The 121190-nt window shown below is 50.3% G+C and overlaps 18 protein-coding genes across 18 annotated transcripts; 6 read left to right on the top strand and 12 right to left on the bottom strand.

Annotated features, from left to right (window-relative positions):
- Nucleotides 1-1929: 1929 nt before the first annotated feature.
- Nucleotides 1930-2705, bottom strand: ENH_00071430 (hypothetical protein, conserved; the record flags this gene model as incomplete). The annotated part of the gene is made up of 3 exons (XM_013582571.1): nucleotides 1930-1978; nucleotides 2108-2185; nucleotides 2608-2705. The coding sequence occupies 3 exons, from the start codon at nucleotides 2703-2705 to the stop codon at nucleotides 1930-1932; spliced, it is 225 nt and encodes a 74-aa protein (XP_013438025.1).
- Nucleotides 2706-5332: 2627 nt separating this feature from the next.
- Nucleotides 5333-7190, bottom strand: ENH_00071420 (SGS domain-containing protein, putative; the record flags this gene model as incomplete). Its single annotated transcript, XM_013582570.1, has 6 exons — nucleotides 5333-5383; nucleotides 5584-5649; nucleotides 5922-6041; nucleotides 6360-6554; nucleotides 6777-7002; nucleotides 7156-7190. The coding sequence occupies 6 exons, from the start codon at nucleotides 7188-7190 to the stop codon at nucleotides 5333-5335; spliced, it is 693 nt and encodes a 230-aa protein (XP_013438024.1).
- A 3562-nt stretch (nucleotides 7191-10752) lies between these two features.
- Nucleotides 10753-18858, bottom strand: ENH_00071410 (endonuclease/exonuclease/phosphatase domain-containing protein, putative; the record flags this gene model as incomplete). Its single annotated transcript, XM_013582569.1, has 14 exons — nucleotides 10753-10856; nucleotides 11066-11115; nucleotides 11309-11365; nucleotides 11589-11673; nucleotides 11826-11867; nucleotides 12298-12400; nucleotides 13159-13340; nucleotides 13579-13681; nucleotides 13820-13861; nucleotides 14164-14225; nucleotides 14434-14602; nucleotides 14800-14992; nucleotides 16394-17482; nucleotides 17729-18858. 14 exons carry the CDS (start codon nucleotides 18856-18858, stop codon nucleotides 10753-10755), a joined length of 3411 nt encoding a protein of 1136 aa, XP_013438023.1.
- A 981-nt stretch (nucleotides 18859-19839) lies between these two features.
- On the top strand, nucleotides 19840-22303 carry ENH_00071400 (hypothetical protein, conserved; the record flags this gene model as incomplete). The annotated part of the gene is made up of 2 exons (XM_013582568.1): nucleotides 19840-20609; nucleotides 20917-22303. The coding sequence occupies 2 exons, from the start codon at nucleotides 19840-19842 to the stop codon at nucleotides 22301-22303; spliced, it is 2157 nt and encodes a 718-aa protein (XP_013438022.1).
- Nucleotides 22304-23064: 761 nt separating this feature from the next.
- ENH_00071390 (PKC-interacting cousin of thioredoxin, putative) lies at nucleotides 23065-23977 on the bottom strand (the record flags this gene model as incomplete). Its single annotated transcript, XM_013582567.1, has 2 exons — nucleotides 23065-23301; nucleotides 23555-23977. The coding sequence occupies 2 exons, from the start codon at nucleotides 23975-23977 to the stop codon at nucleotides 23065-23067; spliced, it is 660 nt and encodes a 219-aa protein (XP_013438021.1).
- Nucleotides 23978-24917: 940 nt separating this feature from the next.
- Nucleotides 24918-30575, bottom strand: ENH_00071380 (hypothetical protein, conserved; the record flags this gene model as incomplete). Its single annotated transcript, XM_013582566.1, has 9 exons — nucleotides 24918-25004; nucleotides 25245-25986; nucleotides 26114-26181; nucleotides 26438-26550; nucleotides 26658-27066; nucleotides 27169-27205; nucleotides 27347-27843; nucleotides 27974-29950; nucleotides 30036-30575. The coding sequence occupies 9 exons, from the start codon at nucleotides 30573-30575 to the stop codon at nucleotides 24918-24920; spliced, it is 4470 nt and encodes a 1489-aa protein (XP_013438020.1).
- A 2232-nt stretch (nucleotides 30576-32807) lies between these two features.
- Nucleotides 32808-38596, bottom strand: ENH_00071370 (patatin-like phospholipase domain-containing protein, putative; the record flags this gene model as incomplete). Its single annotated transcript, XM_013582565.1, has 13 exons — nucleotides 32808-32991; nucleotides 33141-33235; nucleotides 33385-33459; nucleotides 33647-33809; nucleotides 33946-34033; nucleotides 34191-34267; nucleotides 34608-34689; nucleotides 34922-35059; nucleotides 35470-35624; nucleotides 35997-36132; nucleotides 36498-37995; nucleotides 38178-38234; nucleotides 38528-38596. 13 exons carry the CDS (start codon nucleotides 38594-38596, stop codon nucleotides 32808-32810), a joined length of 2817 nt encoding a protein of 938 aa, XP_013438019.1.
- Nucleotides 38597-40235: 1639 nt separating this feature from the next.
- On the bottom strand, nucleotides 40236-44456 carry ENH_00071360 (hypothetical protein, conserved; the record flags this gene model as incomplete). The annotated part of the gene is made up of 5 exons (XM_013582564.1): nucleotides 40236-40488; nucleotides 40734-40951; nucleotides 41115-41609; nucleotides 41735-43554; nucleotides 43655-44456. The coding sequence occupies 5 exons, from the start codon at nucleotides 44454-44456 to the stop codon at nucleotides 40236-40238; spliced, it is 3588 nt and encodes a 1195-aa protein (XP_013438018.1).
- Nucleotides 44457-51924: 7468 nt separating this feature from the next.
- On the top strand, nucleotides 51925-58181 carry ENH_00071350 (ATP-binding cassette, putative; the record flags this gene model as incomplete). Its single annotated transcript, XM_013582563.1, has 12 exons — nucleotides 51925-52806; nucleotides 52917-53028; nucleotides 53251-53325; nucleotides 53932-54167; nucleotides 54451-55153; nucleotides 55332-55459; nucleotides 55624-55720; nucleotides 57013-57132; nucleotides 57311-57483; nucleotides 57584-57655; nucleotides 57888-57964; nucleotides 58109-58181. 12 exons carry the CDS (start codon nucleotides 51925-51927, stop codon nucleotides 58179-58181), a joined length of 2748 nt encoding a protein of 915 aa, XP_013438017.1.
- A 590-nt stretch (nucleotides 58182-58771) lies between these two features.
- Nucleotides 58772-63318, bottom strand: ENH_00071340 (glycerol-3-phosphate dehydrogenase, putative; the record flags this gene model as incomplete). The annotated part of the gene is made up of 12 exons (XM_013582562.1): nucleotides 58772-58900; nucleotides 59046-59139; nucleotides 59274-59476; nucleotides 59707-59826; nucleotides 60221-60389; nucleotides 60630-60864; nucleotides 61036-61104; nucleotides 61250-61325; nucleotides 61497-61735; nucleotides 61994-62172; nucleotides 62299-62455; nucleotides 63027-63318. The coding sequence occupies 12 exons, from the start codon at nucleotides 63316-63318 to the stop codon at nucleotides 58772-58774; spliced, it is 1962 nt and encodes a 653-aa protein (XP_013438016.1).
- Nucleotides 63319-64698: 1380 nt separating this feature from the next.
- On the bottom strand, nucleotides 64699-70316 carry ENH_00071330 (aminotransferase, putative; the record flags this gene model as incomplete). Its single annotated transcript, XM_013582561.1, has 8 exons — nucleotides 64699-64925; nucleotides 65714-66095; nucleotides 66491-66589; nucleotides 66997-67143; nucleotides 68116-68258; nucleotides 68852-69353; nucleotides 69532-69684; nucleotides 69957-70316. The coding sequence occupies 8 exons, from the start codon at nucleotides 70314-70316 to the stop codon at nucleotides 64699-64701; spliced, it is 2013 nt and encodes a 670-aa protein (XP_013438015.1).
- Nucleotides 70317-77623: 7307 nt separating this feature from the next.
- Nucleotides 77624-79606, top strand: ENH_00071320 (hypothetical protein, conserved; the record flags this gene model as incomplete). Its single annotated transcript, XM_013582560.1, has 1 exon — nucleotides 77624-79606. One exon carries the CDS (start codon nucleotides 77624-77626, stop codon nucleotides 79604-79606), a length of 1983 nt encoding a protein of 660 aa, XP_013438014.1.
- Nucleotides 79607-85444: 5838 nt separating this feature from the next.
- On the top strand, nucleotides 85445-87274 carry ENH_00071310 (hypothetical protein, conserved; the record flags this gene model as incomplete). The annotated part of the gene is made up of 6 exons (XM_013582559.1): nucleotides 85445-85941; nucleotides 86084-86207; nucleotides 86409-86485; nucleotides 86659-86733; nucleotides 86899-87004; nucleotides 87176-87274. The coding sequence occupies 6 exons, from the start codon at nucleotides 85445-85447 to the stop codon at nucleotides 87272-87274; spliced, it is 978 nt and encodes a 325-aa protein (XP_013438013.1).
- Nucleotides 87275-89737: 2463 nt separating this feature from the next.
- Nucleotides 89738-92356, bottom strand: ENH_00071300 (hypothetical protein, conserved; the record flags this gene model as incomplete). Its single annotated transcript, XM_013582558.1, has 1 exon — nucleotides 89738-92356. One exon carries the CDS (start codon nucleotides 92354-92356, stop codon nucleotides 89738-89740), a length of 2619 nt encoding a protein of 872 aa, XP_013438012.1.
- A 5548-nt stretch (nucleotides 92357-97904) lies between these two features.
- ENH_00071290 (hypothetical protein, conserved) lies at nucleotides 97905-100058 on the bottom strand (the record flags this gene model as incomplete). Its single annotated transcript, XM_013582557.1, has 7 exons — nucleotides 97905-97929; nucleotides 98211-98283; nucleotides 98382-98445; nucleotides 98594-98836; nucleotides 99109-99193; nucleotides 99556-99706; nucleotides 100013-100058. The coding sequence occupies 7 exons, from the start codon at nucleotides 100056-100058 to the stop codon at nucleotides 97905-97907; spliced, it is 687 nt and encodes a 228-aa protein (XP_013438011.1).
- Nucleotides 100059-103016: 2958 nt separating this feature from the next.
- Nucleotides 103017-105065, top strand: ENH_00071280 (hypothetical protein, conserved; the record flags this gene model as incomplete). Its single annotated transcript, XM_013582556.1, has 1 exon — nucleotides 103017-105065. The coding sequence occupies one exon, from the start codon at nucleotides 103017-103019 to the stop codon at nucleotides 105063-105065; it is 2049 nt and encodes a 682-aa protein (XP_013438010.1).
- Nucleotides 105066-109516: 4451 nt separating this feature from the next.
- ENH_00071270 (radical SAM domain containing protein, putative) lies at nucleotides 109517-113977 on the bottom strand (the record flags this gene model as incomplete). The annotated part of the gene is given in 6 exon segments (XM_013582555.1): nucleotides 109517-110537; nucleotides 110669-110894; nucleotides 111282-111370; nucleotides 111573-111799; nucleotides 111811-112175; nucleotides 112414-113977. 6 exon segments carry the CDS (start codon nucleotides 113975-113977, stop codon nucleotides 109517-109519), a joined length of 3492 nt encoding a protein of 1163 aa, XP_013438009.1.
- A 1814-nt stretch (nucleotides 113978-115791) lies between these two features.
- Nucleotides 115792-117399, top strand: ENH_00071260 (hypothetical protein; the record flags this gene model as incomplete). Its single annotated transcript, XM_013582554.1, has 2 exons — nucleotides 115792-116175; nucleotides 116878-117399. The coding sequence occupies 2 exons, from the start codon at nucleotides 115792-115794 to the stop codon at nucleotides 117397-117399; spliced, it is 906 nt and encodes a 301-aa protein (XP_013438008.1).
- Between the last annotated feature and the right edge of the window lie 3791 nt (nucleotides 117400-121190).

The following is a 121190-nucleotide window of genomic DNA, read 5'->3' as shown; positions in this document are numbered from 1 at the left end:
CAATTGCCTAACTGCGTGAAGAGGTGGTTTTACGGCACTGAGTTGTTGCTTTTTGGGGTGCTTGTTTATTTCTTGAGTGTCCCTTTGTATTGATAATGTCAGTGAATTGTGCTTTTGGTGTCGAATCTATGCGTTCGATTACCTGTGGCTTCTGTCTGATTTTTTGCCTTGAGCTGTATTTTTGCGCGTACCCTGCCGATAGTGTAGCGATTCTTGATTTATGTTCAACGATGCACGATGGTTTCGATAGCCGCTTGTTGTCTAAACATTTTGGGCGCTGGGTTTAAATGCGCGCTATTTGTAGCGTTGCTGCGACCCTTCTGCTGTCTACAAGCTCCTTAACTCATCTCTCTGAGGTGTGTTTGGTTAGTATGTTTGAAAACAGCAGCGCCATAGATCGAGTGGATTGAGTTGAGCTTCGCTCCTCAATGCAGGCTTCCATATTCCTGGTCTTGGGTTACTGGTTTTGTGACAGCAATGCGTGACCTGTGTTGTTGTCAGGTGAAACCTGACCCGCCGATGCGGGGCTGATCCTGAGAAAAACCATGGAAGCATCAGTTGCCTAACTGCATGAACAGGTGGTTTTACGGCACTGAGATGTTGCTTTTTGGGGCGCTGGCGTATTGTCTGATACACCAGTGCCCAGAAACGCATGTCAATGCTTCGATTTGACGGCATAGTGGTACGCCCGTTATTTCATTGAATATGGACTTGTCCTCAAGAGTCCCCGTGGAAATATCTATGCTTTTCAGTTAATATATCCTCTGGCTCAACAGGAATTATCCGCTGGAATTATCAAATGCTTATAAACTGACTGACTGGTGCTGAGTTTTTTTCATTGAGTTCCTTTTGGCCCGCTGATGATGATCTGATTCCACCCTGTCGTCTGACTTACGATGACGATTTCAGGATTACATGCATCACCATCTGAAACCTACATGCTCTTCATTCATGTTCATTTTTCGCTTTGTGGCTGATTGTTTAGTTCTATGGGCACCAAAATGTCTAGGTGTTTTAGCCATTGGGAATGCGTGCCACTAGTAGCAGTGCTGCGACCCTTCCGCTCTGTACGAGCTAGGTTAGCGTGTATCTCTTTCTCCTTTGTCAACGAGCTAGTTAATGCGCCTTCATCGCTTTGAGATCAGGTTGATTAGACAATATTCGAGACCAACGGGTGCTGTATATTGAGCTCTGTTCCTCAATAAGAGCTTCTGTATTCCTCATCTTGGGCTACCGGTTTTGTCGCAGCAATGTGTAACATTTATTGCTGTCAGTTGACACCCGGCTCGCTGATGCGGGGCTGACCGCGAGCCGATGACCGCGAGGCGGATGCCAGGTTGATCCTAGCGAAGCATTTGCGGCTTTCCCAGGGGCTACTGCTAGCAGTTAACTTGGAGAAAGGGCACCGGCATTGTTGTCGAACTTTCAGCACTCCGAAAATATATTTTCGCAGTATATAAGTCCTACGTGTCTCACGGTGAGGTACGCACTTTAATGCGATTAGTAGGGGATTATTAGGAGCCCACGTAGTTTCTGATAGTGTTGTAATCGAATTAGGTTCATTAGGTTCACTCACTGGGCATCAGTTCCCAAGTTTAGAATATGAAATGAAACAGGCGCTATGCAATGATCTTCAGCACGCTACTACAGGAAAGCCCCACGAGGCAGTGGTGTAGTGGCTATCACTGAGATAGGACCGCTGCCCCGGCAGACCTTCAGCTGGCTCAGGTGAACAGCTACGTACGCTCCACCTGGCCAGTGGGTGCAAGTAAATATTGCAGAATCTTTTCATTTCTGGAGTTAGTAAAAAAGGTACGTTGACCGAATGGGCCGAAGCAAGTGAAGCCGGCGCTCCATGCATTTTGCCTAAAGTGCTTGCCCCCCCCCCACCCCTGCTGTTGCTTTCCTTCCACATCGAGGCTGGCCGTTTTACGAGCTATCGCCTGTCAAATCGACAGTATCGGGGTCAATGCCGTGCCTGGAATTTTAACGAGAACATAGATTCGCTAACAAGCATCGGTGAGGCAGCGAACGCCCATGTGCGGAGTCGATGCGTGGAACATCCAATGAAACAGATGAAAGAGGGGAACGGAACTGCGTTGCTTACCGCCGAAGGTTTGCGCGCTCAAGGGCGTACGGCCAGCATGTCGTATTGTAGTTGTGGTAATCTGGGATGGAATATGACCTGGGGAGCGAAGTACACTTCTACACACCATACGCTTACAGCTTCGGCAAGAGAAGTGATGAACGATACGATACATACACTTTCCTACTTTGATGAGATCAACTTAGCTTCGCCGTAGGTTACAGTTTCGTCCGCGTGATGAAAATATCGGCGAAAAGAGGAAAACGGATAGTCAAGCAAAAGAAAAATAACAGAACAAGAACACCCGAAAGAAGCTAACCACAACGTCAGCTACAAATGTGGCCGAAGAGGCACAGAAGAAAAGAACAAGCGATTCGCAGGAACTAGACAAAGGCAGACTAAGGGGACTGTATGAATACTTGACTTAAACTATTGAAGTGCGCTTCCCAGTTGCATTTACAGCTTTTCTTATTGCCGATCACTGTTTTGTTCGTGTTTATCGGCATTTACGTTTGGCTCACCATCGCGCATATTTGTCAAGAGCCACAATCCCCACAACGCTGCCCCAAAATGTCTTTGAAAACCAACCCGACTTGAACAAAAGGCCCATGTGCGCCATTGCCTGAAGCTAACACATAACGCGAAAGTGAATTCGTCTACACCAAACATAGATGAAAGAAACAGACACGCCACGTGTGGATAAATGGAAGGGCACGTGTAGCAGAATTTAATGAACACAATCAAAAACCCAATAAAACCGACGACGAGCCACCGAGCGTTGCCTAACAGAGCAAAACGCCTGAACCACGAAAAGCTAATATGCTGCTACGTAAGACCACAAAATCATTAGATCCCCTTGAAGCCAACGTTTGTATTCTACAAAGCTGTTGGCTTGCGGAAAGCTCAAGTAAAAGATATCTTATCAAGCTTTCTTGTTCAGTTGTACTGGGAAGAACTCTATGGCAATGTAGAGGCACGAAGATTCTGAACCTGCAACTCCGAGCCCATACTTGAAGCCGGTGGGAAACAAAGCCGCTGTTTTCAGACTGAATAAAAGTTGAAACGGCGAAGAAAAGAGCTTTTTTTCACTCCACTCGTACCTCAGACGACGCCTTGTTCCAGTGCTTACCACGCAGTATTTGGTCCTTTCCCTTGTCAATTTCGTATTAATTACTGTGGTCACAAGCTTATAAGGCCTAAATCTCTAAATTAGGTATTGTTTCCTCAAACCAAAAGGTACCAGCTGTGTGCTGCAGAAGAAAAACCAGTTGAAGCCAGCCCCGAAGCTGCCGACGCTGAGTCCTATTGTGTTCTAGTAAGTTCTCCTGTGCTTTTAGTTTCTTTGCAGGTAAGTTCTGTAGTCTCCTTCATATTATTATGGATATTATTATGGATATTTTTGCCTTTAGGCAATACTTGTGACGATCGTAGGAATCGTTGTGAGGTGTGGCCGATCATGCTGAGCCAGTACTCTGCAAGCAGTTGTATGTATTTCGAAATTTGTGTTTCTGTTTTCCTTCTTTGCTCCCTCTATTTTCATTTGGTTCTCCTAGCCACATGTTTACTGGCCAATTTGCCTTCCTTTTCATTTTAAAGGCCTTGAGTCTTTTGTACACGGAGGCTTCTTCTAAGAAAGCAGCACAAACAAGTGCAGATCTGTAGCCACGGCCATGGAGAAACGAAGCGAATCTGGATGACGCAATGTCTTTGTAAAACTAAACTCTAGAGTATGTCAAGGTGTTCGGGACTAACACGGGCACACGGTGGCAGGTAAGCCAGTAAGTGCAGAAAACTCGAGCGATTCCCTTTCGGTTTTGATAACGGTGTCCCTTTCGGTTTTGATAACGGTGCCGGGATTTGTGTGAAGCAGGCTTAAAAGCTTCGGCTAAGTGTCCTCCATCATTTGCACGTTTCCATGCGATTGATCGAGATGATAATGTTGCCCATACGTTGCTTCTCTTCATCGGTTAATACTTCGTCTGTAGTTGGGCGACTCAGGTGCTACCGTGCATTCATGACTGCATCCTGTCGACATATTCCAAGAATTTGAAATTTTTCTTCTGCGGTACCTCAAGCAGGCACACATGGATGAGCACCAATATCAGGGGGCGCCAAGCCCTAAAATGCCATCGTCTTTATATGGGTTAAACCCCTATCTTCAATTCTACTTGGCGACCTGCCTTTAGGCCCAAATGAAAACTGTGTGGCATAACCACTTAGTTAAACCAGCACGAGCACGACGTCACAGCTTTGTTGGGTTCACCGTTCGCTGGCTACGTATTTTCAAAAATAATTCGTAATTAGAGTTCAACCGGCGCGGGTGCAGGGCCTCACCTGTACAGATGCACAGGCCAAAGAAGAAAGCTGATGGAGAGACACAAAAGCAGCTGAAGTGTGCCCCGTCTACTATCTTCTCCTTTAGTATCATTGGCCTATTTACTTAGTGGAAGTGCCCACATTGCATCGCTTGCTTGCACAGAAATCGAGTTTTACGGGATCTGTTTACTTCCCGTTTTTCCGCACTGGAGCCTAACGCAGTATGTAGATTCGTCTCGTGACGCAGCACCCGCTGAATTTGCATCCACTTCCGTACTTGTACATATCTAATTCATATTTTTTCTCCAGAAGTCGTAGCGAAGTTATGCGCACGAAAAAACGAATACTACAGCAGTTCATCGCGGTCCACGCTACAACTACGGAACTGGGCGATGTTCATTTTTAGCGCTAAGTCGTGAAAGCACTACTATCTTCACGCCCGATGCGGTACGGTGAGAAATGGAAAGACAAAGAAGAACAAGCTCAACAGGCCTGGTCAAAGGGAAAGGGGGAGAGGCCAGCACAAACGAAAAAGAAAAGTTGCTAAACAAAAGCAACAGAAAACGCCAAATGTGATAAACGAAGGGACGAAAATTTATGTTCGGGATGTGGACTCAGAGAGCGCTTTTTTCGTCTGCATTTTCGGCGGACGGAAAAGGCAGTGAACCATCGCGAGGCAAACTAAATAGGTACTGGCCAACACGGAGAAACAGCAGGAGCGAAACAACTGAAGGAAGAGGGACTAGCAATCGATAAACAAAAAGGGAACTTGAGGAGAGAACAAGAAAAGGAACACCGGAATAGTGAATGCCGAAGCACACGCGACAAGCTCAAATAATTGCGTTTCCCTCCGAAAGTGCATTCGATTCGGAATGCAAACAATGCGTGGCTCACATAGCTTATTCTGCAACGATTCATCTATATTGCTTTTTACGTTTCCTTCCACGAGCGAACTTCCTGTCCTTCAGGAGCCTCAAGAGTCTGAAGAGCGCATGAAAGTGCAAAAAAAAGAACAAAAGGCAAAAAGAGGGACAAAATCGAACAAAGGAGCAAAGGTACCAACAAACTACATCGGAAAGACGCGTAAACAAATAATGTGCTGGACACGAAGGAAACTAGGCACAAGCGTATTGGTGTTTAACTAAGCAAATAGGTGTTTCATGTAGCTAGTAGAAAATCACCTTCTCGTAATCTTTATCTTTCACATCTGCCCAATTTGTTGACAGAACAGTGCCCCCTGATGTTTGCTGCAGGCAACAAAAACAAAGAGAGGCGGACCGAAGTAATCGAACGTCTCGATAATCAATTAGCAACCTAGCTACGAGAGTTTAGTGACTCACCATCTTCAGCCGCTCTGGTTTGTGCGCTTCATTTTACGGTGTTCAAACAAAAGGGAAACTACGACGAGCCAGGCAACGCAAATCCATTTTTTTGCTGGGTGCCAGTTCAACAGCAAGGCTAATCATTTAGCTCATGGCTGGTTGCTTGGCTAATCTGATTATTGGGTTGCTCTACTCACAAACGACTTGATCATAGCTCTCCGGGTATCTTCGTCTCCTCTGCCGTATATGTCTCTAAACAATTTCTGCAGAGCTTGTTCCCCCTCTAGCTGTTCGGCCTCTAGTTCCGCTGTTATTTCCTGAAGGCACAAGTAGCCAACTAAGAAAAAAATTGTAGACTAATGCAGTGAAAATCCAACCACTGTGCAATGTGAAGCGATTTACGGCGATTTCTACTGCCATGGGATGAGATACTCTCTTTGTGCAGTTGCTCGTATGCCAGTGGTGCTCAGCATGAAATTATCAGCAAATATGTAGCAGCACATGCTGGAAACGATGGAGAAATGCATAGTGCTCAAGAATGATGGAGTCGGAAAGTAACTAAAATGTGGCAAGAAAACAGTGACGCATTTCTATAAAAACGCGAATACTCTTTAAAAAGTGCATAGGCAGTATACCTTCTCAACTTTGTCCCAGTCTACCTTCTTCTTCGAGGAAGGATATACCCGCGTCACTGGAGCTTCTGGCTGCGGCATCTGCTGCTGCTGCTCCTGCTGCAACTGCGGCTGCTGTGGGCAGTGCTCCTTGACTGCTTCTAGGGCCGCCCATGCTTGTCCCACTTCCTTCTTTGCCAATACAACTTCGAGTTTCGTCTGAGAGGAAACTGCACGTTTAACTTGAGCTCAGGCTAGCGGAATGGGATAAAATAAAATGTGCTGCAAAGAAGAGCGACTGGCAAGTGCCGCGAATGTTCGTTGATGCCAATATACCGCGTTTTAGTTTATGCTCAGTTTTATTTTCCCAGAAACCTACGCTGTGTGTGCCCCCAACTTCTGGAAAATTAGGTGTAACACCACGAGACCAAACTGACTCACTTTGTATATTTCATGAGAGCTTTGCTCTGGAATGATTTCGTGCCTGAGCTTTTGAATATGAAATATGTATTTTTTGTTTTGATCTGTTGCTTCTTCGCTTGAGCTTGGATTTCTAATCTCCACGGTGATACTTTGCGAAGATGTGGAGATGTTGATGTCTTCAGGCTGAAGAGACTTCACAAAAAATGAAATGAAGACCTTCTCCGCGTTCTGCATCCACTCAAATCTGCAGTATACATGCAGCTCGAAAACCAGCCACAAATTCACCTCAAAGCAGGTAAAAAAGAAATCCAGCTATTTCCGCCTGAACTCTGGGGTCTGCCAGCAATGGCCAACTTCAGCGGATGTATTTTCTTCAAAGTAAACTTGAGACACTTACCGTGGGATGAAGCCAGTGTCCCCAGACGGCCGCATGGTAACTGATGGCTTGTATTAGGTACACTTGAATTTTTTTGTTTGATTGTCATTCAATCAACAAAATTTGACCGGCCGAATCAACTGCTGACTAGAAAGAAGACACCATCGAAATGAAACTTCAAGCTCAAATCCCAAGCCCACTGCAGTTACGTGCACAATTAGCAATACGTAAGACATACCTCTACGAAACAAATTTAGCTTTGAATTTCCTCAAATTTCATTTTCAAGTTGTAATCTGAACCGAATTAAGATAAGACAAACTCGCACCACTCTAGCTTTAACGGGGCTTTCGTCACTGGGGCCCCCCAGGATGAAGTCCCGCATGCATGGATACTGTATTTAAGAAATTCTCCGAAACTCCCCTGCTTTTTTAAAGTATAAAAATCAGTAAGGTAGCAGTCTTACAGGCACATCTACCTTCGCCTAAGCACGGGCCATTCAATTCCGATTTCCACATGGCGGCAATTCAAGCTTTAGCGTATGTAGACCGAAGTTTTTACAAATTCGTTAAATCTAGTACGTCTTGAATCGTATCACTGTAGCAGTATAGCTGGCTTCTGCACCATCAGAAAAGGTGTCGATGCAATTAATTTCTAGTGAGGTGGCGCTTCTGTTCGGAACTTCTGAAAATGAGCTAAATCTCGCTTTTAACTACGCCTTAATCTACTCTTCGCGCGTGCTACCAGCCTCCCCAGGGCGTCGCCGCATGCAAGGCTGTCTCTCGCACTGAGACCTGCACCTTTTTATGTGGACTTTTGGCTTACTGGCTTTCGTTCTTTAGCATCCCTAATCAGCGTATACTATTTTTCATTGTGGGCTAGCTACTTCCTCATCCTTCTCCGGTAGTTGTAGCTTCGCTGCCCTCAGCCGTAGCAAACTCGGACGAAATCCTTTCGTGTCCCTTATAGTTTTTCTTCGTGTTTCCGGGGACTCTTTAGACTGTTCAGATGAGTTACCACGTACGGCGCGTAGGCGCTATCTTGCTACGAAAGGGCAAAAAATATGTACTTTAGATGAGCGTAGTGACGTGACGCTTGAATAGCCGAATGCCATACAAGCCACACCTTGAATTCAACATTCCTGTGGTTCGCTGCGAGAGCAGTGTGGCTGCGAGACCAGCGACTGAAACTAGCACGTTATTCCTTGAAATTGCCTCGACGACACAACTGAGAGTAGGAAACGCCTTCTGCCTCCTGTGGGTCGCGGTCATGTGGTTGTGCTGCACGTACAGCAAGCATCGGAAACTCAAAAATCTGGTGCGTGAGTGCGCCACATGACGTTGAGGCAGACCTGCAAACACGGAAATTCGAAAAAAAGGGGAGCTGAGAGTTGTGAGACTGCTATCGGCTGGTTTCATCGGGTTGGCATGCTGCGGCCTTCTCGAGCTCGCAGAATTCTGGACGCTTGCGCTACGCTGAAACGCAAGCTCGTAAGAGGAAGGGCTGATCTTTGTCCGTGCTGTGCTGTTGCAATGCTTCTCGGTGCCGTATTGCTGTCGACGCTGTTCAGCGGCAAACAGAACTACTTTTTGAGAGGTGACCGATGCGGCTCTCCTCCCGAATTTGCGGGTGCAGGATTTCAGATGTGGCTTGCCGGTGCGCGTGCTGGATGACCCCACGCATTTTGACGGCACCTGAACACAACGCTATCAAAGTTTGCCAGGAAGTCAAGCCATCGAGCTATCTGGTCACTTAGACATTAAGCTGCGCCGAAAGAGTTCTGGACGGTTGGTTGCTTGTGCCTTAACCAAAGCAGCGCATATGAAACGGCTTCACCTGCCTCGAGCTGTGACTATGGCTAGTCTCTCCTAGCCATTGATCGAAAATCTTGGATGCGTGATGCTAATTATCTGACTGAGGAAACCGACTGCCATTTGCTGCTGCCCACACACAGCACTGATAGCATTGCCGAAGGCATTATTGTATAGCGCAAAAGGTTTTGCAGCCTCTGAAATTGTGGGTTATTCGAGTGAAGGCCGTTTAGGATCCAGGATGAAAAGATTGTGAGCTTCTGCTCAGTGCGTAGAACGAAATAGCACATTTTTTCATATCAACGGGGGTACGAGGAACAGCGGCGAGATCCTTCGCCGTGGGCATACAGTAACAGTACTTCACCATTTCAAGCAACGTGCACACCAGACCCCCCTTCTTTAACACTTATCTTTTGGACGGCGAGTTCTGTACACTGGGCTGTTTTCTTAGCCGTCAGGAACGCATATAGGAGGGTCCCCGTCGCCTTTTACAGAATTGTAGAGCACATCCCGTGTTCAATTTGGATGGGATCAACACGAGTCTAAACCCATGAAACGGACCACAAAGTCTATCCCAGCTCGAGCAGCCCTGCTGCGCTTTCTCCATTTTCAATTCCGCGTCTGCTTAGCATGCGACTTTTGCTGCTTACAAAGTGTGCCTAAGAGCATCACCGTTATTTCTGATCGCCAATTTGTTGTAGACCTGCTCTGAGGGGGAATTAAGCCGAGCTTAAACGCGCTTTACAGATGGACCACTACATCTGCCGCTTTCAGCTTCTCACAGTGGGAATACCCTACCGTTTTAACTTGTAGGAATACCCTACCGTTTTAACTTGTATTAGCTGTTCTGTCAGAGTGGGAACGCCATGTAGCTACTTTATGAATGAGTCACTCTGGTCCCGAAACATATCACTGGAGATTTGAGCTCCACTAAAAACTGCCCCAAAACGTTCACGATCCCAACACATGGTTAGCCCTGTCACTGCGCCATCCGTACGTCACTCTTCGAAGCTAATTAACCCCGGGGTTCTGGCTTTTCAACAGCAGCCAGACTAATAAGGTAATCCTAGCCGCCCAATGCACCAGCATTGAAAAACGCCCCAAACTTTTGCCTAGAGATCCCAGAAGACCGCGGCTGCCACGCCTAGGCCTCGCACCTCTGCAGCCATTTGCTGGCTCTGCCACCCTCGGCACACTCAGTGCAGCTTTTGGGGGTCTCAGCAGCTAGCTCGGCACTGCTCTGCACTCCGTAGCCGCCTTCATGTTCCTAAGCAACTAGCTTTCCTAGATTTTTCCCACCGCCTGGCTGCGCAGCGGCGATAGAAGGAAGACGAACACACTACGAGTATTGCTTGGGGCCTCACGCCCAAAAACGGAGCCTCAAAGTCGTAACGGAAAGCAGGCTACGGGAGATCCCCGCGCCGGCTCTGTAGTAACAGTTGCAATAATAGGCGTTCGAGTCACAGCAGTTGTAGGCGCATCAGCACCAGCAGCACTTTCAGCCGCAGGCGCTGCAGCAGCAGAGGTAGATTTTGCTGCTGAAAGCTTTGCTCAGCTTCTTTCACTTGGTTTCGCCGCACGAAGGCATCTGTGTACGTACACCTCTGACTTCTAAAGATTTCATGTATCTCGGCTAATTCGAGAACGAACGCACCTCACCTGCTTGAGTTATGCGTAAACCTGACATTTGCGGCAAACATAGTCTTTAGCTGACTGGAGAGAGCTCGCAACTCAGACATTTGGAGTGTACGTACACCTCACCAATGTGAGATGAGCATACAGTGCAACTACTTGAGGTCCACGTACGCATCAAATATCTGTGTAGGGAAGGTCTGCTGCTGGAAGAGGAGATTTGATTTGTCCCATTTGTGTGCCTTTTTGCTGAAGTCCGCGACAGGCAATACGCTGTAGAGCTGCGACGCATAATACAGCGCAAATGTCTCAGCGGCAAAAGCATAGAGAGTCGGCCTTAAGGTCTAGTATCCAAAGCCTAGACAAAAATAATTAAGAACTAACGCAAATGAAACATTGTGTTGAGCAGCACATAAAATTCTCTTCGTAAAGGTCGAAATTTGCTGCGCAGCTGCAGTTGTTACGATTCTGAATTTGCTTTTTGACTCACTGAAAAGGCAAACGAACTCAACTGTGATAAGAACGTAAGCCTGCATCAAGCTACAGAAAAAGCAGCAAAAGCAGCGAGAAAGTGCTAGCAATGCAATAAAAAGGACACCCAGCTAATCATTCATGTTCACTCATTGCACCTTTCGGCTCTGGCTCTATGGACGTATCTGAAGTAACTGCTCGCCTGCCCTTTTTCTATCTGTGCATTTTCCTTAGTTCTGCTTTCTCTGTGAAAAACGCTCACGGGAAATTTCTGAGAAAGCAAATAAGAAAAAGAGGCGCCAAAACGTAGCTTGTTCCCCTGAAACAGACAGTTCGCAACAAACCAACCAAGTGCCGCGGTGGCAGCAGCAGGAGCAGCAGCAGCAGCTTCTCCAACAGTGGCTGCCAATAAAGGAGCAGCAGTAGCAGCAGCGGAAAAACAGGGAAAAAAGCACAGCGAGGCATGGGTGCCGCTACAGCACCAAGAGTCACGCCAGGAGCAGTAGCAGCAGCAGCAGCAGCAGCAGTAGCAGCAAACACACCAGAAGCAAAGGCGAACAAACAGTCTCCTCTGAGGCATTTGCGTAGCCGCGTCCGCGTTGAGGAGAGAAAAAACCATCAGCAGCACTGAAAAAGAAGCAAAAGGCAAATACTTGCTTCTAATCCCTAAGTCTGTGTTCAAAAGGCCAATCCAAAAAATCCTTAACCCTTTGCTTTATATTGCTCCTCTTGCAAACTTTAGAAGCAGCACTTTAAGCCATAAATGCATATTCGCTGACCTGCAACAACACCTGTGACGATGTGTAGAGGCAAAGCCCAAACTGCAACGGATACAAGAGACAGAGCAAACCCTGGAGACAGTGTGTGAGCGAATAGCAAAGAAAGAGCAAAGGAAAGAAGCTGAGAGCTTCGAAAAGAGAGAAAAACAAATGCGAAGAACAGCGAAAGAGGAGGGAGGAAAGGGAATAGCAACGGAAGAGCCAAAGGAAGAAAATAAAGGAAAACAACGAAAAAAGGGAAAACAAAAAGGCGGAAAGAGAGAGAAAGGCGCAAAATCAGCAGACGAAAGAAGAACCCGCACAGCTACAGCAAGGCGAGTGCGGGGCGGCGCCTGGTTCTGAACAAAGACTGAACAAAGGCTCGAAGGAGCTTGGGACCAAGTTGAAGGAAGAGGAAAGCAAACGAAAACTAGAAAAAGCAACCTAAAAGAAAAATAAATCGAAAGAAAAGACAGAAAACAACAAGATTCACCTGTTGTGTAAATTGCTGAAGGGTTAAGATCCATAGATGAAGATCCAGTACCTAACAAGTTCAGAGCGGCCGACGCAGCCACGCCCACCGATACGATGGAAAGCTGAAGCGCAGCAGACGCAGCAGCAGCCCGCAGATTTGCTGCGCCGGCGCTGCTGAAGCCAAACCCTAAACCCTAGCCCCAAGCCTAAGCCCTAAACCCTAAGGCGGGGAGCCCAAGCCTGAAGCCCTCAGCACTAAGCCTTCGATCCTACGCGAAGAAGTCTGAACTGCAAGCCCCAAACCTCACACTTTGAAAGGAAGAACTGATGTAAAGTGTTTCGACATTAGAGTTAAGGGTTTAGGGTTTAGGGTTTCTGTGCGCACGACTCCACTTGTTCGCGGGTCTGTGTGTCCGCTCTCTACGCCCTTGGCCGACAGCAGCAAGAAGAGCAGCAAACCGGCGCTGCGGCAGCCGAGCAGCAGCATCATACTGATAAGCCTAAAGGCACTGAGGCCTAAACCGTCCTAAATGCAACAGACAGACAAAGCTAAACAGAAAAGGACATAAGCTCAAATGAGCAAATGCGGCTTACTACTAGAGAGCAAACGAGAATAAGCCTAAACCCTGAAGCCTACACCCTAAACCCCAATTCCCGCAGAAAAAACGAAGTAAACCCTAAACCCTAAACCCTAAAAAGCGGCAAAATCGAGATGCGACAAGACAAAGACATACACACACTGTGTAGATACCAAATGCACCCTTCAGCTTAAACCCTAGGAGCGAAACCCTAAACCCCAAATGCTAAGCACTGAACAAGAGGATAAAAGCCAGCAACAGGCGCAGCAGCAGCTGCAGCAGCTGCAGCAGCTGTGGCTGACCACTGCATAGACGAGTAGGTGAAAGGTTTGGAGCAGCACGGAGAGCCCCAGCATGAAGCAGCAGCAAGTAGCAGCAGCAGCAACGGGAGATGCTTCCCGGTGCAGCTGTTTGTACGCCCTGTAGCTGGCGAAGCAAAGAGCTATGGCAAATAATGACACCACCATGTGCAGCTGAAGAAGACCTGCAAAAGACACAACGTTAATAAATGCAGCAGCAGCGGCAAGAACTGTTACATCTTCTGTTGCTGCTGCTGCTGCTGGCAGAAGCAGCAGCGGACCTGATGCTGCTATTATAAGAAGTTTTATTAACAAGAGTAGCAGCTAGAACAACACGGTGATGATCTTGACAACGGAGTGGCTGACTGCTAAGGAAAGTCCTAAACCCTAAACCCTAAACGTAAACCCTCAACCAACTCGCACCTTGATCTTCGCAAGAGAACTGCCTCGTGAAGAAGCCTCCAGGGTTCAGAAAAGTTGCGGCGTAGGCTGCATTTAGTGTCTGGCCTTCCCCGCACCTTGTTATCTGCGGATACACTCTAAACCCTAAACCCTTAACCCTAGACTTGAGTGTGTGCACTGAGAGTGGGGGAATGGGCAAAGGCGCATTAGGGTTTAAACTCTAGGGTTTAGGGTTTAGGCAGAAAAAGCTGCAGAGCCTTACCCAAGCTGTCACTTCCCTCCCATCCATGTTTGAGTCGATAGCCTGAGGCCACGCCGCAAACCCTGAACCCTAAACCCTAGACCCTAAACCCTGAACCTTCACCCTCTTAGCCTGAATGCCTGAAGGCCAAACCCTAAACCCTCAACCCTAAACCCCAAACCATCCATCTTAAAATGTATTTCAGAGCCGCTAACCCGCAAACCCTCAAGTGTGTCTGCCGGGGAGTGTTGAGTTTAAAAAAAGAAATGCACGCAGAACGCAACTCCCCGAAACTCTGGGGACGAAGCCCTAAACCCTAAACCCTCAACCCTAAACCCTTGAGCTCAGATCCCAGGCTGCCTTACTAAATTAAGCTCAAAGAACGCGGGAGTCCCAGTCTTCGCTTGCTCCTCCCGAGGAACTCCAGCTGAAATAAACGCACGGCCTAAACCCTAAACCCTAGAGCTTAAACCCTAAACCCTTCTAACTGCCCCCACATATACTAGGGTTTATGCTGTGTCTGCACCCCGGGACTCTTCCATAGACCGAAGCGCTCTCGTGCTGCGCAACGCTGCAAGGACTCGCCAATTGAGGGTTTAGGGTTTAGGGTTTAGGGTCTAGAGGCAGGGCTCTACCTAGAGACTCTCTGACTCTCGCGTTGTTCTGCAGGGCCTTGCAGGTTGCTGTTAATTCATCATCAGTTGCTGCACCATAGGGGACCCCTGCTGCTTCTGTGGCTTGTCTGTACTCTTCTAAGGCAGACTTGGAGTGTATCAGCAGCTCGTGTCCTTCCTGCTGCAGCATCTGCACGGTGTACGAACACCCAAGCAGCAGCAGCAGCAGCAGCAGCAGCAGCAGCAGCAGCAGGCAATGGCGAAAGCAGTCTCAGGCGTGTCAGCTGCTGCAGCCCGTTTGAAGAACCCCGTGGGACAAAATGCACTTAAAAAACAAGTGGATCGAGGAAGGGTTCTTGAGAGTGCCCAGGTGTAGATACACCTCACCGTTTCAACCACTAAGGCGCCACTTGAACCCTGAGGGACGGTAAAGCAGAAGTCCCCTATGGCTTCGAATTTGCCCCCTTGGGCAACCCCATAGACCTTCTTACTCTTCACCGGGAGAGGCAGCAGCAAAGCAGCAGCTGCAGCAGCAGCGCTAGCCGCTGCTGCTGCTGCTGCTGACTCGACGCAGTCTGGGCTGCAGCATAGCAGCAGTGTCAGCAGCGAAGCCCTGAGAAGCCATGTCCCCATCAGGGGCCCTCGGGAAGGCCCTCGACAAGCCCTCGAAGCTAAAAGGGGGGGCTTGGCAGGCATTAGTGTGAAACCTTCAGAGCTAGTCCGGAGAGTCTGAGATTCAAACCCCTGACCAGCAGCCAGCTGGCGGCCCAGAAATAAGCGCGCCTGCCTGAAAGGCAGCGTGAACCCCCTTTGTGGGAAGACTGCAGCGGGGGAGGGGGTGATGTTGCGGTTCGCGTTTACTGAGTGCAGACTTCCACTACGTGTAACGTGCTGTCAATGGAAACGTAGGCGGGAAAAGGAGTCTAGGCTCTCTACGTGAAGGCTATTTGCCAAGAAGCCAGTCTGAATAAGTAAAAAGAAGAAGAAGATGAGAGCTAAGCACCGGAAACAGCTTGTTCAAGTTCCGAGAAGAGCGAACCGGCTGTAGAGGGAGAGCCGCTGACGTGGGAAGCGGCTCGAAAAGTTGACTGAAAATGAGTGTTGAAAATGGAAAAGAGAAAGAAGATTGAAAAGCTGCTAATTTTGTGCACAAATTCAATGCCAAACCACTAGACGTTTTGAGTGGGCGCGTGAGGTGTATGTACACATCAAATCGGTCCACTGGAAACCAACGGGGCCCTCTGCAAGCAGCCCTGGGCTTTCAAGCCCGAAATAATAAGTATTAATTTCAAGTTAAATAGTTTTGAAACGTACATTTTACAATGAGTCGTCTAGCCTAAACTCGCTAGCAGGCTCACAGACAAGCTTCACTCGGTTGTCTGTACTGTCTGTGTGAGCCTCTCGTGTGTCACCAGTTATTTCATTGTTTGCTGCAAACGCTTACGGGGGAGGCTTAGCGCCAAAAGCATGAATAATGCTCTAAACCATTTAGTTATCCAGAGCAGACGGGACCACTATGTAGCGCACTTAGCCTCCGCTGTACAGACAACTGGGAGCGCGGGCTCCTTTCCTAGTTCCTTTTGCCACTTCAGCGGGCCCTTTCCCTGTTTCACTAATTCCTTTTGCCACTTCAGTGACTCACTTAATGCCCTCAATTCCTCCACAACTGCTCGAAAACTGTACCTACACTAGGCAGGTTGACTGAGACAGGCTCGCTCCACACGACACAAAAAACATTTCCCGTTCGCTTAAAACAAAAAAAAACAGAAATCTCCCAAGAGCCACCATCCAAAAAAGGCCAAGGCAGCTGCTAAAAAAGAGTTGCCAAGCCCTCTGCTGCTCGTTTCCAGCAACAAACTCAGAAATTCAAAATTGTGCAACTGCGAATGTCAACTGTTTGCACATTTTGATTTCTAACATTCAATTTGCACAGTTTCGACTTTAATGCTGCTTCTTTGTTTCGCGTCGAAAGCGGCACAACACACCAAAGTGGTCCGAAGGGAAACAGCCCACGCTCTGCAGCCTCTCAGTCCCCACAAGACGCATTTTAATTGGCTGCCAGACAGCAGCAGCAGCGTCGCTGCTGCTGCTGCTGCTGCTGCTTTTACGACGCTTCGCGTGCTCTGCCTCGAGCGCAGCAGGGGCCTCCGCAGCAGCAGCAGCAGCAGCAGCAGCAGACAAAGGGGGGTCAGCAAAAACATATATTCTGTCGAAGCGGCAGCGCGGCTTGAACTTGCGTTTGACTTCTGCATGGTTGTCATTTCGCAGCATATCCCAGGTGTGCATACACCTGACGTCCCTGCCCAGAAACTCCCACGCGTCTATTGCGCCCTCTGGGATTATTGTGTTGCTGCTGCTGCTGCTGCTGCTGCATTCGTTATGGGCGCGCTTGAACCTGCCCCCATTCTGCTGCTGCTGCTGCTGCAGCTGCAGCTCGTCGTCACGCAAGTTAAGGTCCCCAGCGAGAATTGCTGTCCGGACTTTCTGGGGCTTTCCCATTGGAAATGCGTCTGCGAACATTTGCTGCTGCTGCTGCTGCTGCAGCTCCTGCTGCGGGTCTGCAGCAGTGACAGCAGCCATGAGGTCGAAGCAGTGCTGCAGCTGCTGCGTCCTTTCCTTCCGGTTCGGGCGCATGGACTCCAGGTGGGAAGTCAGCAGCAGCAGCGGCTCCAGGGGCCTTTTGCTGCTGCTGCAGCAGCCAAACAGCAAGTGCCGCCCCATGCTGCTGCCTGGATACCACAGAGTCTGAAGCTGCTGCCGCGCAGGCGGCAGCATTTGCTGCTTGCACAGCAGCACGGCGCAGTAGTAGGGACAGCCGGGCACGACAGGGCCTGCTGCTGCTGCTGCTGCTTCGCTGCTGCTGCTGCTGCTGTCTGCTGCTGGGAAGGCGTACGGCGGCGGGCTCGGGAAGAAGAAGCTGTAGTGCTGCTGCAGCCGCTGCTGCAGCAGCTTCGCGCTGCTGTCAACCACCTCCTGCAGCAGCACGACGGCGGGCCGCAGCTGCAGCACAACCGTGCAAACAGCAGCTGTCCGCAGCCGCAGCAAACGCTCATCTAATCCGTCCAGGTTCCTGAACAACGAATGCAAATACCAGCAGCAGCAGCAGCAGCACTTCTGACGGGGGCAGCAGCAGCAGCTGCTGCAGCAGCTGCAGCAGCTGCAGCAGGCTGCGACGGACGCAGCTCGCAAAAAGAACGAAATCAAGCAGCAGGAGCAGCAGCCACCAAAGCAGCATACAGGGCAGTCAGCAGCAGCTGCAGCAGCAGGAATAACAGCAGCTGCTGCTCCCGCTGCAGCGGGCTCTTCCGTGTCTCACCAAGTAAGAAGGTCAAATTCATCTCTCCAAATTGGGAGTTCAGAGTCAGGAAGCAAACCATCTGCCGTAGCCGTGTTGCTGCTGCTGCTGCTGCTGGCGCTGCTGCTGCTGCTGCTGCTGCTGCTGCTCTCCGGCGTTTCACTTTTGCTGCATCCCTCACCTTCTGTGGGGTAGTTAGGGTGCAACTGCTTGCTGCTTCTATCGCTGCTGCTGCTGCTGTTGCTGTTGCTGCTGTCGCTGCCGGCGCTGTTGCTGCTGCTGTTGCTGCTATTTTTGCTGCTGCTGCCATCACGAGCAAGCTTCTTTGTGCTGTTGTCACCGTCGCTGCGGTCTTTCATTCCGCTCCTTTTGCTGCCTTTGGGGGACTCAGATGGTCTAGCCGCTTTACTCCTGCTGCTGCTGCTGCTAGAGCTGCTTGTGGTGCTGCTGGAACTGCTGCTGCTGCTGCTGCTGCTGCTGCTGCTTCTGCTGCTGTTCAGCTGCTTCAGTTTCCCTACTGCAGATTTCGCAGCTGCCTCTGAGTTCTCACTGTCGCTGCTGCTGATGCATATGGGGTCAGCATCGTTGCGAAGCAGCTGGGTTAGTTGCTGCTGCCGTTCAGGCTGTTGTTGTAGTTGCTGCTGCTGCTGCTGCTGCTGCTGCGCAGGCTCAGGCACGGGGGAGCGGCGCGGTGGAGACGCAGCCAGCTGCTGCTGCGAGTGGCATTGCCTCTGCTGCTGCAGGTGTTGTTGCTGTTGCTGCAGCAGCTGCTGCTGTTGTTGCCGGTGCTGCTTGTACCTTTGCGCGCTAATGCGCCGTACTTCCTCTACCTCCTTCGCCAGTTGCTGCTGCTGCTGCTGCGGCTGTTGCGGCTGCAGCTGCTGCTGCAGCTGCTGCCTTTCCATCAGTGTGCACGGTGCGTGCAGCAAATAGCCGATTGGCTTCCCTGTGGAAGTGGCTGCTGCAGCAGCACAGGCTACTGGGAGATCCGAAGCAGCAGCACGCGCAGCAGCTGTAGAACCAGCAGCAGCACCAGAGATGGGGGGGCGGGCGCAGCGATCTTTGATAATTGAAAAGGAGAGGACACAGGAGGGCAAAAAGGCTAAAACAAAGAAGTGTACGAAGGCGCAGACACGAGACTGCCCCAGCATCCGCTGCGGTGTCCGTACACCCGAAAATGACACAGCGTTTGGGGTTTAGCGCTTCGGGCTCTTTGTGTGCGCCTCTGCAGCCTGAAGAACTAAGCCCTTCATTTTTTCATCTTCTAAAGAAAAGCTGAGGCCTGAAGTTTCTGCTGGCGTTATTCCCTAACAGCAAACCCTAAACCCTTGGGCATGCCACACTGGGGTGCTGCAGCTGGCTCTAGCCGTTGCATGCATTAACAGTTCTTCCCGCACTGCTTTGTTTAAGTAAAAGTTGTATTTATTATTATGTACTGTTGCTCGTCATTTATCTGATTTCATTGAGTGGCATCGGGCTTTCGGTGGACAGGGGCCGCGACTGTGCGCTGTGCGTCGAGGCCTTGAAATGGGGCTCTGCTCTTGTGGTTCTTCGCGATAGGATATGTTGCACAAAAGAACTAAAACTAGTTTCTTACTGTCTCCTTTTTAATTTTGGGGTTTTTCACTTGTAAAAATATAGCTTTGAATAAAGCTTTTTGCCCAGGCCTCGCTACGAGCAGGAGCAGCTGGAGGTCGGCTGGCAGTCGATAAGAGTGGCGGACTAAATAGCATACAATTAAAATTCGAAAATAAGAAAAGAAAAAACGCAATTCGGAGTGTAAGGGGAGGAGAGACATGTTAATCTTTTGAGCTGCTAGTGAAGTGTATGCAAACCTCACAGCATTTGCAGCTGCAGTTCAGGTGTACGGACAGCTGAAACTTCGAAACTACGAAAGAACAATAGAGCTTCAGCTGCCATAAAGCTAGGAGCCAGAAGGCCCTGCATCAACTATCTAGAGATTTACCGGGAGTGCTTTGTGGATTCGACACTCTAGTTGCATTTTGGATCAAATATATTAACAAAATCTTAACTGAGTCTTCACTAGGCCACACTTCATTTCAAAAAAACCAAGTTCAAATGCACTGCAGTCTTTGCCCGCCCCCAGCAGCCTCTACAGGCTCAGCAGCAGCATGACAGAAAAACATAAAGCAGCCAGCCGCAAGGCGGCGCACAGCAGCAGCAGCGAGGCCGCTGAGCCAAGTGGCGCTGCAGCAGTAGCTGCGCCGGAGGCAGCAGCAGCAGCGGCTTCAGATGCAGCTGCAACAGCAGCAGCAGCTGCAACAGCAACAGCAACGACAGCAGCAGCCGAAGAGGAAGCACTCAAAGAAGAAAGCCACGCGCCAACGCCAACAGCTTCCTTGGCGGAAGCAGCCCCAACAAACGCGTCAAGAAGCACGGCGGCGCAAGCAGCAGCAGCCACAGCAACAGCAGCAGCAGCAGCAGCCACAACAACGGCAGCAGCAGCAGCAGCCACTGCAACAGCAGCAGCAGCAGCAGGCTCGTTGGCTGGTGGAAGTGCTGTGTCTGTGTCTCGGCTGGGCCTGACTGCTGCTTCTCTGGCTGCTGTTGAAGAGGCCCACTTGTGCGGGCTGGGGTGGCTGCAGCTGCCCACAGACTTGAGCTGCCTGCGCTCGCTGCGCTATGTGTGGCTCTGCAGCAACAGGCTGCGGTCTTTGGCTGCGTTGGCTGTTTGCGGGGGCCTCAAGGAAGTTTACGCAGACAGCAACGAGCTGGTTGCTGCTCCGCTGCTGCCCAGCAGCAGAAACAGCCTCGAGCTGCTTTCTCTTGCTGCCAACAAAGTCCAAGACCTCAACCAGCAGCTCACAACACTTGCTTCTTTCCTCAGGCTCTCCCAGCTTAACCTCAAGGACAATCCAGTGGCTGCTGAGACTCTGTACAGGTAGGCGCACCGGCAGCAGCGGCAGCAGCAGCTGCTGCAGCAGCTGCTGCAGCAGCTCCTGGTGCAGCACCGCGGGCACAGGAAAAGGCTAGAGCAGCAGCAACGGCGACATAGCAGTGCAACTGCCTTCTTGTGATATAGCTGAGGCTGCAGTTTCCACCCAAGCTCATGGGCTGCTGCTCTACTCGTTACAGCTTCTGCTGCTGCCCATAAGCTCGGCTGGAAGCAACAGCTTGAATTGCTGCACAAAAGATCTGCTGCGCTGGCTGCTGCTGCTGCTGCTGCTGCTGTTGCTGTGACTCTGAAGACCCCGAGTTGCACAAGCCTGCCGTGAGCTGCGCCTGCTGGATTTGCTGCCAGTTGAAAAAGAAGAGAGACAACTCACTGCTGCTGGGCTTCCGGCCGCCACGCCTAGGCGTAATTTTTCGAAGCAGCAGCAGGAGCGGCAGCAGCAGCTGCTGCTGCAGCAGCAGCAGCAAAAGGACGCCGCCGCGGCTGCATCTTACGTATCAAACGGCTGCTTCGAGTTCTCCGTTTGCTTTTCGAAAAACGAGAGACTCGCGCTGCTTGCTGCTGCAGCAGCAAAGAAGGAGAGAGAAGAAATTAACAACCTGCGACCCTCTTTAAAGCAACAGCTGCTGTGTCCTGAACCCCCAACAAAGACACAAAAGCGCAATGAAGCAGACACTAAGCAGCAGAAACATCAAAGAGCCACAAGCCGAGTGGCCGTTTCCAGTAGCAGCAGCTGCAGCAGCTGCTGCTCCTTGGAGCCCTGGCAGCTGGAGGTGGTGAATGGTCACCTTAAGACTTTGGCAGCCAGCGAATCAAGCAGCAAAGCTGCTGCTGCAGCAGCAGTAGCTGCTGGCAGTGCTGCTGGTGCTGCAGCAGCTGGGCCCCGCAGGCCGAGCCGCATGACGGCGTCTAGGCAACCAACCGAAACAGCAGCAGCTGCAGCAGCTGCAGCAGACGCAGCCATAATCCCGTGGAACGAATGCCGACGCTTTTGCAGTGAGCTGCAGCAAGACAAGAGGTTCATTGGTTTGTCTTTGTCTGCTGCTGCTTCCTCCGCGCTTGAGGCTTACATATGCAATAGCATTGAAGAAGCCAAGAAAAAAACGGAAGCATTAGCAGCAGCAACAGCAGCAGCCCCACCAAATCCTGCACTCTCTGCTTCTCTCAAAACGTCAAGCGGAACAGCAGCAACGAAAGGCCGTGCAACTGCAACGGCTGCTTCAGCAGCTGCAGCAGCTGCTGCTGCAGAGCAGCAGCAAAACAAAGATGCCGCAGCTGTAGCAGATGCTCAGCAGAAGTTGCGCGGCGTCCCAGTCAAAGAGTTCCGACAGTGGCTGCTGCAGCAACAGTGGCAGCTCAGGAAGCCCAAAGAGATCCGAGAAGCTGCGGACTGTCTGTATGCCCGAGCGCAGCGGCTCTTGCAGCAGCAGATACAGCAGCAAGCGCAGCAGCAGTTGCAAGCGCAGCGGCAGTTACAAGCGCAGCAGCAGCAACTGCAGCAGCAGCAGCCAGCCCAACAGCAGCAGCCGGTGCAGCAGCAACAGCAAGTGCAGCAGCAACAGCAAGTGCAGCAGCAGCAGCAAGCGCCGCAGCAGCAGCAAGCGCAGCTGCCGCAGCAAGTGCAGCAGCAGCAGCAAAAAGCTTTCGCTGCAGTAAATCAGGTAAATGCTTGGCCAAGCTGAAACGAAGGAATTTTTCCAGCCCGCTATGCTCACGTACTTACACAGCTGCATGGACATCTACCCAGCTAGCCACAAATTCAGTTTTCGGACTAGCTAGCTAGCTGAGAAGGAGGCGGACTCGAGTGCGAGCCGCAACGGACTGGCCAGCAGCGGACTTCACTGGCCAGCCAACCAGTTTTCTAGCCGAAAAGATAGCCTGCTTCGTCAGCTAGCTATCTAGGGAGCTAGCTAGCTAGCTAGTTTAGACGAAATAGTTGAGGTGTACGTACAGCTGAGCTGTGGAGTCTGCAGGCCACTCTACTGAATCGGCTCGCTGATACTGTAGAGGCTGCAGAGGAGAAAGACAAGCAGCACGATTTTGCGCCAATGTCAGACCTAGACCCTAAACCCTAAACCCTAAACCCTCAGAGCAAATATCTAACAGCGAAAACCGCCCGGCAGCCCGTAAGCTGCATCCGCAGACCCTAAACCCATTCCGTATGTACTACTGCAGCATAACAATCCGAAAAAGGCCCATCTTTGTTTGCTTTTGTTCTTTTTGTGTTTCTTTCTGTCTCCAGAAAGCCCGACGGGGACTTTGTGCTGCTGCCCTTTGGAGGACGTGCGCCTGCTGAAGGTTCTCATTTAAACTCTCGGCTGGTGCTTGTGCCTGTCAGCATGAGCCCAGCCAGCCCTAAACCCTAAACCCTACACTCTGCCTTGGCCACTACAGTGCCGGCAGTGGTTTCGGGTTTGGGGTGCAGGGTAGAACGGTGGGGTGGCTACGCGCCTGTAGATTGAGGCTCAGGGTTTGCGGGCTCTACGAGATTGTGATCCTTTAAAAGCTGATGTAGGGATTGATTTCTGAACATTTCCAAAATGATATCGCAGCCCCCGATTAGCTCCTGGTTTACGTACACCTGAGGGAAGGTCTGCCACTGGCCAAATACTTTTGCAGCTTCCCGCAGCTCCGGGTCCGACAATACGTCGAAGTATGGGATTTTCTCCACCCCGCATGCCTGGCACACAACCCTAAACCCTAAACCCTAAACCCTAAACTCTAAACCCTACAGAGCCGCTGCGGGCTAGGGGCAGAGAACTGGTCAAGAAAAACGCGCAGCTGCAGGGGATGAGAAATCGCGAACAAACTGAAGGACCTGATTAAAACACAACTCAGTTTCGCATACTTCTAAAACCCAACCCCAAAGTCCCAGACATCAGCCCTAAACCCTAGAAAGCCGAAACCCTAAACCCTGAGTTGTGGAGACTTGCCTGGAGCGCCTGCACCGTGACCCTGCTGAAGCCGCACTGGGGCTCGTCAGGGGTGCCCTTGAGAAGGACAAAAAGTTTGTTTTTCTTTACCAAGTCCTCTACCCTTTGCAGCGCCTCAGGTGATACTGCAGGGGGACCAGCGTTCGATTCCCCCCCACGACTTAATAAATTAACTGACTTTAGGGCCGACGAGGGACCCGAAAAACGCTGAGAGTCACCTTTAGAGAGATTTCTACGACTTAATAAGGGAGAGGCGGGTTTTGAAGACTGATCCGTGGGAAAGAAGTTAAGGCTAAGAGAGCTGCGGACGGAATAGCCTACTGTGGACGCAGGCAGCTGCAGCAGCAGCAGCAGAACAAGATGCGGCAGCAGGAGCTGTAGTTGAGGAGGCGGCAGCAGCAGCTGCCGACTTGCTTCTCTCATGAGCAGTCGCCGCCCCAGTGAACTCGTCGGTAGCGAATCCCACGCAAGCGCTCGGGTGTATGTACACCAGGAACGCGAAAGTTGATTCAGGTGGGCACCTTGGTGTTCAGCCAAAAGACGAAAACGCAGAAGAGATAGTTTACAGGTTAACCAAACGTGAAGCCAGAAACTTTAAGTAAGCCCCCTTAACTGGGGAAGGGAAGCTCGCTGAACACACTGGGATAGCATAAAGTGTCTTGAAAACGAAAAGAATAAAAACGATGCTTTTAAATGGGGAAAATGTGAAAAAAAACGATTCAACGTCGGATATCACGAGAGAGAATGTGGGGCCCCTCAGCGCCCGGCGTCGTCTGCACTTGCCAGTTCAGCTACTCCGAGAAATGTGAAGCAGACAAATGACCCCAAGTTCTCACTTGATAAACTTCATTATATGACAAAAAAAGAGATTCATACAGTTTGCCGTGGGATATCTGAAAATTTAAAAGCGACAACGGCAGGATTCGAACCTACGCGGGCAGAACCCAATGCCTTAGCAGGGCACCGCCTTAACCACTCGGCCACGTTGTCATGTCTCCCTCCGCTTGAGAGGTGAAGTGTATTAAATAATCAATGCATTCGACTCCCCATCCACTCTTTTTGAGCAGCCTACAGCTTGTGGCATTTACCAGAACAGCTGCTTCAATACACTCTTTTCTAGAATTGGTCTTGGGCGTTTCAACGCGCGGGCAACAAGACTTGCTGCAATTCCACTGGGGTTGTACTTAGCTAGAAGAGAAGTTGGCAGTAAACAATGAAGAACCAGCGAGCAACGAGGAGCCATTTAGCTATTTGTTGTGTTCGTTATAGTGGCGCTGGCAACATTCTTAATAATCATATACCCTGAAACCTAAACTCTCAGTCGCCCCCGCGCTAACAGCTAAAACAGATTCAAATTCGTTTCCTAGATGTTGGTGCAGCTCCTCTCTGGCTCCTCGAGCAGCACAAAGCAGAACCGACCCAAGGAAGCCGAAGTGACAGCGGCCTTCCGCTGCAGCAATCACATTCACAGCAGCAGCTGCAGCGAGTGGAGCGAAGCCAAAGGGGCAGCAAGGGAAATAGCAGCAGAAGTGGCGCATGCAGCAGCAGTCACAGCAGCACAATTAGAAATAGAAAACGTAGAAGTTGAGCAGCGGCAGCAGGCCACACACACAGCCCAACAGAAAGAAACAAACAATACAAAACACTTGCGAAGGAAAGATGAAACAATTTTGCTCAAGCAAAGACCCACAGATTGATACTCAGTAAACAGCTGCAAGTCCGTTGGCGTGCTACCCCAAGTTCCCGAGAAGCCCTGCAGCTTCCTGACGACCGCACACAGCTCCTGCCGTTGCCTCTGGCGTTGCTGCTCCGGTTGCTGCAGCAGCAGCAGCGTTGGCTCACCGCCGCACGTGACTGCAGCACAAACCTCTGTGGGGCTGATAGCCGAAATGTCTTGGAGCTCCGAGCTGCCAACTGTCAGGGGGGCCCCCTCTAGGGGGGCCTCCTGAGGTTCCCCCGAGCGAAACAGACTCTGCGGCTGGGGGTTGCTGCTGCTGTCTTGTGGGCTGAAAGAGAGCAGCCAGCTGTCTATCCACGCTGCGGGGAATGTTACGGCGCTGCTGCTCCTGCTGCTGGTGCTCGCTCCTGCTGCTGCCTCAGAAATAGCAGCAGAAGTGCGGATGCAGCAGCGGCACAGACACGCAGGGTCTGTATAGATGGAGTCTGTTGCGGCTGCTGAAGGCGCTCTTGTTACTGCTGCTACTGCTGATTTGGCGTCGCGTGAGGCCCACCAAACAGCAAAGCCGCCGGCTGCCTTGGGAGTGATGAGAGATTGGTGCTCCCTTTTCTGCTGATGACCTGTAGCAGCGTCCGCAAGATCAGAAGAAGAGGCTGGCAGCAGCTGAGCCGGTGCAGCAGCAGCAAAGCCAGGCAGCTGCAATGCAGCAACCCTAGCGCCTTCACCCAACCAGAAACCTCCCGTCATCTGCCGCCTACGGAGAAAAAGACAAAGTACACGTCTTATTGCGATGAGTCTTGTTGTTACTGTTGTTCTGCTGCTGAAGAGGATCGTAGTGCTGCTGCTGCTGCTGCTGCTGTTCGTCGTGATGGATAGCTGACCTGAAATTTTGCGCTACTACACGCGCCTCTCTGCAGCGCTTTAAAAGGAAGTCAATTTGATGCTCTGCCTGCACCACCTCAAACGCGCAGCGACCAAGTCTGTGCAGCTTCAGCAGCAGCAACGGCAGAGGTAGCAGCAGTAGTGACAAAAAAGTTAGTACAGAAAAGTGAAATAAGGGCCTTTCAGTTCTTGCTGAACTGGCTCCAACCAAACCTGCAGCAGCAGCAGCAGAAAAAGCAACAACAACGAGAGCAACAGCAGCAACAAGAGCAACAGCAGCAGCAAGAGCAGCAGCAACAACAAAAACAGCAGCAGTGACTGACCTTGCGGTGCCTCCGCCGCAGCGAAGCGACGCTCGCAGCGCTGAGCTCAGATGTATCTGACAGAAGCAACTCGGTGCATGCTGCTGTGGAGTCCAGCTCTGCAGCAAGCTCACCTGCAGCAGTAGCAACAGCCACTGCAGCAGCAAGGTAAGCGAAGCAAGGAGAAATAAAGGCAGCAGGCAGGAAAGCAGCAGCAACGTGAGGACCCGTGAAACCTTACACACGGAGTCACTGACAGCCAAGAGATCTGCCGACATCCGGCGCACAGCGCATGCTGCTCTTGCTGCTGTTGTTGCCGTTGCTGTTGATGCTGCTGAAGTCGTTGCTGCCGATGCTGTTGCTGCCGTCGTTGCTGCAGCAGTCGCCTTTGCCGTTGCTGTTGCTGTTGCTCGTGCTGCTGCCTTTGGCTCGTTGAAGTCAAGGCTTGCTTCTGGGGCAGTAGGCGATTGTTCAGGATTGGGAGACAAAGACACAGTGGTAGCCGCAGCATCAGCAGCAGGCGATGCACCAACGGCAGCAGCAACGGCAGCAGCTGCTGCTGCTGCTTGCTCTGCCAGCACCATGGCTCGAGAAATAGCAGGATGAACCGTCTGTTGCACGATCGCTGCCAAATTCTGGAGGTGCTCAGGCTGAGAAACACAAGCGCGCCGTGAACCCTAAACCCTTAACCCTAGATCCTGGTGCACAAAGCTTAATGTCTATACCTCAAACCCTCGTCGACAGCAACTGACCATTAGCGGAATGAAGGCCTCCGATGCGTCGCTGCGGCTCACAAGCCCACCACACACACACCCTCTACCCTCACCTTTGTAGCAGCAGCACCGGCAGCAGCACCAGCATCAGTACCAAATGCATGATGTGGGACAATGTGGCTAAAGACAAGGAGCAGCAAAAGAAGCGAGCTCTCACATTCTGTATGTACTGCTGCTTAGTGCTGGCACTTGCATTTGCCCTTGCTGCTGTTGCTGATGGTGCTGCTGCTCCTGCACTTCCTGCTCCATGCAAGACGAATCCGTGGCAGGCGTGCTTATTTCGACCGTGGTGAAACTGGAAGGTGCAGCAGCAGCAGCAGCGAAAGCAGCAGCATCAGCAGCAGGGGCTACTGTAGTTGCTGCTACTGCTGCACCTGCTGCCCTTTCCTGAAGTGAAGGGCAACTGGCTGAAGCAGCTGACGAAGCGCTCTGCTGGCTTTCTGCGGCAGCATGCTGTATTGTTGGGGAGCTTGATTCCCTAGCAGCAGCAGCAACAGCGGCAGCAGCAGCAGGATCAGCAGCTGAAGCAACAGCAGCACCAGCAGTCCACAAGCCTTTGACTTGCTGCAGTGCCGCTGCTGCGAACGCTAGGTCGTTCTCTGCTGCCTCCATCAGCAGCAGCGCAGCAGCGACGTTCTGCAATATCACCGGAAGCTGCAGCACAAATACAGCAGCTACTTGCTGAACCCTGCAGCCACTGTTGCCGCTGCTGCTGTTGGTACCAAAGGTCGTTGTGGTGCAGCTTCTTCCGCAGTAGAGAGCCTGCATGTAGCTATAGAAGTACCTGTGGAAGCCATGCGAGCACTAGGAAGCCATCACGCTGCAGCAGCGGCGGCTGCTGCTGCTGCTGCTGTTGCTCTGCCACAACCCGTTTCGGCATCGTTGCTGCTGTTGCGGCTGCTCCTGCTGCCCCTGTTGAAGCTGCTTCTCCTTTTTCTACTGCCTGCGGAGGCGGAGTGACCTCCAGGGGCCCTTTACATTCGTGGGCGTTTCCGCCCACAGAACCCTTGTTTGGATGCTCTGAGCGGCAGTTTCCTGTAGCAGCAGCAGCAGCACCTGCTGCTGCTGCTGCACTTCCAGCACTGGCAAGTACTGAGTCCGAAGGTGCCAAAAGAAAGGCAAGACAGTCCAGTGACGGGCTCAAACACACTGTCCGCACATGCAGATGGTGCTGCTCCAGCAGCTGCCTCAACGGGGCGGAAGTAGTAGACGTTTGCTGCTTTGATGCTTCTTCTTTATGCTTTTTCCCTGCTGCTCCTGCTGCTGCACTCTCAGAACAGGTGGAGGGCCCTTCACCAGATGCAGATACTCGACTTGGCGGCAACGAGGAGACAAGGCCTCGCCTTGAGATGGCAGGCGCATTGCTGCAGTGGGAAGCAGCTGCTGCGTCAGCCGTTGCCGCAGCAACTATTGCTGCTGTTGGTGCTGAGACTGCGGCTAGTGTTGGTGTTGGTGTGGCTGCTGCAGCTGGCTTGCACGGAGTGTCTTTAGAAGGCCTCACGTCACCAAGAAGAGGCACCAAAGAACCGCTGATTTTCCAATCCTCATCCTCTTCGTTGTTGCTGCTGTTGCTGTTGTTGTTGTTGTTGCTGCTGCTGCTGTTATTCTGGTATTGCAGGTGTGGGGTGGAGTAGGTTGGTGCTCTTTTGCGCTTTGCAGGAGAGGCTTTTGGGGGCATCAGCAGCATGTTTTGCTGCTTCTGCTGCTGCTGCTGCAGCTCCTCCTTTTGCTGTTGCTGCTGCTGTGGAGATAAGCCGTAAATCTTAGAAATGTGGGGCTTCAGCAAGTGGGTGTCCCCCTGAGGCAGTAGCTGCTGCAGCTGCAGGAAGACAAGCGGCAGCAACCCGTCTAAAGAGCAGCAGCAGCAGCCAGAAGCATCTGCGGACAGGAGACACTGCAAGGGGCGCTTGCTGCTGCCATTGGGGTCAGCAGGGTGCAGCATCACAGCGCTGCAGCTCTTGCTCATGCTGCTGCTGCTCCTATTGCCATTCTCGTCTCTGTGGCTGCTGCTTCCACTGTTGCTAAGATCAGCGATCTCCTCCGCTGCTGCAGCAGCAGAAGCAGAAATGAAGAGGGGTTCTGGCTGCAACGCAGCAGAAGCAGATATGACAGAGAGAAAGGCAGAGTCCTGCTGCAGGAGCATGTCAAGGCTGAACCACTGCAGCGCCACAACTGCTGCTGCAGCAGCAGCAGCCTGCTGCCGCTGCAGCTCGAGCCACTCCATTTGCAGCAAAACGCGCTGCAGCATTTCGCGAACTTCAGCTTTAGTGGCCAGCAGCCGCAGCTGTGCCTCTTGCTGCCGCTGCTGCTGCCACTGCCGCTTCAGCCGCAGCTTCAGGCACGCGTGCTGCGGAGCAAGCTCTTGCTGCTGCTGCTGCTGGAGAGGCTCTTCCAGAAGTTGAGAGGACCCGTGGAAAAGTCTTGCTTCCTCGTGCTGCTGCTGCTGTGCAGTGGCTTGCCTGCAACCCGGTGCCTCCCCCTCTCCGCTGCTGCTGTCATTGCTGTTACTGCTGCTGCTGCTGTTGCTGCTGATGTTGGTGCCGTTGCTGCTGCTGCTGAAGTCTGTGTGTTTCCTCCTGCATGCAACGAGAGAGCCGTCGCGGCCCCCCAGCAACATCAAACCCCCGCAGTTCAGTCCCACAGCTAGCCACTGCGGCTTCTGCTGCTGCTGCTGCTGCTGCCACTTGTCGCAAGCTGTGCTGAACGCAAAGCTGCTGCACATATCTGGGAGGCCCTGTCGCCATAGGAGCCTTGGGTCTCCCTGAGTCAGCAAAAAAGACAAAAACGCATCCTCAGCGGGGCTAGGGACTGAAGATTGGGGTTCAGGGTTTAGGGTTTGGGCTGACCTGCACATCAAATACCTCAGCACCTGGGCCAACGCGATGTACAGACTCCTGGTGGTCCCTAAACTGCTGCTGCAGCAAACGACAGCGCGCAGCTAGCTGCTTTTGCTGCTGCCGCAGGACAGGCAAAGAAGCAGCAGAAGCAGAAACTGTTGCGGCCGATCCTGCCTCCGCCGCGGGGGGCGGAGGGATCTGCACGTCAACAAGAGAGTGCACATTCTTTAGGAGCTCTTGAGAATCCCTCACTGCCGAGACATGGTCGGCATAAAGGGTCTCAGCAGGCGCCGCCGGTGTCACTACAGCTGCTGCTGCTGCTGCTGTTGCTTCTAAGGATACTGGCGACGGAACAGCTGCTGGAAATGTTTTTGTTGCAGAAGCTGCTTCAAGGGATGGTGGTGCTGCGGCAGAAGGGCGTGCGACGGCGATGGCTAGCAGTTGCTGCTGCTCCTGCTGATGCAGAACAAGGGGAGCTGAGAAAACAGCTGCCTGGATCTTCTCTTTGCTGCCACGCCGGTAAGGGAAACGGCCGCGCCGGTACAGCATCGTTTCGAGGTGTATGTACACGTCAGGCCCTGAGCTTCAAACCCGAAGCCCTAGACCCTCAGGAGGAGCCTCATTTGCCATGTGCACAAACACGGAATCCTCCAAATCCACTGCATCTATGCTCTGTCTGTTTATCATAGCTCAGGAGATTCTTAGATGTATCGAATGAGGGGACAGGCCTTCACTTTTCACCCTCCTAGGCGCCGCAAGGCCTTGCCGTTAAGCTGAGGTGTTTGGAGAGGCACAGTTCAGGCATTGTTGTTTAAGATTGAAGGTTTACAAGCTCATTTCTGCTATCATCGCAAATAAACTAATATTTAGGCGGAAAACGCTTACAGGAGCGCCATGTGTTTTTCGGTGGGGTCGTGTTTGTTGGCTGCATGCATCCGGTTTTGCATGTGCAGGCAGCTCTGGCACCTACGTAGTGGCATTTGTTTCATGGTTTTACCCTTCTATTAGGCAAGTAGCGTTAGGGCGGAGAGCAACAAACGCGCCTGCAGCACAGACAAGGTAGAAGTTGCCTCAAGCCCGTTGGCTTGGAGAAGTACTAGTTTTCAGCTTAGGCTGCAAGGCGAACAGCAGATGCAGCCTACGGGAGTTGGAGTAGCTAGGGCTAAAACAGCGGCTATGAGCCGCTCAGAGGCATCTAACGGCTGAGAGGGAGCCAGACGCAACCGCGCTAGAGAGGCGCTCTCAGAAGACATAAATAGTATGGGGAAATGCCAACAGAGCAAGACAGACGAAAGGACCAGAGAAACGATGGCACTGGGCGAGGGCAGTGGGGAGCTGCAGCCCAAAGTGGCATATCTAGTTAGGTCCCGATGCTCTAAATGGCCTAACTTGAAGCCTCTGCTAGGCGTATCCTTCCAGCCTTATTAGGGGGAAAAGAGCAGAGGCTCATGCAGCAAAATCCGGCTGGAAGGCTAGCCCAGCGCCTCAGTCCTGCGCTTGCGAGTTCCCCTCTTAGATATAGCAAATAGGGGCAACAGCACGTGAGGGTCCTACATAGCAATTCGAAGGAACTCTGATTTCATTCCCCTGAAACGCACCTCCTATGCCATCAGCTGCAGCCTCGGAGCTCGCTGAAGGCCTACAAGGGTGCACGGCCTCTGGCACGCTGCAACAGCTTGATCCCCCTTGGGTGCTACTCTTCAACTAAAGAGCTGTGGAAGCCTGCGCTAAGCGTCCACATGTGTGTTTATTTTCGCTCCGAGAAGCTGCCTCTCTACTTTGCCCTTTGCCTGCCCCCTTCTCTGCTCCGATGTTACTCGCCAGAAGTTTCACTTTACTTCAAGGCTTAGCTGCCAATTCATGCCATTTTCCTACAGTTGCTGCTGCACATATGTGTACCGCTGAAGCACTATCAACTCCAGCGCCTTCCCCGTGCCTCCTTAGCACAGTTGGTAGTGCGTTTGATTCGTAATCAAAAGGTCGTGGGTTCGATTCCCACAGGGGGCTACTATTTTGCACAGTTGATGTGTGGTCCCTTACCCTGTAGTTCCTCTCTACTGTAAATTTAGAGGAACGAAATGTCCACACAGTTCATGCTAAGTGTTTTGCATGTATAAATTTGGAACCGAAATTCGCGTCGCCTCCACGAAGAGAAAAAACACTGTGAAGTGAATCACTGAGTCTCCGCGTACGTTGGAAACGCTCTTACGAGCTCTGTAGAGGCTATTCACAGTGCCCAGTTCACAGGCTGCCTTTTAGACCTGCTACGGAAAGCCATAGTTTGAAATTAAATGCATTTTTAAGCGACGCAGCTACATTGTCTGCAAATCCAACCTTCAGCTTCGTCGAGTGATATTTCAGGCTTTTTTGCCAAGTCTGTCTTCTACCGCTAGAAGAGACCACAGCTCAACAGAGGTCATCCTTTGCATGCTGGTATAGCGAAACTGAGTTTCAAAATAGAGGAGATAAAACTTGAAGGCTACACCCTTCGGCCTTCTGGTGTTTCCGTCATGTCATCGATGCCGGAAGTATTTCTGGTGACAAAAAAAACTAGCACTAACTGCGCCGATCCTAAGCCTTTCTTTCCCTTCACATTGACCCTAAATTTGAAGATGGTGGTCGGCTGTTAATCCGTATTGTGCTCTTATTGAGCAATTGCTGTCAGAAAAAATGTTCTGCTTCTGTAAATTAGGTGAAAGCAGCCATATATAAAAAATACGGATTTGCCAAAGAAGTCCTGCGGTCAGGAAAACTAAGCTCTACTCAAGCACGGGGAGCAACTTAAATGGTGGCTTTACCCTGTACTATTCTAGCCTTGATGTTGTGCGCGAGAATCTTCGCTGCCTTCTTCATTTCAAAGAACTTCTCGTCCGTAATGTACTCTGATGCGACAGATAGAATCTTTGTCAGCCCATGTGGGTTGGTAGGCGATAGACTGATGTCTCCAACTACGGGCATGTTAAACCTGTAGAAACAATGAGATAACAAAGTGATATTCTCATCCCTGAAAATTGCTATCGAAGGGATAAGGTAAACTTCCGCAACAGCTCAAGCCCTTGACAACTGCCAGTTTGCATGAATGCAACAGAAACCAATATTCTTGCGTAGGTATACCTGAAGTAAACGTCCAGACGGTCTGCGAGCCAATGCAAGGCTTCTCGATGAGCAAACAAAGTCGCAGTGGTAAGGCCTTCAGTAGCAAACGGCTCCTGTAAAGAAGACAATATAAACGAAACTAAAGTTCGTCCGATTTGCAACTACTCACAACTCTCCTGGCACACTGGAAAGGCTCAGCACGCAAGAGCCAGTGTAAGCACAATAGAACGAACAGAACTGCGCCAAAATTTAGTCAAAGTACCAAGGGCCCCTGCCGGACTGAAGACGTTGTGAGGAATTTGCGGGCGCCCAATGAGACGAGCAGTTGGAGGTCCGACTGCACCACAGCAAGTGCAGCGCCAATGTGTTTTCCATGCCTTCCCGCGTATGAAAATGAGGCGTTTTAAGCACAGTGTTTCCCCTAGCCTAGATTCCCATCCTGAAAGTTCCAGATCCATGCTGGAACTGCCCCGCCCTCTTTCTGCCCCTGCGCAACGGTGCGCCCCCAGTTGGCCCCAGCATACGTGTATAAAGCTCCGCAGTGGCTTGTGTGCAAGACGTGCACATTCTTCGAGCCCTGCAAGTGTGGGGTTTGCCGCAAGAGCATTTGTGCTGGTGGAACCTGTGAGACAGACTTTCGGCTCCACGAAAAACCCCATGCCTTCCAAGTCTGCAGGTCTGATGGGCCTAACAAATGCACCAGTCAAACAACAAAACATTTATACAACTACATTTCACTGCTTTTTACTCTGAGATATTGCAGTCGGCTTGCAACGTTTCCCTCCGCCACAGCTGGTACGAGTCATGCCTGTTACTATCTCACCTCAAACTGCCCGGAGAGGCAATTGTAGCCCACGCAGCTACCCAAAGGGGACAACGGCTGGTGCCCCGCAGCGAGCGGACATGGCTGGCTGCAGCAGCGCAAGCAAATTGTACAAGTCAACAATAGATCTATGGGCTCCTGGCAAGTGGTACGACCGTAGCCTGCTTCGTCTTCGTCGCAAAATAGGTAAACGGAGCATCCTACTATTTGCTCTAGCAGCGTGCAGCTTAGTAACCCGCCCTTACCTGGCGATGTGTGCTCATACGTTCGCAGAACAAACTGCTGAGGTGGAGACTGTGCGATGTCGCTGCAAGTTATCGTGCTGAAAACAAGACACAGAAATAGGCATGATCGCACCTGAAATCTCCGTAGACAATAATCTGCTATACAATGTTGCGCATGAGCAACGCCCCTAAAGAGGCACCCTTTCTGCAGTGCTCCATGCTGGATAGAGGCACATGTACTACGACGGTAAAATTCCAATAAAAATGTCACCACACCCCCTAAGAAGAGCAAAGATGGTTGCCTCCATCAAATCCACCTCTTCCAGTCCAAAGCAGCAACATACAGACAACGATTGAGAAAAGAATATGGTTGAACAACAGAAGAACCGTGGATATTCACATGCGTTCCAATCTAATACAAGTTTCCCTCATCTGTACCCGAGAGGTGCATTCAAAGTATTGAGAAACCGCCAACCAAACTTGTCAACGAGTTCGCTCCTGAGGATCTTCGGCTCTACTCCTGAACAAGCGCTCAACCAAGACAAAGGCACAAGTGTGCGTGTGTTAGAGACTGCATCGTTGGAAGGTCTCTAGCTACACCTGTAGCGCCAGAGGCAAGCAAGTGGAAAGTTAGGGGTAACCATTGATGAATGCCAAAAACGCAAACGGGAAGTAAACAGAGCAAGGCAACAAATATGACCGTAAAAGAAGCGCAGAAAATCTAGGTCTAACGACAGATCTGGCAACTTTACCTGAGACAAGCTGCAGGAAGAATGCCTCCCTCCACTCTGGAGCTAGCTCGTCGAGGTTCTTTCCTGCAACACCCGTCCATTCCTTCAGCAAGCGTGTTATAGTGATGCCCCGAAGCAAGGCAAGAGCCAATAGCGCACCTGTAAACAAAAGCAGAACCAAAAGCCACGACACGCTTTCTGTTGATTCCCGACACCTTAATTGCCAAGCTCTTGATGTTGGACGACAGCTAGACTTCCATCCCTCGGCGGCTCACAACCATCCCACAACAGTCATCTACCAAAAAATAGTGGCTTAGTGAGTTGTACCTAAAATCTTTCACGAGCACGTTCTTTCCAAATCAGTAAAGGAAAAACACGAAATGCGGAGCACCCAGAACTTAGTACCACAAGCATGGTTCCAGTCTAACTATCCTCTTAGTACCGCAAGCATGGATCCAGTCTAACTACCCTCTTAAGCAAAAGATGCCTGGCGTTCCGGGCAGAAAGTAAGGTATGATGATGCAGTCAAGGTGAGAAGCTCAAGGCTCGGCTTTTCTTCTCGGATTTACCGGTGCCAGTGCCAACAACAAAGTCAAAGCAACTGGTCAAGTTGATTCTTCTGTCGCCCAAGAGAAAGCGCACTTCCTTCTCCAACTGGCGCAGCATCACGAGCTGCCCCACAGCTGCATACAGGCCCGCCCCATCTAGAGACAAAATGCATTTCCTGCAAACAAAAACAAAACAAAAACTCACAAAACGTTTCATAACAATCAGCAAGGAACGCATTCATAGACGGCAGAAGCACCGGCCGAGGAAATCGCTGGAGGCAAGGAGACCATCTGCGCACTAAAAGGCGAGAAAATTTGCAGGCTGTGCTCGCGCGTTTTTACGCCTTCCTGCGCATCTAGATATGTGTTAAAGCCTCAATTCATGCACACAAGCATATACTTATGCAAGATTGCTGGCATTGCAGCAACACGCTGAAGCATGAAATCACACGAACAAGCACGTGATTCGCCTGTGTTGGCGTATGCACAGCGTTCGTCCAACCCCGCAACTTTGTGCTTCCCAGATCCCCTTACGAATGCGTTATTACCTGCCGGCAGAGGCACAAAGGGGAGATATCTCCTTATAGATCGCTGAAGGGGAACCGCAGTAAACCAGCTCCAAAGTGGAGCTAAGGGACATCCCTAAGGACATGCTGGCGCGCAAGTCGATTAAGAGGTGGCATCCTGAAAAAACGGAAATCAACTTTGGCCAAGGGAAACGAATCTGCTGATTTTCAGCTTCAGCACCATGCCCAACTGCGAAAAAAAGATTTTCCTTCAAAACATACTGCTCCCTAAAAAGTTCACAGAGGAGCACCACTTCGATCCAGTGCTCTACTATGATGCCGCTGGAGGCTTGTGAGATACAAGCGCCTCCTGACATGGAAAACTCGCCGCCTATTGGCTAGTCTACGTTGACCTTCTGACCTAGACCCTAGAATGTAGAGCCTCGGCCCGAAGTCTGCTACAAACCGTAACTACATAAGCGCATGCATGGCAATACCAACAACAGCCACTGAGCAAAAGGCAGTGCTGCGAAGCTGCCTTACCAGCGGACGGCACGAAGATGAACGAAAACTTGCGCCGTTTGGCCCTCACGGAAACGATATTACAGGGGAGAAGTTTCACCAGTTGCTGCTGTTCCCCCAGAGGAAGACTGTATTCCTCTCCGGTGTCTGTGTAGTGTCCATCTGCTTCATAAAATAAGACATCTTCCTTCAGTTCTTCCTGGTCCTCCTCAATAGCTGGCCCTTCAGGCAGACTGGAAAGGCTCCTAAAGATGTCAAAGTTTCCCCATTCGCTGGGTGTACCTCCTCGTGCCAATTGCAGCATCCACGAATGCAGTGACATGAAAGAATCCTCCCGCAGTGGAAACTTTTTCGGGCACATGTCTTTGCTGGTGTCGAATTTATCAAGACCCCGCTCCGCCTCAGCGGAACCTTCCGGCAATTCTGGGCCCCCGCTGTTGGCGCTACCAGTGCAATTCGCCACAGTGCTCAACTGCGCATGAGCCTCGCTGGGTGCCGTAGAATGCAGAGGGTCTTCTTGGAGGTGACAGTCTCTTGGAGGAGTTTCTTGGCTCAGTGGTATTTCACTGTCCTTTGGCTGGTCTCCTGCACTTGCACCATTCACGACCGTACTTTTTTCTGATGGGCCGTCTTCCGCCGTGGAAAGGGTAATGGGTCGCTTTGGCTCCAGTGGCTGCTGCAGCTTTGGTGGTGTGGAGGAAGATGAGCTATCGACATCTTCTTTCTCTGTTCGGGGCTCTCCAGTGCTGCCCTGAGAGCTATTCTTCATGCCTGGCTCCTCTAGAACAAAGGTCTCTGTCTCTTTCTTCGGAGTGACCCGGACGACCGTTGCTGCGAACGATTGCACAGGGGAATCACCGTCATTCAATCTCCCCTCCTCAAAGAGAGCCGTGAGAGATACCCCTTGCACTGTCTGCGGAAGGCATGAAGAGTCAGTGGGATTGGATTTTGTTGGGGGCAGTTCAGAAGCCCTGGTCGCCTCACAGATCAGGTCGTCTCCAGAAGTTATCTCCGCCACAGATCCCTTACCCTCATCACAGGGACGCTCAGTTGCTGACTTGGTCAGCTTCCACTGTTCCTCGTTTGGCTTTGTCAAACGATCCCCACTCGAGCCAGCAGCAGTGCAAGCAGGCGCCTCACAGATGCCACTCCTTGGTTGGTTTCTCTCAACAGTGGAAGCAGGAACGTTCTCCACCATGCCCTGGGATGGGCTACCCGGCAGTATGCCCCCTTTAGAGACATGCCAACGTGAGGTACTAAACGAGCCCTGCATCAGCTTAGGGCCGCAATCCTGTTCATATCTTGCCGACTGTGATGAGAAATGGCCCGTTGCATCACCAATAAACCTCGTGTTTTCGCTCACTAACCGCATCAACCCAGACATTGAAGGTCTTAGGACAGCTCCTGCAGAGGTGGACCATGAAGGGGCACCCGCAGACGGATCTGTTGGTGGCTCCAGGCTGTAGCGACATTCCAGGCGCATGTTTGAAAGGCCCATAAAAAGTGCATCCCAAAAAGGCTGACAGGAACCATCGCAGCACACAAAGCGTGTTCGTTTCTTCAATATACCACATGGCGCGGCTTCGAAATTTCATGACACAAAATACACCATCACAGGCTGCTGCGCTCTGTTGTGTAGCTGCGCAAATCAAAGTAGTAATTCCTGGATCCCTACGAACTTGCCTCAGTGGTGTTCGAAACGGAAAGAGCGTAGTAGCCGGGCTGAGTAATGGTGACGTCAAAGAGGCTCGTGTAAACCTGCAAAGCGAGCCCACAAAGTGCCACGCCATGGTGGCAGCTCGTTTCTTTTTGAAGGCCATGTTTCAAGCAACATCGTAGCACTGGAACGCAGGGTTTTCAAATAAAGGCTGGTACAAGAACTCGTGCGAGCCTTCCACGAGTCAGCAACCACAGGGTTTTAAAAGGGAAAAGATTAGGGTAAAATAGGAAGAAGCCATATGGTGTCTACGCCTGTAAAAAGGCCTAATGGCAGTTAATCTGCAGCTTTCGTGGCACTTTCTGCGGCACAGCACAAAGTGGAGGAGTCTCACCGGTCCTTTGCTGAGAGTCACTTCCTTCAGGTCATCTTCTGTGGGAAAGAAAACCCTTACCGGCTCCATATTAGCGTCCCTAAAGTTGCAGCAATTCATTTCCGTGTGTGTTGCCCTCGTCAGAAGAAACCCGGTCCAGGGGTTGTTCCCTTGCCTTCGCTTCAGTGTCTGCACATACAAAGCCAGCCACACTGAGAACCCTCGCTAGGAAGACACATCACCCCTGTGTGGAGCCAAACTGAGCCAGAACAGAGTTACTGAAATAATGAGGAAACAGACCCGTAGTGCGGTGCCTCTCTAGTTCGTCTTAGCAGCTCAGAAACAGCTCCACCCCTTTGTTAAAATTTCTATGCAGACAGCTGAAGAGCTGAACCCACGGCTGGAAGTTGTATTTCTCCCCTGATACGAGCAGCTCTGATGGAAGGTAGTGACCTCTGGAGGACAGAAGGGGCCAAATGAAGCCGCCCAATGGCAGCGTTGTTAGAGCGCAGCTGCGCCGCTTTAGTAGCTTTTCCAAGTAAAGTGAATTTAGTTTATGTACACATAACATTAGAAATTAGTATATAGTTAGAGGGAAAGGCAGAAGCGAAGCGCAAGTGTTCACTGTGCTTACCACTGGTCTCGAGATCGGTCATTCTGAAGGCCCCAAGAGGCCATCACCTGAAGCTGCGGTGATTAAGGGGCTAAATAAGTGCAAAATACTATGGAAAACGTCTATTGCAATATATATTTAGCAATGTTTTTGTGTTCACAGCTACGTACGCCTTGAACTCAACTGACCGTACTTGACCTGACGTTGCAGCGTCGACGTGTGTCACAGGGTATCACAGCATCCCCTTCACCGTCACCTCACAGACACCGGAACGTGTAAAATACTTAAAGCATTACGAATTACCCGGCGATTTCAATCTCTAAACAGAAGACCTGTTTCCTGCCACACACCCTCGAAGGGCAAAAACCTACACGACGTTGTCCGTAAGTTGCAAGTAGAGAGGTGCAATTTTGGTGCGACATCTGGCTATCGGCGGCTGGATACGCGACACACAGATTCCCAACCAGCACGCCCCTCTTGTTCTCAACCGTACCCTTACACCATCAAAAAGAAGTGCGGCCTGCTCAAAAATTCAACATCGTTGCGGAGTTGTTCGCCCTGCAGCAGTACCCCCGCCCACCACAATAAGGTGGTACATGTTCTGTTCGTCTTAAGGCGCTGCTACTTCCGCCTGCTGAGTTGCCTGTAGGCGTCACTCTAAATCCTTGCCTAGCCGCAGGTCACAGCAAACCTCGTGGGTAAGCAACACAAGAACCTTCAGCCTGTGGCAAGCTGCTCTAATCTCGTGCCTCCACTGTAGTTCCATATTGGAAATGCTTCTGGCGATGGCTGCCTTCAGCTTATCGCCAAAGATCCGGCACATCCACACTGCACGTTGCCGTGTCCGCAACTCTCGTTTGTAGTAGGCGGTAGCTATAAACTTAAAATTACAAAAGCAAAAATGCTGTAGCAATTCGGGCCCGGATTTACCCAAGACGGCCCAAATAATGCTTCCTACGGCTGACTGAGTCCAATGCCAGCAACAGCAAATGTACTCCTGCTCCCATGGGCCCCTGTACCCCATAGAGATTCGAGGTAAACAAAGAGACAATGAAAGAACTACTCGCAGATATTTCCTATACGCAGCAACTGCAACCTTGAGCAACTATGCAATGTTCAGCTCCACATAGACGGATTCGAGTAGTTGCCGTACGTCTGCCTCCCTTGGTTGCTGTAGTTCTGGTTTTGCTGCTGGTACGAAGTCTGATAAAAATTGCTGGCTAGCCCCGGAGGCTGCGAATAATGCGTATACGCGTTGTAGTTGTAATATCCCCCTGCTGCTGCAGCCACCGCGGCCTGCTGCTGCTGCTGCTGCTGCTGCTGCTGGTCCGCGCTGTTGCTGCTACCACCGCGGTGGTAATTGCTGCCACTGCACCAGAAAAAAGTACAGAACGTACACTACTCGAACTTCAGTATGCACAGTCCAAACCCGTGAACCACCAAAATATGTTTCACCAACAAGTACTAACATCTGTAAGCCGTGTTGAAGGGCACGCGATCTGCGGCCAAGTGCAGCCATCCAAAAATTTTTCGCGACAGCAGCACTCTGTGACAGTAAGATGCGCTAAGAGGACCTCAAACAACTCCTACGTAGAAAATCAGGCACGAACTTACAGCTGCTGCTGCTGTTTAAAATTGTTGCTCTTCCCATACTGGCTTGACATCACGGAATTACTGTTCAACTGGCCTTGCTGCGGCTGCGGCTGCTGCTCCCCTCTGCCCCCAATGGGGCCTCCGGAGCTACTGCTGCTGGCAGGTGGGGGCCCGCTGTTGCCGCTGCTGTAGTGATACTGTGCACCAGCAGCGTTGCTACTCGCTGGTGGAGTTCCCACCTGCAAATGCAGCCGCAAACGCAGCAGGAAGATATGGTATGAAGCTCTACGCTGTATGTCGCAGCTCTGCTTACGTTAACGTCAAAAGCAGCAAAAGGAGAATCCACTGCTTCGAGGTGCATGAACACGACAACGGACATGAGGACCTCTTGAGCTCCCTTACTTTGAGTTGCGGGTGTTGGTAACTGCTAGCTGAGAAGCCTGGGGGAACAGCTGCATTACCCGAGGCAGAGGCTGCAGGGTAGGGGTTTGCTGCTGCTGCGCCCGCCACATGCAGGCTAGGATTGTAGAAAGTGGACACCCCTTGGCCTGCTGCTGCCGCTCCGGCCGGCGCTCCTGCAGCGTGCTGCTGGTGCTGCTGCGGACCGGTGACCCCAGCACCTGCAGCCCCTGCAGCGCCTGTGGCCGCTGGAGCGAGAACTACTCCAGGTGTCTGGGGCGCAGCTGCTGCAGCAGGAGCAGCAGCTGGCGCTGCTCCGGGTCCTCCAGCGCCTCCATACATCTCCGTGGGGGCCGCTCCCGCTGCACTTGCAGCTGCTGCATCGTCAAACGAGTCCTGGTGAGTATATGGAGGGTAATTGTGCATATATCCCTGAGGCAGAGCGCCGGGTCCTCCCTTTGCACCGTAGGGGCCCCCCATGATGCCATAGTGCGGTAGCTGCAGTAGCAAACAGAGCGACACGGACGACTACGATATCCGCAGGAAGAAACCATACAAGACCACGGAGCAAACCAGGAAGCAACACATCATGGGCAACACAGGAAACAGCAGATATGACATACCAAATTCCCGTGGCCGTAGTAGACGCTGTTGTACTGCGGATATGTCGTGAGCCCATGGTAGTTCGGGTAGCTGTAAGCTGCTGCTGCAGCTGCTGCTGGCTGGCCTGTCAGGTTCGGGGCCAGTCCAGGAGGCGGGGTGAAAGCATGTGAGTTGTTGTACGCAGCCGCTGCAGCAGCTTGCTGCTGCTGCTGCTGGCCTGGAGTTCCCTTCCCGCTGTTGTAGTGCTGCTGCTGTTGCTGCTGCTTCATTTCCTCCCGCTGCTGCCGCTGTTGGTGGCTAGAACCGTCCAGTGACCCGCCTGCAGGAGGTGGCGGAGGCTGTTGCTTACCTTGCTGCTGCTGTTGTTGCTGCTGCTGCATAAGAGGACCCACACTGCGATTGAAGCCATTAGCTTCTCCCCAACCCCGCCCTGTCTGCTGCTGCCCATAGTGCTGCTGCTGCTGGTGGTGCTGCTGCTGTTGCTGCGCGTAATGGTGCTGCTGCTGCTGCCCGTAGTGGTGCTGCTGCTGCTGTCCTCGCCGCTGCTGTTGCCGGTCGTGGTGAAGCCGCTGTTCCTGCTGATGCAGCTGTTGCTGTTGCATATGCTGTTGCTGCATCTGCTGCTGCGGTGGCTCAATATACGAACGCGCGACGGCCTTCTGCCCCGACTCTGCGTGTTGTTGCTGCAGTTGCTGTAGCTGCTGCTGCTGCTTCTGCGCTGCCTTCCTCTGCGCTGCTTCTATCTCAAAAATGCGCTCCATCTCCTGCTGCTGTTGCTGCTCTTGTTGCTGGGGCAAGTATATGCCTCCTGGAGATGCTTCATATTCTCCACTAGGCTGCTGCTGTTGCTGTTGCTGTTGCTGTTGCTGCTGTTGCTGTTGCAACTCTGGCGCAGCAGCCTGCTGCTGCTGCTGCTGCTGCTGCTGCTGCGGTTGTTGCTGAGGAGCTGCCTGGAAGGGCTCGAAAGAAGAGGCGACAGAGCCGAACACGAGAGCCTTCGTGCTAAAGTTGGGGGCACCCCTAAACCTCGCCGGCATGACGACGGGCTCAGCAGGGGTGACTGTTACAGCAGGCACTGCTGCTGTTTCTGCTGCTGCAGCCTCCGCCTCGGCTTCCCTCTTCTCCGTGCTCACAGGATCAGGCACGGAAGGTGCTTCCGGAGCTGGAGGCGACGGCTTCGGCGAACGCGGCGGGCTCGGCGCTGCCGCTGCTGCTGCTGGAGAAGGGCTCCTTGACCGTCCCTGAACCGCTATAGGGGACAATTCGCGTCTGTAGGCGGGGGTGGGGGGGGCAGCTCCCGAATCAGGCTGCAACAACGCCTGACTTTGCGGCTGTTGCTGCTGCTGCTGCTGAGTAGGAGCAACCGGCGAATGCGACCGCGGCGAAGGCCCACATGGTGTGCGCCTGCCTCTGTGCGCCGCACTCCCTGTTGCCGCTTTGGGGCTCCCCGCTGCCGCTGCAGTCGCAGTTTTCGATTCAGCTGCAGCTGGAGCTGCTGCTGGCTGCTGGAGCTGCTGCTGCTGCTGCGGTGGCGGCTGGGGTGCCGGCCTAACCAGGCGAGCTGCCCACGTTCTTGGCTGCGCCGGTGCTACGTGTGCCGCTGCTTCTGCTGGTGCCGCTGCCTGTGGAGCTGGTACCTCTTCTTTTGAAGCAGATGACGCCCGCTGCTGCTGCTGTTCCTCTCGTTTGACACAACTGGATGGAAGGCCACCGTCCGGACCCTGCTGCTGCTGCTGCTCCGTACTTTGTGGTTGCCGCTCTTCCGGTTCCTGCGGCTGCTGCTGCTCCGGTTGTCCTTCAGGTTGGGCTTGTGGTTGCTTCCTATTTTCCTGGTCCCTTCCTGTACACAAACACATAAGAGCCCTTAGCCACGTAGCTGTCTACCACCTCCTAGACGGCCCCCTGCTGTTGGCGCTGCTGTTTGTTCAGCTCTTGCTCACCATTTTGTCTTCTTGCCGAGTTGCTGCGCCCGCCAGGTCCCCGCTGCTGTTGTCTGCGTCCCTCGAAGCCCCTGCCGTCTCTCATCTGCCTGTACCCCCTGACTTGTCTGTTGGCCGGCTGCTGCTGCGTCTGCTGCGCCTGAGTCTGCTGGTTCTGCTGTTTTTTGTTCCCGCCGACCATCTTCCATGAACCCTGCTCGTGGCCTGTGCTTTCCTCTATGACCCGCGCCACTTCGCTGTGAATGAGGTCCTCTCGGTGCTCCAAGCGCCGCACGAGTTGTAGCACGTCCTGCTTGCTGTAGTTATAGCACTCTAAAACTGGGTGTACCGACTCTACCATGCTTGCCGTTCGGGGAGACGCTGAACGAACATCATCTGAGGGGAAGGCCATACGCATGTCACGCACAAGTGAAAGGTGGGAAGCAACGCGAGGGTCTGACAAGGACGCAGCGGGGGGGGGTCTCGGTGCACTGCCGACGGCCGCCGCTGCTGTTGGCTGCTGCTGCTGCTGTTGCTGAGAGGACGGAGCAGAACCTTTCGCCTTCCACTGAGTCGTGCCGCGGGCCCCCCCTCTGGCGGGCACCCTGGATGCCGCATTTGGGCCTTCCTTTCGCTCTCTGTTCCCCCACCTGCCTGCCAGCTCTGCGGAAGCCCTAGTCTTTGCGCTCGACGGCCCTTGGGAAGGTCCCGGAGGGGATGAAAGAGATGTGGAACCCGCCGCAGCGCCGCCAGCAGAAGCCGCAGTCGCAGCAGTCGGTGTGGTGGCAGGTCCACTCGATGAGGCCGCACCCCCCCTAGCCATTGTACCCTAATTATCTAAGACAACGCTTATCCTTGTGTATTCAAGCGAGGAGGCAGCTGCAACAAACGCTTCTCACGGCAAAGATCGCACGCAGTTCTGATGACTTTCTGATTGCTGCGCGGGTCGTGCGCCAGCAGCAGCTGCTGCATGAGGTGCCCCGCTGCTACTGCTGCTGCTACTGCTGCTCCTCCAGCACACTGCCAGCCCCACAGCAGCAGTGGTCATTCTGAAAATGTGTTGGGCACAAATGCAATGCTTTGTGACTTGTATTTATCACTCGATTTTTAAAGCGCATATTTAGAGAAGCGGAAAGGGTACATAGCCAGGTAGCCAGTGCTGCTGCTGTGCCCCCCACTGCTGTTGGTGAGGCGGGTGGCAGTAACGAGACGCAAACAAAATATGACGAGGCGTCTCGTCAACAAGCTAATTGACTTTTGGCAAATAAATACGTAAGAAAGGCAGCAGCAAGTTCCTCTGCCCGAGAGAGGCAGGTGAGCCAGTAGACATTTCGGGCCTCTAGTGTCGTGCGTTGGAGAGGTTTCGGCAAGTCTAACGAGCCTAACACCTGTCTATTGAGGAAGCGCCGCAGTAAGACGACACATAACTAGCTCTAGCTCTCTTGAGGGTGTTCTTTGTAAGTGCTTTGCCAGCTCTCAGTGCCTGGTCCTTGACGGCGTCTTCAGAGCAGTGTTTCCCACGCTTCTACGGGGAAGAGGAAGTCGTGGACTCTGGTTATTGGCGATTAATTGAGGCGATTCCCTCTCTGGCTGATGTTTGCGACGTGTTGTTCCATAACGCTGAACCATTCATTCTGGGGAGCCAGTGTCTCGAGGTCAGGGGAAAGTCATGATATGGATTGGATTGTGTGGAGCGTCAGCCATGTTAGAGGGCAGCGATGGAGTAACAGCTTTCTTCCAGTAGGGTCCTGAGGTGGATTAAAGATGTATGAGTTCCAGCGTCTTCCCGTAGTCGCAGGCTTTCCTGCTTCGAGCATTGAGCATTGTCGGGTCAACAGAACGCTTAGTTGGGGTGCATGCTACGCTTTTGAAAGTATATGCTCTTTTTGCAGGGAGGTGATTCAGAATCGGCCTTCAGTTAAGCTATGTAAGGGCTAAGGGTTCGAGACTGAGCCAAGTTCCTCTGTAGTTTAAATGGGTTGAGCAGTCGCACAGACAAAGCTACACTGCGCTACACTTACTGACAAAATAAAATCAAGAATGGGGGGCACTTTGGGAATATAAAGAAGCCTTTTGGGATGAAATAGGGGACTTCTCCTCCCAATCCTAACGAAATGGGTCCTAAAGGGCCAAGATTCTCCAGTCGGGGCTGGTGAAGCTAGCCGCTAAAATAAATCAAGCGTCCCTGGAGAGTGCCTCAGCCGCAAAATAGCGTGTAGAAATGCCCCAAATTAGTGTATCTGTTTTTGTTGAGCTAAGGTCCCATAATGGTTGCCTTCTAGGCAGGGTGAAGAGCACGGAAGCCAACAGCGCGTTATTGAAGAGACCCCCAAAGGGGCATCTAATGGGCCTGCTTCGTTAAAAGAGACTCACTAGACAAACTCTTAGAAAAAGCAGTGCTTCAGGCACGGCAAGATGTCCTGAAAGGGACCGAAACAGCAGAATCCTGGAGGCATTCTCTGGAGACCGACGCCAGTTGCGTCAACGTGGTTACACCCAGTGTCGAGGGTGAAAGGGGCTTAACACCAATACGAAAAACGAGTTTGCATGCTAAAAGAGAAAATCAGAAGGAAAGTGATACTCGAGGAAATAAAAAAGCTTCTGAGTTTCCCCACGCCTCTTTCTCAACCTTGCCCCCAGCTCTGCTCTGCACAGCCGGAGCTAATTTGACCTGTTATTTGAAACGAAGTGGGTTGCGCAACTGCGTAGATGACCGTGCATAGAAGCACCAGAAGGACGTACACTGCACATGTACACACAGTGAGCATCAAGGGTGGATTCTGCAATGCACCGAGCATACAATTCGAGAATCGAATCAAAACGCACGCACAGACTGCATACAGGACGAGATCACACTACTAAGCCCCCGGTAAGAGGATACACGGAACAGCAGCTAACCAGCTGCGTCTTGACCGGCTGCGTGTTCCTCAACAGCCGACTGTTAATCAGGGCACCCTACCAGGAATGCTGGTGAAAGAGGTAGAAGGGAGCCGCTTTACGGAAGCACCTTCAGGGCATCCGTAGGCCTTGTGGAGAGCCCTTTTGCCACTGTGGGAATACGCTGTAGTTGATGTCGACGGAAGCTTGTTGGATATCCTTAGATGCCTTGCCTCAATATCGTTTGTTTAGCCAAACGAAATTGCGGAGATGGGTAACTGCAGTCGTCCCGTGAGCAGCTGCTTTTCGAGAATCAAAGTTTAGAAAAGCTGGCACCAAAAGGAAGGATATAACGGGACTATACTTCAGAGGCCGCAGCCCTAGTGATGCGAAGCTTAAGTTTAGGAAGGGGAAAAGGCTCTAATATGCGCCTTTGCAGCAATGAATGCTCGCCTAGCACACACAAATATATATTCCAGGGAGCTGTTCACATCAGCCGGTTGAAGTTGCCAAGATGCCTTTTTAACTAGCATTAAGCTCAACCAGGCAAGTGAAAGACCTGGCGCGGACAGGCAACGCAAAGTCACGGGCGAGCTAACTCAAATATGTAGACTGTGCCGCAGTGGCAGTGGCTGTGCAAGATGCGGCGTCAAATATGCCCTCAAGTGCCGGAGTGTGTTATGTGGCCTTAACATGTTGGTGGCTCTCCTTTTTGAGTGCCTTTGGGAACATCTGCGAAAATCTCTTTGGTAATGGTGCATCATATGAACTCGCCGGTTGAAGAACGGCCACAAGTCACGGTGCAGCAGGGTTGGCTGAGAGGTATGGAGGTAAATTTTTTCAAGGTCACTTCCTAGGGGGGCCTTTAGAGGAGAAAGGGCAGATTAAGTAGTCAATAGAGAGACATGCGCAAATTCGGATGGCCTCCGTAGACCGGTGTAAGAGCTTATGCGCACTAAAGGGGATGAGGATTCGGCAAGACTCAGCGTTGAGCTCGACTAGACTTTCTTTCATCTTCCATGAAAGCTTGCAAGCAGTTGAAGCGCAGAGCAGCCCAACTCAGGCGCTCTAAATGCTTCATAGGTGCGGAACTGTTCTTCCCCAAGCACCGCCAGTCGAACCCCGCAGCAATTCCATGATTAGATGACTTTCCCTGCTCTGATTAGATATTACTACTGTGCGGAAATGTATTTTTACACTACAGCATGCGTTGAATTCTGCGTAAAATGCCGACTACCCTACGCAATTGATTAGAAGCCCGCGGGCTCTCATTCCCCCAACACTCTGTAGCGTTGAATTTCATTGCTCAATTTTCCCGCACTGCCACGTAGAGTTACTTTACACCAGTATTTGCGGACTCTGTCAGCAAGGCGGCTCAGTTCAACTCCAATAAGTGGACAATCACAGTTCTGAATGCTGTTCGCTCCATTGGTACACCCCCTATTCTGTACCACGGTTTCCCTAAAGTGCTCATTTTCGAACGGAACCTTTGATTTTAGTCGGATATATATGAAATTCTCTTCACCGGTTCAGCATCAGGCTTACTATATCGTGTGCCGTAGTGCGATGGACACAACAGACGTGTCTAATGCCAGCCCCAGCAGAGAAGGCGCACTGACACCCAGTTGGACAAGCGACAAAAAGTGTGCTTAGTCCAAGCTCGTAAACTGGCGAACAGTACGACAAGTGACTGTTTTATTGAGCTCTCACCCTATGTTGTGACTGCAGGTTAGGCTACCCCTTACTGCAGGCCATCTTGACACGGCAGGCACTTTGGCTGGTACCACTTACAATTACCCCATCACGAAGCTCTCCCCAGAGGTATGAGACTGACTGTAGAGTACCAATGTGCTAAGTAGCAGCAAAGGGCTTGTAGCCTACGTGATGCTCACGTGGCTTGGCATTGCGTAGGCGATGAGAACAAACAATGGCTCAGCAGGAAGCACTTGCGTACTGTCAATCAATGCCTCATACGCAAATCTCGCTAGGACAATCCGTTCACGGCCACATACCGCACCCCAAAACTGAATCCCTTTCGGCTTTGCGCCTCAACTGTTGTTGCTGAGATATCATTTGACCTGTCCCAACTCGTTCAGAATTATCTATGTGAGGTTCATTGATTTGCCAACACCACGCTCAGTCCAGCTTGTCAGCTCCCTGGACTGAGCGAGTTGAGCAGCCCGAGAGACTAGCATGGGACAGACTGCATCCTGGACCAGCGGGGCAGCAGAGACGATACTTTATATTTTGTGAAATGGTGAGGCGCTCTTGACAAGCTTCTTGAGAAACAGCTCGATATCTAACAGGCCGCCGTGCATTGCTGCAAATTCGGTAGTGCCAAACGCACAGACGCCAAGAGGCCTGCCTCACTCACACTGTCAACCCCCAAGGGTCCCTTTCCCACCTGCCTTTCTTGTTTCCTCATACTCTGCTTGTCACTATGCTCACGGACTCGCCTTCGTTAGTTCCTTGATTTTTTCTTTCTCTCCCTACATTCTACATTTCGTGGCAAACATTAGAAACCCGCTTCCTTTGTCGGGGTTGGTTTCGCGTTCCACTCATGAGACACTTCGTGCAGAGGGAAACTTGATAGCAAGTATTCATATACGTATTACGAAGGAAGCGACAGTACAACTACAGGAACCAAGTAACATAGCCGAAAAATATGCTATGAAGTGCAATTAACAGAGGACCAAAAAGTCCTATTGCTGCTTTTTCTGTTCTTGTTAATTGCTTTGCTCTTCCTAGTTGATGCACTAGAGCATCTAATGGCCTAGTAAGTTTCCCACAGTAACTGTAGTGTGTAGCACTACGATGTTGCACAAATACAACCCCACAAAGTTGCAACATTTATTATGCTAGACGTGAAGCATTATTAGAAAATTCACAGCTAGAGAAACTAGGCTGTTGGCCGAGATTTAACCTAAGGTGTGCGGCTGCAAGGCCAGGGAATGGAGCTAGCTGTGTCACACGTACAGCGTGCGGGGGATGCTCGCATACCGAGGGACAGCGAACTCCTCCGGGAGATTAGAACAGCAGCAGACTTGAATCTTTTACTTTTAAGGGTCGATTTGGGCTTCATTGGCCTTATTCATAGTGCCTATGTAGAGAGACAGGAAACCTGTGAGGCAAGGCCAGGCTCACTACAGTAACAACTCATTCTGCGCGGCCATTCTATGCGGCATCGCTGTTTTTTCTGATCCTCCTAGCATTGAAAGCGTGGAGACAGCCTTTGGCATCAAAATTTGCAGGTATTGTCAGGCGCCTTCCTGCCAACCTCTACCTCGCCCTACCATGCCAGCTAGGGCTTGCACATTGCATTGTGTGTATGTGTAGTGAACAGCGGTCTGCGCTGCTACTATGTGACTTCCTGGCGCACGAATATGGGCCCTTCTGCCAAATTCTCTACATTCGACACATACCTCACGAAATAACACTAAACAATCAGTAACCTGCCATCCTTCGACTCTGTCAATCGAACCTCTTTAAAAGTCGAGGATCATAGTTTTGACTCTCCCGACCCGGTAGGGGTGATGCCCCACACCAGTGCCGGCGTCATCGCCAGCCTCAATCTTAGGGTATCCACAGACACTTCTAGTCTACACATGCTAACTCGCTCATAAATTGCCTTGTTTCGTCACTAGTAACGAGTTTTCTGTGATCTTTCAGAGTGCTAGCGTCTTAAAGGTCACCAGCTAGCTAACCTCTAAAGGACACCAGCAACTGCCATTGTAGCGCCTGCGCACTACAGTATCCCTCGGCTGTGATTCATAGAGGCTCCCGCCACTACACTGTATATTAGTTACAATGGTACTTCTGCTCTTCTTAATCTAAGGCATTCAAAGTTTTTTCCCTTGCAGAGCTCTAAAAAACAACTCTTCCGAGTTGTTTTTTAGAGCTCTGCTGTAAAAAATAATAAAAAGACAGTACATACGCGGGTTGTTCGTACTTGACAGAGGAATGGGTGGCTGAGAGAGAATTGTTTACATTTGATCACATCCTCCAAAAACGACGTCTCTCTGCTGTGATACATCGAAGCAGCATTTCACCCAGTGTCACTGAATGAAATAGAAGCATCCGAAAGAGGGAACAGATCACTGAGAGGATCTGCCGCCAACCGCTTGCTGCCAAAGAACGAAGCCGTCTGGTGCCATTGCACACAATTGTCCGTTTCCACAGGTCCATTCAGCACCTGAATAAAGAGGCCTGCCCGCTTCGGCAATGTTGTTGCGACGCGGAATAGTTGGCCGTTCCCTTCGAACTTCTCTTAGTCTTAGAGCACTCCCATTCGACTGTTTCACAGGGAATTGTTGTAGCCAAATGATTGTAGGAATAACGGCAAGGCACACGCAAATTGCCAGGTGAGGCTTTTTTTCCCCCACAAATCCGTTAAATGCCTACACTGCAAATATAAACTAAAGCCTTAATCCATGGATCCCACACACTTGGAAGCAGATCCCTGTTCTCAGCTAAAGGTGCTACTCTGAAGACCTCACAGCGGCTGAACAGTTATTAGCCTCGTGGATCATGTACACAGAACACACGCTCCAGAACATCACCTTGACACTGCTCCAGCTGGAGCGCAAATCAATACCTTTGAAGTGTCTCGTATTAGCACTTTTCAATTTTTATTTTTCATTTTTCATGCAAAGCTGCTCGAAAGGGCTGAAGGCCGCTCTGCCGATTTGTCTTGTGGGACGACAGCGGCTCCAAGGGCTCTCAACAGTCCTCCGGCTAGATTCCAAGACGCTCTTCGCGTAAGTCGCGGCCGCCTATCATTCAAGGTCGCCTTTTACTTGGTTCAATTGAGACCCCACGAAAACCCAAATAAATTGTTGCCGGAGCTTTCAGGGCTACGTGCAGGAAGCAACGGGAAACCCTAACAACCGCAACGGCGTCAACAGCAGCCGCAACAACTTCAGCAGCATTGGAAACAGCTTCAACCGTGCTCACACCAGGAGAAGTTTCATATTTTCTCGCTTAGATTGTTACCTTTGATGCATGGACACTCGGGAGCGTTTTCCGATCCACGGGAGACCCTCCAAGTCCTCGCTCTGTCATGGTCCTAAGCCTCTAGCGTCTTCTGATCGGGATCCCTAGCATGAGGGCCAGAAGATCCCAGGGCCTGCAAACTTTGATATACCCTCATTCAAACTGGGGGTTGTACTCCTCATTGAACTGGGCATCTATAGGTGATGCTGCAGAGGGTTCCAGGGACCGTGGGGGCAACTCCATTCAATGCACCGTTGCAGCCTCCTGCTGGCGTTATTTGGGGTCTTTGGAAATGCAGACTGTGGCGCAAGAATCATGCACGCTCTTATTTCTGTAAATCATACCGGTTGAGTGGCTCGCTCACAGCTCCACTGGGCTATGCAGCACATCATTGTGGCAATGGGCCACCAGAGGACCCTCCGATGGGACGCTTTTTGCTGCTAGGGGCGCCCCAAATTTCGAGGCATCCGCCCATTCCACTTCCCTTTTCCACTGGAGTGAAAGACACAACGTACCCACCATTATTTCCCTCCAGGGACCGTAGACTCTTATGCTTCTCTAGCCGCTTGTACGTTAGACCAACTGATGCCCATAAAGGTTCTTTTGAAAAGGTCTCCGCACTCAGGGAGTCCGTGCCGTTTTCATCGGTCCGTTCAAATGGAGAACGTCCCCAAGTGTCCTCTGGAGAAGTCCCTTCAAGAAGTGCAGGAGAGGGGACCAAATCCACAGGGAAGCTCCATACTGGTGACTTGGGTGCCGTGGCTGCTGAACGCTCTCGTGTATCTTTGTTTGAGTTTTTGGCGTTTCTAAAGGACGAGAAGTTTCGGGTAGCTGGGATCATGTTTGCACTGCTCCTGAGTAGTGGTGCTCAGCTGCTCCTGCCGCTAGCCGTAGGCAAGCTTGTTGATGCCGTCACACAAACCACCGGGGACCAGCATCAAAAGCAGCAGCAACAACAGCAACAGGAAGTAGCGCAGCTGCAACAACGGGAGGGCGAACAGCAGGACCAGCGTCGAGAAGATTCATTCCACCGCCAGAGTAGTGTGACGGAAGGCTCCAATAAAATGACAGCAGCAACGGACACGCCCTCCTCACCGGCGACAACAGCAGCAGGCAAACCGCCTCCTGTGGTCGGAACAGGGAAGCCAGAAATAGCAACAGCAACGGAGCCCAGCTGGAGGGGACTTACGGGTGTTTTTGAGGAGAATCTGAAGACGCCTGGCGCCCGTTTGGGTATCTGCGTTGCTTTGGGAGCCGTCGGGGCTGTGACATCTTTCACCCGACTTTATCTCCTTGAGTCAACTGTAGGAAGACGGCCCCTCCTTGCTGCTAGCAGTTTTGGTCCTGAGGGAACCATAACCTATTGACTAGGGTGCAACATATGGAGTTCATCACTTCATGCGTTTCCCCTCAGATTGAACGGGTCGCTTGCCGTCTTCGCTCCACTTTGTTTTGGCGGCTACTCCATCAAACAACACAGCATTCACAACAACAGCAGCTAGGGTCCCTAGTGAAGCATCTTTCCCGTAAGTACCTTCCACCAGCATGGCGAGGACGCTAGGATCTTTTCGTGAGTAGTTTCGAGCACTTGATACATACCTCGATATTACCAGTTGTTGCAATGGGATGTTGGGGGGCTGTGTTCCTACACAACTCAGCTGAAAAGGTTTGCTCTTGGGTCTGGAAGTCTGTGTTTTGGGGATAAAGCTTCGGCTTTGGGGATTCCGTTATGTGGGGTTTCCTTGCAGAAGATGTTGTGACAGCGAGCAGAATTTTAGTGGACGTGTCCTTTGGGCTTCGTTGCCTGCTGACATCTGTCGTTGGTGCGTTTAGCTGCAAAAATTCTCTCATTTCTTGATGCCCTATGCATCCTTGTCCCTCCTCTTGTCTCATACATTTTGGTGCATCCTCTCTTTGGGCGAACAACGTCTTGAAAGCCTATCACGGCGTGTGGCTTGCTGTTTTGTGCTCTATGTGCCATCTCTCAGGATATGCCTGCCCTTCTATGTTCTTCGTTAAGTGTGTCTCTCTTGCATTGCTGCTGGCTCTTTCCCCGTACTGCCTGTGTTGCTCTGGCTTCGCCTATATTCATTGGTTGGCTTGCTCTGTGGCTGTATCCTTGTTCACCTGTTCGTACATTCACTCCCTTCCCACATACGGAGTTATCGTCCAATCGAAGCCAATGACTTTTTCTCTTTTTCTCATTCCCGCGATTTCTGCCTTCGTGTCTTCCCCATCTTCCGTTTTTTTGTGTCTGCATGCAGATCTCTGTCGCTTTCTGACTGTTCCTACTGTTGTCTGGAGCGTTATCGCCCCAGCTTCACCTCATCTATGCTGCTTTGCTTTCTTCATCTCTCGCGTTAAATTTGCTGCTTCATATGTGGTGCTGTTGCATATAAATTATCGTCTGCACTGCGCATGGTTCTCAGGGATCTGCCTTTGTTGGGCTGCAACCCCTTTGTTTTTCCTAATGTCTCTGCTGCTGCCGATTGCTGCCGCGACGGCCGCGCTGCGGCTTTCAGCAAAATCCGTCGCGAAGCTACAGCAGCAGCACAGCAGAGCTCTACAGGTGGCGTTTCAGCGCGCAACAGTGGCCCTCAACTCGAGGAGGCAACTAAGAAGTCTCAATGGAGAGGCTGTGGAAGCTAAGGCTTTCGACATGGCGGTGCGACGGCCAGCTTGGTGCTTCTGCCTGTGCTGTTTCTCGTGTTCACTTTTGCTTTTCGTGGCTGCTTATATTCTTTTCATGCTGGCTTGCCTTCGCCATCGGCCTTTTCATCCCGTTTAAATCCAGTTCTCTTGCTGAGGGCCTGCCCACCAAGTCGCGCATTGTATTGCTGCATTAGCTGTTCCTGTGTTTGCGCTTGCTGCTGTCGTTACGTTTGTTGCTATGAAGTACTGCCGTTGCAACTATGCTTTGCCTATTGCTGCTCCCGTGCGTGATTTAGCTGGAGGGCGTCTTGGCTGCAGCTAAGAAGAGCGCCGTTGCAATTGGCTGTCGCCACGCGTTTGTATTTGCTGCTGGTTCGAGTCTGCTGGTGCATCTTGTGCACTCTGCCGCATCACTCGTTGCCCAAGGTTTGTTCCCTACACCTACTTCCCACTATCACTGGCTATTCCCATGTCCAGTCCCGCTGCAAGCCTTTGCCTATCCTATATCTCCTATCAAACAACCTGGTCTTGTTTATTGCACGCGCTACCGCACCGGATACATTGCAGTCGTGACGTTTACGATGGCACTTTCTGCGAATGCTGTAGGTGTCCTGACGGGAGGCCAAGTTATGTCGCTTGCGCTATATTCGGCCTTTGTGGGCTCGTCTATCCAGGGTTGCGTTACAGCCTGGAGCGACATTTCCCGTTCTGTTGCTGCGGCGGGAGATATGCTCCAGCTGCTCCTGCGGTCGCCTTCCCCTCTCCTTACTTCCCCATTAGATTATCAAGCAGAGCTGACACGATTTAAGGAAGCCCTTAAGCACCAAGAGGAACAAGAGGCAACGGTAACGATGCCAGCAGCTGTCGGATCTGCTCGGAGAAAGGTTCCAGCAGTGGAGTTTAGAGATGTGTGGCTGTCGTATCCTGACAGAGGAGGCCGTTGGGCACTCAAGGGTCTAAGCTTTCAAGTGCCCCCTGGCTCTCTCGTAGCTGTCACAGGTAAGCTAGGCCCCTTTCATGCCAGCTGCACCGTGGTGCCCCTCAGGGATCACTATGTATCATCCCGATGCACGCGCGGACGGCTTGATGGAAACTTGCCGCTTTCGTCGAATTTTATTTGTCCTCTCTGGTGTGGATCTACTGCATTGGCACTTGCTGCTCTTGATGCCATGCGTAGGTCCGAGTGGAAGTGGCAAGAGTTCGTTAGGTGCCCTTTTGCTGCGACTGTTCGAGCCCCAAAGAGGAAACATTTATTTGGAAGGGCTTCCCATACGCGCATTTGACGAGCGCTTTATACGATCTCTTGTAAGGCTGGAGGTTCCAAGCTAGGGGTGTAGGCTGTAACTTAATGTTTGGGACTTTAGCATGCGCTGCAGGGTTCGGGGTTGACGGCTTGCAGGCCCAGTGTTCGTGCAAGTGTCAGCGATAGATATTTGTGTGGAGAGTGTGTGACTGGGCGTATGCAAAAGGTAATCCCCGTGCTCCAGGATTCGGTGCTGTTCTCCGGCAAGTCTCTAGAAGCCCAGATTCTTTATGGGCAGTTGGCGCAGCAAGAATTATCCGGAGGTGCACTGACGCATTATGTCTCGCCACACGAACACTCTCTGTAGACATTCGTGTATAGCTATACTGCTGCTTCTTGTGTCTGTGTGTACACTGCGTGTTTACGCATGATGGCCTCGTTGTGTTCTTCCCCGCACACATGAAATTGTGCACGCCAATAGGCTTGCATGCACATTTGAGTGGCCGTTTGCATTTAGGTTGTGTGAGCGTGCCATACACAAGCCCGAAGAACTATACTAGTCTGAACACTGGCGTGCATGATTCTGCTCCATCGCGTGTCTGCATACATATAATTGTGTGTATCTCGTGGTTCCACTTACGCTTATGTGCATGCAGACACTAAAGCGTGCATGAATGAATGCCAGCCTGCATAGTTTCACATGAGTAGTACACGCGGCTTCATTCATACGCGTCTATCTGAGGGCTGTTATGGCTGTATTTTTGCAAACAGCACGTTTTCATAAAGGCGCTGGGAGCAGGGTTTGACTATTTGTGTAGACTATTTGTGTACCTGCGCTCAAACGTCCACGTGCACGCAGATGCACAGCTGTATATATGCCATGAGCACACATCTGCGAGCATATGACTGTTTACACACATGGACACGCATGAGTGCCTGCCTACACAGGTATACGAGGATATGCGTCCAAGCATGTGCTGGTGCCCTCTCGCTCACTTACTTCGACGTTTGTGGATGTCCGTTGCATGGCGTGTACTTTTAGAATGAATCAGACATGCGTATGCGTATCCGCGTGACTGCGTGCGTGCAGAATATATGTACGTGTGAGTGTACGACTTTTGTTTCAGTAACATGAGGCTGGCAAGACTATGTGCTATTGCATGCCTGCGTATCTACGTACTCAAGAATAAGCAAGGACAGGTTTTTACGCGTGGTTTTGCTTGTTCTGGCACGTACACAAATGCAAATGAGCATTGTATTTTCGAATACACATACGCATGCTCTAAGATGGGTGTTCCTGCATGAGAATACAGTCGCAAACACGTCGATGCAGACATAGACGCTGATGCGTGCAAGTGCGTGCAAAAGCTTCCCTTGTGGTTCCATGTTCTGGAACTACTGTATGAATCCATGCTCATGTGGTTAGTTCACAACTAGTGGTGACTTCTGCACATACGCGAAAAATTGTAGGTATGCACCTGAATGTGCGCGCAGAGAAGCGTGCAGATACGCCTGCCTAGATCCTATACAGCCCCCGTTGATGAATATCCATTGGGAACCCCTTACATTTATGCGCATCGTGCTGCTTTTCTGCCTGTCTCTTATTGCTCATCAGCAGAGGGCCCGAAGCTGACTGTCTCTTCCGCTTGTGATGCTGCATGCGTATCCCCTTTCGCTGCGGCTCTTCCAAAGGGCCTCCAGACGCCGTTAGGCGAGCGCGGTGCCGTTCTCTCTGGTGAGTGTGCGTTCGCCCACTTGATATCTGCGTCTTCGCCTTAGTTGCGAAGCACATTCATGGTCTGAAAGACAGGCAAAGTCGTCAGGGGGTAAACTAGGTCATTTGAGGTGGGGAAACGATGCTCCTTCGACTAGTTTTCAGAATTCCGTATCAAGCAAGTGGGTTAGGCATTCAGGTGGCCAAAGGCAGCGCGTATGCCTCGCCATGGCCCTGTACCGGCTGGAGTGCGCCCAGAGGGCGTTGGAAGGAACTAAGGGCTCTCGCGTGCCTTGTTTGTTATTCCTGGATGAAGCCACGTCTTCTTTGGATGCAGACACAGAGCGTCAGGTCCTGTTAAATCTAAAGAAGGTTTGTCTGCCATTTGCGTGTGTAAATGGGTGGCTCATAGGGCGTCAATTGGCTTTTCTTAGGGGCATGCGTCTCTCTTCTTTCTTGTGGTGCGGTGCAGAGGCTGCACGGGGAAACTTGCCTCTTCATAGTCCACCGACCCGGGGTATTAGAGATATCGGACCACATTATGGTATGTGCTGCTTCTGCTACGGCTTTTGCCGCTCCCTATCAGCTGTTCGTAGATAGCCGTGAGAGACCAAAGGCAAGGGCATTCAATCATGTGCGCTATGCCCAGTGATCGGATACATCCATCCCAAGAAGAGGCGAGAGGCGAGACAGAAATTAAAAAAAGAAGACGCAGAAACAAGCAAGAAGCAGATTAACTGCATTTATCAACCATTTGTCTGCAACTGCACTTGCAGGTATTAGACGATGGCCGTGTAATACAGTTTGGCCCCAAAGAAGAGGTTCTTAGAAGCCCATGCCTTCCACTGCAGTGGTAAGCTTCATACCCCTAACTCTACCCAGGAATGGTGCTTAGTTAGTTGTAATGAGGTGATGCCCCTTTATTTATACCGGGGATTAGATTTCTGGGAGCACTGCCAACTGTTTAAGACTTTCTTCAGCTTTCATTTGACCGCAGGCTCGTATCCGGAGCAATTCCTAGTAGGTCTGCACTCATACCTGACGCCCCCGTAACAGCTACAGGAGAGTAAGTGCTCCCAGAAGGGTGTATTCTGGGCTCTAACCGTTGGGGAAGAAGTGAAACCAGCTTGCAGCTTTTGGTTGTCAGCGCCATCCATTAGCCTTCTACGTAAACACCTAACCTCGCATGTGCATTTTTTCAACGAGTTGAATGATAGCATATCGCACCCAGAAAGGTGCTGAATCAAATAGAACAAAGGAAACCTTTCAAACTTACGGGACATCGGCCTCCCTCTTAAAAATTGAACCTGCACAAGTCTCAGGCGACGCAGCGTACCGCACGCAAACTCAGGGCCCAGCCAGTCCCATAGGCGGCACAACGCATGAGGCTCAGACTAAGGTCCCCACAATGGGGCCCTCAAGTTAAAATAGTAATAAAGAACATGGAGGCCCTAGGAGCAACAGTAGTGGGTCCCCGTCACTCTTCTCAGTAGTCCGTTAGTGAACGAGTTGCAGGGGCTGCATGCTTCGACTGTGAAAGGCAGCATTGGTCAAGCTCAAAGATATTCGCCGTCTTCAAGATGGTACTAATGGATCTTATATAATGTGGGCGACCCCAGGCAGAAGTACTCCTGGTTGGGCTAGGGAAAAGATACGCCCTCTAGGGGCGTTCCGGGCGTTCCTCTTCCGGGGCGGCGGTGAACGTTTCCGCGTATTTGTTCGCTTCCTCTTTCTTCTTGTTTGCCGTTGCTGCGCTCCACCCCAGTTCCTTCGCCATCATGCTGCAGACCTGTGGCACCGGAAGAATAGCGACGCCACAATAACAGAAACAGAGAGTGTATCAAACCAAGCGTTCTCCTACACACTGTATCACATCATCCACAACATAAAGAACTGGACTGCGCGTCAAGCGTCTAGCTAGTGCTGCTGCTTACGGTGTCTATGGCTTCGACGCCCAACTTGTGGTCTAAGAACAGAATGGGGAGGCGCCTGGCCAAGATATCGGAAACTGAACGGGCTTGTTCGTATCTGCGAGGAAAACGAAGAAGAATTCAGGTGTGGGCGTGCAGTCCTGAAAGCCTTTGTCTAGCGATGGTGGTGATGCTTGGCTGCCAGCATCCACGAGATGGAGTTGCACGTGGCGTGCGTTTTAACGGTCTTACCGGCAAGCGTAAAGAACTTCAGCCTTCAAGTAGGGCAGGCCTTCAACCAGAGGCTCCATTAGAGATTCCTTTTTGGCGAGCTCAACAACATCTCTGGCCATAAATCCATAGTGTCTGACGAGGTGCTCTCTTTGTTCGAAAGTTAAAAAAGGGAAAGACGTGCTTAATTCGTGCTCCAGCTTTCCACTGCAGAAGCGACAGTCCTGTAGTGTACATGCACGAACCTCGGAAAAGCATCCCATTAAGCTAAGAATAGTAAGGACAGTGCTCCCACGGAGGAAAGACAACAAACGCAATGAACAAACGAAGTTGCAATAATCCACAGCCAGTGCCCGCCAGTGCACACAAGTCAGAACGGGCATCACACAAGGGGCTACGACCCCCACCTGACATTCAAAGGTAGAACAGTACTCGAAATATTCATATTACTCACTTCTGGCTGGAGTGTGCCCAGGGGATCGACTGCCCCTTGAACTTTCATTCCTTTTGTGCGACACGGCATTGAAGCTGCCACCTTGTCTTTGTGTACTTCCAGAAGGGTGTCTACCGCGTCCTGTGTAGGCATTCCCCAACACCGACAGTAAGCAAAACGCAAACCGTAGATTAGTCAGTGGCACGTCTGAAAGTTGCGTTCTTGGTTTTCAGGTCTCAGCCTTCTAATGTGTCACTTTGGCTGCTCAGCCTTTTTGATCTTCTTATACGTTTTGACTGTGCACGCCGTCCTCTTTTGGAGGTATCTGTCTCTCCCATGCTTGTCCTGCTTAACGTATCTGCTCCATTCTAACTGGCTTTTGTAGCTGTGCTCTTGTTGTTCCTGAGTCTCTTTCCCTGTGTTAAAATCTAGGTCGTGAAACTTAGACTTCGTCTTGCAAGGACCTTAATAAACAGGTGCTTATTAATTTGTTATTTCTGGATGTGTCTTGCGTAGCTCCCTACAGTCTCCTCACCTGCGCCATGCGCCTATACGTGGTCCACTTGCCACCCATCAAGCTTATGAGGCCCGACTCGCGATCAACAAGAACCGTGTGAGAGCGAACAACTCCGGCCGTGTCTTTTGCTTCAGATGTCTGGGAGATAAGTGGCCGGTGGCCTGCCCACACAGATTGAATGTCGCCCCTGAGAGGAAAGAGCCAGATATGAAAATGAGCAGCTTGACATACAAACAGCTTAACAAAACGAATGAGTTGAAGCAGTACCAAACTCAAAAACTAGCATAGACAGGCAGAGACAACACATATACATAGGCCAACTCGACCAAAACAGCAACGATGCGAAGCAGGGCATAGATAATTAGCAAAGCAGCAGAAGTCCCGAAGCTTTTGTCCCTGATTCTAAGCTCGAGTGCACTTCGTGTACCTCATTTGTTGGGGGTCCATCCTCAGGTAGGCGGAAAGTTCGTTGACCAGGAAGTCCACTTCACTCACTCCAGGTCTGGGTTCAGTTGTTTCATTGGCAGGCGCATCGGTGGTACCCGCGACAGTGCGCCCCTCCCAAGGAAGAAGAAACAACACGCGACCGTCGCTGGTCTGTGGTAACAGCAGTCCAAAGGGTGTCTTGTGAGTGTACCAGTGGGGTAGCACGATGTGCGTCCCTGCGCGTAAGTCGTGACAGCGTAACGGATGCACACAATCGTGAGCGCAAACGAGGAATTAGCCCCAGCGGCACAACATGAAAAAAAGCGCTTGATAAGTCAGGGACTGTCTGTAGATGGAAATAAACAGGATCTATGGTTTTACGAAAACGCCTAAGCTTTAGGGCGCACCTGCTGCAGGAATGACGAGAGAGGCTGCATCTTCATGGTCCATCTTGCGCACACTATCCGTCAGTGGCCCTGCAACAGAACTCATGTACAGCAGACCAGCGCCCAGGTTTATCTCGGTATTTCCTAAGTGCACTACACTAGCTATGTGAATTCATGGGAAACAGTGGGGCGAAGCAGCAGTTAAAGGTTGGGACTATGGTAAACGAAATATCACCTGTGCAGTTCACGACGACCTTGCAGTGGATCGTGAACTCTTCGTCGGTTTCACGGTCTTGCACTTTCACCCCGATCTACAAATACACCGCAACAATCATATAGGCTTACAGTTTTGGGGCTCTTAGGGTGTAGAATTCTCACCCAGCATGCGAAGGTCAACCTTTGTTATATAGTGTAGCTGCATTCTGAGAGTCCGCAACCAACAAGCTTTTCCTTAGAAGCTCAACACGCATGTGACATCTTACAATCTGTCCATTTTCGTTTTTGATAAATTCTTTTGCTGCCACATGGTTGGCTGCTGCTGCTGGCTGCATACCCTCCACAAATCCGGGGACAGTGGGGGAGAGGGCGAGAGAGAGACACATGCGACTATCGTTCATCTGGCCATCGAAGTATAGGAGAGAGCCCTTCAGTCCCTCACGCGGCAGCAGTGGTAAAGTGAATCGTGAGGTGCGAGCAGACAGGTATGACGTGGGCGGGATTTCTGTTAGTTTGAAACGCACAGATGCAGGCAGGTGTGCATACGAACGCAAGTACACAGAGACGAAGTACACCAACACATGACAGAGAGTAACACTGTATGCGCAGATTCTTCCAGATGCACATGCAGACACATAGGTGGACACAAGGAATAAGACAAAGATACACAAGCACCGTACTACAGACAACGATACACAAGCACCGTACTACAGCTAGAATTCCGAGGCAATTAATATTTAAAGCTAATCTTTAAACGACTTACGCGTGTCGCCGCAGCAGACAAGGTTTGCCAAGAATCCGTATGCTTTAACGCCAAACCAATAGTAGGGAATTTGCCACATCTTGTAAATAGGCATCAAAATTGCTAGCGGTTCGGCGATGTGGGGAGCTGCGCGTAGTAGATGAGCCCGCTCCTCTAGAGCCTCGCACACCAAAGATAATCTAAGAAGGCATCAACGCAGAGGCATGAATTGCAGTGCACATGAAGCCAAAAAGGTCAACATAGAAAAGCGAATGCAGAAGCAAAAGTGTCTATCTTCGATCCACGTTTCACAAGGCGTGTCTCACTGTCCCCAGTCAAATGTCTCGCAAGCCTTCTGCAAGTAGCGAATGCCTCCATGGACAAGCTTAGTGCTTTTGCTTGAAGTTCCCGAAGCAAAATCATTAGATTCCACCAAACAGCTTTTCAGCCCGCGACTGCTCGCGTCAAACAGTACACCCACACCTGTGCAAAAAACCCCAAAAGCACATACACATTAAGCCCTCTTCAGCCTGCATGTGCAAATATGTTTTCGTCTTTCCCTGACCAAAATATGGAGAGTTAAATGCTTAAATGCTTGACTTATCAGTTTATATATGAATGACAACTCGGGGATCAATGCACCGAGGGTAGGTGGGGGTATGTTTACTCAGGTGACTAAGAGAAGTCAGCTCGTTGCAGGCAGTATCACACTGCTGTACAGGTGTCTACAGACAGAGCTGAATGCAGCTATGACCATGTGTGTGTGCAGAGGTACGCAGGCGTATGTGTACAGTTTTATATTAGAATGCTATTTAGTGCGTTTGTGCATTTGTGTGCCGTGCATCATTCGCTTCACGACTCTCATCAGATGCATAGCATGAGCATCTGTACAACGGATGCAGCCGAAAGGGGGCTTTAGGAGCAGGAAGGAACACGACACTTCCCCAGAAGCACCCCAGCACGCTGTCCCCGTACAGCAGCAGCACAGGCATCCACGTTAGCGGAAGCAGCAGCGACAGAAGCAGCAGCGACAACAGAGGAGGCAACAAATCACCTGATGCGCCTCCCCCAATAACCAAAACATCGAACTTTTCTTTTTTCATCTTGGCGATCATCTCTTCCCTAGAGGGTGGGAGGTATGTTGGGGGGAAGCAGTCTCTTCGGTGGGTCTTTTGCGGGGTCTCCTGAGCAGCCGCTTCCAAGGCTTCTGTTTGGCCTACGTAATACCTAGTACCCACAGGAACGCCGCCTCTCTTGTGCTGCCTGCAGAAGAAGGTGTTGGCGATTGCAGCAGATGCCCCCACAGCCAAGGAGGAGTAGGCGAGACGCCTACCTAGGACGTGCATTGTCGATTAGTAGGGGTTTAGAAGACCTGATAGTCAAGGTTTTTTGGGTTGGTGCTCGGTGTTCCAGTCCCACGTCCTATACGGTCTACATCCAAGGGCCCCGGAGAGCCGGGGTAAAGAGGGACGAAGACGCCACAACAGAAGTCCAAAGGTCCACAGTTTACGGTTTATGCCTGAGGCTCAAGGATTTGCACTTTAGGTTATTGTCGATGAGGGCTACGGGTTCAGCGAATAGGGTTTGGTGCTGCAGCTCGACGGTCGCCACACACGAGAAGGTTACTCTGCTGCCCGCTCTGCTAATGTCAGTGTATTTCATAATCAGCGAAGATCTTAAGAACCTGTTTGTCTTTTCTGCATCTCGAGGTTTTTAGTTTGATTGCCGAGCGCGTTGACTACGGAGACCCTAGGGGGTCCGGGTGGTCGGCTGCAGCTTGTAGCGAGTAGCCGTGGCAACGATGACCAGACGTATACGTACGCTTCATCTCCTCCTCCTTGCGGCACGAGCGTTTAATCGTTATTCTGTATTAATAAATCGGCACTAACGTATCCGCATTCAAGTGCACACACTCAGAAGCACGGCGCGAATGGTCCCTTCACGCTGCATGTGCACGTGAAAGGCTTCCTTCGGTTCTGCTTCAGCAAAGTAGTTGTTTGCGCAGGGCCAGGAGTAGAAGTAGAAGAAGAAAAGAGACGAAAAGCAGTCACTGTTTTTTGGATATCAGAACAGCAACGATTTATACATTTTTGTGTGTGTACGACCGCTGGCGTGTTTCCGCGCCGGAAGATGTTGGGTTCCGGATGTTGGCGAGCGTCAGTACACGCGCCTACAGAAACCCGTGTACCGGCAACCTTAGATTTTCCTGTTCTTCCGCAGTATGTATACTAATGTTGTTAAGCCACAATTGTGACGGTATCGACGGCATCCATTGCTCAGCTCTGGATGCCGTCAAAAAGCTAAGCTCTTCAACTGCATCTCCAAAGAAAACCTTCACGTAGTGAGGGCTAGCTACACATGAACAAGCTAACTGCATCTAACTGCAGGCATCAGCCGCCCACAGCGAGGGGACACCCTCGCACGTACCTGACTATTAACGCGTAGAAATAGATGGTTGCGGGGATCCTAGTCTACGGTTTAGGCTGCATAAGACCTACGCTCTTCCGAAAAAGTGATAGCCACATAGCCCTAACCTCAGATCAAAGTCAGGTTAATCGAGTTTGCAAGGGCAAGACAGCTAGTCTTTTGGGCATCCTCCAGTCATTAGAGTTGTTAAGAACATTGAGCTAGACTCGGCAGCAGTAGCAGCTTATGGCGCTGTTCTTGCTAATGCTGATGTAGCAGCATATACAATGCATCTGTATGTGCATCTGTCTTCCGCCACATCAGTCCTTGTACCTTTCGACGAATTTCATGTAAAATGTTTTGAACTTCTGTATCATTTCCGTAAGTAAGGCCTCATCCGGCAGAATACAAATGCGAACGTGAAAAGTCCCCTCACGCTGGCCGAAACCGCTTCCCGCCACTCCCACAATCCCCGTTGCTTTTAACAACTCCATGCAGAAGAATAAATCGGGCGCCAACATCGCTGCAGCGGCAGCATCCTGTGCCCCTGATGCACAGAAGAAAGATGCGCAATAACTGGCTGCATGCCCTTCGTGCCGTAAGATGGCGAACATACGGCATTCGTATGTACACATGCTTGTGAGGCACATGGCCATACACATTTTGGCGATTATGGAAGCACAAACTGCGCAGGAACCTCATTATCAGTTCATGCGCATGCGATTCGGCATTGCATGCACGTGCCTGTGTAAGTGTAATCACGAGTACAAACGATCAGCTACTTGATATTGGGCGTATTTCTGCGCATGTATGTATGCACGTAGATGCATGCAGTTACTGCACCTGTACATCTGTGCACTTACAGTACGTATGTCCCTATTCTTCCAAACATGCAGATGTTCCCCCTTAAATTTTTACGCATATAGAATAGCAAAGATACACTTACGAACATATGTATGTTCGTGTGCATACACGTGCATTACTAAGATGGAATGCACTTACATATATCGACGCAAATAGACCGACGCATACACTAAAACCCTCTTAAACGCAAGTTTGTATAGGTGCGTACGTACAGTTGCCTCTTATGCATTGCAGCAAAATGTGGATGCTTACGTTTACACTTTAGCGTATACATTGGCATACATGCATGTAAATGGATCAATGTGTATCTTCCCATCTAAAAATGTGTACATAGAGCCACAGGCAGTAGCTGTGCGGCTCTTCACTGGGCAATGAGAGTTGCAGATGCGTCCACACAAAGTTTCTAAATATTGGTGCCTGAACCCTGAACTGTTAACCCTTTGCTGCAATGACTAGGCATTTGGTCCTCACTCTTGGGCAATTCGATTCTGGGAAATCCAAAGACACTGCCTTCGATTCGCTGGCATGATATGCCTGGGACAGCGTTGAGGTGCCTGTACACCGTGTCTGCTTTTCTTCTAGTGGTTCTATATATTGATTCTTTCTCTTTGATAAAAGAGGGATAAGATGGATCTCCTGGCCTGGGCGGATTGCACAGATTTGTCATCATTAGCTGGCCAAACAAGTTTGAACACAAAGACATTGATGACAGCTTATAGAGCTGCTGCTTCACGGCGTCCTCAACGTTTTCTATCAGCACGCAACCCCCGCGGAAGCCGCACTCTCCCACCAAGCCCTTGCTGCTGCTGTGCAGCGAAAACAAAGGCACGTCTACTTGCTGTTGCATCACAATCTGAAGAGACCCCAACGCAGCAAGTGCAAAAGGCACAGGCAGGTAAACAGACAAAAGGACCAATACGCATATGAGTAGGTAAGCGAATAGTAAAACTGACAAGCCCCCCATCAAAGTTAAGTGGTCATTTAGAGCATTAATTCTGCTGAATGGCTGATTCGCTGTGAGCGAAATGACTGCAATAGCAAGACAGTGAAGAACTGAAACAGCAGCAATTTCAAACGCCAACGCAGCAATTAAAGCTACTTAAGCATTAGTAATACCACAGAGCACTGAAAAAAACAGCAACAAACACCGCAATGCTGCATGCAGCTAGATGAATTAAAACAGTCAAGAAGTAACAGCAACAGCAGACCCCATAAAAGCCGGAACAGCAGAAGTGGCGAGTGCTGCACCTTCCTAAGCGATACAAAGGGACTATCCCCGTATACATTTTCTTGGTAGACTTCATCTGCTAGCAGCACGAGGCCCTCGCGGTGACAGAGTTGCACGACCTGCACGTACATCCCAGTGCCAGCAGGTACAGAGCCACGTTCTCGTTTTTTATGCATGTGCTCAGTACAGTTTGGTGTTCAGCGTTTCATACACTGAAATATATATGCTCACAAATACTTCTTTTATGTGCAGATTAGGTCCCCCGAAAAGGCAACTGTTACCTCAAGCCATCAGTCCCTGCCCCTAAAATCTAGCAACTAGGCCTGTTACCCCCAAGTCCTATGCCTTGAACCCGACACTCTTGAAACTCGAGCTTTGTCCAACAGTAAACAGGTCTTCTTTTCTGCCCTCATGAGTGCATGTTGGAATACCTATTGGCTGTGCGCTCCAGTGCTTAAGCAGCCTGCATGTGGCATTTGTGCTGCGATGATAATCGAGTTGTTGAATTGTGCCGGGTTATACGTACTTCTAAGAGTTGCTGCTCTTTAATGAGCTGCCCTGTTGGATTTCCGGGGTTGATAATTACAATGCCTCTGACGTTTATTCCCTTCTGTCGCGCCATTTTCAAGGCACTTTCTACTTCACCCACATCTAAGGCCCAGCCCCTTTCTTCCTACGAAAGCACAGCGGCGGAGAAACAAACGATGGTAAGAACACAAAAACACATCCGGGAAGAACTAAGCAGGTGATGGCGTATATATATCACGGATTGAGAGCAAGAAACGCGAATACGGACGATTCGGATAAACGACCTCTGAGCAGAGAGACAATCTAATGTAAATGAACACACAACGATGCAACAAAAGGGACAGACTACAACTGGAAACTGGCTAAGACAAACACATAAGGCATAATCAAACAAACACAGAGAGAGGTAAGAACAAATTTCCATTGGGAAAGCGTAAAAGTGAGACAACAATGCCTATCGTTGTGTTATTCTCCGTGTGCTGAGCGTGTCCGCGTTTGTTTTTCAGGCTCTGTAATTTCGTCAGGCAACTAATCAAAAATGCAAGCTAACATACAAACGGATATAAGCACAAACGTATTAATATACTGTGCCTTTGCGTTTGCCTGATCAGGGCAGCTGGTTTCCACCGTTTGTCGTCTGTCGACTGTAGAAGCCAGCCGAACGCAGAAACAAAGTGTACGCGCAGGCAAAAATACACGAGTAGCACTGAACAAGATAGGTACAGGAAAGCGCTAGGACACAGGTGCATTTAGAGAGCGACTCAACGAGGCAAAGGAAACAAGACAGAATCGAAACTTCGCGAAAGTGGCGTTAGAAGTCAAAACAAAGTAGACCAGCCCCAACGCAAGCTCATTAAGGCACAGATAACAAAATAGAAGCGTTACAAAGACGCGGCCTCCCCAGCACTGAACGCTGACTGTAAATTTGTTTCTTCGTAAGCTGTCTGTCCTGTTGTTCTCCTTGTTGATTAGATGATCTGAAAGCTGTAAACTTGTGGTGCCGGCTCCTAATGTGTGCATTCGTCGTAGGTGTTCGTTTGCGTGATTGTGCAGTCGGTTCTTGCCTGCGTTGTCGATGTGTGTGTGTGTGTGTGTTGTTCGTTCTGCAAAGACTTACGTCGAGATAGTAGCCGACAGTAGTGGCGCCGATTCTGGTAAGAAGTCCTGCGTAGAGTGGGTACTGAGGGATGGGAATCAAGAGGCCGTCTTCCGGACCCCTATATAGAACCTCTATAATGCGAGCGACTGCAGCAGAAGCTCCTATTGATAAACGCAGAAAACATAAACTATATTTACACTAGTACACGTTATATAGGTGGCTGCAAAAGAGCGAAGGAAGTTAGACATGAAGTCTGAAAAATGAGAGGGACATAGCAGGGGTAGACGAGTAAAGCTGAACAGAATACAAACTGACAAAAATGATAGGCAAATTCACAGAGGCAAAAGACAGGAGGAGAAAACAGACAGAAACAAAACATGCACGAGCTCAAGCAGCCACAGATGGAGACTGGAAAACATATGGACACACCGCCACATCCACAATAGGAAACTAGAACAGACCAACTAAATTCAAGCAGAAATACACAGAGAACACAGTGAAGAAAGAGGTGCAAAGCGAAGGCGGCAAATAGTGAAGTGAACTAGAGTGAGGGCTAAATAAGTAGATATATTTAGACAGATCAATCAAAAAGCGCAGAGCATGGGGGAGGGAAGAAAGGTACAGACATACAGAGACTACGGCATATATATAGGCTGGCAGACGAGGAAGTCAGGACACGCGGAATGACAAAAGCAAACAGCAAGACATATGTTGAAAGAAACGACAAACACGAAGCGACAGTGGTGCGTCTCACCGTCTGTTAGAAACAGATCATCTGGGCTGGCAGGCACTCCATCTCTCTCTCCGAACCAGGTAGCAATTATCTCACGTAGTTCCCTTACCCCTTGGGAATGCGAGTAGGCCCCAACAGACCCCACAGAAGCCAAATATTCCCTTGCCTTCTTCGTCACATCTTCAGGAAATGGCACCCGGAAAGCGGACGGGCAAAAATCTAAAGCCCCACGCTCCTCAGCGCTTTGAGAACGATAATCAGGACGGTTTCCAAGGGAACCTCCGCCGGAGGCCCCAACTCGATTCCCAGAGGGGCTGGTAGGAGGATTCGAATGATTCTCAGAGGAGCTGGCAGGAGGATTCGAATGAAAGGTGCAGCAGGTGGGGCTCTCATGCGTAGTTTCAGAGAACTCCGAAGATAGCGGTTCTTGCGGAGATGTTTCCTCCATAGATGTAGTTCGGCAGAAGGCGTTGGAGTGCAATGATAAGCCCATTAAAGGGGGGTACATCAGGCACGCAAGCACCTGAAACGAGGTGCGAATGCTCGGACCCTCAAATTTTGTGGACTCTTTCTGGTCACAGTCGTGCACTTGTCTCGCTTGTCTCGCTAGCCAGAACTGAAAAGCTTCAGAATTTCGACTCAGTAGCTCTGCTACCAGCTTTGCTAACAGCTGTTGGGCGCACTGCTAATCTATTGCTTACTTGTCTGAAAAAGGAAATGGGTGGCTGCCCTAGTGCCTGGGGGTCTCCAATGTTAACGTAGATTAGACGCTTGAAAGGCAAGTCGTTGTGACCCTCTGCCAGACGCAGAGACAGCTGACGAGCCAGCTCCACCGTGGGCCCCCTGACCGCGTACTGAGCATATGCAAGCTGTAAATCCTGAGCTCTGAAAAATGAAAACGGGGAGCTCGGTTGTTGTGGCTAGAACTATCTGTGTACATGACAGCGATGCTCTGAATGTGTAGACAAACATGTAGCTATGTGTGAGCACCTGTATGCATAAACATGCTCGCTGCACGTGACGACATCGCGAGGAAAAGAGCAAAGATCCTTTTCCATACATTATCTGTCTATATACGTGGCTCTGGGTTAGGAGTTTGTCGTTTAATGTCAGGCATTATGCGCACCTGACAATCAAGCACACGCTTCGGAAGTTCCGCAAGAGTTAATGTTGACCTCCTTCTGCCTCCTCTCACGGCTTCGAAGTTTTTTTTTACTGCATCTGCTGGTGCTGGTTCTTTTCCTGCATCTGGCGCTGCTGATGAGGACTGAGCTGCTGTTGCTGTAATGGGAGAAGTAGGGTTTTCCTCTGGCGCGGCAGCAGCTGCCATTCCGGCGGCAGCACCGACTAATGCTGCCGCTGCTGCTGCTTCTGCTACTGCTGCTACTTGCTGCTGCTGTTGAAGTCCTGGGTATGCGTTCACTTCATGACAGCGTTTGGAGTTAAGGGGCCCGAGGGGCACCGGCGAGCTTCCCGGCTGATCCATCAGAACTCCAGCCTTCTGTCTAGCCTAAACCCTGGAACGTACAGCGCAAACCTTATATGCTAATCTTTTGGGCTTCGGCACGCAACACTCTAGCGGAAGGATGAGGTGTGAGCTTTGCGCGAAGATCTTTGCCGGTGACCCGATCAGCCTTCAAGGCTTATCCGCACACACTAAGAACACCTCAGCCTAAATGAAGGGGATAATAATCCGGTTTTTTGTTTTTCTCAACAAAATTTTTAAAAGAAAGGAGGCTTGCCGTGGGAATGGAGACCTCGCGCAGCTGCTACTCGTGTTTCCCGTCGCACTGCACTGAGCGACAACAGCAATTGACCGCCACGCGCTACGCCATTGCACCACTTCCGAGATTTGTTGATTTACCTTCAATTTGATTAGAGAATTCTATCTCAATTATATTTATTCCGAACGCTTTTTTGTCTGTGGCCGTAAGTCCCATTGGGGTCGTCATCCGACGACAGACATTCCTCCGCTTCGTTGATAATGAGAACTAGTGTTCAGTTTATGACCCTGCCACGTAACCAGCAATCCACCGTTAGCTCCAAGCAGGAACCTATGAGGAAACCATGAGTTGGAATCCTTCAACGCTTACTGAACCACGAAGCTTCAAGACAAACAGAAAGTACTGCTGGACTAGTACCCTCCTGGAATTCCAGGCGCTTAATAGCGTTTCTACGCCAGGCCTTCGACAATGAATATTTACCCTAAAGCCGTCCACTTAAAGCAGTTGGAAAAGTGTTATGCCAAAATTACGGAATTGAGGCATTTGAAGTTCGGCGAACTTCCTTTTGTCGTGTTTGAGGAAGCATATAGGGGAACTTCCCTGAGAGCACCCCTGACCAAATAATTGAAGAGGGTATTGACATGTCTTTTCACGAAATTAGTGAGTTGATTTTAGTCAGACAAAACCGCGCTGTTTCAACGTGTTGTACCACGGCATAAAACTGATGGTTTGAGCGAACTTTTGCGCACGAACTAGAAACCAAACTTGCTGAATACTATAACGGGAAATGCTGTTATACATTTGTGGAAAGAAAGGAGGCCGAAATAAGTTGTCCTTTCCGTTCAACCTGGTATTCAAAGTGGTTTGTAGACCTAGCGACATCGGCCTCGCCTACTAAGTTCAGAACCTTGCAGCGGTCAGAGCATTAAGCGGTATTAGCTGCTGAAGTTGGCACAATACCGCTTGCTGGTTATGTATCTGACAATCGAACTAAGCCTGCTGCTCTTCTTGCCGAGGTAACATCGGAATCTGCCCTCATGGCGTTGCTGCATTCCATGTGTAATGTCTATAATTTAAAAGAGGTTATACATGGATGTATTTTGTAGGCTTTGAGGTGCTGCCCTTCATGCCTGTAAGTTTCTAACATAGACACGCTTTTCTTCTCATATCGGATCTAAAATTCTATAGGGTATAAAGTCAAGGCGTGAAGAAGGAACAGTGCACTAGCAAGTGAGTCTGGCGTTAATGGGTTAACGGAGCACCGTTTACCAACAGCAAGCAACGTAGATAAACAGAAACAAATTTACCTGCGTTGACGCAAGGCCTGGCTCTTTCCTGCCTGCCACTACTGTTGGTTGCAACATGCTGCCCTCGTGTTCCGTTTTGTGTTGTTGTCCCCTCTGTGATAAAATTGATGTGTTTTATCTCTTTTTAATTAATTCTATTAAACATTAGTTTCGTTGTCCAAGCCATTCCGCTTAGCCGGCTCCCGCCACGCACGGTGGTGGCAGAGCCGGCTAAGTGGGAAGGCTTGGACAGTCTTATCCCTTCTTAATCAATTTACTAAATCTTTAGTTTTGTTTTCCAAGCCTTCCCGCTTAGCCGGCTCTGCCACCCGCACGGCTATCGCCAAGAAATACGAGAAGAGGATGACAATAGATCTACATGCTTACTCGCGTGCTAATTCAGAATACATATATCGGCACACGAACGAGCACAGAAATACACGTCAAAAAAAGTACTTATGCACAAGCACAAGTGACTGAAGGAAAGGGCACACATGTGCACAAACGCCTACAGCAACTATTGGCGTTGCGCCCGCTCACTCCTATCTTCAACATTTCGGCTTCTCTTTCGATTTTGCATTGATTTGTTCGTTTGCCATTATGTTATTTGTGCCCTCGATTTCTTATATTCCACCCCGTTCTCTTCAGAGAACTTTACCTTCGGTTGTCATACACTTTAAATATTTCTTCTGTGAACATATGTCTGTTGCTGCATGTGCATATAACTGCACTTTCCTGTGGTCCGTTGTGCGTATGCACCGTTGCTTTGTGTGCGCGCGTGGCTCTGTTCGAGTTCATGCTCTGGTACATGCAATCCTCGCCTCCAATCCACGGTTACCCTCTCTTTTCTCACTCGATAGTAGTTGTGCGGAGTAAAAGGGACAACTCAAACGGGAATACGGATTTTCTTTTAATATACATCAAGGGCCAAGGCACGCAAAAGGTTGGGTGTGCAGGGTAAGCGAAGAGGCTACGGAGCAGGATGAAAACAGGAGGAGCCTGGCGAGGAGAGCGCTCTAGAACGTGGCGGCAGCGCCGGCAACTTGTAAAGCTCTTAGTTGCCATTGTACTGGGCTCCGGCATTGCTTCAAAGCTCGCAGTGATGCATGGAAAATGATGGAGTAAACGGCAGGTTCCTTAGTAACGTCCCCGTTTGTCCGCGCTCTTTCATGAGATACTTGAGTTCGTCTGCAGCTCCCCACTGCAACACAGTATCCACTTCCTATTAGCCACTAGGGTTGACAAGGCGCCACGGAACATGAGCTAAAATAATGGTGGCATTTTTTGGGGGGAAGCGTGAGTCTTTGCTGGTTTCTTGAGGTGAAGATACATGAAAAGCATCGTGAGGGGGACGACGATAAACTCAGTATGATATTGGCTCTTCCGCTGAGCTCCATGGTCGAACAAAGGAAGAAAAAACTTGCCGCCCACCATCTGTGGAACAAATGGTGGGCTGTAAGTTATTGTTCCTGATAAAAGCTTTTTGCCTAAAATCGCTCACCTCATTGCGGCATGTCGCATCGGCGTACTCCTGCTGGGTGCCGCTAAGCATGTAATAAATCACCTTGCTTTCAATCACACTGTAGAACTCACTCATTGGATGTGTAGGAAACAGCACCAAGGCAGCAATAGCTACAGCAGCCGTAAGCAGGTTCTGAGCATTCACAGTATCATCACGATTCCGTGGAGGTGGTGTACTGACTCATCGCGTCGTGAGTAAGTTCGACAGCAAGCACTACGAACTTCTACTGACGCTTCCTCGACCTCCCGCAGTTGCAGAGCAGGTGCTCCGCGGCCAGGGCGGCTGTTCAGTATGTCCATCACTTTGGGGTTAATTGTTAGAGACTATAGCGTATTCAGTGTGGAACGAGCACAAAGCTGCAATCAAACCTAAAACTGAAAGCGATGGAATTTTCTTTGAAATCGGTACCGCGACTAATAAAAGCGCGGCCTGTGTTGGTAGAAAAAGTGCCAGTTATAAAATCGCAGGTGATAAGAGTGTCAAAGAGAAATTGCGAGCGGTTAGGAGAGACATGTTTGCTTCTATCCAGCAGCCTTCGCAGCCCGCAGTGATGTAGCAAATACAAGTAATGCATCTGCAAAGAGGCGTAGTACTTGGGAGTTAAGGTCCAACGTGTTCTGCAGTTACGCCCAATGCTGGCCTGCGGCAAGAAGCACTGCGGTTGCATCCAGAGGTTCCGCCTCACGCCCAGGCAGCAAGTGAGAGACATCACGGGGGCAGACGGGCGTGTCAACAGAAACCTAAACATAAATCGATGCTGCTCATACGTTTTTAACGCTTAGCGATGTCTTCAGTGACTGGCGGTAGGTATGGTCCTCCGTCATAAAAAAGGAAGGGCACGTGAGAGCCATGCTGGGCTGAGCTGACTCCACAGGTTCTACGTAACGGACGTTGTCCAGAAAAATCTAAGAAATTAAAAATCAAAATATGTACAGGTACACTAGGTAAAGATAAATACCATGTGGAAAGGAAAAAGTGAGATAGTGAAATGAGGATAGCAATAATTAAATACGTGAACACTCAAAAGTATGTGAAAAGGAAGGCAATTACTGACTAAGTGAGCAAGTTTATAGAGAGCTAGCTAAAAGGAGGCACGTATAATTCTGTAACTTGAAGTACTCAGCACGTGGATATCAGTCGAAGGTGACAGAAAGAACAAGCAGATGCGACTGGACTATGAAAGAAAAGAGGCATCGGTTAGAGGAAAGGGGCGGTACAGAGGAAGTGGATAGCAACTCAAATAAAGAATAATGCAAAGAGAAGCAACAAACAGGAAGAACGCATATGAATTAATGGAAAGAACATCAATTAGGACTAGAGGAAAGAAATAGAACACTTGCATCAGCTCCGGTGTCGGTTGGCCCGATGTAAGAGAGGGCTCTAGAATGCAAAAAACAGTTTACATAGGAACGGTTTAATATGAGCGTGCTCTTAAGCAAATACCCACACTACATGATGACACTACTAATCGGGCACACTATGCAAGAGGACTGAACCTGACAGAGAAAGCTTGATGTCATCGAAAGTGTTAGGATTTATGGATATGACTTGTCAGGATTGGTTGTGCTGGCGAATCAGCGACCGCCGCTACGGAAAACACACAAGCAGATACACAGCAGCTGAAATGCAGCAGCTGATAACAGAGCAGCCAGATGTTCACCTCCCCTGAGTCCTAGGCATGCACGTTCAAATTCTGCTTCGGCTTCACCCTAACTTGCTCCAGTAATGTTCTCAATTAGCTATTCTTTTCTGATTGGGGTCAGACAAAATGGGCAAAATATCGGACACAGTGGCGCATTTCTACACGCTTCGTGTACGAATCTGCCGTAACCCTGATCCGCCGTAAGCTTTTACTCCTTGACATTGCTATACTGAGAACCAACAGCAAACGCGCTCAAAAACTTGGAAGTCCCATCAGCTTAGTTCATGATTGCAAACGCTTACGGCTCTTCAACGTTCTGTATCGTGACCCCATGTTCAGTGTTCACTGCAGCTCCTGCCTCTTGCCAGGATCTAGACGGCTGGCAAATTTACTCCATCAGAATGAGCATACATTCAGAGAGACCAACTTCGAAGAAGTTCGATAGCTGTTGACGGTACACAATGAACAGAGCAAGAAAGAGCCCGGCTACCTACTCTACAGGATCTGCGCTCCCTGTTAGACTAGGCAGTTTGCCATTATCATATTCCGGAAGCCCGGTTTATCTAGGAGCTTTATTCCACCTTATCTGCTATCAAATCAAGGAATTTTTTTTAGTTAGCGAAGGTTGAACCAGTGGTCAAGTGCTCCCACTGTTAAATGCAGGCTTTCGAACATTCTGTGTAAACTTCAGTTTTCATTCAAGTACTGAGTATTCATCAAGCGTAGAGCTCTCTTATGTTAGTGGCAGTCTCGACTTTTACATCGATGCAGTCAGGTGATAGTCCCTCCCCGAGAAGCACAGCGCCTGCGTTCCCTGCGTTCTTGCTTGGCAGAAATGAAGGCGGGAGCCTTCTCGTTTTCGTGGATTATGGTTTGTTCTGCTCTAAAACACTTTCTAGGAATACTGGGTGACTGTTGACTTAAAATTGAGTAGATCGGTTGTTTTGTTAGGAGAGCTATTATGTTGTTTGTTTGGTGATTGTGCGCTTCATGCACTTGGAGGGCCTGAGTGGGCCTTGACCCATTTGTTTACCGCTGCCTATGTGTATGTGCGACTGATTCAGAGCAAAGCGCCGGGCTGCAGACAAGCTCTGAAACTGTCTATAGCCCCACTAGGATCATTTGATTTTCCCGGAACAGCCCTCCAATGTAAAAGCTAGTCCATGGAACACTCTTTCACGCTAGCATACCCGTTCTATTATAGATGCAAACTCGATCCTACTTCGCTGTCTTTCCCTAAGGCCTTGGGTGGACAAACGCACACACACACAAGCTCACACATACATACATACATACATACATACACGCATACGCAGACCAAATACACTTGAGTAGAGTAACGGGGATTCGTAGGTAGGAGGAATTGAGGTGTTGAGGTGTTCTATTTCTCGCTGCCAGGTCGTGTACCCAGACACAGACAGCTGGTAGAAGGGAGAATAGACATATCCAGAGATCCATGTAGCTTCAAAGTAGTCAGTTTAACTTGCTTAATAGTAATCTGGATGCGCAGGTTCCTTACCTTGAATTCATCTTTAGTGCCCTGCAACATGCCTTGTACTTCACCGCAATGCCACAAACGCAACGCATTGCTACTGCAGGACACACGTCTGTTTCAAGTAGGGTTCACCGCCCCAAAATGTTGAATGCTTCACCAGTAGTCGTGAAGCCCAGGAGCTAATCCACTGTGTCGGTGTAAAAATCGCATGTAGCTTCTGGTAATCTCACGTTTACTTTGTGAAGCTCAGCTGGAGGAAAGTTGCATGCAGGAGACTGCCACCATAACCACAACAGCGCCTGCTGATACGATGTTTGTCCACTACAAAACAATTAGCCGTTCAATGAGGGTTAACGAGAGAGCCAGCTGTTTGCTTTTGAGAGGCGTTCGTAACATGTCCCCAGGCTCCTTGCAGACATGTCGTCCGGACCACTAACGAATCTGTTACTTTGCCACTTTTTGTCGAGGATCGTGCAATAGTGCTCTGTATTCATGCTAGTTCATTGATGTAGAAGTCAATTCTGCACCGAATATTCGGAACTTGCCTTATGCAACGAATGCTGTAGAGAAGCTCTGCGGGGTAGAGCTCGGTGTCGTTCGTGTCCCGAGTCTCCGATCTTGAAGGCTGCACATCTGCATCCCTCCATAGGCCCCCCCGAAAAGATCTTTTCAGCTATAGCAAAAGTGTTGTTGGGCTCTGCGGTCAGCTTCCAATCCATAAACTGAGTGTGGACCTGTTTTGTGGTGCGTCTGCTATTGCGCTTTGGGGGGCCTACGTGCATCAAAGATGCGCAGTGGACACAATCTCGAGCAATTCTTCCGCACTTTTCTGCGTTTTTTTCCTATGAACATGCATGAGGCTACTCTTTAAAACTGGTGGCGGCTGAAGCGTGAGTCTAAGTGCGCGGTAACACTCGAAGAAGGAGAAAGTCGATGTTTCAAGTGCGCCATCTCTCAACAAGTGTACAGACGGCGAGTGCGCCTAGCGCCAATGACGAATTCGTGGTTGTAATCAACGAAGATGTATTCTTGTATAATGTTCACGATTTTTGAAAAGCAGTGAAGCTAAATCTGAAAAAGTTAGGGCTTCGGCTGCACGGACGTGAGGGCCATCTGTAGGCCTAATGGACCCGCAGCCACATGCGCAGCTCAGGGATGTTCTGCCATCCTCTGTTATCACTGATAAGAAAACCAATCTGCATCTGCCTCTGGAAAGGGTCCACGGCTATGCTGATGGAGCTCTTCCTGCCCAGCGTTTCAACGACGGGAGGCTCTTTCCTTCCTCCTGGGCCTGGCGTGTCGGCGCAGGACTCACTACCTTGGTAGTAGTGTACTTCCTGCTGCGTTGTTCTCGCTTGATAGGGTTTGAAAGGAAGTCGTTCCATCTGAGCCGATCCCTTGCAGCAGCTGCTGGTGGATTATGCAACTTAGAGAATGCACCAGGCGATGATAATGGAGGCTACAACGGGAGATTGCAGAACTTCACGGGAATTTCGGGGCAGCAGGTGCCACAGAATGGGTCTATTTTACGTCAGGATACGTCACACGGACCCCCCGGGATAGCGCAGGAGGAAGCAACAGATGAATTTCTAGAGGACATGCTTGATGAGGATGATTTGGATGAGGCTGACTTTGATGACGCTGTCTTGGAATCGCTATCGGAGGAGTTTGATGACAGTGACTTGCACTTGTGGGAGAACCGGCAACTACCTCCAGCTTTTAAAAGGAGGGTGGTTACTGTTATGCGGCAAATGGCAATGGCCTCAAAGTTGTGCAGTTCGCTGTTGCCAGCGTTAACGTGTGCTCAACGCCTGCGCTTGACATTTCATGTATTGCGGCTGATAGCACTCGATTTGGGTGCCCTGTCGCTTGTAAAGGAGGACCTTCAGCCAAGAAGGGAAAAAGTGGGCGACTCTCTTATCAGCTTAGCTTCTCAGTGCCTTCAACAGAGCGGTGACGGGGTGAATCTTCAGGGTCGACGTATGGCTATCCGCGAGCTAAAAAGTCTATGTGAGGAGCTCAAGAAGCCGCGCCTCCTTCAAAAGGAGAAATCCCCGTTAAAGTACAAAAAGAAGATGATAAGCTTACTGGGGACTGCCGGCCTGGCAGTTAAGCTTTGCGTAGGCGCTTTGCAAGGGCTGTCAGAGTTGATGAGGGATTCCACAAAGCTGGTCGAAAGGATAGTAGGTCAGCAGGCCACTGTTATCGAAGCAATTTTCCGTACTCACTCTGATCACATTGCCAGAGACGGTTCACTTCGCGCACATATTGTAGGATCTCAGAAACGCGCAGGCGTGTTCCCGCTTCTTGGCCGCTATCATATGCACGTGTCCAGAGCCTCTATTGCTCCAGTAAAAGCCTTGCGAGAACGTTTAATTGACGCTGCTAGAAGTGCTGGGGGCCTCCTGCCACCGCGGCGGCCATGTATTACATACTGTCGTAGCGACAGTAGCGTGTTGGCGGGAGCGCCTCTACAGATGAGCAGTCATCATACGGAACTGCATGGGTGGCTTAATCAAGAAGCACTGCACAGAGAGTTTGCTTTAGCAGTGCAAGCCTCCCTTCGGTCGACAGATTCCGCAGTGACCGGTGGTGCTCATACCGGGCACTTACCAACTACATATCCACAATGGCAAGCTGGCCAGACGTCTACGGAAGGTATTGGGCCAGTTATGCATCCCGTACCGCATCCATTCGTGCGCCGTGAAGGTAACCAGGTGCAATTAGCTCTGTCGCAGTTTTCTCATCCAGTGGCTGGAGTTCCATTGCCATGGACACAGACTCCAAGACCGGCAGGTGTTGAGGCGGCTTTACCGTCGTTGCCGCCAACTCTTCCCCCAGCAGGTCCCCAGCATCTCGGAGCCACCAACTATTCGCAGGGCTTTGATCCTCCCGTTTCGTTACAGTGGGGCACATTCCATCCAGATGGTTCTGGTACGCGTTTGCAGTCCGCTTCCCACCAATCGGACGGTGCTTTAGATGCGTCATCTACCAGTCCGTCACCACCCGCAGTTCCCGAAGTGGGCGAGTACAGCCTTTTCGCAGACGGGGGTGTACCCCCCTGGTCGCCATTTACGGGGAAGTTAGCCACCGTTTGTGATGGGTAAACAAGTGTAACCTGCGGTTGGACGCAAGGCCACAGCCACAGAAATACCCTCCATTTAGCGGAGGACAGCCACCGCAAAGCATGCGGTGAGCAGCTGGCTGAACTTCCAGAACGATAGCCGACAAATCAAAGCGTTAGGGCTCCAGGGCAAGGCGAAGTGAAGCCCGAGTAATCCATTAGTACGTGACTTGCCTCAGCAGCAATGCATGCGCTGTTATCTTGCACAGCAGGCGAAGAGCACACAGACTGCCGCGTACGCTGGTGTGAGGCGTCTGATGAATGAAGGCCTCGTGTCATAGTATGCGTAGTGGAACTTCCACCGAATGTCCTGTGGCTTTGCTCTACTGTTTTTTTCCTTTGCCATCTCTTTGTGTGCTAAAAATGAGCAATCTTTGTCTGGAACATCTGCCGCTCTATGAATGGTGAAAGGACTTTGCCGCGAGCTGAATTAGACAGCAGCCTGCGTTTTTTTTTCAATTTTGGTTGTTATGCAACCACACTAATTGCACGATTTAGGCAATTAGTAGCGCGCTTGCTTGGGGTTACCTGCAGCGATGTTGAATCTGCGCTGCCTTGGGCTGGCAATCAAGTGCCTGGTGAGACGAGGCACTCGTCTCAGGAGGCACTTGATTTATCGGGAACTTGCGTTTCCGCTCTTTCCATGGCCAAGACGACAGTGGAGCATCAGGGCAGCCTTTACCAAGGCTTCGCGCCTTCTCTCGCTAGAGATGTACAGCGTCGCCGCCATGTCGAGCGAAAGATGGGGCTGCAATGGCCCGCCGTTCTAGTTTACACAATAAACAAGGGTAAACTTTCAGTAGAGTCACATGTAGCAAAGGACCGGCAAAGAAAAGCGCCGGTATAATAAATCGTGCATGAACGCTCTACTTATCAGGGAAGGCGTCATGTGAGGCTCTCCAGCTTTTGACGATAGTTGCAGCAATTGCGAATGGGCCGGGAACGGTTATTCTGGCCACACGGAAATGATATCATTGTTTAAATTCAAAGTAGACATTAGAAAGGTTTTACCATGTTGAACGCATGTGTACTTTGGAGGGAAATCTTCGCACGTAGTTGGCTCTGGGGATTCTCTGAATTTGCTCTTCAGCCCAGATTATCATATTCGAGGTTAGTTGCCTGTGAAGCGTAAGCATTGATGCTACTTCTCGCCTTTAACATATTTAATCTCCATGATTTTGTCTGGACACTTGTAAACTGCGCGCTGAAGAGCATACGAAGCTGTGCAGTGCCCGTTTTTCGCTCTCCCTGCACTTTGCCAAGTAACCAAGCATCCAGCACCACTCCCTGTGATACATTCCTGCGCACCATTATCGATACTCTTTGGGCACAAAATCCGCGCGGAATGAGTAACAGCTCGCGTGCGTTCGACATGGCAAAACCTCTCTAATGTCTAGGCGTTGCGGCGGTTTACTGGTAACAGGGATTACTGCAAGTTTGTGAACACACGGCGTATCCACAAACTTGCGGTAATCCGTTACTGGTAATAGCGTGCCCTTTGGAGTGCGCTTGCGTGTAGCGAATTTCAGTGCATACATCTGGGAGCCAGTAGAAAATACTGCAGTGAAACTTCGAGAACTAGAGTGAAGAAGGGTCCTCCGTGAGTGTCTATTGGGCATGGGCTAGCTAGTTTAATGCCTCGCCTTTTACTATATACCTGTCGCTGCTTTTTGCCAATGAATGGAGTCCCTCACGTAGGAATTTACCAGCTTGCTCCTTAACAACATCATGAAGAAAAATCCTGATATCAGGCTGCCTGGAAATAAGTTACTCGTTGGTAAAGCTTGCGGGTCTCACTAGAGCCAATCACGGAGGAGAGCAACTAGGAATGGGTCAAGTTACCGGTGTTCGTTATACACAGCAGTACAAGGAAGAGTAGCTCCTTACGCTATTCGCGGAGTCCTCAGCGTCCACGCTATTCTCAGGGCCAGTTACTTTGTGCACCCTACTGCCTCTAAAGATGCAATAAAATTGCTGTTTGTGAACCTGACCATATTGTCCGCTGTGTCGAGTGTCCAAGGGTATCAACTTCTCTTCGATAAAGAACACAAAAAGAAGAATGTGGCAGAATAAATTCGTGGCTCTGAGAATAGCTTGGACGCTGAGGACTACGCGAATAGCGTAATGAGCTGCTCTTCCTTGTACTGCTGTGTATAACGGAAACCGGTAACTTGACCCATTCCTAGTTGCCTTCCTCCGTAATTAGCTCCAGTAGATGCTTTCAACCTGCAGGACGTAGGGGCTTAGAAGTGCAAATCATGATATGCAGCTGCCAACAAAGCCTCGTCGCTCTACAAAATGCATTGTCTATAACAAGGAGCTGGTGCGTTTTAATGAGCAAGTCTCAACCCACAACCCATGCTTGTTGCTTCCGAAATCGACCTCGCGTTTTAAACTTTTCTGTGGAGTAGGGAGTTTCTTTTTATGCAGGGCTTCAGATTTGTTTGCGTTTGTTTTATCATCTTTTCAATATTGGTTCATCATCACCTGCTTCTTTTTCGCTCTTCCTGCATTCACCTGAGCTGTATGTTTCTACTTCAACCAATAATCTTATGACTTCTGACTACAGTGAATTAATGAATGGCGCACCTTTGACTAACTGGAAAAGCTACCCAGCAGATATCGCTGCTGTCTGGAAATTGATGTATTTGTCACTTTCTTAGTGCAAAAATGTCATTTTGTAGCGCGTTGGTATAAGCAACAAAACTTTGAGGTCTCACAAGAAAGAAATGCGACCACAAAATATGAGCTTGTCTCAACTTCAGATGAAAACTCTTATTGTATTGACTTTCATGTCAAAGAATAGCAAGCGCTGCACTATAATTGAGCAGCTAGAAGAAAGGCGGCAAAAAATCAAAAGAGTGCGAATTCACGCTAGCGAATAGCTCCACTGGCATGCTTGGGCACTCACCTTCTCTAAAGTGAAGAAGAACTTGATAGTACTTGAATATGGGAGCAGTAGAAGCCCAACTGGCGCACCTGACAATCGTGCAGGGCAGACTGACTCACGAATACTTAAAAATGTGCGTCTGGGAAACTGAAAAACAGGCAGGGTCCACTTTTGAATGAACGCCAGCCTCTTCAAGCTCGTTAGTCGGGTGTCAAAGAACTAGCACTTAAGGGGTTAGCTGGAATCAATCCAACATACCTTCCAAAAAGCAATTAACGGGCTCCGTACAATGCTAGTTGTGGACATCAAGGAAATGCCCTTAGCAGCCTTCTGACTGAATGCTGTTTCGTGCTCGTATGGTAAGCGAGGCTCAAAGCCCGATATCAGGCTCAAAATGGCACCCTATAGCTGGCCAGCTGGCACAAACGCCCCAGAGTGAACCTGAAATCAGCTAGCGTCTTAAGACGCGACAACCTCTTGCCAAATGCTACTGTATATGAAACAGGACAAGTGATTGTCTCCGGCCCCTGGGCTCGCTAGCCATTTTTGCATTTGCGCTACCATGTGCTAGCTGCCTTCAACAGTAACAGCTCACAAAATAAATAACTATGAGGTCTTAACGCAGAGTCGTACAGTTGCCAGTACACATAAAGTACTCTACTTCACATTAATCTGAACTTTTCTGAGATGGGTTTAGGTCAAAATTATATGTTTGTTGCCTTTAGATACCGCTGGACCCTGAAATTAGCTGTGAATAATGGTGGGGACACTGTATGTGTTATATATTTTACGCGCACATATATATACTTTACTGCGCTAAATTTGAGACTGTTGGCGGAAAGACGTATGCTGCTTCGCACGAAAGTTTAACTGAGTTGCTTGCCTTCGATGAACAGCACGTTACGCTGCTATGTGCCTTATGATTTGCTGAATAGTCCTCAGCAATATGGGGAGGGACCCGTATCACCGTAACCCCAAGTGACTGCCTGGTTCTGCCCTTTGAGCTACCTTCAGCTTGGCCTTTTGGGTAGGTTCAGTCTACCCTCTTGGGTAGCTTCATCGTGTCTATTCTCAAACTTTCGGCATTCGGGGATCCCGGAGAACCCACCTGAGCGACGCCAGCGGAGCGCCTCTTCTTTGCAATCTGCGGGAAAATTCCCCATATGTAACGCTGGGAGCTGGTGAAGCAGGGATCACGTGCATCTTCTTCGTGTGCACAATAGAAACGCCTCGAAGGTAGGAGCAGCCACCTTCAACCGTATTAGACTCACAGAGCTTCTGAGCTATTGTTTGCCTTCGTTGAGCTATTGCGTAAGATTCTATGCGTCTACTTCGAATCACGACAGAACGCTCACGCTCTACTGAGATATTTTTGATTTTATTACCAGTTTCGTAGTCCTAAAATTAATTGAATTTCGATCGAGACGTGTTGTTGAAACCGCCGCCGCAGGGTTATCGGGAACTTCGCTGCTAAAACGTAACTTTCCAAACGTCTGTTCAGTTTCTGAGTGGATTAAAGAAACATGCCATACGTTTGTGATATCCCTTTACTCTCTAAAACTCGGTATTCGCAGCCCAACCGTTCTGCAGCGCGGTTTCTGGCTCCTAGGTACAAGCCGTCTTAAATTTTACGTCGTGCATGGCAGTTTGTGCCGCAGAAATTTCTGAGGTTTTAGATATTAGCTTTTGGCAGCGTGAAGGCATCCCACCAGTTTTCGCGGTCAGAGCGATCTGCAATACGACCAGTTCACGTGTTAGGGGACTCCGAAAATTCACTTGTAAGAGACGAGTTCACACGCGCTCGGTAAGAATTTCACCAGACTTTAAACATGGTAAACGGATTGAAAGGATAAACATTGCGGATGTTTCACTGAGTACATGTGCAAAAGAGGCGCTGGAGAGCTTCAGTTTCGCTGAGGCGTAGGTGTCCCCAGCGGCATATACTCTAGTACTCTGAGAAAGCGCAAAACCAGCTGAATACGATTTACTTCTTTTAACTCGCAAAACTTCTGTTATGGAGCTAAGTCAAGCCTCCGCAGGCAACCCAAGTACACTTCACTGAAGCAGTTTCGTTAATTCATGCCGTTCTTGCCGCAAAGCGGCCTCTGATAATCTTAAGAAAATTTTCTAGCTACACTAGGCGACATAGTAGTATACAATGTGGAGCATGCTGTGAGGCGAATGCTACATCGCGGTTAGCCAAACGATGAGAGAACACACTCTTACGTGCATCCCGTGGCCTACTTATGTCTGCCTCTCTTGAGGGCCTTTAGGAACATCCACAGAAATGACAATTGCAGGTCAGACCCAGCATTCATGTTTTGAGTGCAATTTGGTTTTGTTGGCTTAGTATTACCCTCAGCCCCATGCACTGGCACTCTCTGGGCCCCAGAGATTCCCTTGCATCCAAGGACAAGTAGAATCCACCTATGAGAAGAAAATTACATCGGCTATGGATTTCTTTTACTCTTTTTGCCTGAACTCCTGTGCATGGACATCTACAAGAGGCTGGCCTTCCAGACTTGCCTGGTGATCTTCCCTAGTCTGTACCGTACTGGATGTGAGTACCACGTTGTGGCGCCTTAAATTCCCCGTTTTATCTTTTCTTCTTGCCTCTCTGAAATTTCCTGGCATTTTAACTCACTCCAGCTCCCACACGCCTACGCTTTTGGAGTGGAAGAAAACGAGCCATCGCTCCATTTTATCTGCAGAAAATAGGATCGAACGGAATTTGTCTGCGGCTCATGTGCTCTCCCCAATGTAACTTCTGATGCACACGAACTAATACACGGACGGGCAACCTGATTGGAGAGTAGTGTACTACGCTGTTTGCTGGCAAGGTTTCACGTGGCCCTTAAGATTCAGTGGGCAATTCTTTTACATAGCAATCCCCAGACTTGTAATCAGTGGCATCATTGTGGACTTGTCTTCATGACATCTACTGGGGGTGGCACCGCCTCAGACGGTGCTGAGTTATCTCCCACCGTTGGAGAGTTGGATTGCTCCCGCTCCTGTTCTATTGCAACAGAAGTTCAATCTAGTGATGCAACAAGACCTTCTGGAAGTGTGTTTCTTTCGGGATCCCGCTCCCTTCATTCTTTGAGACGGCTGAAGGACTTAGAAGAGGAAGATGCCACACTTGGGACTTCACCGGGAGCCGGCCCCGCGACTGGGTGCTCCGCAGTGGACGCGGCAAGCGCACCTAAAGAGGAGGGAGCTTCAGAGAGTGAAGACGATACACTTGAGGTTGTCAGGAGCATGAAGGATTTGCAGCGTATGCGCGGAGGCCCACGTAAAGGTTTGGACGTTCGTGCTTCCCTGGAGGAAGCACGGGATGCAAACGAAGAGGAAGAGGCAGAGGACGCTGGAGGCCTTCTTGAGAAAAACTTCGCCTCAGGGGGTCCCGGATCTGCTACAGATAAACACCTGTAAGTTTACCTGAGAGTTTCATAGGGGCACTGGGTGAGAGACCAGAGGGTATTTTTTCATTCTATGCCCAGTGGAGGCGTTATGAAAATTTCGAACCCCGTTGATGACCGTTTCGCTCTCGTGTGCTTTTACGCGAATCAGAGAGGAGTTTCTGCGTGAAAGGTTAAAAGACAAACAACACGAAAGCCGGGAGGAGAAGGCTTTGAGAGAACACGACATGGTGGACAAGATGAGGGATTTGTACGCCATTCCGGATCACTTGAAGGTGACGCTGGAACACAGCACCCAAGGACACACTGACTTTGCCCTTTAGAGTACATCAGTCACAGCTGCAATAGTGCGGCTGCATCATTCATGCTGATAGGTTTGCACGGAGTTAGAATTTCGCACATTAGAAGACATGCTGCAGGTTTTGGGTTCCTAGTTCAATGCTTGTACGCTGTTATGGTTGGAGTGTCTGTCACAGGTCGCAGATAAGACAGAGGAGTACAAGGACCAGATGAATTGGGTCACAGGTCTTGTTGAGGTGGAGCTTCCAATGGAGTAAGAACACGCTTCGCTTCTGTCTAGAAGTTCTATGTTCACTACCAACCTATCGTGCTGCACTCTCACGAGAGAGTTTAGAACTTAGTTTATCAAAGAGGCGTGGGAGAAGCGGTCTTGCGATGTTAACCCATTATGCTAGCTCGATTGCTTTTTCACGGTGTGTGATGCAGAACAAAGCTCAAAAATATTGAGGCAACAGAGCGAGCAAAGCGCCAACTTCTTCGGAAAGGGCTTCTAGAGGAAGCGTGCGTGTCGCATTTGTATTTATGGACCTTTGTGTGCACTTTCAAGAGTACAGATGCTTGGGTTGATTGGATGGTGCAAATTCTTGTGCAGTACTCGTGAAGGGCCTTCTCTTGTGGTGCGTTGAGTTTGAGTGTTGGGAGTGCCCTGCTGCACTGTTTTCTTAGGGAGGAGAACCCCGAAGACCCGGATGTCGTCCGCAAAACTGCATTTGGCCAAAGGTATACATGGTACATACCGGATTATCAGTTCCGGAAGAGGAATGGTCAACAGGTGAGGCGACAAATGCACGGGTCTCTCATTTCAGCGCTAGCTGTCACTTGCTTGTCTCCGTTTGAGCAGCCTTCAAAGCTCCGCGAATGCGTTGCGGACGTTCCCTCCTCGGCACGTAGGTTAGTACGTTTTTTTAGCAAGCTCGGGAGCTAGCGTGTGGGCTCACTTCAGGCGCAGAGGGCCCGTGACGGGCACGAAGTCAAGCAGTTTGCCAAGAGAACGAAGCGGATGAACGAAGGCAGAGGTAGAGTTGGCGTCGCTCCTATGTGAGACCCACCAGGGGTGCGCCTCTCAAATGATTACCACATACACAGCCAATACCACTGCAGCGGGGTGCTAATCAATGCTTGCTGGCGTGAACAAGCCAGAAACCGTCTCAACACAGAGGAAGTTAGAAGTGTCATCTTGCTCGGGTCGTTGCAAGGCAGACACTTTCGAGAGCTCTAGTGGAAGCCAAAACGAGATGGTCTTGGAAGGATATCCTGATTGTCTCACGCCAGAGCATCTGGGGGGAGCATTTGGGGAAATGCTTCTCTGTTGCAGTGTAGAAGGCAACGCTCCCCTCAGGTTTTTACAACGGCAAGCGCAAAATATTTTTTATTGTGGATTTTTTTAGAAGTTTTGGATGTGTACAGCGGCCGGCGCAGAATTTCCATACTCCACAGTGCGACATTGCACGGAGGAAGTACTAGAGGCTGCATGGGCCCTACAGAGAAAACATTAAAAGAGCAACGGAGGCCTCCAGAACGCAGTGAAAATTGGCTTGATAGTGAGGCTTGTACGCAACAATTTCAAGTCACTCAGGGAAAATCTTGTAGTAAAGGATGCGAGCCGATGCTTGGTTTGGAAGTCGATTTTCGCTTGCTAAGGGTGCGTTATCAGCGCCTTATGGCCCCTGGTTGCTTTCCGCTGCAGTATGTAGGGAACATTTATATCCAGTGAATATACAGGCTTTGGTACCACAACACAGGGCAGCGGACTAACAATTGGCGGCTTGCGGCTTTTTTGGGGTAAGAAGGCTCATGCGTAAATCATTTACCAAAGTAGGTACAGAACATATCAAAGATTTGGAGCAGCCATTGAACCAGACAGGTTAGCTTCACAGCTGGAGTAGCTTGGGTCAGGAAGTTTTGAAAACGGGGCATTCAAGTGAACAGCAAGATACACCATAAACTTGCGCAACTAGGCTGAAGGGATAGCTTCGGGAAACGCTTTCCACAAAGGTTCGGCAGCTATTCAGGCACAAGCTACTGGGGATTTGCTGGGACTTTTAAAGTACAGGCTACGTTGAACATTCCTACCTCGTTTAGATAGCAGGTATCTCTCAACTGAGACGTTATGTTTTTCCACCGAGGTGACCGCTGCAGCTCGGGAGTTGCAGAGTTTAGTTAGTCGTGTGTGGTGGATCTGGTATTATTCGCCCCAGGTCCATGACATATTGGTGCGCCCACTAAGAGTGCGCAGTGGAGTGGGCTTACTAGGCTGCAACTGTAAATTTGAACAAGCTCCCTCTCCGCAACCTAAAATGTAGTCCGGTGCAGGTAAACGTCATGGACCCTTAATAATGCGTCCTGCCGGGGAACCTGAAAACGCTGGGTGAAGTAGAGAACACGAACTGGCGTAGCCTATGTCGCTTGTACACTGGGACGCGTGGTGCCTGGCCTATGCAAGCAACATAGACCAGATAAAGCCCCACTTAGCTGAAGCCTTTTGGAACTTCGGCAAGTGTTGAAGACTCGATTCTCCATATCCCGCTTCTCAGACGTAAACAGACAACCAGCGCAAGCATACCTACGCAGACACCTGTGTGGGAAAGCAAGTGGAGCTATGCATATATTGTTCAGCATGGGGTCAAGAGCCTTCTTAAGCCCAAAAAAAGCCACACGTTTATCTGCTGACCGCGTGGCAATGCCAAATAAAAGAGCAGCGAGTTATTAAGGCTTCCCTATTCAATTTTACCATATCCACATTTGCTGAGGCATCTCTACAGAAGGGAATGACAGCAGTACTTCGCTACCGTAAAAAGTAGCGAAATTTGCAAGCTACCAGCGATCGCGTCCCCATAGTCCGGAGACCGGGTGAACATTCCAGAGTATCTTCCGCTACTGTTCCTGGCTTCATGTTCTCCATAAAGAAACTCTCAGAGCAGTAATTTCGCAGTCGGAGAGCGTTCTGTGCTGAATTCTCCCCGGCGTTGTTTTCAGTTCGTGTAGCCAATGCGCGCCCAGCGTTTTCGCTAGTCGTCCTGCTATTAGAAACAATTACTGCACATTTCCAAGCGTATGCCTTTCAATTGCGGTCATTACAGGATCCTAAGAGACTGAAATAGCATTATGGACGACCTCGCCTTCTGAGAGGTGCTGCACCCAACCGAACTACTGAGATGCGTTCCACAGAGCTACACAGGCGTGGGAAATTTGACTTAAAAAACTCGCTGTACTCAAGAGAACATGTTCACCAGATAACTACGGGACTCTAAAAATGGTCCCGTATGGCTGGGGAGGCCAACAAACTAATGCTTCTGTTGAGCATCTCACGATGGCGTGCCCTTTCCAATACGTGGCATTTATTTTATACTTATGACTTGGACGAGTCTAGCTAACAGAAGCCAAGTGGCTTGCGAGGGTTCCTTCATGTTCGCATCGAATGCACCTCTATACCCCGAGAGTGTAGAGTAAGCCGGCGTTGCTGCTTCTTTCGCTCCTGCTGCCAATCCTCCTGCTGCAGTGATAACTACCTAGGATGAAAATGAGCAATAGGCAAAAGCCCAGATACGCCAAGAGTCGTTCCCAAGGTAGCAAACAGAGGATTAGTCCGCTGTGGCCTGCGCCTCCCCCCACGGCATCTCGAGTGGCTTTCCTGCACTCTTTCGGTCGTCTCTGCTTGACCCACACATAGCTCTGCAGGCTGACTCACGAAGGGACCGCCGCCAGGCCTTGATCTGCTTCCTTCTGATACAACTGGTCGTCCTTGCAGCGAAGAAGAGCTTCCCAGAGTTGCGTGTGGGGCCCTCTCCGAGAGAGCTAAGGGTCTCCGGCTGCCTACAGATAATCGCGGATGAGCTTCCAATGCTTGATGTGGGGCCCCTGATGTGATGAAGCCACTTCCAGTGCTCTGACCGGTGCTTGTGTTCCTTGCTGGTACACCACAGCCTGTGAAGCGTTTCGCGCGCTGCGCCCTCCGGCGCCTTGTAGATCTTTCAATCGCATTCATCCTTTCTTGATGCCTCCCCCTTAGCGCAGCGCCTGAAGATATCCCAGCTACAGCGCCCACGATTGCGCCCACTGCTGCTCCAATGGGACCCCCAGCCACAGCGCCAACACTAACGCCAACGAGAGCAGCGGCTCCGCCACCTTGTACACCCCACCAACGTGTCTTGTTGCGTGCTGCACCAGCCAGCTCTCCCACTCCCACTGCTGTGTGTTCTGCTGCAGCTTCCACTTCCTCTTCTGCAGCATGCAGCAGGTGGGAGCCCCTTTCTACGTCTGCTGCAGCATGCAGCTGCAGATCCCGCAGCACAGCAACGCAGCGTTCGACGTGCTGCAGCTGCTGCAGTTGTTCCTTCCTTTCGCTGATAATCTGCTGGGTTTCGTAGTCCTCATGCACTTCCATCAAAGAGGAGCGTTGACAGAAGACGTCGCTGGGAAAACCATTTGCAGTGTCTCTCTGCGCGTCTCGAGGTCCAATAAAGAGGGGTGGAAGATTCCCCGCACAGCTGTGCGGCCAGACTCTGCTTTCTACATCCTGTACGCCGCAGCTATTCGAGCCTACGGATGGACTAGCCACTTGGCCACCCTCTGGGTCCCACAAAATGCCTTCGGTCTGGCGCCGTCTACCGTGGGCCTCGAAGTGATACAAATCAATCGGTAAGCTGCACGGAGATCCCTGGTGGCTTCCATGCCAAACAATCCGAGCAGGGGCGCCGTCGGGCAGTGATCCTGCTGAGTTCCTTCCTGCACCCGCCAAAGGCGCCCCAGTGCGGAGGCTGTTGCTGTTGCAGTCGCTTATTTTCGCCTGAGGCGATACAACGGAAGTCTTACGTAACAGGTCAGCACAAGCGTTCAGGAGTCGCAGTAACCGCGAATACTGCTGCTGCTGCTGCTCGAAATCGCGGCGCAGTTTGGAGAGCAGCAACTCGTCGCCCGCAGCACCAGCAGGCGAATTCAGCAGCAGTGAGCAAAGCCGTGCATGCAAAGAATGGCAAACGACAGCTCCTTCTGTAATTAACTGGCGCAAATTCCCAGTCTCATAGAGCTGTTGTTCACGTTTCTGTTGTCGCTGAGCCTGCTGCTGCACCGACACCCTTCCGTCTCCAAAAGACTCGGCCCATGAGCCCGCGTAAGCAAAGCTCGGTTGCTTTTGCTGCCTCTGCTGAGGTCCATCACCTTCACGTGATCCCTCTTGCTGCTGCTCAAGCTTCAGCAGCTCCTTCAACTGCCGCTCAGTCCGCTGCACGAAGGTTGCGTAGTCGCGCAGTAACAATGCAATATCAGAAGTCGGCAATGTAGGTTTGTCTGCATTGCCTTTGGTCTCACCTTTCATGCTGTTCCCATTACTGCTGCTGCTGCGAGTATTGGCATTGCCAGGACTCCTGCTTTCACGCGGGCTTCTGCCGAGCTCATTTGAGACGAATGCAGAATGGCTCCCAGTCGTTGAGCTTGCTGGCAATGTCGAAGTCTTGTCGTCTTCGCCGCCATCGCCACTGTTGATGGCTGCATTACTGATGCACTTGCTTCTGTCGTTGCTGCCGTCGCTGCAGCCTTTGCTGCTACTGCTGCCGCTGTGACTGCCGCCATCAACAATGCCCCTTGCAGTGCCACCGCTGCAGCTGCCGTTTGTGCCCGTTATTTCGGTGTTTCCATCATTTGGACTGCTCTTCGATATGCGGCCAAGTATGCTGCAACTACCAGCATCGCTACCGTCGTTTCTACTGCTGCTGGAACAGCCGTAGTTGCTGTGAATGCTAAGGCAACTGATCGCGCTGGGCATATACTTGCGCATAGATGACGATTCATTCTTCACTCCCTGCAAATCTGATTCGCCAGCAGTCCGTGTAGCAAAGGCGTAATGTACGCGTCCTCTAAGAACCAAAGGCCCAGTTCCTGGGCGCTGCTGCGACTGAGCATGCTGCTGACAGTGGCCATTCTGCTGATCCCTCTGCTGTAAGTATTCACTCGCAGGCTTCTGGGTTAGCTCTGTGGTATCAGTTGAGTGCTCAGCGGCTTCCGTTCGATCAACCGTGGTCGCCACAGCAGACGTACTCGCAGGGCTACAAGTTGCTGCCGCAGGTGTAGCCGACAGAGCACTGAGAGCTGTACCCGTTACAGTGCTCTCAGCAATCACATACTGCATTATAAGCCCCTTGAAACGCAATGCCCCACGACATACGCCACAACTGGTGGCACTCTTGGCTCCCCTGTAATCGCTGACCACACCGCGGCATGGGGATGCTCACAAAATTCCCACTGCATATCCAATTCCAATTATTGTAACTGCGTTTCACAGACTTTTTGTCACGTTGTGACAATCTAGGCTGAAGAATGCTCTTGTAATCAGACAGATGCTGCGCAGCTGATGCAGTCGTCCGGCCGGCTTGCTTCGATGGCGAGCTGCCGTGGGAAGTAAGAAAGGCAAAGCTTCTTTGTGCTATAAAGTAGGGCGAATTTATGAGCGGAAAGTAACTAATAGTACAAGCTCAGTTCTGCCACCACACCATCCTGCCAGTGCAACACAGCGTGCGACTTTGCGCGAGTACGCTTCAGTAGCGGGAAAACGACAGTCGTGTCTTGATCTTTCCCACATATTTTCAGAAATAAACTCAATATTATTAACAACATATATGTATTTTGCGAATGTAGAAGGATGGGGTGTTCGCGCTGTTTTCATTCAGTTACATGCATGTAAGCTGGTTCCATGCGTTTCTCACCTCGGTGCTCTTGTTTGAGGCTGCTTTTTGCTCCTGCTACGCGCTCGTGCTGCATGCTGCCACTGCTTCCTGCTGCTGCTTGTTTTTGCTTCTTGGTGGTATTGCTTGGTGGTGCTGCTTAGGGGTGCTGGTTGGTCGTGCTGCCCAGTGGAGCTGCTTGATGACGCCGTTTGGTGGCAACAAATACAGCATTTGCAAATAAAGTACGCGACAGCATTCGGAAACCCGATAACAGAGATGCACAAACAAATTGCGACTGACAGAGAATCATTCCATCGCGAAGCAAATGAAATGGGCCAGGCAGGAGCAGCTAGAGTGACGCACGCAGCAGCGGAAGTGCCACCAGCATCAGCATCAGAGCACCTGTAGGATGCATGCTTATCCAAAGGTGATACAACAAGGGCGGAGAGACGCAACAACAGCGTACAGGGAATAGGAATGTTGTACTCCTTCAGTGAGTCAAATATTACCTCACCAGCGTGCACGCCACAGAAAACATTTCCTGTGGTTCTCCCTGCAGCGACAGCACGAAGAAACAGCAGGGCGGCGCTACTTTTGTTGCTGCTGCTGTTTCCGCGCCGCCGATGCTCCAGCATGCGAGATACAAAACAAAGCAACATCTGAAGAGTGCGACACAAATACATTTGCATCAGTAAACAGAAATACACGAAATCGCTAAGAGAGTATAAAAGAAGAAGATAGCGGCTAGAATGGCATTCTCAGCAGCCGAAGCTTCAGCAGCATCGGCAGCAGCAACCGCTCCTCAAGTTGCGGGGAAACATTTTCGCCGCGCTCGTCAGTGCGAAAGCATTTGATGCAATGGCTGGGATTTAGCAGAGCATGGGGCTGGATACGATTGCAATCAGACGCACATGGACGTAGTCGTTGGGTGCTTCGGGGGGTCCGATTGACGGTAGACTGATTTTAGCAGCACTTGCCCTTCGATATGACAGAAAAAATACTTCTTTTGACCTTCTCGCATTGTTATGCATTCATCAGTTCGAAGGAACTGCCGGTTTGTGTCTGGATGCATTTTTGCGCAGTTTGTCAACACATGGCAGAGCCATAGTGCAAGAACCCTTAGCTCTTGAATTCATATTTGATTGCCTCTTTTGCTGAACTTTCTCTTTAATGTCACACCCTTGGTAACTACGGTGGAGTACCCTACGTAATGTTGCCAAAAGGAACTAGACACCTTCAAACTCCATAGAGGCAATATGTAGAAAAGTAGCCGTGGTGCGTGAGACTGGCATGCCGCCTTCAAGGGTCAGCAGGTGGGAAGTGGCCTCCCAATGAGATCAGGTGATATGACGACTCTTAAAGAATGCTGCAGCCCTCAGTGATGAGTTTCGTGTGTGACAGAGGGGACTGGGCTGATTATTCAAACGTCAAAGAGTTTCTAGGCAAGGGTGCAGAACGATCAGTTCTTCTCAAGCTGCTAACTTGCATAGTAGTGAGAGTTTCCACAGCTATCAGCGCCTCTTTGGTGTCACCTCAGTCTGGGCGCCTGCAAGCGTCCGCGAAACAAAACGGTTTTAATTTCGAAAGTTATCCGCTCTTTTCAGCTAGTTCTCTATGCTGCCGTCCATTTACTTTCTCTTAGCACCAGCTGCCCGCTAAGGGCATCTTGCTGCTTCCGATTCACCAATAGTTCCACAGTCCTGAAACTTGCAGGCCACAATGGAATTTGTTAAACCTCCTTCCAGTCCAACTGGCAGCCCTTTATGCCAAACTCGTAGCTCTTCATCCTTTGTCTGGACGATTAGTGTTCCTTTTCCGTACGACACAATTTTTGTTCCACCACTTTTTGGGTACGTCGCTTTTCCTTTCTCCCTATCAATGCCAGTAATGACATTAAAACTTCTTTGCTCCTCCTTCGATTTCGTTACGTAACTTAAACCTTGCAGAGCAAGTTTCGTAGCTGACCAACCTTACTTACCTCGAGCCTCTCTATAACACGCCTTGCGATTAGTCAAGCAGATTTACACTAAAAATTGTGAGTGTATTAAGATGGAGCCAAATTTAGTTCAGGGCTAGCGTAGGATTTCCCAGGATAATATGCAGTAAAGGCGGGTATTGGCGCGTGACAGACCAGTAGCAGCTGCTACAGGACTGGCTCCGCAAGACTAGAGTGCCAGTTATCATTGTTCCTGTGACAACAGCTCACTGCTTTTCTGTTTCGGTCATTTATACAGTGTTTTTTGAGCGTGGACAGTGATCCCAAGGGCGTCTTGCCGTTAAAAAGGAGCACTTTGCACCGATGAAACGCGAGACTCACAGCAGGTGTAGATATCCGCTACGCATAAGAAGAGGTCTTTACAATTTAGATTTTGTTTCTGTCAGTACTTCCCTGAACGTGGAAATGCAGCAGTCAATGGTTCAGATTATTAGCTTGAGCTGACTGGGCTAAATTTGTCGAGACAGGGAACTCCGAGTAAGGTGAGTTTACTGGGCAGACAAAGATTGGCCGAGCTTCCGCGCCCGGGCTGTGACTATGGGCGACATTCTTAGAGCGTAAACTTGTGTATCGAAACTAGAAGTGGCCACGCATAATGTTATGCAGCTTTGAGTGCTCTTCGGTAGCTTTAACATATCCATAGTAGATGAGCGCAGTATAGGAATCATTACTGTAAAGAAGGAACTAATTCTTCCACTGCTGAAGCCAAAAGGAGAAGTTACACCGTGCTCCCGGCCAGAAGGTTATAGCGTTGTCAGGTCACATGTTGACGCGCAGGCCGTTTTTGCACTTCGCTTGCTTTTCTACCACGCACGTAAACTTCATACCAGTGTTATTCTTCATATACTATCCACACTGCAATCTACTTTCAAAGGACCCACGATGTAGCGTTCCCTTGGGAATCACCTCCTCTACAAAAAGGCTCGCTCTTACGGGCGCCTGTCATGAGTGGGAAGCTCCTTTGCCAGCTGATACACGAAGAGCAATAAAAGCTTCGCGATAAAAAGTGCGACATTGGTGGGGCAGAAGTGGTGTAAGGGAGCCGTCTTCAAGCCGTTACTTGTGCTGAACCACACTCAACCTTGTGTGTAGTGCCGGGCACTACAATTGACCTTCGTCACTACCCCCGAGTCTTACTAATGCGAAAAGCATGGATAATATCGAATATCTTAGGCCATAAGGCACCGTAGGCTAGTGGAAATTCATAAGAGCGAACAAAGAGCTCGCACCGGGTGCGAGGCTGACCACGAGGTTGGTGCCGCGACGCGACTCGGGCACTGACTCACAGCGAAGGTCAGCTTTCAGTTCTATTATTTTGGGTTTACACACCTCATGATAATATGAACTCAATTGTACGAGGTAAATAAGGTATTCCATAGTTGTCAACTAAAGTCAGGTACCTTCGACCGACAGTACCGAGTGACCGCCGTGTCGGGCTCGCTTAGGACTTTACGTAGTAACAGTGCGGACAGCTGTTCACTACATTGTGTCCCCGGCCCGGTGAAGAAATTAGGCCCAACAAAGGCTTTACGGGGAATTTTATGCCACTAGATATGGAAAATAAAACAGTTGGAGGAAAATATGATAGATTTTATTGTGAAAAAAGGTGGCCTTGGCGCTCATGTGAATGAGAGGTGACCACCCTCCCTGGTGTAACGTGTGGAGTACCAGTGATCTATAACATTGCTCTAATGCGGGAAGGCCAGCCATCACCACCTAGCACGGCCACTATTCTGGGATATCTGTGGGAAAAAACATCTAGCAGAAGAGTTGCACAGGAGTTTTCTTGAATCCACCGTGTGTGTTGGGCTGGTCAATCTCTGGCGGTGACCTTCCGCAGCCTCACACCTTCCCAACATCTCCTCATAACAGAGCTCCTTTTCCACACAGTACACCGAAACCTTCAGCAAGCTGCTCTGTCAGCTAGGACGTCGAGAATGGGCTCTTTCCTAACCTTCAAAAAACCCCTCTACAGTATGCCATATCCAAACTTGAGGGGTAGAGCCCACAACCCCTTTACCCCCTCAGATCCTGTTTCTCCACATAATTTGCTAAAATATTTCCCAGACCGGCTGAGCTAGGGAGCACTGGACCGGCAGTTATTGAGTTCACATACTGCCATCCACAAAAGGCCTTGCTATTCCCTATGTATCTCGCACCCTCAAAAAAGCTTCCACGCATCCAGACCCTAAATTCTACATGTAAACGCAACGACCCGAAGCCATTAGATAAAAGAAGACCCTGTAACCAATCACACAAATCAGCGTACCAATGGCATTCGCAAACTCCTACTAAACTAGCCTTCTCCGCAGGGAGTTTGCTTGTCAATCAAGACATTTCAAGGTGCTAACCAACCACTTAGTTCACTAATCTTCCCTAAGCTACTCGAGCACGTTGCCAAATGCCTCTAAATATATCGCTGAAGTTAGCATCCACAATCGCATTTACTATTCTGTCCTTTACAACCCTTCAGAGTTCACCACAAATTCGTTAAGACAGTAAGCCACATAACTTGAAATCGCTCAGACTTCAGTCACCCGCTGTCAACTCTTCTCAATATGTTGACAATACTGAAAGGCAGGTGACGAGTCTCTACGCGAAGGCATAGACACATGACGAGTTCAGACAAATTTCTTCTGTGCGGATTGATATTATTCCTTGTGTGCGCCGCACTACAAGCTCGTGTGTGTGCCTCTCTCTTTCTGTCGGTGTATACTCCATGGCAGAGTTCTCTCCCAAGCGACTTCGAAGTATCATGGCAACAACCGCCTCCGCATAAGAATCATCCGCACAACAATGGGCGTCTTGGTGCCGCCACTTTATCTTCAATAGCCAAAGGACCACACAAGGCGAATGGCATTCGCACCCGCTTCTTCCGCAGCGTTTTTTGCCTCGCCATCACTCCTTATTTCATGGTGAGAAGCAAGCACAAAGAATAATGGAGCGCTGCACATTGAAAATACCGGATTTAAACGTCTAGAGGCAAAAAGAACGTCGCCCTACGTTAAGGATTGCCTCTAGCCCTGAAATTGAGCCATGATGCTGCAAACACCACAGAACAGCACATACAAGACAGTTTGTTAGTATTCACGTGATAGGAAATATGACGAGTCCTGCGTACAATAGCAGATAATTTGAGCCTCCATAACATACTTAGAGACCAACAAGAGCTATGCTGTACAAGTGTGGCCATTCCTTCGGAGCGGTATTCAAATGGAATGCCCAAGCATCTACCTGACAAGCCTCTAATTCAATGGGCGTGAAAACTGTAATAAACAGACGGAGGGGCTCAACTTCTTGTACAATTACAGTGCTCCACCCACCTCTCCTCCACGTCCTCTGGAACCGCTTCTCCCTTATCCCCTTTACAAACGTCGACCGTTAGTTCGAGTTTGCCTGCGTCAGAAATGTTTTGTATGCGAGCAATAATCCGATGAACGCGTGCAGGAGGGAAAAAGTAATGTCTAGCCACTCGAAAGCAACAAATTACTCACCGGGACTGATGCTAGGATCACCTCCTTCCACAAGGCGCAGCTCGGCTGTAGTATGTTGGTACTTCTGCAGGACACACCCAACTCTTCAAACTCATACGCCAGAAGTCAGTCAGTGCAGTAATACAAACGCATGGTGGCGCATGCTCAGCAGCCACCTCCGTGACGTAAGAAACCTCCGGCGCTGAAGAGCAGACAAAATCGGTGGGTCGTACCTTGCACACATCTACCTCGAAAGTTTGAGAAAATCCAATGCCCATGAGTGAGATATCCTTGAACACCTTGCCCTGTTCATCTGTGCCTTTTGTGATTGTGACAGCGCAGATGTAAAGTAAAAACCGTTTTTTTGGATCTGCGATCGGCAAAATTATCTTCTCTCCAGAAAAAGAACACATGTAATTCTCCCCAACGAGCTGGCCTTTCACGGCTTTCGTTCTATTCCGCTTGTGATTTACAACCTAAACACGCGAAGGCATCAGACAGGAAACAGGGCATTCCCTTCACTCATAACTTCCATATTCATCATTTTCCAACTATGTAGTGCATGTGCACAGAGGGCGAACTCAGCACATGGACGGTCCTTTGCCTCGCAGAGCCACAACTGTAACCTGGCTTTGCAAGCATTGTAAAACAGCCACTAAATACAAGTGTGCTTGTAACATTTGCAGTTTTGTTTGGTATTTGTAGAAAGGGCATAGCTGGAGCTTGTAAAGCCAGGGATGCTACTTACTGCATTCAGGTCGTCGCCTTCGAAGAGACCCACGACGATGAAGTACCTTTCATCATCCTCTTTAATTGCGTCCAGTTTAACCTGCCTGAACAAACGAAAAGCGCAGCCTTCAGAGGACACCAATGCGCACTGCAGTACGCGCCCTGTAAACCGTGTGGAGTACTAGCTCGCGGCTCTCATCATGCACGCAACTATGTACTGAAAGTAACCGCTGATCACAACAAGACCGGCACAAAAGCTAACTGCACAAAATTCTGTTCCCGCGCCGCAGCAAGAAGCTGTATGCACGCTGCTCATGTAACACAACAAGAGGTTCCCGAGATAAGCAAAGCACCTTCTGCTCATTACCTGTGCATGCTCAAATATTTGCCTCACGAACACATGAACGTGCGAATATGTAGAAGGTGCCTGAGTTCCTTTTGCACAATGGACATCCCGTTTACTTACTTCAGCCCGCCCAGAGTCACTATTACTTTGTCACCAGGCTCGGTGTTGCCTCCGTTCGATGCAGGTGATCCTCCCGTTCCAGAAGCACCGCCTGCAGTCTTCCCCGCGACTTTTGATGTGCCGCTGTTTCCGGAAGTCTTCTGTGCTGCGCCTAGTAAATAATTCAGAGAGTGGAGAGACATACAAGGCTCAGGCTGCACTCTTGCGTGTGTGTGGATGCTTCTCCCCCCATGAAGTACATACAACTACACAACTGCATGCCAACTCGCTCTTGAGCAGGTGCACTGATTCAGTGAGATGTGAGCGAAGGCGTGTGCACACTACAGGTACGGCGCAAATGGCTCGGTAAAAGCGTGGACCACTCAGGAAAGCTGGTTTGCTGTACGCTACTCGGCAACGCACAGGAACCGTTTGTGACATTCTGGCCTTCAAATGATATTTGATGAATACAACCTACCACGGAGCCCTTGAAACTGCCCTCCATACGTAGGATTGTACGACATTTTCCAAAGCAGAGGTAGGCAGGAAGCAACGATGACGCTGACTAGGCAATTCAAGCGAACGCAGTAACTGACTGTAGGCAGTTTCCTCTAAAATATGAAAACAAACCCAAAATAAGAGAGAAATGCGTAGGAAATATGATTCTGTTGCCACACAGGACCACGGAAGCCATGACCTGTGGTTGTTGGCAACACAGCGCTCAGCTACATCGACGTGAGTTCAGCAAAACACTGGCTCAAATGGGTTTCCTCGCATTAAGAAGTATTCGGAAATTTTCACAATGAATATGAATAAATAGTATATTGGAAACGCTCTTGGGCCTTAACTACTAATTTTTCACCAGAGTTTGTTTGTGTGTCCGTCAGTACGTGGTAGCGTACGTAATACAAACGCATGTGAATTGCAAATGCGCCTGCAGGCGCTCGCCCAACCATAGTTATAAATTGTAATATAGCCGCTATTTCTTTTGTGGACAATCCTAAGCAACTAGATTTTCCGGCAGAAATGAATGCGGCGGTTCCACCGTGCGCCAAGGGTACCCAGTTGCAGCATTTTCAGGGGAATCGCTAATCGTCTGCCTTATTTTCAGCTCTTGATCTCACCAATACGCTAACAAAGCAATTTTTGACAATGATTGGAGCATTGGAGACCCGTGTGCGGCCCTTGGCCTCCGGTTCATGCGTTCTGCCTGCAAGATCGGCTTATGTTGCGCCAACTGCCGTATTCTTTTGGATGCCCACCCAACTTTGAGAATTGCTTGATCCTGAATATCAGTACAAAAAAGTGTGATGATAGAGCCACCGCCCTCAGGGCGGATCTCCCCCGAAGGCTGGTACGAGAAGCAGCAGGTCTTCCTCAGAACAGGTCGCAGCAGCTCCACACAACAGCAACTGCCTGGATGCGTCGACTCGTAGCAGCTCAGTCGGGGAATGGCAGGAGATGCATCCTTTAAAAGCTAAGAAAATACTCAAAACCTGCTTTGGCTATAGAAGCTTCCCAGCATTCCCCCATAATGGAGAGTGGCGCAGCACGCCCTCAGGCCCAGCTGGCGTTCTGAAGGCGGAGGCTAGAAGTGCGCCTAGAAACAGAAACTTTTGTAACCCATCTTGAAATCGTCTAGCATGTAATAGTATGGCTAGTAAAGCCTTAGAAGGGTGTCTAAATCCATGAGGGGCTGCGGCCCCATTGACCGCCCCGCACTTCACACGCAGCATGGGACAAGATCCAGCGGTGCACCATTGAAACCCCCACTGCATGGCGCAAAATAAGTTTGTTCCATACCCCAGTCACAGCTTGAGAACGTTTAGAGAAGCTGGAAGCAGAAAAAAACCTAAGGCATGGTCGCGACCGCTGTGGCGGCCCCTCTGCCGGTCGGTTTCATTGCAAATTGCGCCAAAAACTGCACTTCACCGGTGCAGACAGCGTTTTATGGACTATATTCCGCGGAGAGTGATGAAAAGGGAACGGCGGAGCCTAGTGGTTGACTGCGTGGCACTGCATCGCGTAGGCCGACACCCACCCTGCTCCTGTCCTGTAACAACCACTCGAGCACCGTGGCACTGCATCGCGTAGGCCGACACCCACCCTGCTCCTGTCCTGTAACAACCACTCGAGCTGCGAGACCTCATGGTGCAGGCTTGGGTGCAAGGCACACAATCCCCTGAAGGATTATTCATAAAGCCAAATTTAGTCTAGAGCTTTTATCTTCTAGATGATTATAATCATGTGTGTGTGTCTGTGGCAGATGCAATGCGCAAATCCATACGAGCCCTTACTCAAAATGCCATTTCTCTGAGCAGCAGGACCCATGCTCAGTGCACTCTCCAAAGACAAACTAATAATTGAGCGAAATACCGATTATGCTTTGAATTTGCAATGAAATGTAGAAATTTGGTGGCAAACTCGACTGCCTTCCGAGAGACCAATGCGCAGCAAGACTGCAACTCCGGCGTGCTCGCGAATCATTCAGTACATAACAGCAGGAAGAAACATACCGTGAGAAAACTTTAAACCCAGCTATGGAGCCGTCATATTAACTGTATGGTCTAATCAAATCAGAAAATGCCCAAGCGATTTGCAGCCCGCTGTGCTTTGCAGACCCGAAATCTAAAGACGCCTGAGAACAGCATCACATCAGTCGTGAGTTGCTACGCTGGCCAGTGCATGTGTCCTCTTCCTTCTGCAACAAAATGCCCTTCGACGTTAACAAAGCAAGAACATTCTATAAAATTTGTACCCTTGACACGCTTCTAGGACTACTTTCTGGTTCTCGGCACTGATCTTCCGCCGAAAGCCCAACCTGGCAAATCAGTCGAAAGGCAGGGTAGGCGCACGTGCATTCTAATTTGGCGACTAGGAACTGGCTCATCCACAAGGCATCTATTTTTTAACAATTTTTCTTCGAGGGGGAAGCCGTTGCTGGTCACCCCACTCAGGTGAGCGCTTGATTTCCTCCGAAAATCCTTAGGGACTCCTAGACCTCTTATGGTAAAAAGTGCCACGTGCTTCTGCAAGAGTTTTCGCCTTTTCAGTTGAGGGACCTCTAGGGCCTCAATATCATGCTAAAATCCTGGCAGACTGCGCGTATGATTCTCTCGTGATGTGCTTGCCTTCTTCCCCACTTGTGCCCCAGGTGAGCCGATGGCGAGGCCGCAGTAGACACAATGTCAAGGACTTATTATGCACTGCACCTTAGGTCAAATTTTGTCACCTTGCTTCCCTCCAGGTAAAAGCCACGCAGTTTGGGACACTTCTGCGGCGGCACTGCAAGGTATACCAACTCTACATATCGGGAGAGTCACGGGCGGCCAGTGTGTCCGAGCCAAGCCGAAGAAAGCTCGACAATAACCAGCGATAGTACTATTCAGAAGCAAGCCCACGGCCTATCAACAGTAATCAAGCTGGACTTGACGTCAGTGAATCTTCTGACCCCATTGGAGCAAAGACCATCCGCAGGTCCAATGGACCACCTTAGTGATGGCCTGCCCTTTGCCGGTAAAGTTGACCAAGGGGCCCCATCAGTGTCACAGCAGGATGTGGACAAAAGTTATGCTGGCCACGCTGTGCTCGCCCAGCGCGTTTCGAGCAGAAAACTGTTGTTTTCTTCGGCTCGACTTCTAGGCGTGACCTTTGCCTCTTTGGCAGTGGCTCACCTCATTTTGCACTGCTTTCACCTGAGAAACTCTACACCAGCTGTTGTCCCACAGGGTAGAGCGCTAGCAGCTGGCAGCCGCAATCCCTGTGCTTCGGGGTATGTTCCTGACGATGAAGCTGAAGACGACTCACGCGCTGACGAGGCCAGAGGTCAGCAGCCACTCATACAACAAGAGGACACCCCAGAGATCTACATCCGTATAGTAGGCGATGCTCAACCGCAACCGGAAAAAAACCCGGCCGTAGAGGTTGCAGTTGGAGAAGACGATCCTGGAGAAGGGACCAGTTCGCAGTGTTCGTCACAGGGAACCCAGGCAACAGACAACAGATCATGGGAAGAGGACGGTTTGCCCGAAGATATTAAGGAAAAGGTGTTGGATCTTTTTCAGCGGATGATAGAAGTTTCATTGTTGTGCAAAAACCTATTGCCGATGTTAGCTAATGGCCAGCGCTTGCGAATCACATACAATTTGGTGAGGCTGTTCTCATTGGACGTGGGCGCAATCTATTGGGTCGGCAGGGAATTAGAGCCTGTAAGAGCCAGCGTGGGTCACTCGCTCAATCACCTGATTTATTTTGCTCTTCAGCGTAGCGGCAAGGACCACAAGCAGGAAGATCGTCGCGTGGCACTTCGCCGCATGATGGAATTGATTACTGAACTTAAACAGCCCCATTATCTCAATGACGGGAATGAGCTTCCTTTGTACTTGAAAAAGCTGAATGAAGTCCTGCAAACCGCCGCCCTTACAACTAAACTTTGTTTCGGCGTTCTGAACGGGCTGCTACAGATGAAGCGAGAGTCTTACTCGAAACTGCCAGACCGAGTGGTAGACCAGCAAGCAACTGTCCTACAGGCAATGTACCATTCTCATTCTGAGCAAATCTCCAGAGACTTCATGCTTAGACGGTTTATCTTAATCTGCCAGAAGCGCAAGTCAGTGACTTTCCTCCTTACGCGTCACCACTACCAGACATACAAGGGTGTGGTTTCTGAGGTAACAGTATTGCTTCAACAAATTATCGATGCTGTCAGAAATGCTGGCGGTCTCCTGCAGCAGCAGTATAGTCTGGCCGCACCCGATCGCGTTGACGATGCTTCCATAATATACCAGATGCAGGTGGAACTACAGCGAGAGTTATTGCGCGCCAATGCTTTCGGATCGCGGAACCAGCCTGAATCTACAGTGCAGGCCGGAGCTGACTTCGCCGGCTGTGAAGCCCCGCCAGCAGTGGCATGCCCACCGTGGGAAACTGTCCAAATGCACCCGAGTGATCCTCAACTCGGCTTGCTGGAGCCAGCGACAGTCGCCAGCAGCTTTGGGAGTCAGCTTCCACAAATAAGTCAGCCGCCTCAATTTGAACGCACGGTTGGCTTTTCGGGGTTCCCCCGGAAACACCCACTAGAAGACACTATTGAAGCCATCAGCGCAAAGCGTGCGTCGCCAACTTTTCCCCAAGCAGCTTTTCTGGGTACGCCATATCTTCAACCTAGTCAAGGTCGAACTTCTGCCACGGCGCCAAAAAGCAGTACATCCTCGGGCCACAGAGCTCGACTTCGCGCAAGGTCCTTTGCTCAACAGTATCGGAGTGATTTAGTTGCCACACCTACGCATCCAGGTCTAGTTCCACCTGTACCTCAGCCCTATCCCACCTACAGCCTTTTCGGAAGCGGTGGCGTCCCGTCCTGGTTACCCTCTTCACTATTATCAAGCGTTAAGGCTCGCGTCCCTCCGCCTCTAACCCTTGATTACACATTCTGCCAACGCGTCGGTTACCCTAGCAACTACGTGATGGGTGCTCCTGGTGACACAGAAAGCAATTACCAGGAAACTGATGAAGATCAAGATCAAGAATAGTAAGGTTCACTTTTCCGTTCAAAAATGGGGGTTCCGAAACTGAGGATCCAGCGGTCGGTGGCTATTTCATGCTCTGCCAACAGGGCATTCGGCGTTCCGCTGCAAACTGGACGAAAAGGGCATGTATTGGCTATCATTCGAGTTTTGGGGAGGGCTTGTGCGGCCTTTGCTTCTTGGTGCTTTGCGCGAGGCGAGCATTACCTACTTTGCGGCTCCGTTTCTCCGTCGGTGCGCTTAGCTCCCCTCTGCTGTCCTTGCACGGGGCGTTTTCTTCCAGAAACAGGGCTTTGGAGATGGTGAGACAAGCTCCCCAATTTTTTGTTCGCGGACAGTCGCTTTTTTTTGGAGCCAGGCTATCCTCGAGTACGCGATTACATAGCCTGATGCATGATCACTGTCTTTTTGTCAACGTTGAAGCTGAAGCCGCGCGCCAACAAGGCGAAGTAACGAGTTGAATCGAAGCTTTCGTTCACCGCGGGGACGATTCAACGGAACCGGAACAATGCATTGATGGAAGATAGAGAGAAATGCCGGCATTCTGAGACTCGAATTCAAGCGAGTCGCTACAGCATCGCCTCAAGGTGAAGCGACTGCAAGAACTCGGGCAGCCTGCTGCTCTCCTTGAACAGGCGATCTTCTGCTCACCATGTAAAACGACCCGCTGCCTACTACGCACATGCGCTACATATGCAAAGAAAATGCTGTACTTCTTGGCGCAAGTTGGTGCAACGCGATGGCCGCGGGAGAAAATGCCGCCTTCACTTCTAGTTGGTAAGCTTTCCCTGGCGCTGCAGTCAGGAGCTGCTCTCAGCTTTGGCTCTTATACATTTAGAGCTTGCAGTTAGTTTTAAGGAGTTGCGGAGGGCTAGCTGAGCAGACCCAACGCCTCCAAATATGTAGACCGAAGGAACAACGAAGATCAGGAGAGTCTACACAAGCAGCTCATGCTAAATTTGTAGCTACGAGACTTATTCTTTTTAGACAGAAAGGCTAAGCAAGAGACGAAGGCCTTACGTTTTTGTGCAAATTTCTTCTTACCAGCATTGTCCATAGCTTTCCATCATGGTGAGCACTTTCTGGACTAGCAAGTGCCAGCCCTTGCTTGCGTGAACACCGTACCTTTATTGTCAGGTCGCAAGCGCCTACATTTTTTTATACCCATCGCCTTGCTAGCAAGGACTTAGGCTGGTCATTCTGTCTTAATGCCGCCTGCTCCACAGATTGAAGCCTTTTTCCATCTCTCTCGCTTGGTTAGGCAAGACTTCGTTGGATATCTGTGCATCTCTGAAGGAACCTTAGCAGTTTAGTGTCTGTTGAATGGATCTGCATTTCAGCACTACTCAAATACGAGGAAACGTTGCCGAAGTGATTCAAAACCTCAACAGGCTATGTCATATTTAAAGAGGAGCGGCTCGCTCTTAACAGTCTTTGGCTGTAAAGTTCTCACACTCCCTCTGCTTAGTGGATTTGCCCTGAACAAAGATGAGGAAATGGGGAAACGTAGGGAAATGGACCACATCAGACTACATTGTGCTGGCAGTCGGTATTACATGTAGAAGGTGGCTAGTCCACTTTCCTTTATTTTCTCTGGAATTGCTTTCTGCCCAGTGTGCTTTCTGCGGAAATCTAACAGCAGTGGAAACTGGTATATCCCACCACGCTGTCAGTGAGGCTTCTGTTCCCGAATACTTTTTTCGGAATTGAAGGCACTATCGACCTTTTTTCTCCAGAGTGGACTCTTGCACGTGAAAGCAGCTTAGCATGTCTATCCCATTGCCCCCTCAGACAATCAAAGCTAAGAGTTGCTTGGTGGGGTTAGCAATATACCACAAGGGGATCTATTCAATCTGTACTTAATCACGTGCGAGAGCACTGAACACCCTTACCTTGTTTGCGCGGCTGTCCTTTGTCATAAAAGAAGTATGTGGATCAAAAAACTTGGCTAGCCGCTCCAACTTGCTGAGAGAAACCCTGAGTGCAAATCGGGGTTTACTTCAACTCTTGCTTTGTAACTATCCGAGTCCCGTGCGCCTTTACCCCTCAACGCTGCTGTTGTAAGCAGTTTTCTGGCAGCTGCAGGAGCCGGCGCCGTGGCCGCAGCGCGATCGCCACCGCTCATTTACGAGGGAAGCTGCACAGCTCTTCGGTGCAGGAGCTTGTGCTCTTTGGAACCCTCCAAGATCTCTCCTTGAGAAGCTTTACGGCAATTTCTGGTGGCCTGGGACTCCAGCATCTGCGGCCCGCAAGCACGGCCCAGCTGTGGAAAGCAACAAAAAAAGAAAAGAGCCGTTTTCCGGCCTTTTCCTTTGTTTGCTTTCTCGGCGGCCTCGGCTCTCCCCTTTTTGCAACGGCCGGTGAGGGCTTTCGGGCAAATCTCATGTATTCTATGGTTTTAGCTCCAGCCTTGCGCCATTTCGGGCCGATGGGTTTCAGTTTCCAAAGGGATCTGCACACTAGAGGCTTTCAACTTAGCCCTGTGGCTCTTTTCGTTCCTTCCCTTTACTCGGTTCTAGTCCGTTCTTGCAATTCCCACTTTACCTTTTTGCAGGGTGCAGGACCTCCTGTGAGAACGCCGCATAAAAGCGTGCCTATGGCGCTCCCGAGAGATGCCCAGTGCGGCAGAACTGCATCAAGGCAGCTGCAGAGCTGTAGCAGAAATGCAGCAGCGCTGCCGCAAGGCTGCAGCGGGGCTGCAGCAGTCATGTAGCAAGGCTGCAGCAGGGCTGCAGCTGATGCTTCTCAAGGGCACCATAAACAGGCCCCAGCAGCCCCCTTTCTGATAATCATTGCTCCTTTTCATGAGGCATGATTCGGCCTTTGAAGATGTTTGGAGAATCTCAAAGTGTTTCCAACCTTTTGCTTCTTGTTACCCCCCGAAACGCTGTCTCGAAAGCCCCGAGACTTTTCGCAGCAGTCCCACTTACACTTGTTCAGCAGCTTGGAGGTGGCTGCAGCAATGCTGCTGCTTCCAGAGGCTTGGGCTGAAGCTCTAGGGCCCCTCTTTGCATGAAGTCTTGGCAGCTCCTACACAGCATTTCGGGTTGCTCTTTGGCGATTTTCGGACATTTTCTGTCATTTCTGGCGCCTTTTGTATAGATACTTTTGCTGGGGGCCAGTGCTTTGCTAGGAGCTTCTGAAATCCATTTGCTAAGGAGGCAAATAAGCCATTGCTTCCGAAATCCCAGGGCTGCTAACTACAACACGCTGGCCGCAAGGCAAAGCGTGGGGCAGTCAAAACACTCCAGTGCAGCTTTTCCTTGGGACGCAGCAGGGCAGTGTGGCTGCTGCGCAGGTGTTTAATTGTTCTTTCTTCTTTTGCCAAAAGTAATGCATAACTTGATGGGGCAGACTTTTCCAGGAAATCTTCGGATTAGTAAAAACGAAGAAGACGGGACTGCGGCTCTGCGCAGTGGCTGAGAGAGTTCAGGAAATGCGAAATGCAAATGGTTCCCAGAGCTGCTGCAGCCGTTCAGGAAATGCGAAATGCAAATGGTTCCCAGAGCTGCTGCAGCCGCCAAGGAGCACATAACAAGCAGCAAGGTGGCCACTCTGTGGCTAACTTGCACTTTAAATGTGTCAAGAACGTTTAGTAAGTTTCATAAGCTCTCGAGCACGCAAGCTCCGCAGCGCTGCAGCAGCACTACAGAAGCTGCAGCAAACGCTGCAGATGCTGCGCTGCCGTCCATGATCTGAAGTCTTTTTGCTAGTTCTTGTTCCTCTCCACCTCATTTTCATTCCATTTCCACTTGATTGTCAATCAACAGAGGCATGCCAGAGACAGAAAAATAGAATTGGCGCGAATCCCAAACAGCAAATCTCCGGGCGCTGCGCTTGCCGGCACAGACCAGCAGCATTGCAGCTGCTGCTGCTGCAGCCGAGAGGCCTCCATAAGGCCTAGCTGGATTCCCCCGCGCCGCTAGCTGAAACTGCAGCAGCGCTAGCTGCAGCTGCAGCAGCGCTAGCTGCAGCTGCAGCAGCGCTGGCGCAGCTGCAGCGGAGCTAGCTGCAGCTGCAGCAGCTCTGGCGCAGCTGCAACAGCGCTTGCTGCAACTGCAACAACGCTAGCTGCAGCTGCAGCAGCGGCTAGTGCAGGGTAACAGATAGATACAAATAGTCATGAATGTGGGGAGTAATATGCTGCAACAGAAGGCAACTTCGGCAGCAAAGTCTCAAGTTGCGCTAAACCCTAAAAGGGAGGTAATAGTCCCTAAAATTCTCAGCAGTTGCTGGCGCTGCGCCCCGCAACAAACCCTAAACTCGCGAGCAAACAAAGAAAAAGAAGACCAAATAAACAACGAAAAGTTGAAAAAAAAACTTAATTGTTTGCCTGTGACCGAAGACCTCAAGGCAGTAAACAAGGCCATTGGCTGCAAGTGCCCCCGGCGAGTCCCGCGGACGCTCTTTCGGTTCCCAGGGCTTACCGTAAACCCTAAACCCTAAACCCTAAACCCTTAGGCGCTGCCCTGCAGTTGGGGCTGCAAGAGTTCGCATGCATCATCTAGCTGCACAAATATGTCTCTTGATATTGCGTCACTTAGAAGAAGACCATCGGGAGCCAGCAACGCCAAGCGACAGCCCAGCTGCGCTCCCCCTTTGCTGCTGCTGCTGCTGCTGCTGCTGCTGCTGCTGCTGCTGCTGCTGCTGCTGACTGGGGTGCTGCGACTCTTTAAGAATCTGAGCAGCCGCGTTGTCTTTGAAAGTATTCTTGCGTCTGAGTCGTCGGGGTGTATCCGCAGCTGCCACCTTCCCTGTACACCCGAGCCCAGCGGCTCAAGGCCCTCTGCTGCCAGCTCATTTTGAAAAGAAATGCATGCATCATGGAAGCTGCAGCAGGAATCAGTTGTGGGGCTGCTGCTGCTGCTGTGAAGGTCAGCTTCGCTGCCTGGGTGTACGTACACTTGAATGTCGGCTACTCCCGGACGCCGTAGGAACGCAGCAGCACCAAGCAGCACTGACGGCAGCAGCTGCTGCAGCAGCAGCAGCACCCCGCTTCCATCTCCTGTGGCTGCTGTGGCATTCGCTGCATTTCGCGCTGCTGCAGCAGCTGGTAGCTGCTGCCCCTCGCTGTCAGCAAAAACTGTTATGCAGCGCAGCAGCTGGTCAAGTGGAGCTTTTCTTCGCGCCAACAGCAGCAGCAGGCCCTGAACGGCGTTTTCACAAAACAGCTGGTCCTTTTTTGCTGCTGCTGCTGCTGCTGCTGCTGCATCTGAGAGTTCCAGGAGATGCAGCAAATCAATCCCATTTGAAGTTCGCAGGCCCAGCATTACCAGTTCCTGTATTCGGGTGTATGCCCACTGCGTGAGACTTGCTGCGCCTTCTTCTTCTCCAGAGTGCCTTGAGGGGGCCCCCGCTTTTGACCCTTTCTGGGGGGCCCCTGAGCCTTCTTGGGGGCCCCCCACCTCTAGCACCTTTGGGGGGCCCCCTGAGCCTTCTTGGGGGGCCCCCTGCACGAATGCTTTGTAAGCAGCGAGACTGAAAGTTAGCAAAGTAGCATGCAGCTGGGGCCCACGGCAATAAGGGTGGAACATTACAAAATGAAGAATTAAAAACAATTAAATAAATTAAAATGTTTAACATTTACTTGTTTTTCAAATCAAATGTACCTTTTGGGGTTGGTTCGCCTGCTGCCTCGGACGAAAGAAGAAGCACCAAGACCAAAAGCAAAGACAGTCCCGCCTCCCCAGTAGAGCTGCGAGTGCACGCAGCGGGAGCAGCAGCTGCAGCTGCTGCTGCTGCTGCTGCTGCTGCTGTCGCTGCTGTTGCTGCTGTTGCTGCCGTTGGCGCTGCTGCTAAGCTCCTGCTGCTGCCCCCAGGCAGCTGCACCTCCGCCTGAAGGCACTCACAAAGCTAATGCCGTGCAGGTAAGCAGATAAAGCTCTTCAGAACCTGCTGCTGCTGCAGCTTCCGCTGCTGCAGTTGGTGCTGCTGCTGCTACATTTGCTGCTGCTGCCGCTGCAGGTAGAAACTGCACTGGACCAGCTGCAGCGCTGCACTGCAGCTGCTGCTGCCTGCGAAGCGCAGCAGCCACCAGCAGCTGCAGCACCGCCATCGGCAGCAAACGCAGCAGCATCCGCAGCAGACGGAATCAGAGTGCTGCTTCTGCTGCTGCTGCTGCAGCACCCCAAGCCCTTGGGCTTGAGGCACATGCGCAGCAAAGATAAATAAAAGAAAAACAAAGTTGTTTCTTGATTTGAAACTGCTGCATCAGAGACCCACCAGCAGCAGTTTTGGCCCCTGGGGTGTACAGACACCTCCGGGCAAAAGAGGAAACCTCGTAATGTTCATAACCCAACTTCTCCAGAAGTCTGCACACATGGAGACTCTAAACCCTAAACCTCAAACCCTAATTTGTAAACCCTAAACCCTAGAACATCTCTTTGAAAGGGAGAGAGACTCACTTAGAGGCTGCTGCAAGAGCAGCAGCAGCAGAATCCGCATCGGGAAGGCCTTTGGGCGGGCGCTGGTGGAAGCGAGAGCCTTCCTCTAGCTGAAGACAGAAACATGGACGCGCTGCTGCTGCTGTTGCTGCTGCTGCTGTTGCTGCTGCTGCTGTTGCTGCTGCTGCTGCTGGTCGTGCTACAGCGGCTGCTCTTCCTAACAGTGCTGCTGCGGCTGTGGCTGCCACTGCTTTCTCTGTCTTGCTGCAGCCAGTGCTGCCATTGCTGCTGTTCATTACTGCTTCGCTGCTTCAGCGGCTGCTGCAGCAGCAGCAGCAGCTGCTGCTGCTGCAGGAACTGCACCTCACTTGGAGCTCATAAAGGGAAATGTGACCAACAGGAAGACTAGCGAGGATCTGCAAGTCCCTGAGCAGCTGCTGAGGTGTCTGTACACTGAAAATCAGATCCACAGAGGTCCGGGGCAGCAGCTTGAAGGCGCGCAGCAGCCGCAGCGCATGCAGGCTGTCACGGACGTGGCTAGGCGCTCGTTTGCTGCTGCTGCTGCCGCTGCTGCTGCTGCTGCTGCTGCTGCTGCTGCTGCTGGGGCTCGCGATGCTGGCGGGAAGCCTGCCTAGCACCTTCAGAGTTGGTTCGTGGAGTGTCTGTACACCCAAAGAGAAGCGATTCACCCCCACCGACAGGTACGCCTGTAGCCGCTCTGCGTCTAGTGTACCTGCAGCAGCAGCAGCAGCAGCAGCAGCAGCAGCAGCAGCAAATAGCAACAGTTGCAAGGCAGCAATTTTTGGCTGTCCCTGCATCAATACCGGGCACCTAGCAGCGTCGTGCTGCAGCACAGCAGCGCCAGCCCCGTGTTGACTTTGTCAGCAGCAGCAGCAGCAGCAGCAGCAAATGCTGGAAAGAATATATTCACTAGACGCAAGCTGCAGGAGAAGCATTTGCATTTGAGTCACCTGGGTATATCTCAATAGACACCTCTGGCTCCTGCGCGCACCTTATCTGCGGCTGCTGCTGCTGCTGCTGCTGCTGCTGCTGCTGCTGCTGCTGCTGCTGTGGATGCCGTAAGTGCCTCGCTTCACCCTGAACAGGCTGCTGCAGCTGCTGCAGGGCGTCCCGTAGATGCTGCTGCTGCTGCAGCAGCCGCTGCAGCTCTGCCTCAAAGGCCTTAATCTGCTGCAGCAGCTGCTGCAGCATTTCCGGAGGCATCAGCGACGGCGTCCCCCCTCCAAAGTAAACACTGCGCAGCAACCGCTTGCCAGGTGCTGCTGCTGCTGCTGCTGCAGAAGCACCAGCAACAGCTTCTGCGTCTGCTGCTGGAGCAGCAGCAACAGCAGCTGCTGCACCTGCTGCTGCAGCTGCTGCGGAGCTCGCTACACTGCAGCTAGCTGCGCCGTTGAGGGCTGCCGTTGGAAGCAACGCCTGCAGCAGCAGCTCCTTCGCATCGGCGAGCAGCAGGTTTCCTTGCTGCTGCTGTTCCTGCTGCTGCTTTCCCCATTGCTCTGGGTCCTGCTGCTGCTGACCTTGCTGCTGCTCCTGCTGCTGCTGCTGCAGCTGCTGCAGCAGCTGCTGCAGCTGCTGCACGCGGCGTTTATGCACCTGTAGAAAAGCTCCGAACTCGGCTGCCATCTCCTGCTGCAGCAACGGGAGGTACTGTGCTGCTGCTGCTGCTGCTGCTGCTTTGCTGCTGCTCGGCAGCAGCGCGATCGGGAAGGCACAAAAATGACACCGGCGCAAACAGAACGGCAGGTGTATGTACACCCCGAAGGTATTTTTATCGGCGAGCTCTACGCTCTTGCTGCTGCTGCTGCTGCTGCTGCTGCTGCTGCTGCTGCTGTCGTAGATGTGGCTGCGGCTGGTTGGTTCGTAGCTCCTGTTGCTGTTACTGGCCTGAGTGTTAGCAGCGCTCGTTTCACACTCACTTTTTGCCGCTACGTGCAGCTTTCGCAGCTTTTGCTGCTGCTGCTGCTGCTGCTGTTGCTGCTGTCGCTGCTGCTGCTGCAGCCCCCGACATACTCCGATAGGTGACGGGAGAGCAGCGGAGACCTGCTGGCCGTTGGGGCAAGCTTGAGCCAATGCTGCTGCTGCAGTTGCTGCTGCAGCAAGCCTCCCACAGCGCCGCTGCTGCTTGTGCAGCAGCAGGTGATGCAGCCTCTGGGCGCCGCAGCAATACGCCATGGGGGGCCCCCTGGGGCCCCCTCCCCTTTTGTAAACTGCAGCAAGCATTGAGGGCTCTTTGGGGGGCCCCCCTGCAGCTCTAGGCAGCAGCACAGATACGGAGAGTGGCAGCAAAGACAAACACGCAAACCCCAAAACCCAAAAGGACAGGGGCCCCCCAACAGAGGGCCCCCCTTTCCAGGGGGCCCCCAAGGGCCCCTCTCCCTTCCAAGGGGCCCCCAGGGGGGCCCTCGACTTCAAAGGGGCCCCCAAGGGGCCAGAACCCTTCCAGGGGGCCCCCAAGGGGGGCCCCCCGGGCACTGGTGGGTAGCGCGGGGGCCCCTGGGGGGGAAAGTGTCTCATTTGGCAGCCCTGAGGCTCCCGAAACTTGAAAATTTGGAAGTATATTTGTCATTAAATGTCAAAAAATGCATTTGGATTAATTAATTTCATTAAAAAGTGTTCAAATGACCCAACAAGGCCCTCCGAGCTGGCAGATCTGACCTGGGTGACCTCCCCCCCTCCCAAGGTCACCTCTTCGTTGTTAACAATTTAATTCAATTATTTTAATTTATGAATTAAATCTTATGCTGCAAAACTCCCGCATTTAAAAAGTACTTCCCTAAACAAATCCTTTTATGCTTATGTTCATTTTAGCCCGCGACGCCGGGGGCCCCCCACGCTGCCACAACCTTGGGGGCCCCCCGGGGCCCCCGGGGCCCCCGGGGCCCCTGGAAGCTTTGGAGGCGATGGGGGCCCTGGGGGCCCCCCTGGGGCCCCTGAGGGTCCTGGGAGGTCCCTGGGGGACCTGTGGGGCCCCCTGTGGGGCCCTGTGGGGCCCTGTGGAGCAATGGGGACCCTGGGGGCCCTGGGGATCTTGGGGGGCCCCCCAGGTCCCGACAGCTGTAGACTCTAGCAGCGGTAGGGGCTTGAGGGCTGCAGCCCGTGACGCAGCAGCAAGGGTTTAGGGTTTAGGGTTTAGGGTTTAGGGCTTATCCCCACGAACGTAACTGCAGCGCTTCAGACGCTGTAAAAACACATGGAAAGTGCTGAGGGTTAAGTGTTTAGGGTTTAGGGTTTGACAATGACTACTCCCAGGCTGGGGGCCCCAGGGCCTCTTGCTCCCTCTGGGGGCCCCTCTGGGGGCCCCCTGAGTCCCCAGTGGGCCTCAGGGGGCCCCCCGAGGGAGCTGGAGGCCCTCGGGATGTACAATTTGGATTAAAGTTTTGGCATTTTGAATCAAATGCATTATTTTGTTTGTTTGTAGAATGAAATTGAGCCTGTCGGGGCTCAAAAGGGAGAAAACAGGAAAAGAAATGAAAGTGCTGCTGCTTTTCCTTGTGGGGCTGCAGCAGAAAGTGCGGGCGCTGGGGTGTACAGACAGCTCTGCTGCAGCAGACCAGCCAGTGGTCCACTGGTCCACTGCCACGGCATTTCATTTAAAGATGAAGTTGAACTTATTTATATGTTATTTTGGGGAATTTGAAGTGGAGAAAACAAATCCCAAAGCTGCTGCTTCAATTAAATCTTTTTAAATTTAAAAAAGCAAAAAAAGGCATTTTAAATTAAACAAATTTTAACAAAAATGGTTTTTTTTCGGCCCTCTCTGCAGCTCGTTGTGCTGCTACCATTTGCTTCTTCTTTTTCTGTCTTTTGGCTTTTGTTTTGTTTCTTATTTTTCTTTTTATTTCCTTTTCTCTTTTTGTTTTGTCTTTTATTTTATTTCTTCTTTTTCTTATTTTTATTTCTTTTCCTCTTATTTTCTTTTTCTCTTAATTACCTTTCTTTTTTTATTTCCTTTCCTATTCTCTCTCCCTGGCTTTTTGTTTCTTATCTCTCTTTATTTATTTCTTTTTAACTTCAACTTTTTTCTTTCTTTCTTTTTTCTCTTTCGTTTATTTGCTCCTTTTCCACCTCAAGTGCCAATTGTTCAAAAGATTTAAAAACACTTTTAAATATTTTTTTTTCAAAAAAAAGAAAGTGCGAAATTATATATATATATATATAATATAAAGTTTGCTGCAGCTGCTGCCTCACCCCAAGGGAGATGACGCAGCAGCAGCAGCGCTGCAGCAGCAGCGCTGCAGCAGGAGTGCTGCAGCAGCAGCTGCAGCAACACCGGCCTCTGGGGAGGGTTGGAGTTGCTCTGGGCTGCTGCTGCAGCAGCAGCAGCAGACATGGCAGCATCAGCAAAAGGTATGGCAGCAGCAGCAGCAAAGGGCAGGGCAGCAGCAGCAGCAGTGGCAGAAGATAGGGCAGAAACAGGAGCAGCAGAAGGCACGGAAGCAGCAGCAGCAGCAGCAGCAGCAGCAGCAAAATCAGAGACCCTCTGCGTGGCTTTAAGCAGCCGAGGGGTGGGCCACCGCGCTGCTGCTGCTGGCGCAGTTTGGCTGCAAGTCTTTGCTGCTTCGCACTGCAGCAACAGCAGCAAACTTGCAGATGCTTCGCACTGCAGCAACAGCAGCAAACTTGCAGATGCTTTGCACTGCAGCAACAGCAGCAAACTTGCAGATGCTTCGCACTGCAGCAACAGCAGCAAACTTGCAGAAAGGACCAGACCAGTGGTCACCCTGCAGCCTGAGAGCTGCTGCCTTGTTTGCAGCAGGGAGCTGTCGGCTTCGAACGGAATTTGCACATTTCAAACTTGAACTGGGCAGCTCAGCGAGAGTTAGGGAGAGCCTGGTGGCTCATTATAGTCTAATTTAAAGAAATAAAGATAATTAAAAGTTGAAAAAAGAAAAAAAATTGCAATTTTCAACTCCATTTCGTCGGTGGACTCAAAGGTGAGCGGTGACGCACAGCCCGGCGCAGCGAGAGGCGCTGCGCGCTGAGACATGGCTTTGAATGCCAAATTCGTCGAGAAAAATAAAACAAAAAGAGAAATTCAATTTTTAAATTATTATTTAAGTGGCGCTGCGTCTTCTGTCGGCTGGCTCGAGGCGGGCGTTGAGCGGGCTGGGGTGTACAGACACCTGCGGCTTCTCAGCCGCCGCCGCCGGCTCGCCTCGAAGCCGCTTCGTCTCACTTTTGTCATTTTTGAAATTAAAATCACTTTAATATTTAACTGAACTGCTGCAGCCGACAAACTTGCTGCTGCATGCACAGAAGCCAGCGCGAATAGGGCTGAGCGGGGGCCCCCAGCCGACACCAGCGCCAGCACAACTCATTTAGGGGGCCCCCGAGATCTGTGCTCTCGGCTGCAGCTTTTAATTCATGTTGTTTGTGTCTGTGTCCCTTTTTAATGGCCCCAACATCCGCTGCAGCAGCAGCAGCAGCAGCAGCAGCAGCAAGACCATCCCGCCGCCAACCCTTTTGCCAGCTGCAGCAGCAGCAGCGCACCCTCAAAACAGCTGCCTCTCAGCAGCACCTGCACCTCAGTGACTTTTGAGGAGGGCGTGTTGGCCCAAGACGCCGCCGTGCCCAGCAGCAGCAGCAGCAGCAGCAGCAGCAGCAGCAGCAGCAGCGGGACTCACCGCAACAAGAGCAGCAGCAGCGGGAAGAGCAGCAGCAGCAGGACTCGCGACAGCAACAGCAGTAGAAGCAGCAGCAGCACCGGATCTCGCAGCAGCAGCAGCACCACGATCCGCAGGCGCAACTGCAGGACGACCAGCAGCAGCAGCAGCAGCAGCAGCAGCAGAACTGGCAGCAGCAGCAGCAGCAGCAGCAGCAGTTTCCTTGTTTGGGATGGCGCACCGCCGCGGGCTGCGCCCAGTTGCACGCAGCAGGTTCTCGGGGGCCCCTGGGGGCCCCGGGGGCCCCCGAAACTGTCTGAGCTTTTGAACTGAAGCTCTCCAATCTGCTGCTGCTGCTGCTGCTGCTGCTGCTGCTGCTGCTGCTGCTGCTGCAGTTTAGAAGATGGTTGGCTCCTCAGGGGCCCACGGCAAAAGCATTGTTTGCTGCTGGGGGGCTTTATTAATAGGGTGGGAAATAAACTTTGAAAAATAAATTAAATAAATTTGAATTTAAAAGAATTAAATTAAAATAAAATGAAAAAAGTAAATTTAAATTCAAAATTCGCATTTAATTCACCAAATTGTTTTCTTTTTTTTTCTTTTTTTTCAATTTTGGATCTTTTTTTGTCGTTTTTTCTCCTCTTTGCATCAATTACAACGAACTTTAATTAAATCTTTTCAGTTTTCCATTAATTGCATTTTATTTCTTTTTTATTTCTTTTTTATTTCTTTTTTATTTCTTTTTTATTTCTTTTTTTTTCTTTTTTTATTTTTTCTTCAGGCCCGACTACCGCATGGCTGCTGTCACTCTTTTTCTCATAATTGTTCCTTCCGCTTTCTACCAGGCCTTCACTGCGCCCGTCAGTCAAAATTTTTAAATCTTTTTTTCTTTTTTTCTTTTTTTCTTTTTGGAATCTTTTTGATCTTTTTGGATCTTTTTGAAGCTTTTGAATCTTTTTGAATTCTTTTTGTCCTTTTTGTCTTTTTATTCGGCTTTATTTGGCTTTATTTGGCTTTATTTGGCTTTATTTGGATTTATTTTTGTTTTTTTTGTTTTTTTTGTTTTTTCGTATTTTCTGTTTGTTTATTTGCCTCTTTTGTTCCTTTTTGTTTCTTTTTATTTCCTTTTAGTTCTTTTTAATTCTTTTTAGTTCCTTTTGGTTCTTTTTGTTTTGTTTTATTTCTTTTTAATTCTTTTTATTTCGTTTATTTCTTTTTATCTTCTTTAATTTCCTTTTCTTTTCTGTCTCCTTCAGTCTTCTAGTTCTGACTGCCTATGTGCTTTTTGTTGTTCTCTGCGCACCACGGCGTGTAGGGTTTAGGGTTTAGGGTTTAGGGTTTAGGGTTTAGGGTTTAGAGTTTAGTGTTCAGAGGGTTTCAGATTCCGACTTTACGGTTCAGGGGTCAGCAGTTCGAATTTAGGGTCTAGGGTTTAGGGTTTTCGAGAGCGTAGGGTTTAGGGTTTAGGGTTTAGGGTTTAGGGTTTAGGGTTTAGGGTTTAGGGTTTAGGGTTTAGGGTTTGCGTGTTGCGCTGCAGTGGCTGGTGGCTCGATACGGCGAGGGTTTGCGTTTGGTGTCTTTGTGTCTTTTGCTGATTACAATTTGCTGCTTTGCTGCAGCAGCAGCAACAGACCCCGGCATAATTCCCCGCCATGTGCTGCTTTTAAAGAATTAAATTAATTAAATTAATTAAATTAATTATTTAATTTATTTATTATTTAATTTAATTTAATTTAATTAATTAATTAAATTTAATTAATTCGATTCATTTAATTTAAGTTGATTTTATTTATTTGTTTAATTGGCTAGATTTGGTTTAGTTTGACTTGTTTTGGTGTAGGCTGCTTCTTGTTTAACTTATTATTAATTAATTAATTAATTAATTAATTAATTAATCAAATAATTAATTAATTAATTAATTAATTAATTAATTAAACAAAAATGATTAAATAATTAATTAATTAATTAAACAAAAATGATTAAATAATTAATTAATTTCGTTTACTTTTCTTTATTTTCTGGCCCCTGCTGTTTATTTTTATTTTTACTTTCATTTATTTCTTTTTGTTTCTTTATTTGCCTTTCCAATTTTCTTTTTTTTATCTTTTTAATTATCTCTTTTTATTTATAATTGTCTTCTTTTGTTTATTTAATTTTTATTTCTAATCCTTTTGTTTATCTCTCTCTGTTTTTTATTTATTTCTTTTTTCTTTGATTGTCTCTCTTTGCTTTTTAAGTCTCTTTTTATCTTTTTTAATTTTCAGTTTCGTTTTTTCGTTTTATTTTCTTTTATTTATTTTATTTTATTTCATTTTGTTTTTATTTTTATTTTTCTTTTTTCCAGGAAAGTCCTTTGATGGTCACAGACCCCACCACGAGACAGGTAAACCCTAAACCCTAAACCCTAAACCCTAAACCCTAAACCCTAAACCCTAGAGATTAGGCGCAGCCGTTCCCTTGCTGCTGCTTCTCTTTCTTGACGTGAAGGACTGCAGCACCCCGCCTAATGCTGTTGCTGCTGCTGTTGCTGCTGCTGTTGCTGCTTCTATTGCTGCTGCTGCTGTTGCTTCCACTGCTGCTGCTGCTGCTGCTGCTGCTGTTGCTGCTGCTGCTGCTGCAGAGCAGAAACCGGCTGCCTCCCCGGCACCAAGACGTGCTGCTCTTTGCCCATCCAGTGCGCCTCAAGTACTGTTCAACCTGTAAACCCCAAACCCTAAACCCTAAACCCTAAACCCTAAACCCTAAGCTCAAAACCCTTCTCTCCTCAGCGTATGTTATTGTATTTTTGTCTTCGCATTGCTCGTTGGACTCCGCCGCTGGCGCTCAGGGCCCCGCACCTAGGGCCTAGCGTTTAGGGTTTAGGGTTTAGGGTTTAGGGTTTAGGGTTTAGGGTTTAGGGTTTGTGGTTAGGCAGCATCTACAGACCCCCCAGGTCTGTGCACTGCGCCGTCTGCGATAACTGCGTCGAGCGTTTTGACCACCACTGCCCCTGGGTGGGAAACTGCATAGGCCGCAGGAACTACCGGTAAACCCTAAACCCTAAACCCTAAACCCTAAACCCTAAACCCCAAACCCTAAACCCTAAGCTTGGACCACGCGCGGGCGCTAGGTCTGAGGAGGGGTCCTGTAGCGTGCCTTTGCTGGCCTTTCGTTTGGAGCCCCCACGAGGGTTGCAGACACTCTAACCCCAAACCCTAAACCCTAAACCCTAAACCCTAAACCCTAAGGAGTAAGGGTTGATTTGAGGGTTTAGGCTGTGTCTGTTTCTGCTGCAGATACTTCCTTTTCTTCATAAGCTCCTGCTCGCTGCTTTGTCTCTATACTTTCGTCAGTTACTTCCCTTCAAACCCTCCTCTTTTCAGGGTTTAGGGTTTAGGGTTTAGGGTTTAGGGTTTAGGGTTTAGGGTTTACTCGAACTGCGCGCCGTATTTGTTTATTTCCTTACTTGTGGGTTCTGTCCCTCTACTTATATTTATCCTTATTTATTTATTTATATTTATTTATTTATATTTATTTATTTATATTTATTTATCTTTAATTTTTTTTTATTTTTAAATTTTAAAAAATTTGTTTTTATCTCCTGATGTTTCGGTGGACCTTTTGCTGGGCAGAGGCGCATTTGCTTCTGTGCCTCTTCTGCCTCCTTTTGCTGCTGCTGCTGCTGCAGTTGCTGCAGCAGCAGCAGCTGCTGCTGCTGCTGTTGTGTGTCTCCCGTGGCCCTTCCTCGCGCTGCAGCGGTCGCTGCTGCAGCAGCTGCTGCAGCTTCTTGCGCCGTTTTGCTGCAGCGCTCGCTGCTGCACCAGCTGCTGCAGCAGCTGCTGCAGCAGCTGCTGCTGCTGCTGCAGCTCGTTGTTGTGTGGTTTGTGTCTGCTGCTGCAGGCCACTTGTTTGCTGAAAGTGGTTTGTGTCTGTCTCTCCTTAGCTGCTGCTGGGGCTGATGTCTTCAGCAGCTTGTGGGCTTCTGCAACAGATGCTGTAGTGGTGGGGTTGTTGTCATTTCTTTTTTCCTGGTTCGTCGTGGCTCTTCTCTGCTACCACGTCTTCCTCGTGAGCTGCTGCTGCTGCTGCTGCTGCTGCTGCTGCTGCTGCTGCTGCTGCTGCTGCTGCTGCTGCTGCTGCTGCTG

The sequence above is a fragment of the Eimeria necatrix genome, genomic scaffold, assembly GCF_000499385.1.
Source record: "Eimeria necatrix Houghton genomic scaffold, Enh_scaff69, whole genome shotgun sequence".
Classification (NCBI taxonomy): domain Eukaryota; phylum Apicomplexa; class Conoidasida; order Eucoccidiorida; family Eimeriidae; genus Eimeria; species Eimeria necatrix.
The sequence above is the reverse complement of the archived record's forward strand: the minus strand, read 5'-3'. Positions and strand labels throughout refer to the sequence as shown.